This window comes from Melospiza georgiana, chromosome 2 (assembly GCF_028018845.1).
Source record: "Melospiza georgiana isolate bMelGeo1 chromosome 2, bMelGeo1.pri, whole genome shotgun sequence".
Taxonomy (NCBI): domain Eukaryota; kingdom Metazoa; phylum Chordata; class Aves; order Passeriformes; family Passerellidae; genus Melospiza; species Melospiza georgiana.
The window spans coordinates 115,028,470-115,172,648 of NC_080431.1; positions in this window are offsets into that span (position 1 = coordinate 115,028,470).

Here is a 144,179-nt window from a genome sequence, read left to right on the forward strand (position 1 = left end):
AGAATATAGCACTCTTGGGCTAGATGGGGTCTGAAAATATATTTGTTAAAAAAAAAAAAAGAAAAGAGCCTGTTGGCACAGCTCAGGGAAACTGTGCTAGAAATAACTGTGCTTATGCAGAGCTGTCAAAAACAGGCTGTCGTCGGTGCCGCTCGGACGGGAGCGCAGCCAGGCCCGCGCTGCCCGGCGGGAGCAGGGAACAGGCCGTGGCCGAGCCCTGCCTTTGTCTCCACACCGAGGAGGATACCTTCCATTAAAAGCCTGGGAGGTGTTTTTGCTGTGTGCAGAGGAATTTCCCCACTTGGCAGGCCCGGAGGATCAAAACCCTCCCAGCTCCAGCCTGGGCCGCGTGAAGGCCGGAGGAGGGAGATGGCGGCCGAGCCCCCGCTGCTGAGCACAGAGGTAACCCCAGAGAAGCCCTGCGGGGCACACTTGGCAGGAAACTCCTCAGTGGATTTTTCCACTTACACAAAAAAACTGGGCTTAATTAGGCTGGACAATTTTAGGAATTCTCAGAGGTTGGCCGGCAGTTTTCTTTGGCCAGCAGCAGCAGCACCTATTTTGTGAAATACCCGGTCAGAAAAGGCCGATACAGGGTATACAGGGTCTTAGGTGCTAAGCTGAAAGAGGGAAAAAACTGAACACCCTTGTAGAAATTTGAGTCGAGGCATGGTTAATTACACAGACCCAATGAAATAGTTAATTAACACTACAGTTGTGAAATAGATAAAATGAATAAGCATGTTTGACATTGATGTAATTGCAGGAAAGCAAAGGCTGATAAACCATAGCAGTTCACATGTACGGTTTCAGGCTAAAAAGTGAGACCCTTTTCATCTTCCGGGTCTTATAAAAAAAAACTCTGAGAAAGAGCAAAGATGACTGTGACTGTATCCCAGGGTACAGGCTGTTCCTTATTTCCCAGTGCTGACATAAAGTCGTGACAAGGAATTATATATTGCATTCATCACGCCTGCTCTCCAGGCATGATCCCCAAATAATTAATCCTTTTAGCTTGCAGTAGCTGCCATCTGGCCAGTTTCCAATCAGCCTGGCTGGTTTTACTACAGAGTTGCCAGTTGCCTGTGCTCATGTAGGCATGGATTGCAGTTTGCTTGCCTCAGGTGCCTGGGATTTGTATTTTTTAAATTGTAAGTTTTAGATATGCCACGTGCTGCCCCAACACAGAGAACAAACCAGCCTTTGCCTCAAAGCACTTAATGTCCAGAGGGAGAAGGAGGGGGAGTTGTTGTACATAATACATGGAGCAAGAATCAAGCAGACCTTTCTTGTTTGTTTTGTGTTGAAAAACTGACTCTGAATAAAAGGCTCAAATAAAATCCAGCTGGTTTTTTTCTCAGTCCTTTTGGTCTACAGTGCAAACAAGGCAAAGAAATTAGAAAATGAGAGAAAATTATTTTGACACTACAAGTCTGGAGAAGGGTGATGAAACTGAATTCAGTTTAAAAGAAGCAAAGCTGTCTTTGTTTCAATGTGTCTGACCTGCCTTAGGTGAGGTGGGCAACCCTGTGGGTGGAACTGATATTTTACTTTCATACTCTCCCTCTTTGCTCTGCCACTGGTCCTGGGTCAGGCAGAAGGTGGAGGTGACCTTGGCTCTCAAGCTGCTCCCTGCTGTGGTCAGTGTGGAGCCACACTTGGTTGCTGTTTTAGAACTCCACAGCAGACCTAGCAGGTCTAGAATTCTCTGTGGATCTTTCCAGACATGAGCAATGAAACTGCTTGGATCCAAGGGAATTTGGGTAGCTGTCCAGATGAATATCTGCCCAGTGGTGGCACCCATGTGCTTAAGCCAGTGTCCTGGTTAAAGGGTACTGAAGGAATGTAAAAGAGAAGGAGTTACGGAGAAATGTTTCTGAAAATCTCAGGATTGGAGGAGAAAAACATAAAAATGAAGCTAAATGTTTTGTGAATATACCCTTAAGTGAGTATCCTCCAGCCTCCATGACTGGAAAACATGCTGTAGTTCTCCAGGTATAGTTCTTTTCAAAAAAAGGGGATTTTGATACAAAAATTAAGATTCTTTACAGACCATTTGGGTGACAAGTGAAAACAGGTGTATTTTCATAGCTGTTTTTCTGTCTCAGACTAAAATTAGAGCTTTACTTCCTTAGGCCACCTGGCCAGTGGCAAGAACCAAAGTACTGCTGGATAAATCAGGCTCCTGGTGACACCTGAAGAAGCCACTGTCACCAGCACAGACTCTGCTAGGGCAGGACTGCTGTGGAGAATTTCAGTAGGTAGTTCTGCCAGGATACAAGTCAAAAAAGATATTTTAACCTGCTGTCTCTGGGGTACTTTTATCCCTCTACATGGGAAACAGAAAAGAAACACCCAAAGCTTTGCTCTTCATTGCATTTTTAGGATCAGTCTCCTAACAGTGTTAATTCCCATGGGAGGAGATCAGCAAGCATCTCTGCAGGTCTGAGTGACTGGGACAGAGCAGCTGTATCAGAATTCAGATTAACAGCTGCTCTGCTGAGGTAAACCCCTCTCTGAAGTTTGCGTACAATTGGAATAGTTGGGGTAGGTGGATAAAACCTCCAGATACCGCAATCTTCTTCTTTTTTTTTTTTTTTTTTTCCTGAAACTTTTTGTATTTCTATTGAAAACCCTGAAACTTTCAACTTTTTAAACTTCTCAGTGGCCTCCAGTCCATTACCTGAATCAGTACCAAAGCTGTTCAACCAAAATTGTCCCAGAAACCAACTTGTGATGCTCATGGGTTTCCTTTGAATAGCAACAATTAAAGATTACTTCCCTTACACACACACACACACACACACACACTTGCACATTAGCATGGGAAATTCCTGGTTGCTAAATCCCAAACTACATAGCAGCACTTTATAGGTATCAGATGGACTGTTATATAGCTGGATAACAACATTTCTCAGCTCAGGAACTCTGCTGGAGTTGGGTGGATGTTGGATATCCTTGGTATGAGCTGGCTGCAACAGCCTTCCGTGAAAGAGATCCTTTATTTTTAAGGTTATAAAGGAACAGGGATTAAAAACTAACTATGAGCGTGCTAGCACCAGAAGAGCAACACATTCTTCCAAACAAAGGCATGAACTGATCAGATCAGCACTGCCATTAACTCTTTTTTAATTCTAACTTTCAGGTTCATGCTTGATGAATCCTGTGCTGTCAAGAGATGTTTGGAAAACAGCTTTAGGGTCCAGGGCTGCAGAAAACAGCTCAGAGACAGGATGGATCTTCCACCCAGACCCTGGGGATGGCCAGGCTTGTCTATCCTTCAAACCATCTGATTTGTCTGCTTTTCTCCCATGGAAAACTTTATTTAGTAAAGTTCAACTTAGAATAAGCCTCAAGGGTTAATTCTTTCTTGTTTTCATGATTCATCTCCCAAATGTGGGTGTATTACCTTGTTTTCCCTGGATGGGATACTCCCTTCTTTATTCCCCAAGCAGAGCTTTGCTGTCATTTCAGTCCCCACTGCCACAGTTCCCACTGCCTCTTTGTTCACCTAAAAGTAAATGCTCTTTAGGGAGCAGAAATCCCTTTTCAAGAAAACAAAAGAATAAAGAAACTGAGTTTTACATAAGTGAAGGTAAATTATATTTACAAAAAGGGTGTCACAAAAATCTATTCACCAGCCCAGTGGTCTTGCAGCCCAACTTTCTTGTTGCTGTTATTATATTGTCTGGAAACAACTTCAGGCTCTTAAAGCTTTAACAAGCACCTTTAAACATCTCAGTGGTTTGTCAGCCTACTTTGGTGTCACAGATTTCTTCAAAACTACTGATTTTTCTGGTAGAAAGAAGCACTGCAAGGTGCAAACCCAGCACAGCCAGAGGAGCAGGTGAGAATAGAGCTTTCTCAAGTTAATGCTTATGAACACCCAGGCTGTGAGAGAAGAAAAAAATAAAGAAAGAAAAAAATTGGGATGTTTTACAGTATCTAATGAGATCTCCATCTCTGTCTGAAGGTAAATGGGTCGCTGCTGGATGAGGAATTTGGCTGCATTTTCACCCTGTCTGACAATTGGGAAAGTTCTGTATGCCACCCCCTCACCTTCCCAGACCTGCTCTTCTGTAAAAAATATAAATGTAGGGGTGAGAAGGGGAGGCTTTCCAACCTTCTCCTTCTCCTTTTTTGGGCAATCTCTGTCAGTAATCTCAAGCATGAGCTCCCTTGCTTCCTGAGAAATCCCATGGAAAGCCAAACCCGTGCTTTGGAAGGAGGGGGAGCTGGAACCTCTTAGCAGCAGATGATCTGCTTTATGTTTTGCATTAGGTAATGAAGGGGGATAAACAAATCACCATCGTTGTCTGGGGCTTTGGTGTGCCTCTCAGTCGGGGCTGGATTCTCCCCATAAGGACAAGCACAGGCGGAATAGCCGGGCGGCAGCAGGAGCAGACAGACGTCGCCGAATCTCTGAGAGAGGGTGTGGAGCACTGAGGCAATGGGAGCAGCAGGAAAAAGCACTAAGGAAACGCTGGGGCTGGCCTGGACATTCGGATTAACCAGCCAGCAGCTGAGTGTGCGTCCAGGGCTACAACCCTGGTGCGGGGTAGCTGCAAAAATTAACTGAAGTACGGAGTGATTAATGGGCAATGTCAGATAACAGCCTGGGAATATTTATGTAACTGACAATCCCTTGTAAATAACTCCCATTATCCTCCAATGCTGAGCTACCTTCCTTCAAGCCTAATTGAACGGACATTTCAGATGTTTAATTTAGTGTTTTCCCCATATGACCACGGGATATTTTCACCCTCTCATCCTCTGGGGGGAGGAAACTGAGTCAGCATCTTCCCTTTCTCCAAAGCGGTTCCTCCCGTTTATAAAGTGTCTGGAGGCCACAAAGAGTTTTTCCCGGCAAAAATGAAAGCTGTTGCTACAACAAACAGCTTGTTCCCTTTTTGCCTGCTTAGGCCCTCAGATACACTTTGAATATGAAAGCACGTGGTGGTGATGATGATGATGCAAGAGGTCACTAATAATGCTCATACCCATTAATTACAAAAGTATAAATAACATGTAAGTAATACGTCCTTGATCTGGTAGCCGGACTGCAATAAAGACAAAATAACACAAAACTCTGGTGTGAAACGTTTTAGGGTTCGGGTTTATTTTCCTCCAGTGTGACCCCCTTCACAAACACTGCTTTGTTCTGAGTCAGCAAAAGGCAGGCACAGACCAAAGACTCTGTTTCATCTTCAGGGCAAAGTTTTTCCCTACATCTTTCCTACTTAACATGTACACAGTGTGAAACAACAGCTCTATTCTAAAATCAACACACTGCCTTACTTTTAAAACATCAATACCTTTCAAAATGTTTTTCTCCCTCAATCATTTTTCAAATATAATTTGTCAACCAGAGTCAAGTTGGTAAGTATTTAAATATGTAAATGATACTTATCTCTGCCATCTCTGCTTTTATTATTTGTCATGTTCAAAAAATATTTTGTTCAGCTCTGACTGTTCATTGCTCAAGTTCTTGTATGTAAATGTGGTGGTCTAATCCCAGTACAGAGTGTCCTTTGGTAGGAAACAAAACAGGAGGTGTGGCCTTGCCTTCCTTACATCAAATAATTTCATCCCAAGACCTAAGCTTATTCAACAATGTGTGGAACTCATCTGATGCAGATGAAAGAGAAGAGAAAAAATAAAGTTAGGGGTTTTTTTATTTTTCTCCATGAAAAACTCTTGAAAATAATATATTGGATGCTTTGAGGGTTTTCAATCAAACAAAGAAAATCATACCCTGAATGCTGACCTTTCAGGGAAGCATTGGTAATAACAAAGCACTTTTGGCACAACTGACATTTTGGGCCAAAGGAAGGGTTTTGTTTGGTTTTGTTTTGCTAGGTTTCTTTTTGCTTTTTTAAAAATACAGCTGAAGAAAGTGTGGAGGTTTGATGACCACTTATAAATATTACTTTTTAAAAAAAATTCTATCAAGGCAATAGCAACCAAATCAGTGCTTTACAGGCCACAAATCCCATTACTGGTCCCAACCTCAGGCCTTGGACACCAGCTGTAAAGTGAAAGTCCCAGAGGAAGGTGCTGACTGATCAGAGAGAGGGTCCCAGGCTGAGAGAGCATTTGAGTGTTGGCTTCTCCTTTGCCACCAAACACTGGGGAAAAGTGAATTGATTGCAGTGACCAGAATTGTGGATTTTGTAGAGAGATTGGGAAGGTGCAGCAGCCCAGTGCTGACACTTTGGAAGTCTGTGCACTTTGGGCTGCTTCTGTCTTGCAGAATTTCCCACTCCACCAGAGCAAGAGTGCAAAGGGGAGCTAGAAAAAGACAAATGGGAGGTGCAGACGAGAGGGGGTGGAAGCCAGGATCTGTGTCAGACTGGCAGGAGCGAGGCCAGACGTGGTAAGAAGTGGGTGCTCCGTAAATTCCCCGTACATGTGTTTTGGGTGGGTTAATAGCTTGACTCAGCACAGAGGACAGACAGATTTCCTTCTCCAGCATGGCTTATGAGCACAGACCAAGCTTTTGATTCACACTTTGAGTGGGTTAGTTTCACAAGTCTTCTAGTGAGCCTTTGAAATTGGATAAGAGCAAAACCATAGTAAAAAGGGCTTCTTGCATTTCTGAGCACATAACTGCTGCTGTTTCATTATGATCTAATGTTTCATTGACCAAACCTTGGCTTGGGAAATAGCAGAGACATGGTAAAATATGATCCCTGAATGACTGATATGTCGGGAAGAGGGAAAAAAGTGAGAACTGTGAAGCAGAAAAACCTGGTATTTTTATAATTAAAGTGTGACCTTTTCCCTTTAAATTTATTACTGCTCTGAACCTGAAACTACCAAAAACTAAACAGTAGCGAGCACAGTGCCTGGGTGCCCCAGGAATGGAAATGTGATACCAAATCCCTCATCCCAGGCTGACTTAGTCCAGGCTATAAATCTGGGCTCTTCATAGGTGGGATATTCCTGGCCACCTCCCAGGCAGCCCTTGAGGATGCTGAGAGTGGGGCAGATGAGCTGCATGGGCCACTCGGAGGTGGCCCATCTGCACAAGGGACTGGCCAAACTTTAGCAAAGCTCAAACTTTTTCTGTTTCTGAGTTGTTCGTGGTGGCCTGTTTCGCAATGGGGATTGCCACCAGATACCCCAGTATGAACAGTTTAAATACAATCCAGAAAACCTACCCGCTGCACCTCTGGCTTTTTAAACAACAGAAAGCTGAAACTCGTTTCAAACGGCAAATGAGGACAGGAGAGCTGGAAAGTAGCTGTTTCTTGATACCATGTTACTGCTAAATGCCCCTGTCTCTGGAAAACTAGTAGCTGGCTCCATGAGTGAGGCACACATTCCTTTAGATAAGCTGAGAAAATAATCTTCCTGAAACCTGGCCAAACACATTACAACTACTGCCTTGGTTGGTGTTTTAAAAGCTACCTGTATTTAAAACTTTCATGCAATTCCTTCACAGAGCAAGAGCCACCTGCAGCTGTGCCACCCAAGAGGGGGGAGCTTCAGGATTAAAACAAAAGCAACACGAGTTTCTAGCTCTCGTGACCATGACTGGGAAGTTTGGAAATTTGATAGCACGCACTTCAAGAGCTCAGAAGGTGGAAAGCAAGGAGATGATCTGGTGTTTGTCATCTTCTAATATTTCCTAGCTTTTAAATCAACTCGGAGCCTTGCTTATTATTTTGCAGAGCTGTTTTAAACTCTGTGACAAGCTTCAGAAAGCGGCTGAACCCGCCAACAAACTTCACGCATATCTGAAGAAATAACGAAATAAATCAAAAGCCTGGCCCTAATGCCCATGTTGAGGCAAAATAACATTGAAAAAAAAAAAAAAAAGAAAGTCTGCAAGACTGAAGTAATGGGTACAGGAATCCTGTTGTTGTTTTTTTGTTCCTACGCACATGCCTTTGGTGTGAGGTAGTGTTTGTACTTCGCTCACGGTGGCTGGGAACGTCACTGTCTGGCACCGCGCAGGTAATGAATTCAGGGCAGCTTACAGGTGGTGGCACGAGGCTGCACTTGTTTTTCTTCCCTTTTTGATTAAGGGTGTTCATTCTGCCACCAAGGTCATGGCGTGTGAGAGAGGGAGAAAAATGAAAGGGGGAAAGAATGGGCAGTGAGAGGTGGGAATGAAGGAGTTCTGGAAAGTGAGTGCAGCATGGTGCCTGCTGGAGGAGCTGATTTGGTGCCTAGGGAACTCAGGAGCCCTCCCTGCTAAAAGCCAAGTGCTCTCAGACCTTGGAGGATGGAGGCTTTCAGGGTGGTGTGGGGAAGAGCCAGGAATGTAGGTGCATGGTGTGGCCATGGGCTGGGCTCCACTTGTGTTTCCTGGCTGCTCTTTGCATTCAAAATTGGGGTATCAGATCACAGAATCACAGAATATTTTGAGTTGGAAGGGACTCACGAGGATCAACAAGTCCAAATCATAAGTGAGTGGTCCAGATGGGGATCAAAGCCATGTGGAGCTCATCAGAACTAACCCAGGTGTGGGTGCAGAGCTGGGGTCAGTGATTGTGCCATTGTCCCCACCCTATTTACAGCCCTCACCTGTGACTCCCTGTGAAAAAGGACTTCATACTTTAAGTATCTGAAACTTGTAAGCTGTATATGCAGTTTTCCACATTTTCCCTCCCAAATAGATTTCTATTTTCTTAATAGATACTCTGTTGGAATCTGGAAGGTGATTTTTAGTGAGATTTGTGTCTATGGTTGAGCTTGGGGGAAAGGGAGGAAATTTTGCTCAAAGAGGGTGAAAAAGGCACTCTACTTTTTCACTCGTTCCTGACCAAATCCAGACAGTTTCCTTTAATCCTAAAGGTGCTCGTGATTTCACTGTAATTTCCTTGTTAGCAAGTGGCTGGCTTCCTGCATGGGTTTGTTGTGCTGAATTTATTTGTTTAAAGAGTACACACCATGAAAGGAACATAGGAAGCTGAGGACACTTTACCATTACAGAAATGCCACCTAACTGAAAGGGAAGCAGTTTTCAGTCAGGCTAAAGTCTACTACACTTTAATTAACGTAGTCAAATGTAACTCAAGCAGCAGAAACAGCTGGGGCAAAAGGACAAACTAACCTGGCCCACAAGGGAAGGATTCAGCTCCTTTGTTGCTGCTGTTGAAGCCCTTGGGAACTGTCTAAAGCCACATTCCTTGAAGTTTTTTTTGCAAGCTGACTACTAACAAAATATAAAGAGGAACCTGAAGCATTTCTGATAATTTCAAGGTAAAACAAACAAGTGGTTTAATAAGTAAACAGAAAAAATTAACCTTTCAGGGCTACGTCATAAATCATAAAAACATGATTCCTTTACTCAAGTCTCAACACTATCTTAATTTTTCTTTGACTATTTGTTTTTCTTTTCATGGCTAGGACTCAAAGAGTCACCTGGAAAGATTAGACATGACTTGTACACAAATGAAAAAGAAATCATTGGCCATGGGGACCACTAAACAGTCTCTTGACAGCCCTTCCCTCCTCACATCTCTCCTCCACAAATCCAAGCTCTGGCAGATGAAAACACCTCAGCTTAGGAACAGAAAATGCTCTGAGCTTCCAGAAAGGCAGGAGAAAGAGAGCAAGTCTTCATCCCAGTGGGGATCCTAGGAAGTGGATGGTGCTCTATGCTACAGGAAAAGGAAGGGGCCCTATTCTCTCCACTCTCACCTTCAGGGCAGCAGGAGGGCTTTCTTCCTTTATTCTACACCCAGTAACCAGCTTGACCTTAAGTAGAGAACAAGATTAAAAAACATGGAAATATGCAGGTCTTCCCTGCATCCTCTCTTGATCTGTATTCCCCCATGTGAGGAAGTGGGGCAGGGAAGGGTCTTGGGAAGAAAGGTGTTTTTCAGGCTGTTGTAGCTGCTCATCAGAAACATGTGATCATTTAAACTGCAAACATCAGGCGCTCACAAATGCAATCAGGGAATGGTAATTAGCTTTCTTTGGTTGAAACCTGGCGAGAGGCTAAAAAATGTGTGTCCAGGAGAGATTTTATAAAGCACAGGTCATTTGTGTACAACATACTGGAGATTTAGGGGCTTAACTTTTTATGAGACTGCAATACTTGGTGAGTTTGGTCACTGAAATGAGAGGAGCCTGCTCTGCTATTGTCAGTATTTCTGCTTCCTCTTTGTTCAAAACTGGAAAGGTGTGTGGAGGAGAAAAAAAAGAGATTAAAAGTGAAACAACACAGGGCAGGATGAGAGAGGATCATTAAAGTTTTGGGTGTAGTTTCAGGTTGTTTTTTATTTTATCTGAACCAGTTGTCCCACCCCTAATTACAACGGTATTAACACATTCCTGGGTGCGGTCACTTGAAATTCTTAAGTGGGCAAAAATTTTCAGCTCTGTAATATGCCTAAACTGTGTATCAGCAGACCACTTGAAATGGTCTGGTGTGGTCCAGCCAGCTTCCTCACCAGCTTCTGACCCTGTGTTTGTTGTAGCTTTGGCACAGAAATGGTCATGTCATTGTTTTTTACCGAGCCTGAGCCTTAGTCAGCACCTCAGTGCGCCCTGCTCTCCCAGCCACAGCTCAGATGCTCAGATAAAGCTCTCCAGCTCCTACACAGTCCTACAGAAGGAGCAAAGGGATCAGAGCAGCTCCCACTGCATTTTCACTGCAGGGTTTGTTTATCTCAGGTTGCGCTGCTGGTGGTGTTTTCCATCGTCTCCTCGTTGGTGGGTTTTTCTCAAGGCGGATGAAAATGTCAGCTCACAGAGCAGGTGGTGCAGTGAGACTCTCTGGCTCACCAGGGGCTTTTATCTTGTGTCTTGGGACCTGCTGTAAATCACAGTGCATGTGAGACAGCAGTTACAGTACAGGAGTGCACAAAGCCTACTCTGGGCAATGTGGGAGCTTGTTAGCCACCAGCAGACTAATCTGACTGAAAACACAGAGATTCTGTCTCTTCTGACTCTACAAAGAGCAGGAAAATCTGGAAAACTTTCCCAACAAGCCCAGATAACCTGCTGCTTTTCAAAATTCCTGTTGTTGCCAACTATATGGATATTTAAAACTTACTGTAAACATACAGGCATTCAGTGGAACTGGACTGAAAGTCAAGAGCAACTGATGCATCATCCAACAGCACAAGCTACACTGCTGGTTCTTACTGGAAACTTAAAAAAATCAGGTTCGGCATTTGTTCTGCTAGCATCCCAAACTTAGATTGGATATTGTGAAAAATTGCACCACAAGAAGGGTTCTCAAGCATTGGAAAGGGTTGCCCAAGGCAGTGGTGGTCACCATCTCTGAAGGTATTTAAAAGATGTGTAGGTGTGGAACCTTGTTTAGTGGTGGCCTTGGCAGTGCTGGGATAAAGGTCAGATTCAGTGATCCTAATGGTGTTTTCCAACTTAAACAATTCTATCATTTTATGATTCTGTACTGCAGTGCTGTGTGGGAAGCCTCTGGGGGAACTCCAGGTTCATCACAGGTGTAGCTGTGTCAACACAATGTGAATATTAGGTCAAACCCTCAGTGCTAAACCAGCCATTTACACCCTCAAAGTGAAGCCCAACTGCATGGCTCAGGTCTGAGTTGAGCTCATGCAGTTTGAGTAAAAACCCCAACAGCTTTGCAGCTAAAAGCCTGGAGGGTGAGCAGAGTTTGAGAGCAGGCTGTTTGAACAGTCTCAATTCCATATTCAGAGGGGCAGGGATGAAATCCCACCCTAGTGACAGAGGTACACTTGTGACAGAGGGTATGGGAGCCCTCATCTTCGATTAAGTGGAGGTTTTAAGTTGTCATGCAAAGTGAAACGTCAGCAGGAGAAACTGAGCTGTGCCCTACTTGCTCCCTTTGCTCCTGGCTGTCATCTCATACGTTCAGGACAGCCATCTAAAGGACACAAGGTGCAGGGTCAAACTCTTTTGCATGGAGAAAAGGAAAATATCAGATCTCCTGCACTTCAGATAAATGATGTGACTGCTGGGCCATTAGATAAGGGAGCACATCTGCTCATCAAGCATCCCAGGAAACGAATTCTTCACTTCCTTCATGCTGTAAAAGAAAAATGTTTTACTTGGGACAGATGCAATATTGATGTCCAGCATCCAGCAATTATTCTGGTTTACCGTGTTGCAGGAGAACTGAAAACAAAATGGGGTACAAACACTTTCCTCCACTTTTGTTTCTTGGTCATCAGAGTAGTGGAAAACTGTTCATTCACACTATTAAAAGGTAAATAGAAATTCTTATGCTCTAGGTGCTAAATAAAAAAAAATCCTGTAGAAATTCTAAAAAGAATAAGTAAAAGAATACAAAAGAATATCAAAGAACAAGTGAAACTTTTTGCTTTCTGTATTCATCTTCTCCCTACATTTTTTTTTATTCCAAGCCGTTTGTATTAGTTAAATTCTGCAAGCTTGCAACTTATTTTTCAAGGTCATGCTTTGAATACTTGGTGCCAAACACCTGATAATTTAGGCCTGTGATTGAGACTGGCGTCATTAAGCAGAGGTACTGGGCTCAAGGTTGCACTGTGCTTTACACAGACCTATAAAAAAAATAAATCTGACAGGTGGGAGGGTTTCAGGCTGCCTAGAGGTGATACAATTTGCTGATTTCAAAGTGCTTGATAGTGATTCTTTTATTCAAGAAAAGAATTTGCATGAGTTGCTTCTATGAAAGACAAGGCACAGCAACATAATAAAGGAGACAGAAACATGGACAGCTCATTGTGGTAAACTCCTTGCTATTAAAATAAATAAAAAGGTTTGAGGTTTGTGGGACTCACACCTCACAAGTTTATTCTGGCAAAAAGCTCACCAAGAACAGCACATTAGAAAACCAAGAGCTCTCTCTTGTTATGGCAACAAGAACAACAGCAACACATGAATTCAGGCTCCAGATAAACCAGAAAGGTTATCTTTCTTTTAAAAGACATCCTTGGCATAGGTCACAGAATCATTAAAGTTGGAAAAGACCTCTGAGATCATCGAGTCCAACCTGTGCTTGATCACCACTTTGTCACCCAGCCCGGAGCACTGAGTGCCACATCCAGTTGTTCCTTGGACACCTCCAGGAGTGGGGACTCCAAACCTCCCTGGGCAGCCCCTGCCAAGGCTGGAATTTGCCAAGGTTGAATGATACAATGCTTGCCTGGCCAGTGAGAACTCTGGTCACCAGAGGTTTTCAACCAAGGCGTACAAATAACATTATCAAATGGATGAAGGTCAGGATAGAGTAGATTATAATGGGGGAGGTCCTGGCTAAAACAGGTTCTGGGAAGGGTTGAATTCAGACACTTGAAAGCCTCCCTGTGGAACCAACCAATGCCTGGCCTGATGAGTTCAACAAGATCCTCCTGCTTTGTGTCCTCCCTCCCAAGTGCACCCAAGGGCTGCTTCCCAAGGCCCTCAGTAAATCCAGCCCCACATCCACACAGCTGCTCTCCTAAGGAGCCAGCACCATTAAGGGAGGGATATAGCAGGACAGTTGCTGTCTAAAGCACACCAACCACCACACTTCCCTTTGAGCAGCACAGAGGTTTCAGCTGCTGTGCTCTTCTTCCTGCCCTCTTGCTGCCCTCCTGCATTTCAATCCAGGGAAGGAAGTCCCTAGGGATGAGGGCAAGGGGAGGGAGAGCCCAGTTGTGTTCAAAAGCTCCCCTCCTCTCTCTTATCAGCTGCTTTCTACATCTTTTCCATGGGTTTTGTCCTGCTTTCACCCAGTTCTGGGAGAGGAGGCAGTGCAAGGAGCTCCCAAAGCTCCGGGGCTCTGCCGTGCCCGTGAATCCCGCTACTCTCCCAGTGACGTACCGGGGCACGTCAGCCAGCTCAGCAGCCACTGCTTTCCTCCTCAAAGGTTATTCAGCAGCACAGAGGGATTTCCTCAAATGACTGCTGCAAGTCTCAATTAGCAACTTCTGAAGCATGAAGGGCTTTTTTCCGTTCCTTTCTGGAGGGGGGCACTTGTGTTACTGTCAGCAAGGTCAGAGGCTCCATCCTTTCCCAGCAGAACTTGTGTCTCTGCCCAGCCTCCTCCCAAACCAAGGAGACACAGATCTGTCAACTGCAAATTTTTCCAAGGAAAGCCTAGATACAGCAAAAGGTGACCCTGAAGACAATTCTCTCATTGTGTATGATTTCTTTTTAATCAAACCAATGTGATTCAGCCTCTTACAGGGACTGCAGGTGGGGTTTGCAGCAGTCGCTCCGGGCTCCCGTTATCGTCAGGGAGGAGAAGCAGGATTTTCCATGGTGTGAGTCATCTGATCTCTGTCAGACCTCTACATGACGATGAGACAAACTGTGTCCCAGAAATGCCCACTTCTCTCCTCTTTCTACAAGCAGCCAACTCAGCTGTAAATGTCCACTTTTGGTGTTTGCTTCCTATTTGTTCCCAAACAGAGCTGCTTTCAAAGAAAATACGAATTTTCCTCTCTCTCTCTTTCCTTTCCCTTACTTAAAAATCACATCTCATCTACTGTTGTTTGGGAGATCTCTGGATCACCTGTTGGATTCCAGCCTATCAAATTTATGGATTAGCTCTCTGCCTTTTTTCCCTTCCTGTTATGGTGTGGGAATCCCAAATCCAGGTGACTGGTAGCCATTTGGTTGCATTGCATTGTTTGGAGAAATAAGTAATTGAGCCTTGCTACAATAACTATGTTTCAGTTGGGAAAAAGAAAATCTTGTTTGCCTCGAAGGATTTTGCCTCTTTGACACATTGAATACATAATTGCATTCTGTTACAAATTGGGGCACTGTACAAAAATAAATTGTGCCTGTTTGGTAGTCAGTCTATTCCTTCTCATCCCCATCTCTGTGGCAGACAGCTGGATCCTCGCTGGGAGCCTGGGGAGCTTTAGGACAGGGTTTCCACCTTGTATTTACACATTATCATGGCCATGATTTAGTGCTGACCTAATCCAAAGGGGCTTCTCATGAGCTGAACCTTAATCAGAGGCTACTCGTGAGCTGGGCATGTTTTGGGAGCTGTTGGATGAGGACCACCATGCAACTCCTCTTTTCCTCACTGCTTGTTGCTGTCAGTGTTTCTGCTCCCCAGGGGTGCTGGGAAAGGCATGTCCTTGCTCTCAGTCAGGAATGATATCACCTGCCCTTAGCAATGTTATTTCCTTTCCTGCTGAGCTTGGGCAATGCTCTAACATGCCTAAACAGTGCATCCACAACAAGGAATGGCATCATCTTGCTTTCAAAACAAACCTGTGGTGGGTGGAATTAGCTATGCCAAATGATGCTGGGCTGATTGATAAAGATCAGCCACGAAATTTCTTCAGCTCTTCTGTCATTCACCTCTGGCCACCCTGGATTTAGAGAGGGTAGGAGCTGGTTGTGCTCTGGCTTCACACTGCCAAGGAGAACTGCTGGTGTTTCTATTGTTTTTTAGTCCAATGTTAATTTAAAGGGATAATGAGCCAGGGGTAAAAAAGGGGGCATTTCTACATCACCTGATGTGATTGTACCTAATCTGTCTACTCAGTCTACCTTTGTGTCTGCCCTTAATGCAAATCTATCTGCTCCTGTGAACAACAAAAACCACAGAACACCTACCTGTAGCCTGTCCTGTGCACATTCAGGCATAGTATTTCCTTCCTAAGCTGAAAAAATGTCTGAGTAAAGGGAAGAGCATTTGCTTTGTGTACAATTTGTGTGAGTTTTGCTGCCTGATCTTGCATCTATATCCAATTTTTCAGAAATATGTGACTAATTTCAAAGACACTGTCAGCTCATCCCATCACTGCCTGGGTGGTATGTAACACCATGAATGAGTACACACCTGGGTTATGGGGTGTGGTTTTCCCCCCCTTTTGTGGAAAACCCACTCAAATTGTGAAGCTTGCAAAGAGAAGGCCAGAAGGCTGAAGAGAGGAATCTGGGCAAGAAGATGGTGAGTGAGATCTGTAAAGAGAGCAGAGTGAGGCCTGGGAGGCTGCAGGGGAGATCAGGAACATGAGCAGGGCAGGAAAGAATACAGGGATTAGAGGACAGCTCATGGAAGAGAGGCAGAATGGCTGCTCTGACTCTAAGCAAGGATGGAGGAGGGCTGTCTAGGAAGGGAGTGGAGATGGGATCACTGGGACAGAGATGAGGTTTTCCCCTGAGATTTTGAGAGAAAAACCTGAGGATGGGTGAGGAGCAAGCCTGCAGAGTGAAGAGGTTGCCCAAGGAAACAGTGATTTACTGCTGTTCAATGGCACAAGAGTGGCAGGGCACAGTGATTGCAGAAAGCCTGGCTTGTTTTATTCAAAATCCAGGAGCTGGATTAAGACAGGATTTAGGCACAGGACAAATTCAGGCTGGTGCCTGTGAATTGAGTGGCTATTACTCAGCTTGTGAGACCTTAGATGGCAGAGAGAGTCACTGCAGGCTGCTCCAAGGCTGATGGATCTGGCTCAGGAAAGGATGTCTGGAATTCTGGAATGGTGAGGACTTTGGCTCATCACAGGAGAGAACAGCCAGGGAGCTGAGAGGGAGAGAAAGATGGGGCTGAAACAAAGATGTTTGCTGACCTCTCATTCTTCTTCCCAGCTCCAGCATGTCAAACCAGCAGAGAGCATAAAAAAGAAGCATGTAATGCCCTGAGAAAATAGCATTCCTGGGCACAGCCAACAGAGCCTCCTGGAAATGCTGTCTAATTTCTTTTTTTTTTTTTTTTTTTTTTTTTTTTTTTTTTTTTGGTTGTGTATAGCTCTGTACCCAAGAGTATTAAATACATGTATCTTACAGTGGATCTAACATGTACCTTAAAGTACATATAAGTGCATTAATTCCCTTGAAGGAAGCAGTCAGAATGTCAAACATCTTTTGTCCAGGACCATGTTTTAGTAACAGAACTCTGTTGTAACCTATTCTGCAAAGCTCTTGTTAAGATGCTAAAAAAGTGGCTGAAGTCCAGAAGTAATCAGCTGTTCCTTTGGTTTGGCTATGAATGGAAGCACTGGGATTTGCCTAGCAGACATACTGAGATTTTTTCTTTTTAAGTCAGCTGAATTTGGTGGTTTCTGTCCTTAAAGATACTGAGCACTGAGAAGGCTCAGCCTCTGAGAGCTTTACACTCCCAGTCTGAGTGCCAAAACTGAAATATTCATTCATTTTCTCTCTTGCTGGTTTCCCCCTTTTAAATGGACTTTTGTCAAGCTGGACAAGCCCCCACTGCACATGCCCTGCTACATTAATGATGGGGAGTTTGGGAAAAGCTGTGAAATAATAATTTTCTGACACACAAAGCCCATTGTCAGTGGGTACAGAACAGGTCAGAGACCAAGCAGCAGTGCACTGCCCACCTTGAGAGCTGAGTGAGTAAGGCACTGTGCAGCAGGCAATTAAGAGAGTGTTTCCCAACACAGACACACCAGGCTGATGAAGAAAGGCTGCACAGGTGGCCTTAATCACAGCATTTCCTAACTTTGGACACTGCACCTCCACCAACATTGTTTTTAGGGGTGTACTTGGTGCTGTGAGGAGCTGATTCTGAAGAACACAGGTCAGCTGTATGAGCAAGATTTCTCTGGTGTGAGAGCAGCCTTTGCACAAAAGACCACTCTGCAGGCAAGGCTGCAGGCACTGGTTAAGGAGCTGATAATTTCCATAGAAACACCTCACATCAAGGAGGTGAGCTGAGGAAAGAACTTGCTTTTAAAGAAGATGGACCCCTCTTCCTGTGGCCCCACACAGCTGCCTCATTTACTCCCCACAGTGGGCTGGAGGAAAAGAATTGGAAGGGTAAAAATGAAAAAACTGGGTTGAGATAAAGGCATTTTAAATGGTAAGGCAAAAGCTGTGCATTTCAGAAAAGCAAAACATGGAATTCATTCCCCACTTGCCATGGCAGGTGTTCAGCCATCCCCAGGACAGCAGGGTTTCATCACAGGTAACAGTGACTTGGGAAGGCAAATTAACCACTCCAAGCATCTCCTTCTCCCCAGTTCTCCATGCTGAGCATGGCCCCACATGGTGTGGGACATCCCTGGGGACGTGGCTGTGTCCCCTCCCCTCTCCTTGCTGGGCTGAGGGGCAGAAAAGGCCTTGGCTCTGTGTGAGAGCTGCTCAGCAAGAGCTGAAACAGCCCTGTGCTGTCACTGCTGCCCCCAGCCCAAACCCAAAACAGAGCCCCACTGCAGAGAAAATCAACCCTACCCAGCCCAACCCCAAAACACAGCCCCACTGCAGAGAAAATCAACTCTACCCCAGCCCAAACCCAGAACACAGCCCCACTGCAGAGAAAATCAACTCTACCCTGCCCAACCCCAAAACACAGCCCCACTGCAGAGAAAATCAACTCTACCCCAGCCCAAACCCAGAACACAGCCCCACTGCAGAGAAAATCAACTCTACCCAGCCCAACCCCAAAACACAGCCCCACTGCAGAGAAAATCAACTCTACCCAACCCAAACCCAGAACACAGCCCCACTGCAGAGAAAATCAACTCTACCCAGCCCAAACCCAGAACAAAGCCCCACTGCAGAGAAAATCAATCCTACCCCAACCCAACCCCAAAACACAGCCCCACTGCAGAGAAAATCAACTCTACCCCAGCCCAAACCAGCACAGGGCTCTTCACAATCCTTGACAGCCCTGACCAGTCTCCCCAGGAGCTTCCCCCCACACCTTGGCCATGGGCTCTGGAGTTTCATTTCAGCCCCACCTGGGGCTTTTAGTCTCCTCCTGGCCTGAGGTTTAGGGGTGGCTCTGTCCAGCCCTGCCTCTTGGACAGCCATGGGGTCTGTGCTGTAGGTATCCTGTCCCCAGTCCTGCCCTCAGCCTTGTCTCCTTCAGCTCCTGAGTGGATCCTGACCCTGCCCCATCCCCTCAATGTGCTGGGGGCTGTCCATGGACCTCCAGAACCCCCAGGTCTGTCTGCCATGTGTGGATCCTGCAGGATGGTTCCTGTCACTGAGGCCATGGACAGTGCTGGGGTCACCCATGCATCCAGCTGCCTGCTCCTTTCTCTGTGCTGATGTCCCCCACTGAAACGGGAAGTGGCACAAAAATCCTCCAAGTTTTTTTATGGGCTCTTCACCCTCAAGTTTGTCCTGGTACCTTCTGAGGAAATATTTTCATGAAGGCTGGGAAAGCTGGGATACCAGGAAAAGACCAAGGAACCCTTCTCTGGAGGTGTCCAAGGCCAGGCTGGATGGGGCTCTGACCAGTCTGTATTAGTGGGAGGTGTCCCTGCCCATGGCAGGGGGTTGGAATAAGATGATCTTTAAGGTCCCTTCCAACCCAAAATATCCTTTGATTCTCTGCTAGCTGGATGATGATCCAACCCCTTGCTTTGCCATCTCCCCTGGAGACTTTGCTGGTAGGGGGCAAGAATCTTCTCAAGGCTGCCCATCAGAGCCTGGGCTCCCTGGGGAGGTGGATCAGGCAGGCCATGCACAGGGTCTGCTGTGGGCCAGTGTTCCTGCTCACTGCATGTGACACCAAGGGTCAATGTATAACCTGGGCTGAGGGCTCCAGGTGACACTGAGAGCAAACATCCCCCACAAAACCCCTGTATAACCTGGGCTGAGGGCTCCAGGTGACACTGAGAGCAAACATCCCCCACAAAATCCCCTGTATAACCTGGGCTGAGGGCTCCAGGTGACACTGAGAGCAAACATCCCCCACAAAATCCCCTGTATAACCTGGGCTGAGGGCTCCAGGTGACACTGAGAGCAAACATCCCCCACAAAACCCCTGTGGAACCTGGGCTGAGGGCTCCAGGTGACACCCAGAGCAAACATCCCCCACAAAATCCCCTATATAACCTGGGCTGAGGGCTCCAGGTGACACCCAGAGCAAACATCCCCCACAAAACCCCTGTATAACCTGGGCTGAGGGCTCCAGGTGACACCCAGAGCAAACATCCCCCACAAAACCCCTGTGGAACCTGGGCTGAGGGCCCCAGGTGACACTGAGAGCAAACATCCCCCACAAAATCCCCTGTATAACCTGGGCTGAGGGCTCCAGGTGACACTGGGAGCAAACATCCCCCACAAAACCCCTGTGGAACCTGGGCTGAGGGCTCCAGGTGACACTGAGAGCAAACATCCCCCACAAAACCCCTGTATAACCTGGGCTGAGGGCTCCAGGTGACACCCAGAGCAAACATCCCCCACAAAACCCCTGTATAATCTGGGCTGAGGGCTCCAGGTGACACTGAGAGCAAACATCCCCCACAAAACCCCTGTATAAGCTGGGCTGAGGGCTCCAGGTGACACTGAGAGCAAACATCCCCCACAAAACCCCTGTATAAGCTGGGCTGAGGGCTCCAGGTGACACTGAGAGCAAACATCCTCCACAAAACCCACTGTGTAGGAGCACAGTGGTTTTGGAGAGGAAGAGGAAGGTTTGGGCTGAGAATCCAACCTGCCCAAATACAGATATTTTGATCCTGCTGAGTCAGAAGAGATTCAGGCTCTTGGATGTTTAGAAATATAGATTAACTAGTTTCCTCCCTATTAGAGGAATCTCTTCCCCTTTTCCATGTTAATCTGCAGGAGCAGAGTATCAGAAATTCCCCCTGGGATAGTCTCAAATTGCTGTGATCTGAAAAAGAGTATTGGGACTCTTACAAGAGACCACCACACTCCCTTGTGATGGACAGCAGAAAGAGGGTTTGGACTGTTCTTAGAAAAGGATAGAACTCAGTGGAAATGGGCTCAAAAATTTGCAATAAAATTAAGCCTTGGATATTTCATTCCAAAATAATTCCAAATGTGCTGCCACCTGAGTGTGTCTTGTGGTGTCTCCCTGCCCTGGCATGATCCATCCATCAGTGCTGCTCCTCTAATCAAAACCTCCATCAGGCCATGGACCAGATGGCACCAATCCTTCTGGCACAGCCCCAGCACAGCCCCAGCACATGCCAGGTTGAATTAGCTGCCTATGTCTATTTAACTTTCACATTTTTTGTGATAGTGCATCATGCAGATAATTCTTTTGTCTTTTTCTCTGTCCAGTCCAGGGCAATAATTTCAGTCCAGCCTTTACATATCTTTTTGGCTCATTGCTTTGGTCCTGTCAAGCCCTTTACTAGACCCCATCACACACTGGACTGTGAGCCTTTGAAGGAAAAAATGAGTCTTTATAAACCTCCTGGCAAGGTGACTCCCCTTGTCCTGACTGAGGACACCATAAAACAAACAAGGGGAAAATCAGCTCGACTTTCAAAAGTCCTTGGAGCCTGTTTTTACAGCAATTCATTAGTTCATGCCAGTGTAAGGTGACACTGCCCGTCAGCTTTGCTTTGTGCTAGTGGCAAATGACGTGATGGTTCCTCGCTCTTATGATGAATTCTGAATCTTGTGATGTTTGTTGCTCTCTAAATGCCTGGATGTTTGCAGTCACATGACAATCTGAGACGTCAATTTTTATGCTGTTTCTACGTGTCACAGTCCTAGGGAGATGGTTGAACCCCTCCACAGTGAACCTGAAAACAAAGATATCAGAAGACAAATAGACCTGACAGGAGGCTGAGGTTTCTTTGTTTGCCTGTTTTCTCATTCCTTTTCAAAGCAAAATACTTAAGTCATTTTTCAACCCAGTGTCACAATTTGGGGAACTTTCAAGCATGGAGATTGGTAATGTTTTATTTAGATTGCAGCTCTGTTTGCCTGTATGTCGTCTTCAGGCAAAGATGTCTTCTTGCTTTCTATCCTGACATTTAGACCACAAGCATTTTTTTTCCTCAGGCACAGTGTGTACAGAAGTTGGATGGGAAACGGGTAAGCAATCAGAGCACTCTTCATCTTTTCTTATCCAAAGTTTTCTAGGGAAAGAAATGCTCCATGCCAAGGTTTTGGACAGCTTTGGAAAGTTCTGTCCTGAGGTTCTGATAAGGTAGGCCTCCTCCCAAGCAACCTTGGATTTCCCCTCACTCCACTCCCTGCTCCAACATCTAGCTCTCCCAAACATGGAAACTAGCAAATAATGGAAAAAAAAAAGGAGGCAGGGCTGCCCTTTCAGGAGGCATTTTATAATGTCACTGTGTTTCCCTGCTCACAGCCCGTAGGTGCTGGTGGTGTTTACAGGAAATGCCATGAGTAATTCACAAAGCGAAAGCGCTCTGTGCTATCGGATAGGTCGGGGCTTGTCTGACTGGAAAGTGTCCTGCTGCGTGGAACAGGGGCTGGGCCAGCTGCCTCCCCATCAGCCTGCCATGCCACAGGCTTGGAGAGGCCAGGGCAGGGAGCAGGGCCTGGGGACAGGGTTGTGCAATGCTCCTTCCAGAAATTGGTGTAGAAAAGCAAGGACAGCTTGAGGACGGAGTGTCTCTTACATAAATTTGCCACCTTCCTGGAGGAAGTCATTTCTAGAGCCTTCTTCACCTTATCCTCTTGTATAGTCCCCAAAGAGCCCCAAAGCCTTTTCCATCTCCCCATCTCAGCCCAACAGCCTGCAGCACTTCTCTCCTGCAGGACTCAAAGTTTCTCCATCTGTCCCACCAAATTCTCTCCCTCAGTGTAAGTCCTTCAGTTTCTGCTGTCCATGCCAGGCTCTGTGCTGTTGGAACTGCTTCTAGCTTAAAGCAAGCAAGCAACAGCCCCTCCCACTACTCTGCACCAGGGTCTGTAGCCTAAAGGAACCTGAACATTCCTGCAAAAATATGAGGAAGATCCACCTTTGGTTCTCATTGAACTCCACTGCAAAACTCTGGGGGACTTTCATACACCAAGGCTCCTCCCTAGTGGCTGGTATTTGCCCATGTGTGGTTTGGACAGGTCTGTGTGTGCCACACTTGGCTGCAGACCTACCTGGCTTCCCACAGCAGGGATGCCTTCACCCCACAAGCTCCTTTTGTACCCCCTGCCTGCTCCTCCCTGCTCCTGGGACTTTCACCACCTCCCCTCAACAAAGCCACTTTTGCTCCCTGCTCCTCCCATCCCGCTTGGTTTCTGTTCATCTGACAGCTTCATATGCGCATCTCCTTCCTCTCTCTCTTCCTCCATTCTCTTCCCTCCCAATATCAAGATGCTTTATCTACACATCCATTCTTACACAGGGGATGTTGAGACTTTTGTCCTGTCTTCTCTATCTTCTGCTCCTTTTAGTTCTGATTGGGGATTAAATAGGAGAACTCAAATGTCTCAGTAGAAAAGGGAGATGTGGAGGTGAGAAAATTCCCCAACATGATTAAAAGGATGTCTACACTGCAACCTGCATGGCCTGGTGCAGAGAGGGCTTTAATGGTGCAGGAAATGCCCTCTACCACAGGAGTCACTTGTACAGGCTGTGAAACACCAAAGGAGCCTTGAGAGCCCCTCCCTGAGCCCAGATCCCTCACACCACTCTGGACAGTCTGGTTTTCACTTCAATACCACTCCCTTCTCCCAGTCCAGAATCAGAGATGGGTTTGGCATTTCTGTGATTAACACCTGGGCTGAGACAACCCCTCAGGCACTGTCTGAAAAGAGCCCCAGTGTTGAAAAGACTCAGGTACAGGAGTCCCTTACAGAGGTCTAGAGTGCAGGCAGCTCTTAGTGTGTGGCTGCTGTGCTCTCCAGGTAGTCCTGATCATGCTCCCAGAAACTGTGCATCGCTCATTTCTCAGTTCCTCCATAACAGGAGCTCCCCTTGCTCTGTTCCTCCCATTTTCCAATTCTTGAGGACCTTAGGAGCTCCCCTTGCTCTGTTCTTCCCCCCTGGACTTTGTTGACATGCTCCCCTTGTTATTCAGAGTGCAAATCTGGGTTATACAAGCAGTTTCTTCCCTATAAATGCTGGTACAAAAATGGAGGGGAATTGGTGGGAAGGAGGAGAGAGCTATGGTGTAGTATCTGTACAACTCCCTGTTTTATAGCATAGTATCAGCCCAGTTCAGAACTCCAACACCCTCTGTGAGCAGGCTGGGTGACACTGAACCCAGCTTTGCCTCCAACACCGCCTGAGGAGTCAGAGCTCTGTTTCCATGTGTCCCAGCAGGGTATCAGCTGAGCACAGTCCCCAGCCTGTATCATATTTCCATTGACAAACAGCATCTTTGGTTTGGAAAAAATAAATAAATCCCACCCCTAAGAGGCCTCAAGGGAATCACTCTGGATTTTAGGAATGGTGTGGTGTTGTAGCTGCCTTCAGCCTCTCCTCACTCTTCACATTGTCCCGTGCCTGCTGTGGTCCCCATGCCTCCTGTGCCTTTTTCCACAGCACCACAGGTTTGGCAAATTTGGGAAATTGGCCAAGGTGAGAGCTGAAGCAGCAGCTGGGAGAAGGCAACAGAAACCCCAATGTGTGTCTCATAGCAGGGTTTATTTAGCTGGGGAGCTCCTTCTCAGTGCAGGACAATCCTGTTAAGCACACAGTGCTTTTCCTTCCCTTTCCCTTGCCTGATCCCTGCTGTCCCTGCTGCACTGCCATTGACAGGGAGCAGCAGGACCTGCCTCTGTGGGCAACCATTTCCTGAGTGCTCCCTTTGCAGCCTGGAGGCTCAGCTTCCCCCTGTGACCACCCCTGCACCCCTTTTCCACAGAACTTTGTCTCCCTTTTTGGTTCACTCTCATTCTTGTCGCTGCGTGAAGGAAACATTCAGGGAGAGGGTGATAAGCACTAGGATGAGAACCCTCTCCACATGGCATACAAAGTGCATGGAACTCTCATGTCTGATTTCTCTCTTGAGCTCCAGACCTATCCAGCCCATCCTCCCTCATCTGCTTGGTTACCTCTGGCCAAATGAGTTATTTTGCATCTGATTTTGCAGAGCTGAGCTGTGTCCCTCTGAGCTGGCACGGTGCATGCTGGCCTGTACCTCTTCCCACCAGCTTCACCTCCCAGCTCCTCATCTCCCACTCTGCGTACTGGGAGACCAAAACCAGGAGCAGATCCCAGTGCCAGGATCTGTAAGGGATGGTCCTGCTGGGCAGCTGGCACTGCTGAGCTCCACAAACACATCGGGAAGGGGGTGACCCCAACCCGGGGACAAGGGTGACACTGGCTGTTCCTCATTTCTCCCTGATCTTCGCAGAAAGGAAAAGATAAAAGCAGCACATTTTGCACCTGTGCCAGCAGAACAGTTGATTTAATGGTTCCACCTTTTCCCAGGGTGGAGCAGCCCAGGGAGGAGGAGGAACATGGAGGCATTTGTAGGGATGTGGAGGGACATGGAGGCAGGTGGGGAGCAGCATCCTGCAGGCAGGAGGTCCCTGGTGAAGAACACCAGGTGTATCTGGGAAGAAAAAAAGAACCACAAAATGGTTTGGGTTGGAAGGGACCTTAAAGATCAGCCAGTTCCAGCCCCCTGCCATGGGCAGGGACTCCTTTCACTGGAATGAGAACAGTAAAGGTGGCAGTGAGACAGCTGCAGCCCAGGTGCCTGCAGGGGTGTGCTGGGCTGGAAATGGCTCTGCCTGGGAAATGAAACTGCCAGGAATAGGGCTGAGAGCCCCTGCTTAGCTGGGGCTGTCTCTGTACAGTTACAGCAATATCCTGGAATAAACCCACCTTTCTCAAAAGAATGTGGGCAAATCTATGTTTCATTTTCTTCTGTTGTTTTAATGATACTCTTCCTTTGACTTGGTGTAATATCTGTGGCATGTGTGACAAGTCAAATGCCTCAGGCCTCTTCCTGCTTTGCTGTAGCACAAGCATGCAACAACTGGTATGAGTTTTGTCTCCTTAAATGTCTCCCTTTGGCTTCATAAAAAGAATTATAACTCAAATTAGGTTGTGCTGGTACTTCCATGAAAGATTTAGGTGTGGGAGGTTTTTTCCCCAGCCAAGAAATATATTTGTACCAACCTGGAAGTGTGGTTAAATTCTCAAATATTTCCTTTCAGTCTCTCTCACCCATAAATGTAACTATCTTGGACATCAGGGTGCTTCCAGTTTCACTCTGTTGAGAGTTTCCTTACAGCTGGAAATGTGTCCTGCAATTTTCCAGTTGTTTTGGGCACACTCTGTCCACCGAGCACCTGCTCTTAATGAGCCCAGATACATGAAATGCCTTTCACCTCATCCTAGTGACTTTTTTTTTTTTTTTTTTTTTTTTTGCCTGGTTCCATTATAAACTCTGTTTTCTTCCAGATTCTCTTATTATCTGTTATTCTTGTACTCCTTCCCTAGTCGTGGAAGTGTGAGTCATTTATAGAGTCACTGAATGGTTTGGGTTGGAAAGGGCCTTCAAAAATCACTTCATCCAGCTCCCTTCCACAGGCAGGTACAGCTGCTCAGCCTGGAGAGGAGAGGCTGAGGAGAGACCTCACTGCAGTTACAGCTTCTTGTGAGGGGAACAGGAGGGGCAGGCACTGATCTCTGCTCTGTGCTGACACTGACAGGACCGGAGGGAATGGCCTGAAGTTGTGTCAGGGCAGGTTTAGGTTGGATATTAGGAAAAGGTTCCTCCCTCAGAGTGTGGCTGGGCACTGAACAGGCTCCCCAGGGCGGTGGTCACAGCAGCAGCCTGGCAGAGCTCGAGGAGCTTTTGGACAATGCCATCTTTCTGGGTTGAAAGCCCAGCTCATCTGGAGGTCTTCTGAGGCATTGCAGGATCAAGAGACGTGCAGGTCATTACAGCAGTAAGAAGGACTTGCAAACACCCTGGAATGGTGATACCATCAAAGGAATTGCAATTGGAGGAGAAAAAAAAGAAAATTGGGAAATTTGGGAAATTTAGTGACTACAAGGAAATGGACTGGGATTATATCAGGTGCAGTGCAAAGGATCAAAACATGACAAAACTGACAAAACTAAGGCTCACAGATGTTGCAAAAGCAGGGGAAAAAGTCAAGGAGGAAGACACAACTTGGAGGGGAAGATATGAGGGACATGGCATGGATATTTAAAAAAAAACAAAAAAAACAAAAAAAACAAAAAAAAAAAGAAAAAAAAAAAGAAAAAAATCTTCCCCAAAGTCACAGCCATGCAAAGGCATGGCATGCCATCAAGGGCAGGGACATGCACCAAAGATTCCTCTATTGGTCCCCATTGAAATGGCAAGATTCCGTTTCCCTTCCCAAAAGACTTGGAAGACTCAACCACATTACAGCAGTGTCCTGCTCCAGAGGCTGCTGCAGGCTCCCTGCACACCTGGAGCTGCACAGAGCTGACAGACAGGCTCCTCTCCCTCTGGCCAAGCCTGCTCTCACTGGAGGGATTTTGCTGGCTCTGAAGGAAGGAGCTTGATCCTTCCCCGTGACCTGCTTCCAGCAAAGCCACAGCAGCCAAATGGACCGAGCTGTGTGAAATGCAGAGTCACACTGGTGTGAGTCAAACCTTCCCCTCTGCTGCTGGAGGGCTTGGTAAAGAGCACAGCAAAGGCAAATACACCAGCAGCTCAAAGTGGATGGGGTTTGATTTGCTTTCTTCATGGCAGAGGCCCAGAAGATCTGACTGAGATCAAAAAGTAACTTATCACTTTGAGGTCTGTGGAGGAGCAGAGAGATGTTGAAACCTCCCAGCACTTCCATCATCAAAAGCTTCAGGAGTTTTCTTTCCATGTGTGTTTTCATAGCCAGCCTCGAGGAGAGCAGCTGCTCAAAAGGGACATCAGGTGTACCTTCTGTTGGCTGAACAAGTCAAAACTGTCCTTCAGTGTCACCAGGACCACACACACATACCAAAAAAAAGGAAAATTCAAGGAGGAAAAGAGAAACAAGCACAGGGTCTCACTGAGGGAGCTGCCTAGGGACTATACTGACGTGCTTCAAGGTCATGAGCTTGACTTTGGATAATGTTAGAAACAGATAAAAATTTCTACTGGTGGCTGCTCAGTGGCCTATATGAAGTTAATAGATAGTTTCTTGTAGCTATTTAATTTAAAGTGATAACTGCTATATGCTTAGTAAAAAATATCCACAAGTAAAACTTTAGGAGTTGTTGATGAACTGATGCATGTGGAAATGAATAACAAAGCTCTCTGAAGTCTTTTGTAATACTTTATTAAATTATGATGCATTCAGACCTCTTCAGTTGTGTGAACTGTCCTTGTTGGAGTTGAATTGAGGAGCTTTAGGACAGAGTTGCTGGCAAAGGATCTTATGTCTGTTTGCAACATATAAAAAGAAAAAGTTTGGTTTTGCCAGTAAGGCATGGCTGCATTACAGATAATTTTTAATGGGCTATGAGGTAGCAGCAGTGCCCAAGTTCTGGCCATCTTCCACACAACAGGAAGGAAGGTGTTCTTCCTAAGAACACCTTGTCTGGAAAGATGCTGTAGCTTTATGTTGTGTACCTTGAGAAGGGGAGAAGCCAGTGCTCCTGGGGCTGGATTCTCACAACTTGGATGAGCCCTGTGCTGCTGAGCTCTGCTTTTGCTGAGTTCACCACATTAAAGGTGAAAGTAACAGTAACATTCAATTTTGGCTTTCCCTCACATTTTTAATTATTTTTAAATACCTCCCACACTTCTGTGCTGCAGTAAATCTTTCATTTCTTTGGTTTCAGTCAGCTTTGGATAGCAGAAGCTGCATATGCTGTTAGAATCAGACCTGTCAAGCCTTCCATTTGTGTAAAGCAGGGTGAAAGAAGAGGCTAAAACTGTTGTCCTTAATTTTGCATGTGATCCTATATGTTCACCAGCAAGGCCCTCAAAATCCATTTGTCCATGCCAAATCCACAACCTGTCCTCACCACGGGGCCCCAGTGCCACTTCTCTGCTCCCCAAGGTATCCTTGTCCCCCTCAGACCAGGATGTGAGAGGGTGATGCCTCCAGCAGCACACCAAGAAGGGCTGGAGCTCTCATCCCACTGCAGCTGAAGAAGCAAATTGCTCTCACCACGACAAAGCAAGCAGCTAAAATATGAAAGTCAAGGAACTCAGTCAAATTAGTTTGACACAAAGACAGGGTGGTGCCAATCAGACACAATTCTTTGGGGGTTTTTGCCTTGCTGGTTTTAATATTTTTTTCTTGCCTTTCGCATCTTTTTGCTTGAAAACAGAAATTATTTTGAAGGTCAAAGCTCTGAGAGGGAGAAGTGGTAGAGAAATCTCAAATAATTTCACAGTCATGCTCTGTTCCCCCTCCTGCTGCTAAGAACTCCTGATGTAAATCATCCCCAAAGAAGTCACAAATCAAGCATCCAGTGGAGGTCCAGGGTGTCCCTCAGTGGTTTCATTTTCCAGCATTCCTGTCTGCATGTACTCAAATTGCATATTGCATCCAGAAAATCCGACTTCCTCCTGTCTCCTCCTCCTCAGAGGAATGCTGTGGTTCTATGTGGGGATGAGTGACACTTGTGACAGATGAGCTGCCAAAACACGGCAAAATCCTGGGAGTCTGCAACACCAACAGTCACTTTGGTGCTTGCATGTCCCTGCTGGGGATGGCAGATATTTTGCATTTTGCCATCACTTTTCCTACATACACAACCCAAACGTGTTCAGGAGGGGTAAACTTCCAGCGATGTGATTTTCCAGTGTTGGGTTGTTGTGACAGGGAGAAGCTGGATTCAGTTCTCAGGCATCATAATACAACATTTATCTTGTCACAGGACCATTTTCACTCTGCTGCCTGCCTGGATTGACCCTTTTCCTGAATGATTGCCTTTTCCCTGCACTGTCAGGATAAATCCCTGCAATCCACACCATACCTGTCCCTCTGTTCATCTACTACTTATACAGAAAGTACCACACAGTCATGCATAATTCATTCACCTTAATTAAAATGTAAATTTATTGTCAGCATTTTGAGGCAATTAAAACAGCATTGCAGGAATAGGTTTAAATTCTGTGTTTGGAGTTCATTTTGCTAAAATAAACACAGGGTGCTTTGTGCTGTTTGAAGTCAGATTGATCACCTAGTGGGACAGAACTGAACTTCCAGGGGAGGGAGGTCAGTCTGTGTGTGTCTAATATTCAGCAGAGTGTGAATCCACTTTGCTATAAAGTGAACTGCCTTTCTCTCAAGGTGTTACCTGCATTTCAAGCTTGGCATAGGCAGAAAGGCATATTTGTAACTGTATTTCTCCTCACAAAAAAATCCTGACTGTTTTACTGGCCTCAAACTGGTCCTCAGGAGCCTTCAGAAGGATTTTTAGTGGATTGCTGTACTTACTGTAAACAACTGACTTACCAGAGTGTCTTGCAGGTTGGGCTTCATTCCTCATATACCTCGAAGCCTCATGTGCCATTTGCTGTCCATTAAATAAATGATTAAGTGCATGGAAAAAATAAAAACAACATATTCCACAAGGATGAGGTAATGACAGAGCGCCCAGTGGGGGGCTTAGCTGTAATTCTTAGTGTTATCCCCCTCCTCCCTCGAAGCAATAAAATCCTTAAATTAAAAAAGAATGTAGAGAAGGTGGTCTTGGGGTTGTGGATGAAGCACATGGAGCTCTTCTCGTGGGGAAAGATGGAGAGAGAATTCCCAGCTCCACCATGCAAAGAGTCATAGGGATTAGGAGTATTTCACCAGCAGGCTTCTGAATTTTTTCCCTGTAACAAAAACATGACCTCTCCCCTGCCTACGCCCTGTCTCTGTCTGTGTCTGTCTGTCTGTCTCTCTCCCGTGGACAGGCAGACAGAAGGGCATTTCTGCTCCTGGGGAGAGCTTGGGACTCAACAAAAATCTCCTGAATACGGAAGGAAAACGCTTTGCTTTGCCATTCCCCGAAGTCACATTATTCTCATGCTACACGTGACTCCCTTGGAAAAATCTGGGATTCATTACCCACCTTCTGCCCCGACCTTCTGGCTCTGGAAACACTCAGGGATTTCGAGATCAGCGCCACGGGAGCGCGGTGGCCGCGGGGCAGCCAGGCTGTGTGTGTGGCTCCCGGTGTCCCCAAACCTGGCCCTGCTGCTCCATTCCCACCAGCCAGGCAGGGAAAGGAGAGCCAGGGCAGGAATGGGCCACCAGCTGCCCCTCGTGCCTTGCTGCTGGGCAGCACAGGAGCAACTTTGGAGGAGACAGAAATTTTGGAGGAGCCAGCAATTTTGGAGCAGCCATCCCCAGACCGCAGTGGACTGGAGGAAGCAGAGTCTGACATTTATTTTCTGTGAAAAACGCCAATCACTTGTTTTTAAAATTTTTAAAAGTTTAATAGTAATAAAATGGTTAGGACAATGTGAGACAATAAAAGTAAAGAGTTACGGACATCCGGGTGCCTTTTTCTGGGCAGCTCGAGCCCGAAAAAGGACCCCTGCTAACAAAGGATTAACCCTTAAGAACAATAGCCCGTTGCATATTCATACACTTCATACATGATGCATAAATTCTATTTAAACACAGGATTCTGTCTGGTCATTGTCAACTTCTTCTTCTGAATCCTAGCAGCACCTCCAAGGTGGGAAGAAGTTAGTTTCTTCTGATACGAAGGCAATAAATTCTTTTTCTCTGACAGATTCAGGTGTCCTGTGGCTGCTGTCTCGCTGCGAGCCCTTTCTGTTAAACAAAGCATCTTACATAGCATAGTTTCTATTTTAACAATTTTTATAACCTAAAACTATATTTAACACAGTACTTAAGAGAATTAATACAGCATTACTTTCTAACACAACACATATAATATTCATTTTAATATTTGCAAAAAGCCAATCATAAAATACACGCATTTTTCACATTTTCTAGGCCACGTTTTGACAGATTCCCAATTAAAATTAGATTCCCTATCACTGCCCTTTCACTACCAGGGGTAGTGCCCAGAGCTGCTCCTCCTGGGTCTGTCCTGCGTCTCAGGGCAGCCAGGAGGGGCTCCAAGCAGGTTTTTGGCACCAGGGACACAAGGGACGGCGTGAGAGGAACGGCATCAGCAGCAGGGCCCTTGCTCAGTGTCAGGGGCTGGATTGAGAGCCACTCACCAGAGCTGCCTGACGTCAGTTCTGTCGCTGTAGGAAGCATCAAGTTAAACTGATAATTATCTGCAGCACGTGCACGAGTTACGAACCTTTTGATGTTCAGGCTCATGTGTTTTCAGTTAGCCAGCACATCCTAATCAGATTTTCTTTCCCTTTCAAACGAAGATTTGAAGCTTTCTTATCTCCCATCCCCTTCTCCTCCTTTGAACTTTTACTTCTCTGAGGTTTTCACGGACGCAGCCTTTCCTCAGCCAGGTCTCACCAGCTCCCCTGCACAAAGCCAGCTCAGCAAGGTGACATGGCAAGTGTTGTTGGGTTTGCAGTAAGAGCTTTGGTACAGCCTGAAAACAAGGAGCTTTTTGTCACAGCTGTTCTTTCTGCAATATTAAAATCTATCTTATCAACGACACGGTGTAGTGGAAAGGAGAGGAAGAAAGAGGAGAAAAGCAGACCCTCAAAAGAGATTCTAGTGAGTTCAATAAAAGTCTGCCTTTCTTGAGCATGAACAATTTCCTCGCTGGTGCAGGATGCCTGCAGAAAGCAAACCCTAACACTCATTGACTGCTTGCAAAATTCAGTGTCTTTGTCCTAACCACAAACCCTTCACCAGCACCCCACCCGCCACAAAGCACAATAGCTCATTCTCTCTCTGGCCCTCCAAATTTTTCACAGATATTAGTCAACGTTTTTGTTATATTATTACAGCTTTTCTTTATTTCTCTCCATTTTTTAATAAGGATAAATCACTCATGCTGCTTTAGCCCAGCGCCTTTAAAAAAAATTATTTATAACACAATCTGATTTCATAGCTGTGTTTATGGCTGAGTTGGGGAAGAAGAAGGGTGTAATCTGCTCATTTCAAAATCACGTCTGAAGTGTTTCTTTGTCACTTTTAATGGCCTGTATTCCCCCTGGAGGGTTCGGGTGTTGGCCAGTGTTAGCTGACCTTGCTGTAGCTGGGTCTGAGACACAGAACTTTCCCATGCACCACTCTGCAACTCCCCTGGGCTCGTCCCTCTGCCCCTCCTGTTGTGCCTGTAGACATCTGTTCCTCCTGCAGGAGACTGGATGGGATCTCCAAGCCACTGAGCTCAGGTCTCTGCTGCAGTCAGGACCATCTCCTACCACCCCTTCCATAAGCTCTGTGAGCTCCAAAGTTAGGGGTTTGCCTTCTGCCTCTGCCAGGAGGGGCCTACCTGCTGTGGAGAGTGGTGCCTGCAATGGCCAACAGGGTGGTGGCACCTTCTCCCTGTCCCAAGCCCCATGCAGACCCCACTCTTTGGGATGAGGAGAGCAGGGTGATCCTGCCTGGTGCCTGCCCTGAGGTCCCTGTGGCCACCACGAGCCCTGCACGTGGCCTGGGAGAGCCCCACATCAGGAATGGTGGTTTGAGCACATGCAGCGGCTTGGCAGGGTTATCTCACAGCCAGAGCAGAGTGATTTCCTGGGTGGATTGCTCCCAAAGCTGCAGTGAGAGGATGCCATTTCTGGAGTCTCAGACAAAGCACTCATGGAGCTGTTTGTGCCCCTGTTTGCCCAGCAACAGCACAAGGGCTGCCGCAAAACCACACACTGCTCAGGTGGCCCTTGGTGCCCACCTGCCCATTGCCAGGGGGAAGGTTTTGGTTTTTGCAGCTGAGAAAAGCTTTCAGAGGACAGCTGCATTTCATAAGGCTCCTGAACAGCGTTGTCAAGGGAGCAGGCAGGGAGCTGACAACTTTTGGGTCAGTCCCAGAACAGCTTGCCAGAGAAGCCTATCAAGCCCCAGTAATCGGGTTTGATTTAAATCTTTCTCCTCCTCATCACCCTTTCTGGATTAAGTCATCTCCACCGAATGAGAGGCTGCACTGGGAGAGGCACAGACAGGCTCTTGGATGGTGTTGGGCAGAGGAAGGGAAAGATAAGCAAAACACCATCCCTTTTGGGGTTTATCATCTCGGTCCCAATTTTGCTGCTCCACTGGAGTCACAAGATAACAATGATCTAGAAGCCAGCAGCTTTTGAGCTCACTTCTTCTCCTCTGGTCAGCTGCTTGGTGAATGCTTAGAGTTATTTCCTTGGGCACTCAGGACTTGTGCTGGCTGCAGTGGGGTTTGTGACACTGTGGGGAGAAGGAGGGTCTGTGAGCCCTGATATTTTGGGATTTCATGTACTGAGGGAGGCAATCTCACAGGGCATTTTCTCTTGCTTTTCCCCCTCTGTTTCTCACACTGAAAAAATGCAGCTTTTACCTGAGGCTAGAAGCTTGCACAGGCTTCCCTTGTGAGTAAGCAGCACCCTGGTCTGGAGCACAAAGCTCTCTGTGTGCTGCAAGGGCACGAGGGCAGGGGGGGCTGGCAGGGCTACCTGGTCCTGCTCTGTCCTTTCAGTGTGTCCCCGTGCTATGACAGAGGAGAAAACACAGTGCAGCCTTGCCCATGGCCTCAGAGGAGCAGGAGGGTGGGTGGGAAAGGTTATTGAGGCAAAGGGCTGGCAAAAGTCAGCTGGAAAAGTCAACAAACACCACCTTTGCTGTCGGTGCCACTCAGAGAAGAGGGGTTTTGTGGCACCAAGGTGAAATAAAGGGGACCTAAACTCCTGAAGGGGATAAAAACAACCAAAGAGGAGGCTTTCTTTGCAATGTGTAGAAGGGGAGGGTTTTTTCTCCCCAGCCCAGTGAGTGTGAGGGGGAGGTGACTGTGCATGTGATCGTGCAGAATAAGAAGGATCACCAAAGGGGTGACGCAGGAAAAGGAGGATTACTCTGCATGTGATGGCAGAAGGAGGATGGAGGAGCATTCTTGCAAAGGGTGTATGGATGGGGATTACTAAGGGATTTTCCTGGGGATCTAGGTATAACCAAGGAGCTCCACCCTCCACCACCTTGCACTAAGTGAAGGGTCATCAGAAGGTGTCACAACTCCTGATGGCTTTCTGTCACCCTTTGAAGCATTTGTTGCCCACCCAGTGTGTGACCGTGTTCACAGGTTGAGGGAAGAGATGAGGATCTGACTCCATGTTTCAGAAGGCCGATTTATTATTTTATGATATATGTTACATTAAAACCATACTAAAAGTATAGAAGAAATTATTTCATCAGAAGGCTAGCTAAGAATAAAAAAAGAAGGAATGATAACAAAGGCTCTGTCTTGGACTCTCTCTCTGAGCCAGCTGGGCTGTGATTGGCCATTAATTAGAAACATCTAACACGGGCTAATCAAAGATCTGCTTGTTGCATTCTACAGCAGCAGATAATCATTGTTTACATTTTGTTCCTGAGGCCTCTCAGCTTCTCAGGATGAAAAAATTTTAAAGAAAAGATTTTTCATAAAAGATGTCTGCGGCACCCAGTGAACCCAGCTGCAGGTAGGCTTCACTGGCTTTTGAAGAGCCAATACCATTTCCAAATCTCTAGACCAAAGGAAGAAAATGAGGCCATCTTTGTGCAAGCCAAGTGTCTGCCTCCACTGAAACTACTCAAACAATTTGGGCACTTCATCCTGTGTAGTCAAAATACAGCTTCTCATCCACACAGGATTTCATAAACAAAAGGGTGAGCAGTACAAAGAGGCTGGCACACCTCAGTGCAAGAAGCTCTAAAACCTGCTGAGTTAATGGGGAGATGCTTCCCTTCATTTCAGTGGGAGCCCTTCAAACTCCCTGAACAGACCCAGAAGTGATGCTCTGTTGTGCCCATGCACCTTCAGGACACTGTTGCCACTTTGTAACTGGCTGAAAAAAATCACAAAATCACATATCCACAGAAAAAAAGGAATATATTTTTTGGGACCATAGCCAGCAGGATCACAGCTCTCATGGCAGGAGAGGATGGTGTGACAAGCTGCCTATAAATGTGACTTCTTTAATAGCAGTAAGAACCCTACATCTGTGAGAGGAAGGCTGAAGTCTGGCTGCAAGTGAGCCTTTAGAAGCAGCAGCCTCTGTGAACAGTCCAGCAAACACAGTTGAGTTTTGGCTCAGTTGTGGAGTTTTGACAGTGAATAATTGCTGTTATTTACATAACGCCCACGCACAAACCATAAATGTTTGGCTCCCTGACCTCAGCCGTGACCACAGAGATCTACAGTGGATGCTCTTCACGTCCTCCTTGTCACAGCACTCCCTTCCCTGGCCTGGGCAAGGGGGACAAGGGCTGCAAGTGATGGCAGGGATGGGATGGACTCAGCTCAAGGTGGGGAAGAGAAGCTGGAGAGGAACCAGACTGCGGAAAACACACAGGAAAAGCAAGGTTGGAGGAATGGAAGAGAACACAGAGAAGAACCAAAGGATAACTGCAGGCAGGGAGTTCTGAGGTGTTTGCCAGAGCAGAGGTGAGAGCAGCCTTCGTGTTGGAGGTGCAGACTGTTTGCTATCTCCGCATCCTTCCACAGAGGACACAGCACAATGCCTGTGATGACAGTTCTACTGGCAGAGCAAGAGACAGAAAATTAGCAAACACTGAAGGGGAATTACCAAGAGGGTCAAGGACCAGGAGGGGAAGAATGGACAGAGAAAGCTAGGAGAAAAATTGAATAGCGATTGAAATAAAAAGGACTTAACAGAAAAAAAAAATAGAAGTTACATTCTTTGTAAGGATAAGGCTTGTTTTTGCCAGTGCCTTCCCTTGTCCCCATTGCACACCTTTCACTTTCTGCACAGTCCTTGTCCTTCTCTGCACTCAACCCTTCCCCCCTCCTGGCCCCAGCCCTTGCTTGAAGTCCCTCACTGTGCCCTGCCTGCCATGTCCACTCTGTCTCCTCACCAGTGTCCCTCTGTCCTTGTCTATCCTGTGCCCCAGCCTCCTGCGGGCAGCACTTCACCCAGCCCAGGCCATGCCCCTGCCAGGAGCTACCCCTGCCTGTCCTGAGCCAGTCCATGACCCTGCTGCTCTGTTCCTTCCTATCCAGCCCCACTTCACCTCCTGCAGACTCCAAATCCTCTGTGCCTCTGGGTTTCCAAGCTGAGGCACCTGTGAATTCACAGAATTTACAGAATTTACAGAATCACTGGGTTGGAAGAGACCTTCAAGATCATTGAGTCCAACCCAGCCCCAGCAGCTCGGCTGAACCCTGGCACCCAGTACCACATCCAGGCTTTGTTAAACACACCCAGGCATGGGGACTGCACCACCTCCCCAGGCAGCCATTCCAGAACTTTATCATTCTTGCTGGAAAAATCTTTTTCCTGATATCCAACCTGTATTTCCCTTGGTGCAGCTTGAGAATAAGGGGATGTTTTCCCTGTTGCACAGAGAGGCAGAGCCCCAGGTTTGCTGGTGCTCCATGTTCTACCTGGGGGCTCAGCATCCTCCCTGCAATGACTGACACCTGCCAGTGTGCCTGGCTTGGAGGAAGATGCTATTAGGAAAATTAACACCAGAGGTTTATGTCCAAAAAGGAGACAGAGGAGTCCTTTTACTTTATTGGAATAAAGGGAGAGGCCATGGCACATTCCCCTGGGATCTCTCAGATTTTTGGAGGATGCAGCCAATTTTCTGTGTGCATTTCCCTTCTCTCTTCCCCCATTGGCTGAGGTACTTGAGAGGTACAGACTGCCCAGAATGCCTGATACCAGAGATTGCCCTCTAATGTATAACCCTCCCTTTTAATTTTTAATTCTTACGGAATTTAGGGGTTTTTCTTCCCCATTGTTTCTTTCACCTTTCAATGTCTAATTTCATTTATCAGCAAGCCTAAAGTTTATTTGTAAAAGCAAAGATCTTTTTCCATTCATCAATCAGTGGAATCCCTCCCATTGCTTCTTTTATCTCTCAGTGCTGGTTTTATCTACCAGCTGGTTTGTAAAGACAAATCCAGTATTCTTCTCAATGCCATTATCCTGCCACAGCTCCACCACCTGCTGCAGCAGCAAGTGGATTTCCCTTGACGGCACTCATGCCAAGCTCAAACCTGTGCTAGGTCTCTTCCCAAGCTGCCCATGCTGTGCCTGTCCTTGGCCCTGTGGGCAGCAGCAGGTTGCTCCCCTTTCCCTGTGTGAGGAGCCATGGAGCAGGGATGGAGGGCTCAACCCTGCATGGAGGCCACTCCAACCCAGCCATCCCTGCATCAGAGCTGGAAACAGCCACCTCCCAGTTAACATGGAGCCCAGGGACCCATGTGTCTTGGCTGGGAAAGACAGGAGTCTGCTAAGGAAGGCAGGAGCCTCCCCTGAAATGGAGAATGTGAACCCTCCCCACCCCTCTGAATTGCTATAAATTTTAAATTAAGGGGCTCTCAGGCAAAAATATGGCAGCAGGAAATAACAGTTCTTTAATAGGGAAAAGGGAAAAAAAATAAAGGACAAAATAAACAATGCAGTACACTGGAACAACACTGACAGAGTCAGAACCCAACCTGACACTCTGTAGGTCAGGGTGTTGGTGGCAGTCCCATTGGAATTGTGGCTGCATTCTCCTGCAGTGTCAGGGGTGGCTCTGTTGGAGCAAGGGGATCCTATAGAGAAGGATGGATTCTTCCTCTGAAGATCCAGTGGGAGAAGAGGCAGCTGCTGTTCCTCTGGGCAATCCCATGGAGAAGCCGTGCTGGTGTCTCAAAACCTCTGGATTATATCTGGGTAGCAATGCTTGGCTCCTCCCTCTGGGCTCACATCTCACAATGGGATGTTATAGTTCTTATCAGCCATGCAGTGACATTCAATAGCTGTTATCAGCAATGTCCCCTCCCCAGGGAGGTGTGAATGTGGTCACTCAAAGAGAGACATAAAGCAAAATGCCCACTTGTCAAAGGTAATCTGCCATACAGAGGGTAATGGAAAACATCTTGCTTTGCAATCTTCAACACCATGTCAGCATCAGTTCTGGCAAAGCACTCACTCCACCCTTCCCTCTGGGCTCTGGTGGAAGGGCCACAGCACCCCAGGACCCTCCGCACTGTGGTGCAGCAGCACAGGGCACCCCAGGAGCAGAAGGAGCTCCACCATGTCAGGAGGAGAGGTGCTGGCAGGACAGATGACAGCAGGATTATCCCTCTGCCTGCCAGCAAGGGTGAAACTGGACAGCTGGGAAGCAATGAACCCTGACCAGTGCTGCTCTGCAGCGGCAAGAATGCTTATTTTAAACTAAGCACAAAGGAAAGGACTGTCACCACATCTCCTGCAGATCAGTTGCCACCCAGGTCCAAGCCGTGTTTTGGGACCTTGGAGATGTCATTTTAGTGTTTCCCAGTACTTATCCACCTGAGACTGAGCAGATGAGGATTTACTTTCCTTTTACTCCTCTTCACTCCCCCTCACAGAGCAGCTGCCCTGCACGGGTGCCTGTGCGAGTGTGAAGGTCAGAGCAGCTGCACACCCCCTTGCTGCACCTGGACACCCCCTTGCTGCAGCAGGACACCCCCTTCCTGCAGCTGGACACCCCCTTGCTGCAGCAGGACACTCCCTTCCTGCAGCTGCACACCCCCTTGCTGCACCTGCACACCCCCTTGCTGCAGCTGGACACCCCCTTGCTGCAGCTGGACACCCCCTTCCTGCAGCTGCACACCCCCTTGCTGCACCTGCACACCCCCTTGTGCTGCAGCTGGACACTCCCTTGCTGCAGCTGAACACCCTGACAGGCTGAGGTGGCAGGGTGGCAGCAAGGAGAGGGGCTTCAAAAGGCAGCCAGGAGGGAAATGTGCTGTTGTTTCATTGCTTATAAAGAAAACCAAGAGCAGGTGCACAGATGGGAGCAGGGAGCCCAGCAGGACTGACCACCTGAGCCCTCCCTGGCTCTGCAGAGGGCTTGGCAGTGAGCTCCCTGCTGCTGGGGCTCTGCTGTGGCTCATAGCCACACCAGCTGCTTTAGCTCCAGCCTGGGTATTACGTATTAGTGCTTCAGTTATAGCACAACCAAGCAGGCTGATCCAGCTCAGGTGAAGCAACTTTCGTTTGCAGCCCTGGATCAAGCACCTGCCTTGGCCAATTTGCAAGAGCACCTGCTTGTGTGAGGCTTTCCTTCACTTCTGCCTGTGAATCAGCAGGAAAGGGAAGTCTCTTCAGCTGCTGGCACCAGGAACAGCACAGAGATACAAGGAGAGGGATGCCTGAACTCCCACCGACCTCTTCTGTTTACCCTTCCAAAGAAACTCCTGCCCTTCAGGCTGTGAGTGGACTCTTATGTCACAAACCAAAACCCACAAGCCCTGCTCAAACAAATCTCAGGTGGCAGCTCCAGTAAAACCTCTGTGTGAGGATGTGCTCCAGCATTTGGCAAACAGTGATAGATAAACAGGTAAATCTGTTAGCAGAGGGAACGGGGGGGGGTAATTTGTTGTGGGGGTTTGGGATTGTACCTGCAGTGGCTAGAACAGACACTCTGAGGTATCCCTGCTTAATTAGAAACACAGCTGGGTTTTGTCAAGGCAGGTAGCTTCTCTGATGTCTGCTAATGGGCTAAATTGCATTTGTGTAGGCTGGATTTTGGTCTCCCTGACTGCTGGGAATAAGAAGTAGATTGGGCCCTGCCACAAGCAGCTTTCTCTCCCAGTAACTCATCCAAGGTCTAGAGTTGTTGCATCCTGCCAGCATCCCCTGGCTGCTGGGCATGCATTTCCCATTACAGCTTCCTTGTTGATCACACTTACCCAGAGTTTGATCTGATCCCTTATCTCGATCCTGCAGCCTGGGGTTGACCACACAGCTTTGGGAAAACCAAGGAACTCAATCTGTTTGAAGATCTTTCCTCCAGCTGCCCAAGCATAAGCACTGGCACCTCCAAAGGAGCACCTGTGCCTTATGAAAGGGAGAAAACCACGAGGAAAATGGCAGATGCTGGAGCACTGCTCTGTACTGTGTTCCACTGAGGTGTGTCCCATGCTGTCACAAAGCATTTCTGATGAAAAATTGAAGCAGCAACTGAAGCTGAAGTGATGAAGTGAAAACACCTGCCTGCTGAGAATTGTTAAAGAACCTGAATTTACCTGGGAGGCATTTGGAGACAGGGTCATTTATTTTTCCTGGCTTCCTGCCAGCTAATCCTCCTTCTGTGAGACCGCTGCCTTCGAGGGGCTTTGTGCCCTCTGACTCTGCAGCTCCCCCAGCTCCAGATGGCCCAAGGAAAAAAATTAAAACTGGGGAGGTTTCAGAAACTTGCCTCCTCTGCTCTGAGAGGAGCTGACAAAAGTCAGCTGCCGAGCCAGGAGCTGAACTTCAGCTCTCTTGCTTCCTTCAGCTACTGTGCTGTGTGATGTTATTGGACTTGTTGCTCCCAAAAGCATCGCTTTTAGGATCAGCTCCAGAATGGCTGTGGAATAAAGGCAGCTTACGATCCAGGCGTAATTCCTAAGGTTTCTAACCCTCTCAGAGCAGTTGAATAATGAGAGCAAGAAGCAGAAACCATCTGGAACAAATCCTTCAGCCTCTGGCACGCAGTGTTTTGATACTCCCCTGTGCCCTGAAAGCCTGTCCAGAGCTACTTCACCTACCCAAGCCTGGATGTCCTTATGGGTGGGAAAGCTCTGCCTTCCTAGTGCAACTGGGGAAAAGATTTCAGAAGAGGTGCAGACCCAGTTCTCAGCAAGTTTTTCAGTCCAAGGGCTTCATGGGATGTTCTCTTCAACTTCTGCCAGGCATTGTCCACAAAAACGCAGCAAAGTCTCCTGTTCTGCATACACTGTCCAGGAAAACTGGAAAGGCTCTGTCTAAACTGTGTCCAGGGGAAAACCATGCTAACAATCACTCAACAAGGCTGAATGTCCTTGGCAGCTATTAATTATTATCAGTCCTTTACTCCAGCAAAGTGCACGAGAGGCTTTCAGATGTTGCATTCCGCAATCCCCGCACAAGCTGTTATTGATTTGGCACACGAAAACCAGGGTGATAAGTTTGTGTTTGGAGTGAGCTGGAAGCACATGAATAAAACCCCACAGTCAGGAAAGTATGTGCTTTGTTCTGAAGGACGTGTTCCTTTTTGCTTGTTCAGTTTAACCATTCTTTGCTGTCAAGGTCTCTTTCCTCCTTTTGGGAGATGATTGATTGATGGAGGAGAAGCTTGCTTTTGACGTATTTCACAGAGGAAACTAGAATTAGTGGTTACTGAATGCTAGTAAAGCATTCATGGATTAGATTCTGTCCTTTCATAACCATTTTCTGAGAGCCCTTGACAAGGTTTGCCTCCTGTATGTTTTTCCTTTGCTTCCCAGGCTCCTCAGCGGTGGGACAGAAACACAGAAATCCACGAGGATGGTGGATCCCTAACAGGACAAAAAGCAGGGATCTTACAGCTGCTATCCTGAAGATCTTTGGCACTATGGTTGGCCTCTCAGTTTGCCAGCACAGCAGAAAGTTGAGCCACCCTCATTTGCACAACAGCCTAAACCAACCTTGTGATTTGCCTTTAATTTGCAGTTTGCTTTCCGCTCTCTCCTGCTCCTTTCCCTCCTCCTTTTGTGCTCCTCATTCGCACTGCAATCAGAGGTGGGTTAGCACAATGCAAGTGTGATTCAGGTTTCAATGGCTGCCACCATCTGTGATGAATCAGAGGAGATGCAGCAGGCAGGGATGGCTCAAAGGGAGGTGGTTTTCCCTTCGGAGATTTTAAACAGGAGGGACTCACACAGCCTGATTCAGGCACTCAGCTGAGGCGCCTGCACATTTAGGAGGACAAACTCCCTGAGTAGATGCTGGGCAGCAGCAGATACCTCCAGATGTGGTTTAAAGCTGCTCCACACTGATAGTTAAGGTGGCAAGGTATGAAAGCTGCTCATCCTCCTCCCTGGCACGGGCCTGGTCCATCACATGCGTGTCATACAGAGAAATATCTCTGCTAACAAACGGATTACTGCCATGGGATATCCCCAGGCACTGGCTGCTGCTGGTGGTGGTATATCCACACAACCAGGATGGTCCCTAGCCTGATTTTGGCTTGGATCCACTCCCCAGGAATTCTCCCAGGTGGTTTGGGAGTTGTTGGGAGCCAGGGAACGTTTCCATGGAGCATTTTGTAGAGGCCGTGCCGAGCTGCAAGGTGAGCCAGCCTGGCTGTGGCTGCTGCCCGGGGAAGGGTCTCAGGGCAGTTTGATGTCCAAGCACAGGCACAGCCCATTTCTCTGGGGTTCCTCTTCACTTTCTTCCTCTCCTGTGCCAGAAGAGCCCTGCCTGAGCCCAGCAGATGGCACTCCACCATGAATTTACACCGAAAAGCCCCTCATAAATAACCAGTCCCATCTCTGGGGGGGCAGCATGGTGGGACAGGGCTGCCCTGCTTACCCACACCCCACAGGGCTGCTGCTGTCATGGGAAAGCCATGCCAAGTCTGGGCATGAATTTGAGGACTTTGAATAAAAATCCTTCATTTATCCATATATTTGCACACCTACCTGCCTACCTAGTTATCTTTTTCTGAGCTAATTTCTCCCAAACAGCTCTCCCTTTTTGTTGCTTCTGCCAGCTTTTCATCTATCTCCAGCAGCAATAGATGCCTGCAAGCACAGAGTTTTAGCCCCCTCTGGTACCAGATGAAGCCCAAATCTTGACTGTTGTCACCTCTAGTGGGTGGCTGGGCTCCTTGCTGAGCTGGGGCATTACTCTTTTTTTGCCATAAGCAAAGTGAAATTGTGCTTGGAAAGTGGAAAGTTCCTGCTTGGCAGCAAACTGCTGCTCCCAGGGTCAGTGTCTGCACACAGGCTCCTTGCCTGAAACTGGAGTGGGCTCAGGGCAGCTAATGTGGCATTTCAGGGCTGCTGAGCCAACAACCACAGCTTCCTACCAAGCATTTTAGCTCTCCCTAAGTGGCTTTGGATTTCGTCTGTCTCCTTTTTTCCCTCTGACATTTCAAAAATGTTCAGGCTCCTCAGAATTTGCGCTGCAGTTTTGAAACAGTTGCCTCCATAATGCTGATTTCTCTCTTAAGGGCACAAGATGCCCAATCCCTGTAAGTGTTCAGGTTGGATGGCAATGCTTGCCCTGACCTTTGCTGAGTTGTCCATTTATCCCCATCTCCAATCACCGACAGCAAAACTGGTCCCTGAACAACCTGAAGTGGCAGCTGCACGTGTCCAAGCTTGGAGGGAGAAGATCAGAAAGGAAGAAGTGAGATGAAGGGAGAGAGGCAACTTAGCTCTTTCCTGGAAGAAAAGAGAAAAAAAAAAAGCTGCCACGAGCATTGGGATCTCTCCTTTGCTCTCTGAAAGTCAGTCAGTTCATAAGAACCATGAATAGGCCTGAGAGCATCTCAGAAGGTGAAATCCCTTCCTTCCCCTCTCTCCAATTTTGGTGCTTGCTGTTTGCCCTCTGCTTTGCCAGCTCATGTGGTCTTTCCTCCTCAGTCCCAGTTCTCCTCCCCTTAACAAGCAGAGTTTGGCCTCTGGCTGCTTCCTTGGCCCTTTCCATCACAGCCTTTGTTTCTGCTACTTCTGTTCTTCACCAGGAGTGAAGAGCTCAAACCAAAATCACCCTCACTCTTCATCCCTTTGAGTTTTCAGTCAAAACATTTCAGGACATTTCATTCCCATAGCTGTGCTGGGAAGGGAAAGGCTGAGAAAATGAGGGACTGGAGAAAGGGATGGGGCATGGAGGGAGAGAGGTTTGTGTGGTGTTTGTGAGGTCCCCAGGACGAGGTGAGAGATGAGAATTTGACTCCATGTTCTCAGAAGGCTGATGTTATATATTATATTATATTATATTATATTATATTATATTATATTATATTATATTATATTATATTATATTATATTATATTATATTATATTATATTATATTATATTATATTACATTACATTACATTACATTACATTACATTACATTACATTACATTATGCTATACTAAAACTATACTAAAGAAAGAGAAAGGATACACCAGAAAGCTTTACAAGAATGAATAATAAAAACTCGTGACTGACTCAGAGTCTGACACAGCTGATGGTGATTGGTCATTAATTAAAAACAATTCATGTGGAACCAATCAAACATTCACTTGTTGGTAAACAATGTCCAAACCACATTCCAAAGCAGCAAACACAGGAGCAGCAATCAGATAATTATTGTTTTCATTCCTCTCTGAGGCTTCTCAGCTTCCAGGAGAAAATCCTGGGCAAAGAGGATTTTTCAGAAAATATCATGGTGACAGGCTTGCAAGAGGCAGGGAAGAGTGTGTAGGTAAAGTCATCAGAGCTGGGGCAGGAGAAAAGCTGCTGAGCCTTTCAGGATGGCCTTTTGCCTCCCTGCTTGGCATCCACGTGTGGTGGGGCCACCCCAGCATGATGGGAGGTTGGGATGTGGCTCCTTCCCAGTAACCCTGGGTAGCTCAGGGTATAGGTAATTACCTTGGGCTTTCAGAGCACAGAATTTCAGGTATTTTCTCCTCCCTGGGCTTGTTCCAGCCTGGATTCACATGCACATGGCGCTGCTGACCTCAGGGCTTAGATCAGTGAAGGCACCAGCAAATATGCAATTCCCTTTCCATGGGGAAAAGGATAAGTATGGCTCATGTGCAGCCAAAAAAGTGGTTTCGCCAGGCTTCTCCTCCTGCTGGGTCTGTGTTGCTGGCAGGAATCTCACAGGACATCGGCCTGCAAAGGGAGAGAGAAAGTCACTCTCCTTCTGCCTGTGGTGCCCTTGGAAAATGTCTGGGCAAATAAACAAGCACAGAGAAATGACCCATTGCTGGGACAGAGCTGCACTCAGGTCAGTCTGCAGCAAGAGCAGAGACTTCTCTGGTGGGTGCAGCTTCCCTTGTGACAAAACCCTTCTGTGGATATACAAAACTTTCATCTGCAGGACTGTAATTTCAGTGCCTTTATTGGAAGTTACATTTCTGCTTAAAGTTAGAAAAAGGAGCCACAGCTCTTCATTCAGACAGTGGCAGAAGACTGACTCATGTGTCTATGGAATTTTTTTCTTTATAGAGTATGAAGAGAAAGGGTCATTCAACACCTAAAGTGTGCAAGACCTAAAAGAAAATTAGAAAAGGAAATTGTGCACATACTAATGTTTTGTTCTTGCCATTTCCACCAGCTGACTTAGAATCCTAATGCAGAGGCTGCACTTTCATCCCAGGCTGTGATGCCAGCACTGGGTTCTGCTGTCATAAGCAGTTCCCAATTTAACCAAAAGAGAAGACACAACAGCACAAAGTGACAAAATGTGCAGGTTTTGCTTAAGTGTTTAATTCCTGCAATTCCTCCCATTGGTTTCCTTTTTTTTTTTTTTTCTTTTTTTTCTTCTTTTTTCCCTCCCCCCAACTCTCCTCTTTAACTTTCACCTCGGAGGGCTGGCTCAGCCCAGCACCCAGAGCTGCTGTGAGCCCACAAAACCCACAGCCAGACAAACCAGCCTTGCTTGGAACCACATTTTTGCTAAAACCCTGCAATTTCTAGGTCTCCCCCTCCATGCCATCCTCCAGCATCACCCCTCCACGTGTGCCCACAGAAGCCCTTTGTCTCTCCAGACCCCTGGGGGCAGCTGTTTGGATTTCCAGGCTGGGGAAGGTGATAAGGCCCACGTTTATCTGCCCTGCAGGGAGATAACAGCGTGTCCTTGACCTGGGCAGGTGCTGGGCACGTTGGGCTGGGGAATGCTGTCCCAAATCCTTCAGGAGCAGCACAAGCAGGGCTGCAGCCCCCAGCTGGCTGCCACACATCTGGGTCCGAGTTTGGGGTGATGCCACCTCACGTCCTGCTGGAATCCTGGACATTCCTCTGGCTGCCCTGGAGGACTTGCGACACTGGCAGGGGGCTCAGAGACCTTGGCATGGAGTCAAAAACACCTGTGCCTTTGATTTTAACCCATGGAAACAATTACCAACTTTGTGTGAAGATTTACAAGCCACAAAAGTTTGAGTAGAATGGTAGTGAATTTATCAGCAGGTGAAAAAGTAGAATTTTGGAGTTTTTAGAATGGAGGTTCAAGAGGCAAGATGGAGGAATCTGGGCATGTCCTGTCCTTCTTCTTCTTGTCCTCCATCTTCTGCTGTGATGGTGGCACTTTTGGATTGGTTTAGAGTAGAGAAAGACTGTCTAACATAGGTGATAGGTATTGGAAAATTATTGTAAATAAAGTACACGTAGTTTTTAGTATAAAAAGCTAACACCACCCCAAGGGCTGTCACTGTGCCTCAACAAAACCTGCTGGACAGATCTCAGCAGGTCCAAAAAAGAATGTGATAGATGAGAGAAAATAAACAACCTTGAGAACTAGAGCTGAGGAACCTCGACATCTTCTTTGGTTGCGGGGCTGGGAAAAAAAGACTCTTTAATACCTCAGGAGCCATTTCAGCAACACCAAACCCGAGAACGTCCCTGACACCTGGGTGTCTCATGGGGGACACAGAGATACAGGATGGGCAGCAAGCAGCAGTGCTGGAGGGAAACTGAGGCAGGAACTGTGTGTGGCTTTCCATTTTCTTCTAATTTCCCCCCCTTGTCTGTTTCCTTGCAAAAAATAAAAGCTCTTTAATTGTGTGAGTTATCCCATTGTGAACAATAAGCTTAGGTTGTAACTGCATTTATTCTGGGTAGGTTTCTTCTTGCAACTGGTTTTAATGCCTTGGGCCTCCCTGGTATGTTCAGCTGAAGGAGCAGAGTTAATTGGAGGCGTCTGGCTCAAAATACTACAAGTTACTTGAAACCTGCAATTTTGGACAGATTAAAGAAATCTGTGAAAGCACTCAAATGAACCACAGATCCTGCAGCATACCCAGAGTACAACTTCTATTAGCTTGCAGTAGACCACAGACGTGGAAAAATGCTTTCAGTGAATATTCTTTGAGGAAAAAGTTAAACATTTGTGATTTACAAAGTACCCACGGCAATGTATTAAGCTGTCAGCCATGGCACAGTCTTGCCTTCCTTACTAAAGCAGCTGGGCTATGGTTTATAGCATCTAAGGGAAGATTTTGCAGGATAAGGAATTATCTTTAATATCTTTAGTATTTTTTGGGAAATCTTAGCCAAGAAACATCCTTTCCTCTGTCTCTAGCTCCTCACACCAGCCCTCTCACCTTTCTTCTGTCCCAAGCCCATCTGAGCACTGCCCTGGGGCCTGTGCTGAAGTTAAAATGGTTGCATTGATTTCCAGATGTTGTTGGAGGAGCACCAGCATATTTGCTTTTGGCCACTTATCCCTCCATCACCACCCCATCCTCCTGTGTCAGGGACAGGCAGGCACCTCCAGCCAGGTCCCTGAGGTGAGCCACAAGAGCCATGAGCTGTGAAAAGGAGGGGCTGGGAGGCAGCTGAGCATCCCCTGGGCTTGTGACACAATGCCTGGACTCATCCCCCAGTTCAGAGTGGGAAGGGCTTTTCCTGACCAGCAGAGACACAGGAAATGTTCCCTCCACCCTGGCACGAGGCTGTGATGGGCATCTGTGAAGGATGAGGGCAAAGGAGAATAAAGGCAACATCTGTCACTTGGGAGGGAACAGCTGGCAAGTTGGTGTGTGATTGAGATGGATTCCCATGTGGGAATGATGTCTTCCAGGGAGGAGACAAATTCCTGGGCTTTGTGGGCTGACAGGCCACAGGCTCAGAAGAGACCATCCTCCTCTGGTCCCACATCTCCCTGAGTTTTGTGTGTGCTGCCTTTTGTGGCTGGGGGCTGGAGAACAAAAGAGAGCTTGTGAAATACAGGGTTTGTTCAACGTGTTCATTTCATGTTCTTGGGATGCTGAGTTGGCCTGGCTGGGCTAAAATCGAGAAGCCAAGCTAGTTTTGGTTGTTCATCAAAATTTCATAGCAGTAAAACAAGGATGGGTGTTCTGGCAATGGAAAGCTCATCTCAGTTCCATTGCTGGGAAGGCTTTTCCTGGGACAGATTTTACTTCCAGATCCCAAATGGAAAGAACCAACATAGAACAAGAGAAATGGAATGGAAAGAACAGGAAAGCAATGGAGAGGGAAGGAAGGAAGAAAGTGGCGGAAGGAAGGAAGTGGCGGAAGGAAGTGGCGGAAGGAAGGAAGGAAGTGGCGAAAGGAAGTGGTGGAAGGAAGTGGTGGAAGGAAGTGGTGGAAGGAAGTGGCGGAAGGAAGTGGTGGAAGGAAGGAAGTGGCGGAAGGAAGGAAGGAAGTGGCGGAAGGAAGTGGCGGAAGGAAGGAAGTGGTGGAAGGAAGGAAGGAAGGAAGGAAGGAAGGAAGGAAGGAAGGAAGGAAGGAAGGAAGGAAGGAAGGAAGGAAGGAAGGAAGGAAGGAAGGAAGGAAGGAAGGAAGGAAGGAAGGAAGGAAGGAAGGAAGGAAGGAAGGAAGGAAGGAAGTGGCGGAAGGAAGGAAGGAAGGAAGGAAGGAAGGAAGGAAGGAAGGAAGGAAGGAAGGAAGGAAATTAAAATGTTGCTGTTTTCTCTCTACAAGAGCCTCTAAGCTGTGAGAGTTCTGATCAGAATTTCTCTGAAATGCTGAAGAAAGTCTTCTTTTATTCTCATACTTTTGTCTGTTGCCCTTTAGGAAATTTCAGTCAGCTGTGCCATTTTGCCTTTTATCCCATAACTCTGCTGCTTTGACATTCAGGTTATGGACCAGGAACACACACTGGCACCAGTGACAGCCATTGTTTTCCTTACAATGCTTGGGTCACGAACCAGTAGGAGAAAATTGGCGTTCAATTCATGAGAACTCTTGCAAAATCCCAAATGCTGCAAAGCAAATGCCCCATCTCTCTTCTGGCTTCTTAGTGCTGTGAGAATTTCGCTGGGAGTCAACAAACTACCTAAGTTTATTTTATTTTATTTTATTTTATTTTATTTTATTTTATTTTATTTTATTTTATTTTATTTTATTTTATTTTATTTTATTTTATTTTTTAATTTATTTTATTTTATTCTGGCTTTGTTTGGATATTCTGTGGCAACAGGGTCAAGATGAGGGTGAAAAGTACTGGAGGGGGAGGAAGAATGGGAAGTCAATAAAGAAAAGAAAAGAGGGGAGTTGTGAGCAGAGGAAAAGGCAGAAATAGGTGATTAAAAAGGGATGTCAATAATGGCAGCAGAAGCTTGGGACAGGGAAAGGCAACTCCACAATCCCAGTCCACAGAAGGAAGCAAAGTTCTTAACCCCAGCACAGAGATGAGGGGTGTGCAGCCATTTGTACCACAGGTGGCTAAATAATAAATAAGTCCAACTGCATCTCCTCTTTGTTAACAAAGGCTTGAAATCCTCTGCCCTAAGACCATGCAGCCCTTTGAGACCATGTAGCCAAAAATCCATTTATTTCTGTTGTATTAATAGAAGCAGCTCAGGAAGCCCTCAGCCCAGCACGGTTTCAACACTTTATACAGCAGGGGGTCTTAATGGGGTCTCTTCCATCCAGGGTGCCATTAGTTCCCTTCCCCATCTCTCCACTCCCCCCTTTCTCATAAAATACTAGTCTAAACACACACTGGGGTGTTAAGAGCAGGGCTTTCTGCACTGGATGGGTGTGAAGTAGCTCTGACTCGTTTTAAACTTTAGCTTTAAATATTTGTGCCTGTGTAAAAAAAGAAAAAAAGGAAAACAAAACAAAAAAAAAATCAACAAAACCCTTCTAAGTAAGTCTGAGTGACCCAGGTGCTGCTTTTCATACTTCTGCATCACCATTTCTGTTTTTCTGCCCGGTCTGTCCCTCAGTCTGCTGCCTCGTGTCAGGGACACTGGGTACCTGTTGACAGTTTCCATCACATGCTCCTGCTGGGTGGGACTGCAGCTGGGCACGGCTCTGGGCTGTGTGGGAAGCCTTTCAGATGGCCTCAGCCGTGGGATGTTGTTCCTTATGCCATGGTTGGCAGATGGGAAACAGCTGTGTCCATTATGCATTTTAAAAATTGCTCCTCAGCACCCTTGCACAGGACTGGCAGGCTGGGGACTTAAGTCAGTCATCTTTTGGGGCCTGAAAGTCCTTCAGGGAAATAGTCACTGAAAGCAGCACTAAGTGATTTGGTGTCATTTTGTGGCCAGTTGGCACAGATGGGCAGTTCCCATCAGAAAAATATTGATTTTTTTGGGAAGTTCTTAGAGACAATTTTTCAAATGGGTCTGTAGTCATGGAAAGAACAAATACTTGGTAAAAAGTTTTCTGTTTGTGGCATTCTGGGTTTTTTGGTTTTTTTTTTTTTTGGTGTTTTTTTTTTTGTTTGTTTTTTGGTTTTTTTTGGGGGGGGGTTGGGGGTTTTTTTGGGGGGGGGGTTAGTTTTTTTCTTGTATTTTTTACTTCTTTGGCCTGGACATTGACTGGCCCCTTATTCCAGCTGTCCTGGTCTGACCATTTACAAACTAACCTGGCACAGCGCCTTTTGGACTTTCTCCCCCCTCCCCTGCAAGAACAGGCAGCTTTCTGCATAAAAACAGCCAAGAACTTCACAGGTTCTGCTCAGGAGACCTTGCTTGCTTGACAAAACTTGCTGTGGATTATGTTTTCTGGTAAATTGAGTGCCACAAGGATGCCCTTGTGTTTCCCAGCATACAGCTGTGATAGAAATCACAAATTTGAAAGAAGCAAAATCTCCCTCCTTTCCCTGCTGCCCCCTGGTTTCCTCATGTTCCTATTGAAGCATTTGGAGGCAGAGACTGGGAAGACTGAAGTGTCTTGGAAGTGAAGTGGAGCCCTTGGAAACAGCTTGTTTCCACACAGTCTCCAGTCTGTGGGAACAGCAAACTGCGTCGTGTCCCACTTCATCTGCCGCATTTCATTCATTATGCTGCTGGACTGATCTGCTCAGTATCTCCCTCTCCCTCTCCTGCAGCTGTGGGCAGAAGATGATAAATTAGATGTATTAAAGCAAACACTCCCCATCCCCTCAGGTCTCTGCCATTCCAGCTGTCTGAAATCATGCTTTCAGAGCATTGCGACAAACGAGGAGAGTCCCTCAGTGACCGCGGTTGGTGTCGGCGGGGACTTTGAAAGCAGAGTCTGGTTCTGGGAAGTGAAGGCTGCTTCAGGCAGAACAAACACAAATGCTGCCATCTTACCAACCTCTTCCCTTTGTCTGTGCCTCATTCCTCCCCATTTGTGTTTTTGTGGGCAAACCAAGCAATGCATAGCTCGCTCGTTACTGTCACGCACTCGGGTCACCCCAGGGAGTCACGATGCAGATTTTCCATTAGCGTCAAACGTACATGGATTTATGAACTCCCATAACCTGGAGCTGATGGGAGCAGATTAGGGAGCAACTGTTTTTAGATAGCTTGCATACCTAAGAAATCAGCTAATATAAAGCTGCCTGCTGAAAGGTCACTTATTTCCCAAAGAGCGTGAGAGAATATTGTGGTGACCCCTTTTTTGTTATGTTGTCACTTTGTTCTATACATGTACATACACATTGAGGGTTTGGTATTAATTTTTCTCTCTCTCTCTCCTCTCACCCTGAGCTAATTCCCTGTGCTTTATGAAGTGCCTCCTGTGCAAGGACTTGTCATTGGGTATGAGACCTTTGGGATCCAAGACTAAAGACACAAGTGTCTAGTTTTAATGGAGAAAGCCGTGCCAGACCTCACCAGGATAACAGATGGACCAGGTCACCAAGATGAAGAATCTGCACCCTGCAGTTGCAACAAAGACCTGACCACACAAAATGAGAGCTGTGAGAGAGAGACTGCACTTCCCAAGTATCCCAGTAGCAGCAGGTTTCTGGTCTCATTCAAGGTGTGGCTGTGCCCTCCTACAACACCCCTGCTATACAGAAAGGACTGTCCCTTGTTTATGTGTTCCAGAGCAGACTCTGTCCCACATCACAGGGTCTGAGGCTTTAAGATGAGTCTTTCTAGACACACCAGAAATCCCCAAACAAAATGGAAATGGAATCCTGTGCTTTGATACAAGATCATCTCTGTCCATAGCACTGAAGTTCTGGTTTTGGTTTTAGAGAAAAGCTTCATTTGAAGCTGTTTGTTCTTTCCACAATTATGTTTGTGATTAAGTTCAGGTTGCAAGCACAGGGAGAGAGTTCATCTGGCACTGGAATTCAGCCTTTGTTTGGAGCATGATGGGGAACATCCCACAGTGAAATGCGATGGAAATGTTCAACTTTGGAAATATCCAAATTAGCTTAATTCTCAACTTTTATCATATCACACCATCTCTTTTAGACCTTCTTTGTAACACCTCATTTTTGGATTAAGTGGTGCATTTGTTCTTGGTGGAGGGGGAGGGTGGTCTTGAAAGCAGCATTTCTCCAGTGAATGCATGCAAAATGCATCTGGTGACTTGAGTTTTGAGTAGCCCCAAGTGCTGAGAGAGGGTGGAAAGATCAGAAATGGTCATGACAGAGTGCTGGTCATGCCTAATCCTGTAAGAACCTTAGCAGCCTTGCTCAGTGCAGGGAGAGTCATGCCAGGGGAGCAGAGCAGTGCCTCTGAGCTCCTTGACATTCACTGCATGGAGCCAATGGAAGTGGCAAGAGATCTCCTTGGACCAGGTGCTTTATCTGTCAGAGGGTTTGTAAGCAGAGTTTCTTCTTTCCCATGTGGTGGAGGGACTGATATGGGCTAGAGAGGGAAAGGAGAGAGAAGACAGGTTCACTTTCCTGGTAGAAACACACAGGCTGAGGGTGCACCCTGCTCCTGTGTTCTGTTTTGTTCAAGAGATGAGTGACTCAGGTGAAGGGAATCAGAATTATTCACCTGACCATCTCTGTCGCAAGAAAAACATGTGGGACTTCAGGGGAAGGGAAGATGCATTTTCCCTCAGCTTCTACCTACCTCTGCCTTCCCCCAGGCAGACAGGAAACTCTCACAGACCTGGGATCCCTGGTGCCTCAAGAGATTGAGGTCCCAACCACACTGACGGCAGCCCTGTGTGCATTTTATCTCCCAGGAACCAGGCACAGGGATTTCTCTGTAAGGAAAATTGCTGTAAGATTCCTACGCCACTTGTCAGCAGCGCTCACAGCCACCCCAGCACTCCCCTGTGCCACTGGAGGGTCATGGCAGGGCAAAGGCACAGGCAGCTGCTCATCACCAAGGTCAGCACTGCCTGGGCTGAGAGCAGATTCCACCAAGAGATCCACAACAGCCTTGTCCAGCTCAGATGCCCCTGAATACTTTGCATTTCTCAGTCAGGGTAACAGTCCTTGCTCAAATATTTTCCTGAGGAGAAGGCATTCAAGTCACTGATGGCAGCACCAAGAATTCAGAACATTTGAGAGCCCATGGGTGAACCAAGCTGAAATGTTGATGCAGCTCACTGTACCCTCAAGCAGAACTGAAGAAGACTGGGAGAACAGAGCCCAAAAAGTTTACATTTCACTCCATGTTCTTGCAAGGAATGGCTTGCAGAGACAGGCATGGGTGAACTCTAGGTGTCCACAGGTCAGAGAGAAATCCCAGTCTCTCCCATGCCTGAGTCAGGAAGATGACACAACTTCCTTCTTCTCAGGAAACTGAAGAAACAAGGATGCTCAGGTGAATTTCTCAATCCCAGCAACTATTTGGTGGTGCCCAAAGAATATCAGCTGTATATATAAATAAATGCATTTTCAATCCAGCTGAGAGAGAGGAAAGCAGACTGCACCACTGCCCCACTGCGGCTTGTTCCTCTCTGCTGCACTTTTGGGAACATTTCAAAAGTAACTTGGAGATGGAAATGGAGTAAGGGGGTTCCTGCCCTCTGGCTCAGCCATCACAGCAGCTCTCATCGACCCCAGACACTCCTGGTGACTGAAGCTGAAGTGAAACCATGAAGGCAGAGGGAATCCTGTCTCCCCTGGAGCAGAAGGAACAGGACAGAGGCCTGATGATTCCCCAGCAGATGGCTTGTTCACAGAAACCAACGCTCACTTAATGAGCTGTGCTCTGCACGCCTCCCAGAGGGAAGCAGCAGCCAGATAAAGATTTCAAAACTGACCACTTTAGCTCAGCATCTGAGCTGCTTAAAAACCTAACTGTGCCCAGGAGGCAGAAAGGACAGTCCAGAGTCCTGAGTGTCCTCATATTCTCTGCTTGAGACATTTTACTCCATCCTGGAGGGAAAAGACAGAAAAAATAAGGTGTGCCGTTTATTTATCGAGTTTGGAAAACACAGTTGTGATCGTGGCTTGAACAGCTAAACTGGATAAAGTCTCAGTCCTTTCCTGGTCTAGTTAAAGACTTTGCAATCCTGCTGTAGATGAATGTGCTTTTAAATGTTTTGGTTTGGGTTTTTTTGAGGTTTTTGCTGTTTAACTTGGCTTTGTGTGCATGAAATGTGGTGGAATGGATTACAGATGTGTGCAAAGATCTGTAAATAGCAGTTTCTTGCTTACAGTTGTGAGTGTATACTGTTTATCAGGCTAAATGCATTCACTATTTCCTTCAGAATCAGCAATTGCAAAATATTTTAAAACAGATTATTTTTAAAAGAGAGAGGGGAAAAAAATCAAACAAGGGTGGTGTTTTCTTTTTAAGATTTATGACTAAATAGTTGAGCATAAGCCAAGGCCTGAGGATAATCTTGGACCCTTTAAAAATAATATCCCTGAGTGAAATAATAATAACAACATAAAGAACCTACTTTTAAGACCGTGCTTTCCTAGAGTTTTATACCACCACAACCTTTCTGCCTTACCTACACACACTCTGTCATGAATACAATAAAAATATTGGAAATTATTTTTACTTAGAGAAAAAAAAAATAAGCCACCCAACAAGATGGGTTAATTCTGGGGAAAAAAAAACGGGTTCAGAGGAAAAGTAGAGTTGAGTTGATTAAACAAGTGATTCTCCTTTAAGAAAAGTTGGAATCCATGATATTTCAGGGAAATTCCTAGTAATGAATACATGTATTTGGCTTCAGTCATTGTTTTAATCTTCGACCGTTTCTGTAAGATATTAATGACAGGAGTTTGGACTCGCTTCTCCCAGTATGCCTGCTTACTCACTGTGGAAGAAATACAATTTTTGAATTACCTGAAATCAAATCAAATATTTAAATGACAATTTAGAAAATGATTCATTATATTGTACCTTTCAATGCAGTATGAATGCCTTCCAAATATTCTGCATGTGCTTGCAGACCCCCCCTGAGTCTGTATTTTTAAGAGGTCTTGGATGTTTGGGGAGCCTGGCATCCTCACAGGGATTGTATTAAACCGGACCCTCTTCCCAGAGCCCATCCACGGGCTGTCAGATTCCCAAAAATGGGCAGGTCAGGGTTCTTGTGCAGCCCCTCTTGGACCCCGTGTCCACAATGACAGATTTTGCTCAGCCCTGGTGCTGTACAGCTCCAGCTCTCTTACCTCTTTGGGATTTACCCAAGTGAGACAGGACTCTGCCCACTTTTTGGGATGGGGCCACAGTTTCCCAACAACTTCTGGCACTGGAGATGAGCATTAATTACCTTCCACTGCCTGGAATTTTGGCTCCTTCATCTCGCCCATCTAGGCACAAATACAATTGTTAACAAACTCGTAAAGATCCAAATCACACACATCAAGCTCGTACAACACTCTGTGGAAATACCAGGAGCCCACAGCACCCATTGCATCAGGTTTGAGCTGGGTTTTGCTGCCAGAGCCCTGTGAGGAGTCTGCCAGCTTTATCCCGATCCAGCCCAGCCTGGCGACCCTTTATTTGCACAGGCCTTATCTCATCTACCTCAATTGCACACAAATAGTTCCACTCATCTGGGCCACTCCAAATCTGCCACACAGAGCATGAAAAACCCCTCGGCCTCATAAAGGAGCAAATCAAGCAGAGGCTTGGCAAATGTGGGCAGCTGTGGCTGCCTCTGCTGGGCTGGAGGGTGTCCAGGGATAGGGAGTGTGCCCCAGGCCGGCACCCACAGGGGCTGGGCAGTGAGGGAGCTCTGTAGCACAGGGAAGTTTTTGGAGGTGGATGGTTCCCCCTCAGTTTTTGTAGGAGTGTCAGGGGGTAGGATGGTTGGGATGGACGGAGATGAGAGATTTCTGAAGCTAGGTTGTGGAACTTGTGGTTTATTGCAAAGGGCCTGGGTGCATGGGCCTGCTGGGAGCTGCCAGCCACAGCTCAGAGCAGGCCCCAGAGAAGAGAGGGGGAGAGAGGATGAGAGGGTAAGGTTCCTGTTACAATACAATAAATCTTTTTCTGTGTGTGACGGTGTTCACAGGGGTCTTAGGATGAGGGAAGAGACGAGGATCTGACTCCATGTTTCAGATAGTTTATTATTTTATGATATCTATTATATTAAAATTATACTAAAAGAATAGAAGAAAGGATTTCATCAGAAGGCCAGCTAAGAATAGAAAAAGAAAGAATGATAACAAAGGCTTGTGTCTTGGACAGAGAGTCTGAGCTAGCTGACTGTGACTGGCCATTAATTATAAACAACCACATGAGACCAATCACAGATGCACCTGTTGCATTCTACAGCAGCAGATAATCATTGTTTACATTTTGTTCTTGAGGCCTCTCAGCTTCTCAGGAGAAAAAATCTTAAGGAAAGGATTTTTTAGAAAATACCATAGCTACATTCTGTGTTGAATATTCTAATTCTCACTAACCAATCTAGTAAAAGATACAAATTCTATAGCATTTACATACAGCCTGTAAGAATCGTTACATTACCTTACTGTGTTACATTTTAAACCCTAAAAACTCCTCTTTGGACCCCTTCTGCCAAGCTGTAGGGTCTGCTCTGACCCTTGGACCTGTCTGCAAGCAGAGGGTATTGTTTCATCAAAAGAGGATTACCTTCAGCCAGCCACACCATTGTTTTCCAGTTGTTCAGTAACTAAGGGATCTCAAAGCTTGCTTTCATTTCAATCTCACTTATAGTTTCTATAGTCTCAAAATCTTTTGCCAGATAATAATATTTATAAGGCTTTCCTGTTTCATCTTCCCCAACAAGTTTTTACCTTGAAACGGCTAAATCTGTCTGCTTTATCTATCAGGGTCAGTAAAGCCCACAGCAGTACTTGTCCTGGCACCAGGCAGAGGATCCCTGTACCAAAGCCCCCCATGAGGGACCCCAGCATCAGGGAATAAAGACCATGTGCTCCCACAGCAGTGCCTCCAGACCTTCAGCTTTCCACCATGTCTGTACAAGGGGACTGAACCAAAATCCTACATTTAAACATCCCCAGATTTGGTTTGGATGTGAGCAGCAGGGTCACCTGTTGGGGACAGGCCCAGACACCCCGTGGCCTGTGCTCCAACCCCACCAAACTGAGTCCTGCTCCTCAGGGCCACTGGCAGATCCTTTCACCCTGGAAACCGCCCCCCCCCCCCCAAAAAAAAAAAAAACAACCAAACAAAACAAACAAACAAACAAACAAAAAAAAAAACCCAAAAAATACCCTCTTACTCCAGTTGCAGATAGATAAACATTTTCCACCTGATGGTTTAACCCTTTCTGTGCCTCAGCAAGCTATCACAGAATCATAGAATGGTTTGGGTTGGAAGGGACCTTAAGGATCATCTCATCCCAACTCCCCTGCCACCTGCTAGACCACGTTATTTAAAGCATCTGATCATCCAGTCTGGCCTTGAACTCTTCCAGGGATGGGGCATCCACAGCCTCTCTGGGCAATTTGTGCCAGTACCTCTTCACTCTCTAACATCTAATTTAAACCTCTCCCCTTAGAGTTTAAAAGATCAGTGAAAAAAAAAAAAAAGGTGCAGGTGACCCAAACTGCAGGGGTTTGGCTTGGCAAGCTGCTCTTGCTGAAGCTGTGACAGCAACAGGGTTTGCAGACTAAGAGTTCAAACCCAGGTTAAAAAAACCCCACACATGCCCTCACTGTCCTGCCCCTGTGCTGTGCAGGTGGCATGGTGTGCAGGTCAGATTCTCCCTCTTGAAGGGCAAAATTAAATCCACCTACCTCTCCCTCCCTGCCAGCAGTGCTTGCTGGTGCCCAGTGCATGCACAAGATCCCTTTCCCCTCACCATCTGGGCTTTCTCCACTTTGGTAGCCTGCTGCACTCCACAGCTGCTTCCTTTGTTTCTCCTAAACCCAGCCCCAGTTTTGCATACAGATGAATATGTGCCACATCTTGTGCTGGAAGAGCAGCTCCCACAGAAAGCCAAGGCTCCACAGAGGCTGATATCCATCATGTCTATCCCTGCCACATCCACAGGCAGCTCTGGGGCTGTCATGTGCTTTAGTTTCACTGACTCCCCTCACCATCACCAATTATCCTTTCCATGTGTGCACCTTCTGCTGCCATCATGCAAAGCTGCTCTGCTGCAGCTCCTCACCCTTATCTTTTGGTGCCTGTGAAACAGCAGGGATAATGGAGGGACAGATTATCAAAACAGGGGCTTTCAGAGCAGCCTGTACCAGTCACCTCAGAGCAGGCACCCAGCACAGCTACACACAGGAGTGCTCAGGTGCCGCCTCCATCAGGTATTTTATAAACAGAGCGCACCATCACATGTGCAGTAAATCCCCATTACAAAGCAGATAATTATGTGTACTAAACGGAGCCCTGCAGAGTGCAGCTGGCCAGGGAAGGCTTTTCTCATCACATCCAACAGAAACCCTTCTTTCTTTTTCCTTTTAGGGAGAGGAAAAGCATCTTCTGCAGCTCCACTGAGCAGCTTCTGGCATCAGGTGTAAGGCACATCTCAGCCACACCAGCTGTGCAGAAGGGATTTGTGGTGAGTTAATGGACCTTGGGAGGCAGCAGCCCCTTGAGATGTGGTCTGTTGCTGCTGAAATGTTTCAGATACAACTCCTGCAGTTGTTCATGATGAACAGAGACACCCTGTGTCGCAGACATTTTTTTCACAGAAATCCTTTCTTTCAGATTTCTGTGTCTTCCGGAAGGCAGAGGCCTCAGAAGGAAATGTAAACAATTGTTATCAGCTGCTGTGGAATGCAATAGGATTCACCTTGATTGGCTCATTTTCTATGTTTATAATTAAGGGCCAATCACAAAGTGCAAGCTAGGGACTGAGTCTCTGGACACAACTTTGTTATAGATTCTTTCTTTCTATTCTTAGCCTAGCAGCAGCCTCTGCAACCTTCTCCCTTTATTCTATTTAGTAGAGTTATAATGTATTATATATTATATATCAATAAATCCAGCCTTCTGATCTAGAAACAAGATTCACCGTCTCTCTCTCACCAGCAGCGACCCACTCAGGACGCTGTAATAACCCTGCAAAAACAGGGGCTCCCAGAGCACCTGGATTTCCACCCAAGCACAAGATCCCAGCTCAGATGGCAGGAGCCAGCTCAGTTATGTGGTGGTTCTGTTTAGTTTTCTCCTTTCAAGGGCTGTCTGCTCACAGTGGTAGAGAGCTGGACCCTCATATTGATGGTTCTGGAGGTGCCCCCACCTGTATTCCCTTTCAGCTGCCCAGTGCAGGCACTCTGTGGTTACCACAGGTCGCTGGTACCCCACAGTGTGAGGGATTTTTGCTGCTGAGAGCTGTTGTGGATCTGGATGGGTCCGAGTGCTGAGAAATGGGACAGAAAAGGTGATTTTTGTCTGGTGGAAATGGAGATGACAGGTATCAAAAATACATGAGCAAAGAAAAATTTAATCTATTTAGCAAGTGTCTGCCTTCCTGCAGTTGTGGTTTCGAGGGAACTTAATTAGCTGAAGGTTGAGCTCAATATTGTGTAAAGTCACAGCCACCCAATGACTGCCCTGTGGTTTTTTTGTCCTTTGATAAAATCGTTGTGAAAGTTCATGCTGCTAATGAAGAGTCCTGCTTCTCTTTTTCTAGAGTTTCTTCCTCCTTCTTCTGTCTTTCTCCAGACTGATGAGTAGGATCTGAAACTGGGTGTCTCTGCATCAGTTCTTTCTGTGCTACCCAGACATGTTCATACAGGCACCTTCAATGTGTGTGCAACACCTCATGTCTGCATCAGGCTGCAGCTAGAGGGGCTTGAAACAGTCTCATGGAGATTGTGAATCAAGATTTAGTATTAAGAGTCCCAAGCAGAGTGGTTATATTGCCACATTTGGTATGATATTGGACCCAAGACAAACGTGCACTCAGCACATTCTCCCTCTCAGCACAGGCATAAGTCATGGGAGATCCTTCAGTCTTGTTCAGGCTGTAAATCAGCTTTGGACATGGAGTTGTTGAGCTGCTGTTGAGCCTTTTTCTACTTGAGAACCATTATATCAATGTCTTTGATACAGACATGAGGTAACCAGCTGAAGAATGCGTATGAGGGTGTTTGACTGAATTGCCCACATCCACTTCTGATGGTTTGTTTGTGCCCTCATTGTGAAAGAAGTGACTGATTTTCAGATTACTGGAGCGTGCCTGGTATCAGCTGAGGTTGCAGTGCAAGAGCAGCACTCTGGCTGTGACCAGGCTGAGCTCCAGCTCCAGCCAGACTCTGCAGCCCCTCCACTGGAGTGGCAGAGCTGATGCTGCAGGTGACCTGTCTGCCTAAACACCAGGGGGAAAACACACGCAGTGGAGGAAGGGAGGTGAAATGAGGGCTGAAGTGCCTTTCTGGGGGTGTCCATTCCCTCCCCTGCTGCTGGCACCAGTGCAAGGTGGGGGATGCAGCCCTGACCTGGGCTGGATGCAGCTGTAGCCCCTCTCTACACTATCCATTTTATTTGTCTGGATTCCTTGTCCTCCTTTCTCTCTCTTTCCTTTCCCTGGCAAGCTACCTAACATTTTTGTGTCTGAGTGATTGTGAAATCACAGTAACAATACTGTGTACGTAAAAGAAATACTGGACATCTTAACCTTTGTAGGGACATGAACTCCTTGTCCCTATTCCCACTTAAATGTACTGAACTGGGAGCACTTTCAGCAGGGAAAGAAGAGAATGAGGCCTCAGCCATGGACACTGAACTCTCCAGCTGTGTGAAAGATTAAAGCAACAGTCATAATCACTGCTGTAGTCACTTGTTCCTTATCTTAAAACATGGTGCAAAACCTCCCAAGCATGTCTGTGAGCACACTGAGATTTATACCCACATTAATAATCACAAATTCGGTTTGTTCTTGCAACTAATAAAATAATTAGCAGCAGTCACGTAAAAGGAGAGAGAAATAGGCTAATTCATGCTGGCTTTCAAATGAAAACCATAAAAAAAAAAGCCTAACCCACAAAGATGGTGAAGGCTGTTGTGTTTAGCTCCCTCCCAACCCCATTTGGTAGTGGGCACTGGAAGAGCATCCAGATCTCCCATCCAGATCTCCTCCTGCCTTTCCCAGCCATCCAGGGGGGATTATCTGGAAGTGCAAAACCTAACAGAACAGAAGACTAAAAAACAATCCAAAAAGCATTTGCACACAGATCAGGCACCCGTGGAGATTTGGAAAAAGCCATGCTGGAGCTTTCTTCTTGGCAGCAGAGCTGGGCCTCATGATCCCCATTAGCAGGCTGCAGCTAGGGGACAGAACATTTAAATGTTCATCAGTGGGGAAGAATACAGCATTTTGTTGATTACAGAGCTGGAATAGAAAAGCCTCCAGAAATTCATTCATTTTTATTATTATTATTATTTCTAACAACTTGTCTGGGAACTTGGAGAAGGCACCAAGGCTGCTTTTCCCTCTGACCCGTGCTTGTGTCCTAGGGAGAGGGGAGCAATGTCCCATTGTTCAGGGGCTATTCTCAGCATCTGGAGACCAAAGCCAGCTTCCCACCAGCCAGCTGGCAATCCCTGCAGCACCACAGTCCTGCCTGCTGGAAGGAGGAGCAGCTCTGTCCACCTTCCCAACCACGTGCTCCTTCCCTCTCCCTGGTGCCAGCAGCAGCACTCACACAGCCCTTGGCGAGCCCAGGCAGGAAACCAGTCCAGCAACCTGCTTTGGAAAAGCAATCCTCATCTCCCCAGAACACATTGGTTTGCAATGAGATCAGGTGCCTGAAGGCAAGGCTGCATTTTTCTGCGGCATTTCAGACTTAAATCAGCACGAACTCTTTGAGATTTTTTCCTGTATGCTTTAGATATGGTGAAACTCCCCCTTTTGCACAGAGCCCTTCTTAAGGCAAGGAAGAGATGACAACACAAAGGAACCTCGTGGTCAATCACAGCCCTGAGAGACAGCAGCATGGATGGTCAAGCAATACATAATTCAGGCACATGGCCTTCAACCTGCTGGGATCTCTAGCTGCTCACAGTGACCCTGAGATACGTTAGAAATTCTCTTTTCCCAGCCTGGCACTTGAAGAAGGAGTCAGAGCTCTTCAGTTCTTTGTCTCAAGGTTGTTTGTTGTATCTTATCTGTAAAATTCTTTCTCCTGTCCAGCTGAGGTCAGCTCATCAGGAGAGTCCAGGCACTCTGCCTGCCCCCTGCATAACACTGGGGCAGTGTTATGTCTTTATACTAAAAACTACGTGTACAATGTTTACAATTACTTTCCAATACCTATCACCTATGTTAGACACTGAGCTTCTACTCTAAACCAATCCAAAAGTGCCAACATCGCAGCAGAAGATGGAAGCCCAGAAGAAGAAGGAGAAAGGCTGGACATGCCCAGATCCCTCCATCTTGCCCCCTGAACTCCCATTCTAAAAACCCCAAAATCTACTTTTTCACCCTGTGATAAATTCACTATCATTCTACTTAATTTGTTGTGGCTTGTAATTCTTCATATAAGGTTGGTAACTTGCTCCATGGGTCATAATCAAACCCACAGGCACCTTGGGCTCTGTGCCAGGGCCTTTGAGCCCCTGGCAGGGGTCTTGGCTGCTCAGGACAGCCAGAGGGATGTCCTGGGTCCACTCAAAGGGCTTTTAAGCACAAATCTGACCCCCAAAATCATGTAATCAACCCCAAAGTCACAATTAATGAACTTTTAAAAAGGTACATATTTCTGATTTTATTTGCCTTCAGATATCACAACATCAGTATGTTTTCAAGCTTTTTCTTTGCCATCACACTTTCTCTCCCAGTCATATTTTTTTTAAGTAAAGAAAGTTGTGATCCAGATTTTAAAAAACCCAAAAAGTATAATTTGGAGAAAGCCACCAGCTGTGAGGAGACCTGTGCTTGCATTGCTGGCTTGGCTGTGGGTCCATGTGGGATGGCAGGACAGGTCTTGGGAAAACCCAAATCCCAAATTTCCCCAAGTCCTCCCAAATCTACCCCACCGTCCCCTCAAAATATCTAATCCCAAAATCCCCAAAACCCCAAAATCCCCCCCAAAAACCCCCAAAATCCTCCATTTTACCCCTCAAAAATCCCAAGTCCCAAACCCCAAAGCCAAAATGCTCCTAAATCCCCCCAAAATCCCAAATCCCAAAACCCCAAATCCCAAAATCTTGAATCCCCAAAAATCCCAAATCCTGAAATTCCAAAACCCCCAAAATCTCCCCCAAAATTCCCCATTTTACCCCCCAAAACTCCCAAATCCCAAAGTCCCCAAAACCCAAAATCCCAAACAGAGAAAAAACCCCAAACAGACTTTCTTAAAATTATTTTGGAAGAATGTGGAGGATCACACATTGCTTGTATAACTGATGAGGAAGGGTGCTTAAATCTTGTGAGCTTGAGTGTGTGTGCCAGAATTGCTGGGTTTTTATGGGAGATTAGACACTGCTTGACACAGCAGGTCCTCTTGCCAGATCCCTGGTGCACAGACAATTAAATGAGCCAAATAACCACATCTATCTCAGCATGCCCATGCATGTGCAAACAATTACTCTGTGGGACTGTTATTAAAGAAAATTAAATTTTAAATCTGTACCAGTCCAGGAAATCTTAAGGGAGACTAATTTTCTAGGAACCATCTAGTGGGCACAGCCTGGGTAGCCCTGGAAAGGTTTATAAATCTGGTCCTAAAGTCCCTAATCCTGTTTATCTGCTACTGTACTTATTTTAAAAACCCAGAACTTCTGAGAAATTTAGGAATTCAAAGCCCCAGGGACTCGTGTAAGCCCTTTGGACTTGCAAGAACTCAGGCATTTGTTTTCAGTCGTGGCAGTTTTTGGTTGCATAGGGCTTCATCACTAGTTAAATTCTGAGCTGGAATAAGACTGATTTCTTGCTCTGCTTTAGCTTCAAGTTCACTTTTTACCATTTTACATGAAATTTGCTCATCTGCTTTCAAGGAGATAAATCACAGAATTCACAGAATCACTGGTTTGGAAGAGTCCTTCAAGATCATGGAGTCCAAACCAGCCTCAACCCCTCAACTAAACCCTGGTACATCCAGGCTTTGTTAAACACACCCAGGGATGGGGACTCCACCACCTCCCCGGGCAGCCATTCCAGAACTTTCTCACCCTTGCTGCAAAAACCTTTTCCCTGCTCTCCACCCTGTATTTCCCTTGGTGCAGCTCGAGGCTGTGTGCTCTGGGTGTGTCAGTGCTGCTGCAGACAGAGCCCAGCCCCAGGTGAGCACAGGCACCTTTCAGGAGCTGTGCAGAGTGATGGGGGCAGCCCTGAGTCTCCTTTTCTCCAGGCTGAGCACCCCCAGCTCCCTCAGGGCTTCCTCACAGGGTTTGTGTTCCCAGCCCCTCTCCAGCCTCATTGCCCCCTCTGAATGTCCTCAAGCATCTCAACATCCTTCCCAAACTGAGGGGCCAGAATTGGACACAGTAAAGACTGACAAAACCTTGCAAATAAAACAAAACACCCTTTTTGGCCTCTAAAGTAAATTGATGTTGGGCTTTGCCTGGCTGCTGCCTGGAATTTTGATAAAGGCAGTGGGACTGAGGGAGCCCTTGTGTGGTGTCTGTACCAGTGGGGTTGCCCTGGAGTGTCTGGGAGAGCTCCTGAGTGGAGCTGCTGCACATTTGGACATCTCAATGGGAACTGGCACACAAAGAGGAAGGGCAGGGAGGGAGAGTGGAGGATTCTGGAGATGTCTTCACAGCCCTGGCAGTCTGACAAAGTCATCAAAAGGACATTTGCTGTCAGCTGCAGAATCACCGCTCAAAAATGCTTGAAAAAAAATAAACCCAGTGTCTGCAAGAGAGAGAGAAATAAACACAAAAGTGTTCATGTGTTTAATTAGGTGTTACTGCACAGGGATTGGGCAGGAGGAGGATGTTGGAACTCAGTGCATCCCTCAGGGTGTCCAGAGTTGCTGAGGACCCTGCCAAGGGGCTCGCAGACCCTGGCATGCAGCCCAAAGCACCTGGGGATTTGATTTTGACCCCTGGGGCAAGTTGCCAACTTTGTATGAGGGCCAGAAAGGCACGCAGGTTTGAATAGTGTAATAACAAAATGATCACAGGGTGAAAATGTAGATTTTAGGATTTTTGTTATGGGGGTTATGGAAACAAGATGGAGGAACTTGGGTGTGTCCAGCCTTTCTTCTTCTTCTTCTTGTTCTCCATTTTCTGCAGTGATGTTGGCACTTTGGGATTGGTTTAGAGTAGAAGTGCACTGTCTAACATAGGTGATAGGTACTGGGAATTAAGTGTAAATATGTTATATGTAGTTTGTAGTATAAAAGGACAACACAGAGTGCCTGTGGCTGCCCTGCTGAGCAGACCTCGGCTGGGCAGAAAGAAAATTTTATAGATAAGAATTAATAAACAACCTCAAGACTGAAAAGTGAAGAGTCCAGACTCGTTCTTCAGTAGCGCGGGCCGAAGCAGAGACACCCTGCACATCTCAGGGAGCAATTATCAACAGCTACCCAAGATGAGGATGAGGAAGCTCGAGGATGACGACGAGGATGATGAAACAGGGGCAACACCAAGCTGGAATTTGAGTGCCTTAGTCCAGCTCTTCTGCTCAGACACAGGGTGACTTTCAACAAGCACAGAGTGACTTTCAACAAGCCCTTCTGGGCTGGGAGGTCTCCACTTCTCCATTGCCTGATAACAAAACTGAGCTCTCTGCCGATCTTTGGAGATCTGCTGCTGCTGCAGAGCCCTACAAGTGCAAGCTACCTTTAATCCTTGATGTGATAAATGCTCCTTTAAAGCCCCCTCAGATGATTCCCACTCCTAATGGGGACAGCTGGCTCATTGATGTAAGAGGCCATCCATCAGGATGACCCACTGAAAGCTTTCTACTGTGGCTCCAGTTGTAGCTGCCAAAAGAAGCACTCCAGAAGTGCCTTTGAAATATTGTGTTTTTTAAGTGGAGAAGGAGGGATTGGAATGTCCTCATCCAGCCTTTATTATTTGGCTGCTTTTGAATGACCCTTTTCAAAAAGAAGCTGGGCAGCTATGGGGAAAGAAAAAAAAATAAAAGAGAGAGAATAACAAGGCTTAATGCTCCTTTATGCATTTTATAGGTTTAATATAAAAATAGTTATAACAAAAACACAAATCCCATGGTCTGCCTTCCTATTTGCACAGGCTATAATGAGTTGACATTTGAATAAGCCTGGAAAATTGTATTTAATAACTCCTCAGAGGCCCTAGAGTGGGAAAACATATTATTGCTGCCTGATTTGGAAGTTATTGTTTTTTAAGGACATTTTCAGAGCTGCACACCTCTTTGAAGCTGCAATTCTGCATCTTCTGAGCAACTGAATTCCTCACTCGTGATCCCTGTGTGACTGTGTGCACTGTCCCATATTTTGAAGCTCCTGTAGACTGTCAAGGACAGGGAACTGCTCCTGAAGTTTTGCTTCACATTTGTTTTGAGGTGAAAAAAAATTGAGTTTAAATTCATTGACCTCCAATTTCTGCTCACATCTCTAAATGCTCTGTAAGGGAGAGGGGATGGACCAGGAGAAGCACACACTGGACTGAACAGCACAGGATCTTCAGGGGAGAATCAGCTCCCTGCTGGTGAAGAAGCAGAGGTTTCTGCAGTTTGCCAGGGCTTGTTACTCACCTTGCTTCAGAAGGGAGTTTGCTGGAAGAACCTCTGCCTTGGTTTACACTCTGTTCACACGTGCCTGCTTGGATATCAATTTTTAAAAGCCAGCCTGTAACCTTCCTGGGGTTACCAAGGGGACTGGGTGACATCTCCTGCCATACTGATGGGTGGCACCTGACCTTGGTGTTTCTCTGTGCCCTGGCAAGCCAGCAGCTGAGCCCAGCTTATGTCTAGTGCCAGTTTTTAACCTGTTTCCAAGGGGAAGAAAGGGTTCTACTGCCTAGTTTGACTCCATCTCCCCTATAATTCATCACCCAAATTCAGTCTAATCTGTATCTCTCAAGGGAATGATGCTCCTGCATGCCTCAGGAGGGTCTGTGGCTGTGTGGACTAAAGATGTCCCCAAAGTGGTGCCACAGGCAGTGTGAAGCAAAGGTGGCAGTGCTGTGCATGTGCCATTTGACATCCAGACCTCACTGATCTGTACATGCATTTGTTGTTCAGAAAAAAAACTCAGAAAAAGCTTTTTTCTAGGTACTGACAGAGATTCAGGTAAGGGACAGGGATAAGCATGAATTGTGCTTATTTTGGCAGGAGGTGTGAGATTACATAACAAAATTCATAGGAAGACAGCCTTTATTATCTCCATTGTCTAATAAATTACCTGAATTTTGGAAATACATCCCTCAGGTTCAACAAAGTTCCTCAGGACTGAGGTATTCTGAAGAACAGCTTGCTTATTTTAAGATACAAAATGTAGTTTCAGAGCTCCACACATGAAAAAAAAAAAAAAAAAAAAGGTATGAAGGCCCTAATTATAGGAAGAAGGAACTCACTTCTACAAAGTAGCATGAAGAAAAAAGTGGTTTAAGCTCAGCTATAAAATTCTCCTCTTGCCTGAATTATTGACATGCCAGTGGTGGGGTTGATCCCTGTGACAGAGAGAGGAACTGCACAGGGATTTTGGTAGGAATATTAGCCCTGCATGACAAGACAGCAGCCACTGACAGCACATGAGGCTGAGTGTGAGGACTGGTCTGTCAATTAACACACGAGTCACAGGGCTGGGATCTGGGGGATGGACACACTCTAATGGCCTGGAGCACGAAGTCACAGCCCTGACTAACACAGAACAAGTGTCTGTAGGAGGTGAGTGCTGCTGCTTTGGGGTGACAAAGAGCTCTGTGTGTGTGCAAACATTCATTATGTACGTACTGAGCTCCGTACTGGGGGATTAAAATTTCATTAGCCCTCACAGTGCTCCTGGATGGTAATCCCTGGATGGCAGTTCTGGGATGGCAAGCACAAAGATCTGCAGATGAGGCTATGTACAGGCCTTATTTCTTCCAAGAGGAGAACAGTTTATGTGCTTAAATAAAAATGAAGCAGAGAGCTGACACACTCCTTTTAGCATCTGTAGTTAATATCTGAATGGCAAAGTGTTCCTAAAATGTTCCCTCTCCTCTGTGCATTTGCAGAAGTCCTGAAAGAAGTCTGGTTTAGCACTGAAATATCCATCTCTACCTACTCACAGGGTGCCTTTTAGACTTTTAAACATCCCTTTCTCTGTATCTAATGGGAAATGGGATGGGAATGACAAGTCCTACCCCCTTTCCAGAGGGAAAACATCTCAAAATGCCAAGCTGTGACCTCTTCTAATTGCCTCCCACTTCCCAAAGTGGAGGCAGGAGCTGGCTGGGTGGGCAGTGGCTTTTGCTCCTCTTTCCTCCCCTCTGAGCCCCCCACTCCAGGCAGGCAGATGCTCAGCTTTGTCCATCAGTGTCCATGTGAGGATCTGGGTTCCCTGAATGGCAAACCAAGCCACTCTGAGGGATCTCTGATGGGGGCTGCCCTTCCCCTGCCCAGGAGCCCCCATGGCAAGAAAGAGCCCATGGTTTGCAAGCTCAGCTTTGGAAAATGGCGAAATGCTTTTGAGGAAATGTTGGCTTGGCACCCTCAGCCTTTTTGGCACAGTGCCTGGAATAGGGAAGAAGCTGAAACTGTCCTGAGGAGGAGAGGAAGATGCTCTGAAAACCAAAGTGGCTTCATGCTCCTTTGTGGATCTCTGGATTGGGGCTTTTCCCAGTCTTTTCAGGGCTTCTAGAGACAGTTTTGCTCCTGGACAGAAACACATTTGTAGATACCAATATCAGACAGGGATATGAAATTGAAATGGCCCATTCTTCCCCTCCTCCCTGAGATTTCAGAAACGTCTCTCTTTGCAGGGGTTGTGCATTTGTATGTAATTATTTCTTTTTCTGTATATTGATCCTTTTCTCCTTGCCCTGAATGCACAGTAATTATATTTCCCTTTGGCGAGTGTGAGGAGTGAACTGTCAGTGCTGCACAATGGCTCCCCTGTATCAAACCAGGAGAGAAAGAGCCCCTGTTTTGGGGGAGGGCTGACAATTGCAGGTTCTGATTCATACCTGTGGAACTGCTACTCTGTAATCAGGCAGGGATTAGTCACCACCAGCCAATTACCAAACTCAGCTTCCCAAAGCAATTTGTCTGTGGGGAAATTTATAAATCCTGGTTAACTCTGCAGGGAAAAACTTCACTGGGTTGGGAGCAGGCAGTGAGCAAGTGCATGCTCCTGGGTGCCATCCTGGTCACACTGAGGCTCAGGTGGGCAAGAGCAGCTTCCCCTGAAAGAGAAGTATCAGCTCTGCAGGCTCTGCCATTTTTATGCACTTTCCTCTATGGCATGAGTGTGTTTTCTGAAATCACCATGGCAAACAGTAATGCCGAGCCCTCTCTGCCTGCTGGGATCTTCCCCAAGAGGTTTTGCATGCTGGAGTTGGGCACAGATATGTGTGAGGGGTACCTCATTGTCAGTGGGACCACCCTCCCTTTCTCCAGGTGGGATTTCTGCAGGGTCCAGAGAAAATCCACACACCACAGGTGTGAGAGAAGCTGCTGCCTGCTGGGAGGTTATTCTTGCCCAAGTGGAAACGAGCTGTGTTTGCTGCAAGCACTTCTACACTGGTGAAGTAACTGTGAAGGAGCAGCAGCTGCTGTTTCAACCATTCCAGCAAGTGTGGAGTGCCAGAGAGTTTCTGGATGGGGGAACCAGCAGAGTCTTCCTTCCTGCCAAGGCCACGCTGGTTTGAAGAGCAGTGCAAAGGCAGCTGCTGAAGTTGGGATTTACAGAACAGCAGGGCCAGAAGGAGGAGAGGACCCTGGATGGGGCACGGGGTGATCCAGGCTGTCCCTGGGTTCTTGGGAGGTCTGGAGTGGGGAATTCCCAGGTGAGCCTCAGCTTTTGTGTGGCAGGGGATGGGGATAGGGATGGAGATGGGGATGGGGATGGAGATGGAGATGGATGGGGATAGGGATGGGGATGGATGGAGATGGATGGGGATGGAGATGGGAATGGGGATGGAGATGGGAATGGGGATGGGGATGGGGATGGGGATGGGATGGAGATGGAGATGGGGATGGGATGGGGATGGGGATGGGGATGGGATGGGGATGGGATGGGGATAGGGATGGGGATGGATGGGGATGGGGATGGGGATGGGGATGGGGATGGGGATGGGGATGGGGATGGGGATGGATGGGGATGGGAATGGGGATGGGGATGGATGGGGATGGGGATGGGATGGGATGGGATGGGATGGGATGGGATGAGATGAGATGGGATGGGATGGGATGGGATGGGATGGGATGGGATGGGATGGGATGGGGATGGGGATGGATGGGGATGGGGATGGGATGGGATGGGATGGGATGGGATGGGGATGGGGATGGGATGGGGATGGGGATGGGGATGGGGATGGAGATGGGGATGGGGATGGGATGGGGATGGGGATGGGATGGGGATGGGATGGGGATAGGGATGGGGATGGATGGGGATGGGGATGGGGATGGGGATGGGGATGGGGATGGGGATGGGGATGGGGATGGGGATGGGGATGGATGGGGATGGGGATGGGATGGGATGGGATGAGATGGGATGAGATGGGATGGGATGGGATGGGATGGGGATGGGAATGGGGATGGATGGAGATGGATGGAGATGGATGGGGATGGGGATGGGATGGGGATGTGATGGGATGGGATGGGATGGGATGGGATGGGATGGGATGGGATGGGATGGGATGGGATGGGATGGGGACGGGGACGGAGATGGGGATGGGGATGGAGATGGGGATGGGGATGGGGATGGGGATGGAGATGGAGATGGGGATGGGGATGGGATGGGATGGGGATGGAGATGGGGATGGGGATGGGATGGGATGGGATGGGATGGGATGGGATGGGATGGGATGGGATGGGATGGGATGGGATGGGATGGGATGGGATGGGGATGGGGATGGGGATGGGATGGGATGGGGATGGAGATGGAGATGGGGATAGATGGAGATGGATGGAGATGGATGGGGATGGGGATGGGGATGGGGATGGGGATGGGATGGGGATGGGGATGGGGATGGGGATGGGAATGGGGATGGATGGGGATGGATGGGGATGGATGGAGATGGGGATGGGGATGGGATGGGGATGGGGATGGGAATGGGGATGGATGGGGATGGATGGGGATGGATGGAGATGGGGATGGGGATGGAGATGGGGATGGGGATGGAGATGGGGATGGGGATGGGGATGGGGATGGGGATGGGGATGGAGATGGGGATGGGGATGGAGATGGGGATGGGGATGGGGATGGGGATGGGGATGGGATGGGGATGGGATGGGGATGGGATGGGATGGGATGGGATGGGATGGGATGGGATGGGATGGGATGGGATGGGATGGGATGAGATGGGATGGGGATGGGACTGCACAGAGAAGGTGCAATGGGAAATTAAGTTCCTGGTGTTGGGGACATTTGCTCCTCTCCAAATGGGATGGGTGGAAGCCCCTGGAGCTGGCTGACTGCCCTCATTCTGCTGGAGCGTGCCTTGGGTAAAACTGCACTTTTTGTCCTAAACGCTTATTTTTCTTTGCAGGTCCTTGTCTTGCTGCTGTGTCTAGAGAGCCTGGGTTCTTGGGGCAGGTTCCCTGCACCCCCTTGCTTTCCAAACTTCTACCTGGCGCCAGCTGAGTCTGACAGTCTGAATTCAAATCTGAAGCACACCAGGAAAACATGAGACATGTCAGACAACCCAATGCAAGTCCACCAGACAGAGAGCTGAGAAAAAGATGGGGCCCTCATAAAAAAAAAAGCACTAGCTGTGCCTGGCTTTCCTTTGTTAATCTCATTGACATGCAGTGACATTCACAATTTCCACCTGTTTTTTCCCCACTTTGAAACAGAAAACAAAAACTAAAGTAGTTTATTTTCTCATCCCTTACATCTTCTAACCACATCTTCTAACCCTGAGGACCCAGCCCCAAGGTACTGTTTCAGTGCAGTATTTTTTGCTCCATACTATTCCACTGAACTTGAATTTCCTGTATTTCTGTACCACATGGAGAAGGCTAAGTTTAGCTCTTGCACATTTTAGGTATCTATCAAGACAAAACTTGGACTGCAAGGAGTCTCTGGCATGCTCAGCCATACTGAACGTGCACAGCGACACAAACATTTCCTCTCCTTACTCTGTCCCTGAATAAATCACTTCAGCATTATTAATTTCACATAAAGTTTCCCTGTGCATGCTCCAGGGACCTGCTAGAGCTCAGTGAATGCTTGGAAATGAGCCTTGTGACTTCATGGCTGTCAACCATGACCTACAATGTTCCCAATGTTCTCCCTTCCTTCATTAGCCCTGGTTTTGGCCACTTCATGTAGAGTGTTAAAAACTGGTTGTGTTAAATACCCATAAAATGATTTCTTCACCCTGCTACTCAGGCCTCTGATGAGCAGAGACGAGAATTGCTTTTTGTGGAGAATAAACATGTTGGAAACTATCATTTGAAGAATCTTCTGTGAATTTATTTTTGCCTCAAAACAGGTCACCTTTTAAGGGGTTAAAAAGAGTGACATCATTCAACAAATGAAATGTCCTATTTTGGATGCAGTGAAGCATTTTGCAATAACTCCAAATGATTTTTTTTTTATTTTTTGTATGTGAGTGGAAAAGCAAATGCAGTTTGACCTCAATTTCTTCATTTTCCCTCATTTTAATTGTAGTAACTAGACTTTAAAAGTAGTTATTTGCTTCTTACCCCTCTTGTAGCCTTTCATAGGAATATTTTTCCTTTCTTTACATGGACTTTTCTTCTTTAGGTTGTTTAGGCTGAAATCTCTGTAAATGCTGTCTGTTCCTTCTCCTGCTTCCTCTTACTGTTCTCTAACTGTGACACTGCACAATATTAATGAACACAGTCCATTGAAAGAATGAGTGCACACAGCAAACAGTAAGCAAGAAAAATCTCTGTTAAACCTCACAGGAGAGTTTTCTCAGACCTTTTGTCTGTACTTATGCTGACTTAACCTGTCCATTTCCTCCTGTGAGGAGGTGGGAGACCCAACCTATACTATTAATGCCTGGGAACTGAGGGAAAAACTCCCTTCCCAGCTTTTCCAGGTCTTCCCTTGTCTTGAAAATTAATTTTTGAGACGTTCTGCATTTCAGATTAGATATTAGGGGGAAAAAATCCCTTAAAGTATTGTAAATGCAGGTTCACCTGTGAGGGGAGAGAACGATTAATCTGACTCCATGTTCTCAGAAGGCTAATTTATTACTTTATTATACTATGTTATATTAAAGAATACTATACTATACTATACTAAAGAATACAGAAAGGATACTTAATGAATACTAAAAAGATAATAATGAAAACTCTTGACTCTTTCCAGAGTCCCCACACAGCCCCTGATTGGCCAAAGAGTGAAAACAACTCACAGCAGAATCCAATGAAACAATCACCTGTGGGTAAACAATCTCCAAACACATTCCACACGAACACAACACAGGAGAAGCAAATGAAATAAGAATTGTTTTCCTTTTCTCAGTGGCCTCTTGCAGCCTTTCAGCTTCCCAGGAGAGAAACCCTGGGCAAAGGGATTTCTTCAGAGAATGTGAATGCCACATTACAGAGTGGTTGTATTGGGAGCCTTTTCAGCACACCACAACATGGTTGTAGGCATTGGAATAAGTTGCCCAGTGAGTTGGTGGAGCTGCTATCCCTGGAAGTGCTCAAGCAGCATCTGGAACTTGGGGACATGGTTTAGGGTTGATTATGGCGGTGCTGTGCTGATGGTGGGGCTGAATGATCTTGAAGGCGTCTCGCAGCCTTGAAGATTCCCTGTGGATCAGTGTCTCTGGGATTGCCCTGGCTCAAGTGCAGCACCTTGCCCTTGGCCTTGTTGAACCTTGTGAGGTTCTTGTGCTTTCACTTCCCAAGCTTGCTCAGGTCCCTCTGCATGGTCCCATACATCCATAGTGCAACCTCCCCCTCTCAGCTTAACATCCCCTGTAAACGTGCTGAGGGTGAGCTGGATCCACTCTCTGTGCCACTGGGGAAGCCATGCAAGAGCCCTGAGGCACACCCCTCATCCCAGCCTGCAGCTGGACATGGAACTGTCACTGAAAGTGCAGGAAAAGCAGGAATTCTCCAACACCACCTTTGAAACAGTAAAGAATCAGGCATTCCTTTATTCTGGCCAGGATGTGAAATGGAGTCCTTTCCTCCACACATGGCCCAGGTTGTGCAGTGGAAATCATTCCTTCACATGGGGTTCTTTACCAGACTTTTCACATATTTATGCATAAAAAAAAAAAAAACTGAAATAATTCTTCTTCACTGGTTCTGAATCACACAATTCTTAGTATCCAATCTCCTCTTGGTTATTGGTCCCTTTGCCTTTGATGCTATTTTGGTGATCATTCTTTGGTTCTCTTTTCCCAGACCAGGTGTCTCCATCTGCAATGGGGAGTCAGGTTTGCTAATGCCCACTTATGTCCTCTCTTATCTTCTGGCTTTTCCCAACCTGTAGATGTTAAACTTTCAGAGTCTAGGAATATTCTTTTTGTTGACTGAAGCCCATCAGGCATCACCCAAAAAAACTCAAACTCAAAAACTCAAGACCTCGGTGAGAAGAGTCTTAGGGAGAAAAACTTCAATTCTCCCCTACCTTGGCAAAGGTGAATAAACCAATGACAAAAGTGACTTAAAAAATTGAAAGGTTGTATCATTTCCAACAGAGCCACTGGCCACAACCCAACCCTCTGTCTGTGTCCATCAGGGAGACAGTGACCACCAAACCCCAGTGACCCCAGAAACCCAATGAGAAAAAAGGAACCTCTTCAAAAGAAGAGGCAGACTGAGCACAGAAAAAGACGAGTTAGCATAAGAAGCAAGGGAATCTTATACCAAACAGAAGAAAATATTAAGATATTCATATTAGTTAATGATAAGTTACAGTTAATGATATTAGCTATTAATAACTGAAACTATTACATTAATATTTAATAAATAGCAAAACATAATACTAATATAACATACAAACTTAAATATTCTATATTATTTAATATTTATAATGTATATATATATTAAATAGTGAGAAATAATATATTTTGAATATTGTAATATATCATATATGTAATATATGCCACAGAACATTACAAATTACAGATAATATAAATGCAACATCTAAATATTTAGATATGATGCTATAAAAATAGTAAAATAATTTTAAAAGGAAATAATATGTGAAATTAGTAAGACAACCATATAACTGGTAGACAATGAACATGAATGCCTTTGTTCACTAAAATGTATAAATAGTGAAAAGTTTTGATAGTTGCTGTGCTGCCTCTGTGGATTTGCCACCCAGCAGCTCCTCCTGTGCAGAACTGTAAATAAAGGAAATAGCTGAACTCTGTGTGGGGATTGGCTTCTTGCACACAGGTGAAAGGATCCCTTTGGCACAGCAGCTTTGCCATGGCCACATGGATAAAAGCTGCTGCTTTTCCAGGCAGGCTCAGCTGTGCCCGGCCCATCTCGGAGCCAGCCGGGCGCGGGCAGAGCAGCAGAGATCTGAAACTCGGCGGCTGCGCGGTCGCTGTGGCCCAGACAATCCCCCAGCAGCCACGAGAGCCCCTCTGGGAACGAGCACCAGATCCCAGAGGGCGCCTCTGCCAGCTGCCCCCGAGCCCCTGCACCGAGGAGTTGTGGTCCAGGTGTTTGGGGAACCTCCTGGGGCTGCTGGGCCCAGCTGTGTGGTGTTCCAGTGAGCACCTGGCAAGCTGAGTTCCCCCACAGGGACAAGGGCAGCTGGTTTGGAGATGTCCCTTGTTTCTTTAAACAATCATTTGTTGATGTTGACCTCCTGGCTGGGTGGCCAAGAGCAGCTCCCACGGTAACACTCTCTCCCTTGGTTTGTCCCTCAGTCCTTCCCCAGAGGCTTTCAGGTGGCCCTGCCAACTGCAGCTCTGGACATTCCAGTACAGCCAAAGCTCAGGGCAGTGCCCTGCACACTCCCAGTGGTGCCCTGCACACCCCACTCACATCCTGCTTGCACAAGTGCCAGGTTCCTGTCGTGCCCCACAAGCACTGCCCACTGTGACACACGACGTGCCCTGCCCTGTGCCCCACCATGGGGATGGATGTGACACTTGGAGACACAATTTCAGGGTCATGATGGTGCTACTGGACGATCCTGCAGGTCTCTTCTAACCTTGAAGATTCCAGGATTTTGTGATTCCTAGCTTCCTCTTGTATTTGAATAAGAATTATAGTGTCTAACTGAAGGAGACAGAGAGATTGTCATGATTGATTAATATTTCAAAAGGGCCTCATAAATCAATAATCTCTCCACCCCAGTATAATTCACCACCAATGCTTTCTTCCCCTGGTTGGCCTTTGAATCCCCTCACAAGTTCTCAGTTTGCAACAGAGATGTAATTGAACAGACAAAAAAGGAAACAAAAAAAAAAAAAAAAAACAAAAAAAAAAAACCCACAAAAAAACCCAAAACATTAAATGACAGGGATGTCGAATGGAAAAGTTTAGTGTCCATTTCCTACCCATCAAACAGCATTTTATTGATAAAATTCAATATTGGTATTTTTATTTTATTTGCTGTTGATTCATTGATATTTTGTTGATATCATATAAATATAGTGATAGATTTGTATTTCTTTGATAATATTTACAGCTATAACATTTATTTGTATTAATAGTATATATGAGTATAATACAGATCCTTTTTTAATATCCACAACAGTGAGGGACAACAGGCACAGGACACACAAGGGAGAACTCCAGTGAGCTTTACATGAGAGTGGCTCTGCACAGGGAGAGGCTGTCCAAAAAGGCTGGGAGATCTCCATCCTTGGAGACAGCCCCAAATAAAGAGCACAATTCCCTGAGCAACCCAATCTAACTGAGAAGTTATCCTTGCTCTGAGCTGGGCTTGGGACCAGATGCCCTTCAGAGACCAGATGCCCTTCAGAGATCCCTTCCAATTTAAGTTAGTCTTTGATACTTAGCTCAAAATAAACAATTTTTGATGTTAGTTACTCAGCCTTGGCTTTTCCCTATCACCCAGCCCCAGAGGCAACCCAAGGGCTATAGGACAGCGTGGAGGAGCTCTCATTCCTGGAGAAGAATAAGGGCAGCAGAGGGAGACTTGGCAGGGTGCTTGAGGCTTTCATGATCTAATTGAAAGGAAGGTGAATTTTCTCTGATTTGACCCTGATTTAAATCCTCCACTCTCACGCTCTGAAGTTTACAACCTCTTCTTTTACTTCCTGCAGAGTTCCAGCTCCTTTAGAGCCAGGGCTGGCGTGACTCATCCTGGAGGGCACTGCTGTGCCTGGTCCTTTGCCTGAGCTGAGGCCCTGCTGTGAGAAACCTGCCATAAGAGAAAGCTGGAAACAAACTTAACCTCATTTTGGACTGTCCACTGCCATCTAGGAGCGGTGAGAATTGGGGATTCATTTTTACTTATTCACTTTAAAGTGAATTGTGCTGCCTGCCCATGGAAACATGGGGCGCATCTGAGGAAGATGCTGCTTTTGTGCAAGAAGTGCTGCAAGGATTAAATTGCTCCTAGGTACAATGTGGAGGATGAGTCAGGAGATCCTGGCTTCAAATGGGAGCTCTTCAAAGTGGCATCTGTCTTTTCTGGTGAGCCTCTCACAGGCCTCTCATTTAAAAAATGCAAAAACTGTAATGAAAGGCTGAATGGCTCTGAAGTGTGAACTGAGGCTGCAAAGCAGGGCTCCCCAAGGGTTTCTTTCTGCCCCAGCTGGATGAAATATTGCTGCCTGTCTTAGAGAATGGAGATGGGGCACGTGGTGGCTGCCCACTCTGCAGGTTCGCTGCTCCCACCAGCCAGGAGTGCAGCCAGCTCTACCCCACAGCTGCCTCTCAAGGCAGAAATTCCCTACTTGTTAAAAAGAGATAAAGGACAAACCCCACACAGAGTTCAGCTATTTCCTTTATTGACAGTTCTGAACAGAAGGAGGTGCTGGGTGGCAAATCCACAAAGACAGCACAGCGACTATCAAAACTTTTCACTATTTATACATTTTAGTGAACAAAGGCATTCATGTTCATTGGCTACCAGTTATATCATTCTCGTACTAATTTCACATATTATCTCTTTCTAAAATTATATTTTTATTTTTATAGTATCATATCTAAATATGTAGATGTTGCATTTATATTATATGTAATTTGTAATGTTCTGTATCATAGATTATGAGTAAAACATGTTATCTCCACTTGGAAGGCCAGCCAATCCACCAGGTCACCACTTTCTCTGGGCTTCAAGAAGGTGCTGTGCCAAGTTCTCAGATCTGTGTTAGTTCAGAGGTTCATAGAAGGTTTGGGTTGGAAAAGAAACTTAGAGATCACCCAGTTGCAGACCTCTGCCATGGACAGGAGCATCTTCCACTTGTTCAAAGCCCCATCCAGCCTGGCCTTGAACACCTCCAGAGTCACAGACATCTTTTCATGTAAAATCCTTCCCTTAGGATTTTTTCCTCCTGAGAAGCTGAGGGGCCTCAGGAACAAAATGTAAAATATGGTTATCTGCTGCTGTGGAATGTAACAGGTGCATCTGTGATTGGCCCATCTTAGATGTTTATAATTATAGGCCAATCACAGCACAGCTGGCTCAGAGAGAGTCTGAGACAGCTGCCTTTGTTATGATTCTTCTTCTTTCTATTCTTAGCTTAGCTAGGCTTCTGAGAACCTTTTCTTCTATTATTTTAGTATAGTTTTAATGCAATATATATCATAAAATAATAAATCAAGCCTTCTGAAACATGGAGTCAGATCCTCATCTCTTCCCTCATCCAAAGACCCCTGTGACCACCGTCACACTCAAGGGATGGAGCATCCACAGCTTATGGATCAGCACCTGAATGGGAAGATCTACCCTTGAATTAGAGATCTGCTTCTCAGTGTCTGCTCCACGCTCCACAGGCTTGAAGCCTGACCTGGAACCCTTCAGACATTACATTTTTAATTAATTTTGGTATTAACCCAGCATCTCTACACCCTGCACTACACTATCCTCCTTTGACTCCACAGAGCAGCACTCTTAGCATTACTTCACTAAATGCTACCCTATCTGTGGCTTAAACCCAGCCTATTTAATTAACTGACAACTTTAATCCACATGTTACACTCTGCTTATCTGGAAACTGACTTTTATTTCTGATAGGCCATGATCTAATTGCACCCTGTCCTCATCCTCTGCAGCAGTGCAGAATGATGCACTGCTTCCCCCAGGCAGTTGCCCAATATGCAAAAACTCTGCTGTTCTTGTTAATCCCCAGCATTTAAACCTGGCATTGGATGCAGCAGAGATGGCAAGGGAGTCCTTGCAGCCCCTCTCCTCCCTTCCTCTCTCTCTCTCCTTCCCACCTGGACCATGCTCAGCTGGAAAGGAACTGAGGCAGCATCACAGGCTGCAAACATTTTACCCTCCTGCCTGCATAGGGCACCCATTTCTAGGCTTTGGAATGTCTTGGTTTAGAAAGACAGGAGTCTGCCAAGGAAGGCAGGAGCCTCCCCTGAAATGGAGAATGTAAACCCTCCCCACCCCTCCCAATTGCTGTCAATTTTAAATTAAGGGGCTCTCAGGCAAAAGTACGGGGGGAGGAGAAAATAACAGTTCTTTAATAGGGAAGAAAAATAAAAGGATAAAATAAACAGTGCAGTACACTAGAACAACACTGACAGAGTCAGAACCCAACCTGACACCCTGTGGGTCAGGGTGTTGGTGGCAGTCCCATTGGAATTGTGGCTGCAGCCCTCCTGCAGTGTCAGGGGTGGCTCTGCTGGAGCAGGGATCCTGTAGAGAAGGATGGATTCTTCCTCTGAGGATCCAGTGGAAGAGGCAGCTGCTGTTCCTCTGGGGAATCCCGTGGAGAAGCCGTGCTGGTGTCTCAAAACCTCTGGATTATATCTGGGTAGGAATGCTTGGCTCCTCCCTCTGGGCTCACATCTCCCAATGGGATGCTGTAGTTCTTATCAGTCATGCAGTGACATTCAATAGCTGTTATCAGCAATGTCCCCTCCCGAGGGAGGTGTGAATGTGGTCACTCAGAGAGAGAGATAAAGCAAAATGCCCACTTGACAAAGGTAATCTGCCATACAGATGGTAATGGAAAACATCTTGCATTGCAATTTTCAACATGGAAGTAGGAGACAGTTTTGCAGTAAGAGGCAAAGTTCCTGGTGTCACTGAACTCAAAAGACAAGGAACTGATGGGAGTCTGGCTGGTATATTCTGGGTTTATTTGCCATCTACTTTTTTTAAATTCCAGGAAATTTTCAGGCCCCAGAATCCAAGTCAGCATGTGCAATTAGCAAATGCTTTTCAAATTTGCTTCTCTTCAGATATAAAGGCTTTCCAAAAAGACGTCAAACACATTTCAAGCTGTTTTTCTAGAGTTTTAAAAGAGAATTGATACTCTGGTTTTGAGTGTATTTTTAGCTGTCATTAGTTCCTGCCAGTTTTAACCTGTCCAGCCAGCATCTCTGCTGTTGTCCTGGACATCTGACATATTATTTTGATTCAAAGCTGTGGATTCAGTCACAGATATCTTCCCTTTCACCCCCCTCTTGTGGAGACACAAATGAGAGGGAGGCTTTTCAAGGAGATACTGAAAAAATGCCAGCTCACGACGAGATGAGTTTGTGTCCTTTGTTACCACAGGCAAGGACAGAGATGTGAAAGGAACAGGAATTAACTCACAAGGATAAAGTGGGAGCTGGGAGGATGCTTGGTGTCACCCATTGCTATTTTGGAGGCTGGGTTTCCAGTATTTTTGCGCATTATGAGGAGGATCAGGCAGACCTACGCTGTGCTTCTCTGGTGCCTCAGCAGTTCTCTCCATCCCACGTGGCTGCCTGCCCTCAGAATGCAGGGATTTGGCTGCTTGATGTCATTAATTGCACAGGAGAAACCCTTAGCAACCCTCTGAGACATTTGCATCACTTCAATATGACAATATAGATGTCACTGCTGCAGCAGGCCAGACATGGGGATTGGGTCCTGTGGTGCTCCCTCTGTGCCAAGCAGATTTCCATGAGCTGCTCCTTGAGTGCCATTGGAAGTGTGAAAAATGCCAATCACTTGCTTTTAAAATGTTAAAATTTAATAGTAATAAAATGGTTATAAAAGTGGCAATATAATTAGAGTAATAAAAATTTTGGACAATTTGGATTAGGACAATATGAGACAATAAAAACAAAGAGTTACAGGCAGTCCGAGTACTTTTTTCTGGGCAAAATAAGCCTGAAAAAGGACTCACATTAACAGAGGATTAACCCTTAAAAGCAATAGCCTGTTGTATATTCACACATCTCATACATGATGCATAAATTCCATTCAAACACAGGACTCTGTCTGGTCAGTGTCAGCTTCTTCCTCTTAATCCTGACGATGTCTTCAGGGCTGAGTGAGGCAGGAAGAAGTTTGTTTCTTCTGATAAGAGAGCAATAAATTCTCTTTCTCTGAAAGATTCAGGTGTCCTGTGGCTGCTGTCTCGCTGCGAGTCCTTTCCTTAGGAAAAAAAGTATCTTACATAGCATAGTTTCCATTTTAACATTATGTTATAACCTAAAACTATATTTAACACTCCACTTAAGAAAATTAATACAGCATAACTTTCTAACATAACACACATAATATTCATTTTAATATTTGCAAAAAGCCAATCATAAAATACGCATTTTTCACAGAAGTGACAGGCACTGATTGTCCCCCAGCCTCCCACAGGGAGGGACAGGGCTGCACAGGGGCACGGAACAGAGTGGAGGCAAGTTCTCAGGCACTCCTCACACAAGGAACTACTTCAAAGGACCAGTGTTTTTCAGAGATCCCAGTGACAAATATCCTGCACAGCCTTGTGCTTTTTGCTGTTGAAACCTTGTGTGCTTTCCCTCCATCCTTAATTCCTCCCGATCCATCAATCCCAGTGCCCTTTCAGTCCCGTGGTTTCACAATGTCAGCAGTGATCCCAAAATGCTCCAAAGTCATTTCCACTCTGCTTCCCCTGACACAGAGACCTCGTTATCCTGCATTGCCTGAGTCCATCTGCCCTTTCCTCGGGGATTTTATTCCTGTGGGGTACAGATATTTTTACAAATGACAGAAGCAGTGCTGTGGGAACTGGGGGAAGAAGCACGTCCTTCCTGACACAGACAGTGCACACTGAACTGGTCAGAAAGCTGTGGTAACAACAGCACAGCACCCAAAGCACAAACAGAGAGAGGAAAGCTGAGGATGAGCCTACCTGTGCCTGCCTGACCCTAAAAAAAGCAGAGAAAACCTTTTTGTTTCTCACCTAAGTCACCAGCTGTGACAGGGATTGAGCTGCCTTCTTCCACTTTCTCAGGCAAAGAAAGAGACTTCTGTTGAAGAAGCTGTTTTATGGTTTTTATTTATGTCTTAGTAACCTTTAAGTCATGGTTTAATCACATTTGATCAATAAAACATGGCTGGAAAATGAAAAGTCAGATGTTTAAAATTTTGAAAGTACCCGACAATGCTCTGAGGTTTTTTAGCTCTGATTTTGTTTTTCCCCCTCTGGATTGTTTTAGCAGAGAAATTCTGCACTTCTCCAGTTCAAATTTGAAAAAGAGTTTCATTTGACCTAAAATGCCTTTTATTTTTCAGTGAGTGATCCATTCATTCTGAAAACAAAATACATGGCAACATCCAGGCAGGACACAGTGGTCACACTCTCCAGCCACCCCTCCCCTCCAGGTTTAGCAAAGTGAGGCACTACATGTGAACATGTTTTTATCCTCCTTCCCAGCCTGGAAAATGAAGTCCCAGCCCTACACCCCAATGAGATCAGCAGGGAGCCCCTCAGGCAGCAGTTGTCACACCCAGTTTGTGGCTCTTTGGGCTGTTTTGTGCTCCTTGCACCTCCCTGCCCGGTGAGGTTTTCCCCAAGGGTCTGAGACAGCCCAGGGCACAGCAGGACAGAGAAGAAAGGCACAGTTGTGTGCAGACAGCAAGCTCAGAGAGAATAAAGGAGATATTTCCCCCCCTTTTTGTGGCTGGCCTTGGCCTTTTGCTGCCTGGCACTTGCTGTTTTCCTCCAGGTCCATGTGGCATTGACTGGAACTCTCTGGAACTGGTTCACTGGCTTGCACAGGCAGCAAGGAGAGAGAAAAGCTGTTTTATCACCAGCTCAAAGCCATCATTTAGTTGCATGAAATACCCATAAATGGAAGCAACAGCAGCCCAGGGCTTGATGAGAAAACCACTTGCAAGCCCCGCTCGATACTGAGCTCTTGCAAAGTCCCTGCTGGAGCTCCAGCACCCCAGGCAGCTCCACCTCAGGACTGGTGAGGAGACAGAAAATTTGTACATTTCAAACATTTCAAGCCTTCTCCAGCCACACAGAGGCCTAATGGACCTCTTCTACCAATTATCTCTGTTCTTCTGGGTTTCTCCATCTCTCTAGCTCCTCTTCCAGAGTCTGGGTTTTTTTCATTTGTTTGGTTTTTTGTTTGGTTTTTTGTTGTTGTTGTTGTTGTTGTTATTGTTGATGGTTTTGGTTTTGTTTGTTTTCTGGTTTGTTTTTTTTTTTTTTTGTATTTTTAAAATCTTATTTTAAACCTACAAGCAGAATAAATAACAGGAAGTATTTTTAAGTGGGAAGTTAGGAGATTAATTACTGTAGAAGACCTGAGAACCACACCACCCCTCCATCAAGGTGTCTGACATGTTAGGCATGCAAATATAAGGAGATCAACAGGTAGATCAGGTTGTTTCACCTCAAATATAACTATTTTCCTGGCCCAGAAAGGAAATAATGAAAAATTGAGGGGAAGCCTTGAATAGTTTGGTAGCACAGAAAGATGCAGCTGAGGCAGCCAAGACAGACAAACGTGGAAGAAAACACAACTCCTTTTTTGAAAAGGACATCTTAAAAAAATAATTTTTGAGGCATTTCTGCCTGAGACAGACATTTGGCTCCTGGAGCTGGAATTTGGGCCAGAAGTAATCAGGGACAGCGGGCAGAGGCAGCATGCATAATGAGGGAGCCTGCATGTGAGCTCTTATCACTTAGAAGCTAATAGATGATGAAGGCAGCTTAATCCATGCAAATATAGAATAACGACAACCTTGACTTCATGCCTCACAAAAATAGTGGGAATAGGGAGGGAAAAAAGAGAGGGTGAGAAGGAAAAAGCAACAGCATTTGAATCACCATGCATCATTAATGGATGGGGCCAGAGAGAGAGAGAGAGAGAGAGAAATAATCAATCCCAAGGCAGGGTGGAGTGATGGCTGCTGCTCGTGGGTACAGTGAAACCTGCAGGAGGGGAAGGGAGAGGAGAGGACGTCAGAGGAAGAGCCTGGCCAGGCACAAAGTGATGCTGATCTGCTTGGTGCCAACGTGATTTCTCAGCCTGGCTGCTGGCAGTGCTGACTTCAGCCCAGCATCCTCCTGCCAAGCCCAGCCCCTGCCAAGCCCAGCTTTTACCCTCCTGGAGTGGGTTCTCCAGGAGGGTAAAAGCTCACCCTTCCTCTCAGAGGTGGAGCAAAGGTTTGTGACCATCTGGTGAAAACACAGCAGCTGAAGCTCTGCCATGGTAATGGTGAGATTAATTAATAACCATTGGAATAACTGGAGAGGGGTCCTTGTGGGTTTAGTCATCACTAGGAAATTTTAATTAGCCATTCGATATTTTCTCTCCCAGGGATAATGTGATGTCTCTGGAGCAGGCCAAAAGCTGAGATGGGACCATATGGCTGAGGAGGTCCCCAGTGCCACAGGGGGGTGTGACAGGATGTCAGCCCACAGGAGATGGGTGAGCACACAGCCAGATGCAAACAGCACATCCAGTTTTCCTCAAAATGAAGGTAAGGGTCTGTCTGGGTCTTTATTTGAAGTATAAAAGCTACAATTGCTGAGGGAGAGGACTTTCAGAACCATCTGTAGATATCTCATCCTTGACCTACTCTTTGCCCTCTTAGTTCCTAGCAACTGACTCCTCCACTTATTACTGGGGAGGGGGCCACATGAATGAGATCCATGGCATCTTCTTGTATATAACCTCAGCTATTTTTACAATAAATACTTTGTGCTAGACAGGTCGGATTTATTTTTGGTAACCTCTCTGTAAACTCCATGTCTCGCATTATTCCTCCCTTCAAAATTAGTGAAATGCCTGTCATACTGCTGAGGTTAAGCTAACAGATCAATTATTGTCTGGATTAATTTCCCTATTAATGCAACCTCAGCTGTTTTCCAGCCTTGTGAAAACCCTGTTTTCTTGTGCAAACAGGTCTGAAAGCCTGGCTACCAGGCAGGTAATGTCAAGTGCCTGCTTTTCTAATATTTTGGGATGGAGATATTTTTATACTGACCATCTGGATCCATGGATTTCCTCTGCCTCCTCCTCAGATGTCAGTGCCCCTCCATACTGGTGATTCCATTAAATTTCTCGTCTTTGCCATGTGCCATCCCATTGATCTGGTTCTGGTTTGTATTGTTGTCACACTCTTCACTGCCAAAATCTTGGTGTACCAAAGTCTTCTTCTTGGGATTTCAGTTGGAGGCCTCCTAAAATTCAGCTTGGCATTGTCACTTTAGCTACTCATGGCTCATGTGATGGAAGAATCCAGAGTTACTGAAGCTCTGTGTGTTCATGGAGAGAGACTTTGCACCAGGGCATGGAGTGACAGGACAAGGGGAATGCTTTCACACTGAAACAGATCAGGTTTGGACTGGATATCAGGAAGAAATTCTTTACCATGAGGGTGGTGAAGGACTGGAAAAGATTGTCCAGAGGAGCTGTGGCTGCCCCATCCCTGAGAGTGTTCAGGACCAGGTTGGACGCTGGGGCTTGGAGCAGCCTGGTGGAGTGGAAGGTGCCCCTGCCCATGGGGGAGAAGTTGGAACTAAATGATCTTTGAGGTCCCTTCCAACCTAAACCATTCTGTGATTCTATGATTTATGCTGAATGAGTATGTGCTGTTAATAACTATATTTTAATTACCCTTTCACTCCATTTTCCTGAACCTGCAGTAAGATTCCCCATGCTGTGCAGTCACACTGGCATTCTTTCTACAGATGACTACAAGATTTTTTTTTTCTTTTTTGGTTCTCTAATCAAATATCACACTTTAAGGAAAGACTGTATATTTTCAGGTTAGCAATTACATTTCTTTATCCCTTTGCAAAAACTTAACCATTTCTTTTCATAGGTACAATTTATAGATATAATACAGTATCCAGTTCCACTGGGACAATTTTAAGTTTGGGAACTTACAACTTGTTATTTAATGTATTAGTTTGGGCCAGTTCCCTTCTTTTGGCACCTCAATTCCTGATGAAGTTTCATCCATTTTCATCTAAAAGTCATATATTTGTCATGCAAATACTTCTCCAAACCTCCTCTGCAGTGTCCTTAGCCTTTTAAATAGCCCAGCCAGCTCATTTGCAGACCAGTAGTTCAACAACAACCCTCTGCCAAGCTTCGTGCTTCCTGTGTGCCTGAAATGATCTTGTTTGCTTTAATATCTTCAGCACTTGCCTGTTCTGGACCCTTCTCAGCTGTCATCATTTTTTTATATCACATTTCTCTTGACGTTGCCTGCACGTCTTTCCACTGGCGTTACTCACTGCAGGTCACTGCTCCCTGGAGGAAGAATTTTTGGGGTCAGACTTCCTTTTAACCCTCCCTGAGCTTCAGGAGGTGTTGGTTATCATGGGTGGCATGATAACCAACTGTCGCAGACATCTTTTGTGAAAAATCCTTTCCTTAGGATTTTTCCTCCTGAGAAGCTCAGAAGCCTCAGGAACAAAATGCAAACAATGATTATCTGCTGCTGTGGAATGCAACAGGTGCATCTGTGATTGGCCCATGTGGTTGTTTCTAATTACTGGCCAATCACAGTCAGCTGGCTCAGACAGAGAGCTGAGCCACAAGCCTTTGTTATCATTCTTTGCTATTCTATTCTTAGCTAGCCTTCTGATGAAATCCTTTCTTCTATTCTTTTAGTATAGTTTTAATGTAATATATATCATAAAATAATAAATCAGCCTTCTGAAACATGGAGTCGGATCCTCGTCTCTTCCCTCATCCTAAGACCTCTGTGAACACTGTCACAACCAACACCTCCTGAACACCTCCTGTACCAAAAGCTGAGTTGTGGCCAGGTCTGGCAGTGCCCAGAGTGCATCAGGTAGCCCTGCCTGTCCCTTGGCATCCAGAGAAATATCTGACCTCACTGTCTGTCCGGCAGCATAAGGAACCAGGAGCAGCAGTTTTTTTAACACCTTCCAGGCCTTTCCACTGAATCTAAGTAATCAGAAAGCTGGAGAGGAAACAGAATGTGACAGTGTTCACAGGGGTTTTCAGATTGGGGAAGAGACGAGGATCTGACTCCATGTTTCAGAAGGCTTGATTTATTATTTTATGATATATATTACATTAAAACTATACTAAGAGAATAGAAGAAAGGATTTAATCAGAAGGCTAGGTAAGAATAGAATAGAAAGAATGATAATAAAGGTTTGTGGCTTGGGCTCTCTGTCCTAGCCAGCTGACTGTGATTGGCCATTAATTACAAACAACCACATGAGACCAATCACAGATGCACCTGTTGCATTCCACAGCAGCAGATAACCATTGTTTACATGTTGTCCCTGAGGCCTCCCAGCTTCTCAGGAGGAAAAATCCTAAGGAAAGGATTTTTCATAAAAGATGTCCGCGACAGCAGAAAGCAGAGCATTACCTGGAGACTTTAGTGCTGGTCATTCCCTCTGACTGTGCTAATTAGGAGAGATTGCATCACTTGTCCCATTCTGCAGGCTTCAAAGGCATGCACAGTGATAAAATCTGCTGTGCAAACAAGCTGCACTCGCTGCTCAGGACTTGCACAGCCAAATTGTTCTCCAGCAGTAGTCCTGACAGGGCTCTGAGTCTCCAGCCCAGCTGAGAGCAGGACAGACACCCAGGGGCACACAGGGCTCACTCTGGGCTCTGTGTCACACTGCTTGTGTCCTGCCACCCTGCTTGGGAAGCTGTCCCCAAGGACACAGTGACATCAGCAGGCACCAGGGGGTGTTTTAGAGGGGAAGGTGTTTCAGGAAGACTGACAGTCTGCAAGTCCTCTCACTGATCACTCTGGGGGCTTTGGAAATGGGGAGTCACGTTTGCTGTACTGATTACCTCTGGAAAAAACATGTTCAGGGCAGTGCTGAAAATCTGATGTTATTTCCACTGAGCAGTCCTAGGCAAGCAAATAACACTGCAGGAAGAGTCTATCAAAGCTCTGCACCACTCAGTTTGAACTCTAAATGCTGTCATCTCACAAAATAAACACCTGATCTCGTTTCTCTGAAAAGGGCTTGTTTTGCCTTGATACTTTGCTGAAGTAGGGATCTACAGCTTCTCTGCACAGTCTGTGCCAGGGCCTCACCACCCTCACAGGGAAGAATTTTTTTCCCAACATTAAATCTAACCCTACTCTTTCAATTTGAAGCCATTCCCTCTTGTCCTCCAGGCTCTTCTAAACAGTCTCTCTCAATCAGGTGCTGGGAGGCTGCAATCAGGTCACCCCAAAGGCTTCTCTTTTCCAGGCTGCACAGTCCCAATTCTCTCCACACAGCAGAGCCTTTCCACACAGGAGAGGTGCTCCATCCCTCTGATCCTCTTGGTCTCCCATGGACTCACTCCAGACCAGGAGCAGTGGCTCTTTTCTGCAGCAGCACTCACTGGGCAGCTTCCAGTCCTGAGGAGGAGGGGACAGGAGAGCAGGTAATTGTGCTCAGGGGAACTGTCCTGGTTTGAAAAGCCAGGTGTCTGTTAAGGAAGGCAGGAGCTTCCCCTGAAATGAAAAATGTAAACCTCATCCCTATGAATTATAATTTTGAAATTAAGGGGCTCTCAGGCAAAGATATGGAAGTAGGAATAACAGTTCTTTACTAGGAAGATTAAAAATACAAATGTAATAGTACAAAAAAAAAAAAAAAACCAAAAAACAAACCACTGCCAGAGTGAGAACAGTCCCTGTCCCCTGTGTGTCAGGGCGGTGTCCCAGCCCCATCCCAGGGGGGCTCAGCCCTCCTGCAGTGCCAGCTGTGGCTCTGCTGCAGCAGGGATCCTGCACAAGGGGGGAGTTTTCCTCTGCAGCTCCAGGGCTGCTGCAGATGGGCCTGGGCTCCCTCTGGCCATGCAGGGCAGCAGAAAGCTGCTCCTCTGGCAATGCAGGGGGCAGAGGCTGCTGTGCTGTGCCAGCACCTCAGATTGGATCCAGGCAGGAATGCTTGGCTCCTCCCCTGGGCGGAGCATCTCCCCATGGGATGCTGGGATTGGATCAGCCCTGCAGGGACACTCAGTGGGCATGGACAGCAGAGATCTCCTGGAGGGAGGGTTGGCTGTGGGAGAGAGAAAGGAAAAACTGCCCCAGGGACAGCAGAGAGCTGCCCCACTGATAGGAATAGAATACCCACTGTGGTAGACATCTTTTATGAAAAATCCTTTCTTTAGGATTTTTTTTTCAGGAGGAAAAATCCTTTCTTTAGGAATTTTCCTCCTGAGAAGCTGAGAGGCCTCAAGAACAAAATGTAAACAATGATTATCTGCTGCTGTGGAATGCAACAGGTGCATCTGTGATTGGTCTCATGTTGGATGTTTGCAATTAATAGCCAATCACAATCAGCTGGTTCAGACAGAGAGTCCGAGACAGAACCTTTGTTATCATTCTTTCTATTCTATTATTAGCCAGCCTTCTGATTAAATCCTTTCTTCTATTCTCTTAGTATAGTTTTGATGTAATATATATAATAAATCAAGCCTTCTGAAACATGGAGTCAGATCCTCATCTCTTTCCTCAACCTGAGACCCCTGTGAACATGGTCACAACCCACACCCATTTCCAAACTCAGACAGGAACAAATCATTCCTCTGCTCCCAGCCTGGGCTTTGGCTCTCAAAAATACAATCTCTCAAAAATACAGTCTCTCAATGCCCCCACCCAAGTTTTCACTTGCATTGTGGCTCACCCTCACCCTCAGCATCTGGAAATGGTTTTCCCAGTCCAGTGGGCACACCCAGGCAGGTTGAGGTGCCCAAACAGCTCCCTGCTCCTTGCTGTGATGCTCAGGCCTCAGTGCTTTAATCTGCCAGCCTGCTGGTGGGCTGGACTGCAGCACCTGCTTGCTCACTGCTCACAGCCAAAGCCAAAACCCACCATGAAGGATTTCTGATCCAAAGCCTCCTGTGCAATTCCAGTGTTGGGGCTGAGTGTGCTGTCTGTCACCTGTCTCTGCTCCTCTGAGGAAAAGCTAAAACCTGAGGGAGACACAGAGAGGTAAATCCTATTATAGTTTCACAGGTCTAATCTGCCAAAGCAGAACAGGAACAAATTTTAATGTTATAAGCACCCACTTTCAACCTTTTTCAGGGATACTTCTCATTTCCACAATCAAATATTAGTTTAAACTGTCTTAAGCTTAACACCTTATTACACAAAGCTTCTTAGAAATAGAAATAAAATAAATAATCTCACACAAAGGGTGTCAGACCAGCCTGCAAATGCATGGCTAATTCAAAGTCAATGAGATTTCAGGTGTAAGGTGCATACATTTACAAAGCTGTTCTTCTCCTTCCTCAGAAAATGCTCTTAGTTACAATTTTAATCCAGCTGAGGAGTGTGCTGGACGGGGGTCTTTCCCTGGAAGGTGAGATAGAGAATTTTCCCCTGATTTCAGACAGCATAAGGCCAGAGATCTCCTGCTGCCATGGTGTGACAGGATTTCACCCTAATTTTACATCACTTGCTTTGAGTATTTACCCTCTATGTTTTTCCCAGGCTTCTGATAGGAATTTTCTTTTCTGAGAGGTAATTAAACTGAAACAAAGAGCTGAATCCCTCTGTAAGCTCTACAAGAGATTAGACCACTTCTGGGTATCACTCCAGAGATAATAAGAGCTCTGGGAGCTTTTCAGGGAGTAATTTATTGGACATAATGAGCTTCTTACTGGGGCACCTGCCACCAGTGCTGCTTAAGAGTGTGTGTTCCCAAAGGTCTCTTGAAATTTAACTGTTATTTTTTTATTTCCCTAGTCAAGTGATGACTTTATCCCTCAGAGGCACCACTGGAAATGGCTCTCTGAGAGTCTCACGTGGTGTGAGATTGGAGAGGGACCTTTGACTGTGGGTCTGTGAGAGTCCAGTGGTCCAAGCTTTGCATGAAGAGTGCTGTTCCTCCTTGGAATGATGGCACTGGGAACAGTGCCATATCACCTCCCTGTTGGGGGTTATAAGGGGTGCAGAGAGACCAGGCTGGAGAAGCAGTTCCAGCCCTGGAGCTGAGGAGTGCACAGGGCTTGTGCAGGAGTGCTGTGAAAATGAGAGTGATGTGCTCAGGTACCTGCAGACAGAGGTGAAGAGGACCCAAAGCACGTCCAAAGAGCAGAAAGGAGCTGCTGTAGGGAGTCTGCAGGGAAGCAGAAAGCAGGTGAGTCAGCATTCCCCCCTTCAGAAAGGTGCTGATTTCATTTGCTTTTCTGATGGCACTGCAGGGCTCACAGAGCTGCAGGCTCATTTCAGGCTCCCTAAGCAGCTCTTCCCCACCTCCAGAAGTGCTGGTGTGTACCCACAGCATGGCAAAAACCTCCAGAAGCACAGTTACAGATGGGTTACATCCACACCCACCCCAGAGACCTGTGGGTGAGCATGAGTGGGGTAAGCTCATCCTGAGGGGTGTCCAGGTGGGAAGGTGCAGCAGCAAAGCCTTTGGAGCTGCTTGGGACAGCCCAGGCCACTCTGCAGCCACAGAGTGGGACTTGGGACTAGGCAGTGCTTTGAGGGCTGTGTCCAGGCTGGGGAGGACAGGCAGCACAGCAGGGATGGTTTTGGTACAGGCTTCCCCTGATGAAATCCTCTTCTTGAGGGGATGATCTCCTTGGGAGCAGGGTCTGGGTGTTGGGTTGATGTCAGGCTGCTGTTAGCATTGCCTCCAGCTCTCCTCCTTTTTGTCCCTTTCCATTTATGTCAGGGCTGTCCATGGGGAATGATGCTGCCCATCCCTCCCTCTGCAGAGCTGGGAATTCCCACTCAGTAACCTCAAGACCTGTGCATTTATCCTGCCTCCCGCTCCCTCAAAGCTGGGTCAGCTCAGTCCAGGCTCTTGCAGTTTCTGACCTCCCTTGGTACCTGTGCAGCTGCTCAGGGTGTGGAGATGGGGAACAGCCAGAGAAAAGAGCTGAAACAGAGACCAGGCTGCTTGACCAGACCCCGAGGACATCAGGCTTCCCTTCACCCTGGGGATAACCAAGCTCCATAGCTCTCAAAACCTGATAAGCCTGACACTTCCCACAGCACCTCACTGCCCATGGCATCACTTATGTCTCAGGCCAGAAAAAAAGAACACCATTCTGGTCCTGCAAACAGGTTCGTCCACTTCTGTTTATGGCAACTTGGTCACACAAGTTGCCCAGAAGCAGCAGAGTCTCCTTGAAGGTTTAAAGACTGCAGTTCCCATTCCTGGGCTGACCTGATGCCGGCAATATCCCTGATTTCAGGGCAGAATGGGGGTGGACTAGATGATGTCCATGGTTCTGATTCTTTATTGTTACTCAGTTTATTTTATCCTCTCCCTTATGCTTCAGACAGAAAGGCTGTAGCCCAAAGGAAAGGTTTAGCAGGGAAAATGATTGCTTTTGACAGTACTCAGTGTGGCCTCTTGCTGAAAAGAAGACAGGCGGGCAGTAGCTCTTTCTTTTTAAGATGACAGATGGGAACACTAACATCAGTGCCTTTGCTTTGCTTCATTTTGCACAGAAGTCATTTGAAACTGCAAGCACTCTGAAATATGGCAGCCATAAATCCAGATACTCCTTCTGTGGTGCTCGTGGAGTTGTGCAGCTCTCTGCAGTGGCACCTCAGCAAAGGGAGGCTTTGTGTGGGGATTACAGGAGCACCGTGCACTCAGCTGGCTGCCCTGAGATAGTCAAGAGCCAGTGCACACACAGGCTCTCTGCAAGAATCATATTTCATTATGGAAACTTTTTACTTGTTGCTGCTTTTAAATAATCCCCAGCTGGGCCTGTTCTCCCTTTGCCCCCATCTGTTTCATATCTGTAGTGAAGAAATTTTAAAAGCCCCTGTTGGAGGGAGAGGAGGAAGGCTTGCACCTTCTTCCTCACTCACTGAAAACCCTTGGCTTTGCCTTCACCTTCATCACTGGATGGTTTTTTTCCCCAAACTTCACACGTAAACTCATTAACATCACTTTTCCATCTGACCCACTTAGAGATCTGCGTCACTGGCGATGTTTCAGCACTGAGCAATCTCCCTCCACTTTCCTGCTCACATCCTTGGGGGGAGGGAGGGAGGTGTGCATGTGGGTCTCTGCTGAGCAGCACAGCCTTTTACGTGGATCTATATTTATCCATTTGACATCTGAATGGGCTCAGACGTGCAGGAGTTGTCAAGAGCAAGCTGTGACACCTTGGTGCAGCACCTAATGGGGCCCTTTCACCTCTGGATGCTGATGTGGCGCGTTCTGCGCCGCTGGTGCAGCGCCGGCTCTGCGCAGTCAAACAAAGCTGCTTTTTTTAGACTGACAGCCCATAATACTGCTGGTGCTGTGGAGAAGTGATAAAGGTAACATTTCACATTGCCAGTCAGAAACTGCCTCTCTTAGGATAACTTGGCAGGGGGAAAAAAAGAGGAGGGGAAGGAGCACAAAGCAGAGCGCGCACTTGCGAGCGGCGATGACGTCCGCTGTCACATAATCTCTCCTGAGCCACGTTGTGAGCAGGATTGGGTGACACTGCTGGAGGAAAAGTAAGAACCAGACACCAAAGGGATGCTGCACCATCGCCCTCCAAACCAGAATGCTGCTCTGCAGGTCATAGGTGAAAAGAAAGATATTTCTAAAACGCTGCGTTGCTGTGAATGGTGACCACGAATATGCAGTTTTCTGTGGCCAAAGTGGTGCCAGTGAGGGGACCATGGCTGCAGAGAGCCCCCAAAGCTGTGGTGGTTTCCCTGGCTGCCAGAACTGCTCAGCTTGTCCAAAGAAGGCAGAATGCAAGGAAAAGAGGCTTGGGTCTTGCTGCCAGCTTGGCAAACCCACCCTGGGCTCCAACAGGCAAGCTGGGATTGTTCCATCCCTGCTTTATCACCTCTAATGGAAGAGCAGCTGGGCACTTCAGACCCCCAGACTGGGGAGCTGCAAGGCAAAACATTCAGTGGGGATGTCAGAAGCACACTCACCACTCCAGCCCCAAGTGCCCCAGTGCTCCCTCCTGCTCTGTCAAGGTCAAGGGACACCCCACTGGCAGGGAGCACTGCAAGCCAAATCAGAGGACTGATAACACTTTCTCTTGCCAGTTTTTTGTTCGGTTGGTAGGTTTGGTTTGGTTTTTTTGGGAAATTTTCAGGGGGTTTTGGTTTTTTTTTTTTTTTTTTTGTGAATTTTTGGGGTTTTTTTGTTGTTTTTGTTTTTGTGGTTGTTGGTAGTTGTGGGGGGTTTTTTTTGTTTTGTTTTGGTTTTTTTGGGGAGGTGTTGGTTTTTTTGTTGTTGTTGTTGTTTTTGTTTTTGTCTGGTTGACCTGACTTCCAGGCCTTCCATAACATGGCTTTATTGAATGTGGTCCTGGTACAAACTGAGGATGGAGTGTTCCAGTGTGGGGATGGGCTGCACCTTGGAGGCTGTTTGCTTGAGGATTAACAGGGATTTTTTGAAGAATGTGCAGTGAAACCACTGTGGTGATCAGACCAGTGCCAGTGCAGGGCCTGTCAGCTTCACCTCCCCTTGCCTCTGTGCCAAGCCAAGTTACAGGGGCTTGGCAAATCCTCCCCAGTGCCAGACTGCTGTGGGGTTCATTGCTAAACCAGGACTGTGTCCAGACAGGACCCTTGGATACCTGTCTGAACCTGCTGATGTGCCCCCATGGAGGGCTGGAGCCAAAATTCAAGGTTAATGTTGAACTGGGAACGTCTCTAGCAGTCGCCTCCAGACAGATCCTTCAGCCCTACATTTCCTTCTCAAGGCCTGGAGCAGCCCCACTGTGGGGCTTTTGGGAATTCCACATGGAATTACTTCGCTTTCTCTTAGAGGAACCCTCCTGGATATTTAAAAAGTTGTGGTTCACCTGACATGCTGGTTTGAAGGGCAGATTGGGTTTTTCCCCATGGCTTCCCACTTCATTCCAGCCCATCAATGGTGCCTCTCCCTGCACATCTGGGCTCACCTTCCTTGCTAGACTGTGTCAGGCTCCAAATGTCCTTTCCAAAGGTGCATCATTTTATTCGGAGGTCAAAAAAACACTTTGGTGCAGAAACTTCCTCCCAGCCAGAGAGCACAGGAGCACCATTTACACAGAGCTGCCTTAGCAGGTGGTCCTGCCCCTTCACTCAATCCCACCAGTAACCTGCTTGCAGACCAAAGGGCAACAGAAAAAAGGTCCTAAACTCAGACTCCTCTACATTATAAAATCACCTGGGAGATTTTTCCTCCCTGCTGTAACAAAAGCTGTGCTGTGTGTGCTGACAGAGAAGCTGCCTGCTGGAGAAGAGTCTGGGGAAAGTTCAGTGCTCAGGGGTGAGGGAAAAGGGTCAGTGCTGGCTTTTCTTGGTGTTTTGTGTCTGAGCTTGTGTTTTTTTAATAGAATGTTTTAGCAAATGGATTCTTTTCCCTGGATGCTGGTGGTCCTCCTGCCTCCAGGCTGTTATGCCCTCTCTTTGATCCTCCTTTGGGACCCTGCAGCTCTGCAGGTCACAGGAGAAGCACTGAGCAGCCGGTTTTGGGCTCAGGTGTAGGAGTGAAGCTGCAGAGGGAGGCTGCAGGCTATTGACCCAGCAGGGTCTGAATGAACATGATATTTGATCTGTAATTATGCAGCCAGAGAGGCTCTGCAGGGCAGGCAGAGTCAGCATCTTGGATTGGATGTGATGTGCTTTTTCCCTGTTCCTGTAAATCAGCTGTGAATGCTCCTTTACATCTCATCTTGCCCTGCTCCCTGTCAGAGATCTCTGCCTCCAGCCCTGGGCAGAGGAGCAGCACCAAGCACACAGAATGAAAACCTGGCTGCATCTTCCCCAGTGCCCTTTTCACATCCCATCCTTGGCTTGCTTCCTGGCAGGGTTTCACCAGGCTGTAAAAGTTAACTGCGTGCTGGAGTCGTACTTTATGAGGCTGCAATTTAATTTAGAAGCTAATTTATGCAAGTTATGCATCTCTCTCCCTCTCTTCCATTAGAAGGCAGCTGTTGGATCCACGCTGTGTGCAGTGGAACTGTGGTTGTGGATAATTGAAGGGCTGGGAATTCACCACTGGCCTCTGATGAGAAAAGGCAGTAACAGGAGGTTTAAGCAAATCTGTGAAGAAGGGATTCAGGAACACTGCCCAGGTGTGTGGTGGTGTTTGAGGGTCCCCAGGACGAGGGAAGAGATGAGAATCTTGACTCCATGTTTTTAGAAGGCTGATATGTTATGATGTTATGTTATGTTATATTGATATATTAGAACTATGCTAAATAAAGAGAAAGGAGACATCAGAAAGATAAAAAGGAAGGAATAATAAAATCTTGTGACAGACTCAGAGTCAGACACAGCTGGCTATGATTGGCCATTAATTAAAAACAATTCACATGCAACCAATCAAAGATGCACCTGTTGGTAAACCATCTCCAGACCACATTCCAAGCAATCAGATAATTATTGTTTACATTTCTTTTCTGAGGCTTCTCAGGAGAAAAATCCTAGCGAAAGGATTTTCATAAAATATCACAGTGACACGGGTGTGTGGGGCAGTGCCAGGAAGGGCAAATCCCATCTGGTCCAGATATTTTAAATGGCAGGAGATGTCCTGCCATTCTGCATTTTACAGTAGAACCCAAATAAATAATGCTGTAAAACCTTTGGCTTTCTGGTTTGGTGCCAATGAGAGAAGGGAAACAAACAGCAGAAATCCATGTCCTGGTTCTGGTGCATCTCAGTCCTTAGGAATTTTCTTAACCCTCCTGTAAAAATCATGTTTTCCAACCACTGCTGCTCTTCTTTCCTTGCCCCTTGGTGATGCTGGTGGATGAAGGGACCTGGCAGTGCAGTGTCAGTGGGCTGTTTTATGAGGATTGTCCATACCACTTAACTGTACATTTCCTAGGGATGTCACAGTTTCCAGGGAGCAGTGACACTGTCTGATTTGTCCAGGAAGCTTAATAGAGAGTGAGAAATAACAACTTGGCCAAAAAATTTAGGTCAGCATCTCACCTTGCTGGGATGAGTGCTCACCTGGTTGTGGACACATGGGACTGCAGCTTTTGGACATTCTAGAAAAGCTGGGATTTCAGAGGAAATACAGCCCTCTTGGCTTTCAGGCCAAATTTCTCGTTAAAAAATCCTCTAAAAATAAAAAGTTCAGACATGCAAAATAAAATAATCATCATCATAATAATGAGGTGGTTTCCCCAGATAATTACATATTTCAAGATCAGACGTTCTGTACTGGCACACAAGATATGCTCCCTGCAGGTTTTCCAGAGCTCTTTTTTCTTTCAGGAAACAGCATTTTTGTGGATTGTTCTTGCTGGTTTCCTACAAAGGTAAATGTTTGTTTGTATACAGCTGCAGCCCTTTTTTTCCTGGCCGTTAATAACTATATGCTAACAGACTACAGAAAGTCTTAATTGGTAGAGTATGAATATTATGCTGTAAATTGGAGTCAGGCAGTTGCATTTATTAGTATACATTATTTGCATAGTGTCTGCAGAGGGTTCTGTACCCTGGTGGTGAATATGTATGTGAATAAATCAGTGAGCATTAATTGCTGAGGCTTAGCCTATGGGCCCTGGATTCAGCTGGAACACTCCTGTTAAATTTATGAAGAGAAGATTGAGCCCAGCAAGACTACTAAGGTTTGGTTGCAGTGAAAAATTGTTGAAACCTGTGTTTTGTCACCGAGTTTTAGCCTAAACTGGGCTTTACAAGCAGTTTTGATATTCTTCAAGGGTCTTCCTGGTTTTAGCCTAAACTGGGCTTTACAAGCAGTTTTGATATTTTTCAAGGGTCTTCCTGGTTTAAAACTTCCCTGCATGTCTGTAGGAGCAGGATCAGGGCAAAAAGCTGGGGGCAGAAAAGCCAATCTGTTAAGGTGGTGTACAGATCTAACATTTGGCTATTGTTATTGCTGTCTTTGGCACGTTTGCAGAAAGGCAGCTGTCAGAATTTTTTTTTTTTTTCCTCTTGGCTCTGAACTTTCTCAGTAGAATTTCCTAATACCCCAAATGAATCTTGAGAAGAAATGAGGATTCTTTTTTCCCTTCCCCTTACATTCTATCCTCCATAGATGTGAGAAGTTTGTTTCCTTGGAGCACCCCCTGAATCTCCTTTCCCAAACATGCAGATTTAATAAAACATGCAGCTGTGGCAACTCCCAGTCTGCCAGTGGCACAGGACCAGTGATGGATCAGCATTCCATGGATCCCTTTCCATATTCCACTGCCCACAGCCTGATGGACACTGTGCTAATTAAGCAATGCAGATGTAAATGCTAAGCATCACCTGTGGGTGCATGGCAACTCAAAGGGATCCTGATGGTAATTCCTCTTTCTGCACTGCCCATGAAGTTTCTTTCACAGAGATTTTTTTTTTTTTTGTCTATGTTACCTCACACCCCTTGATTGAAAATGCTTTTATCACCCCTCATTGCACACAGAAGCAAAGTTGCTTTTCAGACACCAATGTGCAAAAGCCATGGTCTGCCCCTCTATGCAGGGGAGGCACTGGAGATGAGCAAAGCATCTGTAGCCCTCTGACAAACCCCGGGATCCACGCAAAAAGGCAGGGGAATCTCTGGGATCACGGTGTCACTCCTGGTGTCACAGTGTGTCACTCCTGCCTCTGGTGTGTCATTCCTGCCTCTGATGTGTCACTCCTGCCTCTGGTGGCAGATCCAGGGCAGGGCTGAAGGTCAAACTCACAGGTGAGAGCAACACGTGTCCCCTCTTCCCAGCTCTGGGGAGGTTACCCACAACCTCTTTGCTCTGTGAATTGTTCCAATCTTTTTTTTTTCTTAATTTTTAAGATCATTTCTAAGGCCAGTTGCCTTTGTGCTGTTGTCACAAGGAGCATGCAGCTTTGTGAAGATCCCAGGGTGTCTGTGGCATTAAGCAGTGACAGATGACGTGCAGCCTGCTGCTGTCCTGAGCCAGCACAGGATGCCTGGGAGGGCATTTGTGTGCTTGTGTGGGGCACAGAAAGCTCCTGTCCCTGTCCTATTGCACTGCCCTAGCACCTGGCCACTGCTGAGTGGTGACAGAAAAAGCAGTTTGTACGAGTCAGGGCTCAGCAGGGGAGGTGATGGCATTGTGTGGGGTTCACCTGTGAGTAGCAGAGCCTCAGAGAGAGGAAGAGGAGGTGACTGGGGCTGGGGGAGGCAGCACATTCTGGTTTTGCCATCAAAGTCCTACTGGGAGTGGGGGACAAAGCCACTGGGAGTCTGAGAGCACTGCAGTGCCCACTGGAAAACCCTCCACCTGCTGCCACGTTGTCCTGGTTTAGGGCAAATTTGGGAGAAAACCTTCAAAGGGCCCCTCCAGAAAGTAAACCCACACGGCCCCTCCCCTCAACCTGTTTTTTGGGAAGGATTCCTCGGAGAGAAGTGGAAAGAACTTGTTTATTTAACAGGCACAGCACCCGCCAGCACACAAAATGAACAGTACAGGATGACACCACTCTGTCACTGCTCTGAAAAAGATGACAAATTCAGAAAGTCTCTCTTGGGGGTGGTCGCTCTGTTCTCAGTCCCCCTGGTTCTGGGGCAGCTGCTGCCCAGAGTAGGCCCCGCTGGGCCACAGGGTGCAAACTCTCGGTGTTCTCAGGGCCCAGTCCAGAGCAGGCTCGAGTAGGTCCAAAAAAAGGAAAGGAGAAACAGTCCAGGAAGAAATTTGGACTGTTTAGCTAAACTACCTAATGAGCAGAAGCAAGAGCAAGCAGAAGCAAGAGCGAGAGCAAAACAAAAAGCAAAGAAAAAGCAAAAGCAGCACCAGGTACTGCCCTGTCTGTATCCCACCAGCTGTGGGTGAGCAGGCTGAGAGCAAAACCAAAACAAAACTTTCACTCTTCAGAGCCAGTCTTGAAGGCGCAGAACATAATATCCAGCATAAACAGAACACACCAATGGGGATTCAAGCATCATAATGTCACCCAAGGACACAAATGAAACCCCCAACCTCTGGAGCCTGAAAATGTGTGACACTGGCTCTGGATTCACGTGCCCCATACAAGAGCAGAAGGGCTGTTTGTTTCCAGGTGCATGCCTTTGGCATTTTGTGTCTGATGGCACAAATTAATTACTTAACAAATTTATGCTCCAGTTTTACCTGGAATTCCTGTCCTATCCCAGGACTTGGGAATCCCTGAAATTCCTTTGGGCAGGGTGAGGGGAGGAGAATGGCCATGGCCAGAGCAGGAGCAGTGCCAAGCCCTGGCAGGGGTGTGAGCCAGGACAAGGAGAATGCCAAGGTTTAGCAGCACTGAGCTGTGTCCTTGGGCTTCCCAGTGAGAGGAATGACAGATTTTGAATTTATAAACGAGCTGTGGGTCTGCTGGTAGATAAAACTAGCACTGAGAGATAAAAGAAACAATGGGAAGGATTCCACTCATTGATGAATGGAAAAAGATCTTTGCTTTTACAAATAAACTTCAGGCATGCTGATAAATGAAATTAGACATTGAGAGATGAAAGAAGCAATGGGGGAAAAGCCTAAATTCCATAAGAATTCAAAAAATTCTAAAGGAGGGTTATACATTAAAGGGATTGCCCTCTGGTATCAGGCATTCTGGGCAGTCTGTACCTCTCAAGTACCTCAGCCAATGGGGAAAGAGAGAAGAGAAATGCAGCCAGGAAATTGGGATAAAAAGGAGTCTGCATCCTCCAAAAATTTGAGAGACCCAGGGGAATGCCCCATGGCCTCTCCCTTTATTCCAATAAAGCAAAAAGGACTCCTCTGTCTCCTTTTGGACATAAACCTCTGGTGTTTGTGGATTAATTTTCCTGACACTGGCATTCCCTTTGATCCTGAGTCCACTCAACATGAGGCTGCCAAGGGTTCATTGTTCTCCTCTGGGTTTATTGCCCAGATTTCCCCCCAGCTGATCTCCCCTGGGAGCTCAGACAAGGCAGGAGGAGGATGGGTGATACAGAGGTCTCCTCCAGCCAAGTCTTATGAGCTCTTGGAGATGTATATCACACCTGAGATAGCTCAGCTACCTCAAATGGTATAAAATCAGCAGGATGCCTTCTGTGGTAGTGTTGGAAACAGAAAAAAAATATTCAAAGGCAAAATAACAAAGCTCTTCAGAGAGAAAACTCGAGCTAGGGGCAAGAGGCTCTTGCTCCTGGTAAAACACCCCACAAAAATGATCAGTTCCTTTGTTCTCTTCTTTTTCTAGTAAATTGCTTAGGTGGGACTTTTTGGATCCTGTCCAATTGGCTACCCTTAAGTTTGAGGCGAAGTCCCCAAGGTCCTATGAAGTGTCTTTTTACTTAATTGAAGAGAGGAACTTCTGGGCTTTTTTTCCTTTTTAAGGAGACAAAGGATAGTCCAGTCACTCCATCAACAGAGGGCACATCCCTATAGAAGGGGAGTGAGGGAAAGGACGGCCACACCTGGAGGTGCTGTGAGAGATAACTACTCACTTTGAAAATTTAAAAAGGTTTATTAAACCTTAACAAAAATACAACAAAGGACTGCATAAGGAAAAAGCTGCAGTGCTGGGAACTGCTCTCATGGATACCACATGGTTGGGTCTTATTCAAGATGGATGCTCAGGCTTTTATACCCCTGGGGGCTGCATCAGCCAGCCCTGGCCCCTCCCAAAGTCTGTCACTCAGCTCTTCTGTGCCATTTATCAGTGCAAACTGCTTTCTTGTCACTGGATTGGAGCTCAGGTGTTGCCGTGCTCACCCCCTGAGCACCCCCAAGCTTTTCCATTCCCAGCTGCCCCATGCAAGGGACACCTGTGCAGCTTCTTTGTACCTGTCCTGGAGAGCCCAGGCTGTGTGATGGCAACAATACAGGGGGAAAGGGAACTGTGGGGAGAACAGAGGGCATCTAAACCACAATAACATAACTGTACATCACTAAAGCTTTTTTTAATATTCACACAACAGTTATCTTGTAATTGTGAGAGCCAATCATCTCATTATCCATCTATAACAGGCTGCAGCCACTGGGATCAGGCTTTCACTGCCACAAGCAAGCTCTGGATCAGGACTCGCCAGCTGAGTGGAGATGGCTGAGAAGGGACGGATTAGCTGGATTTGTGCTCTCCACGACCTGGAGACAGCCAAGCAGGGCCCCTTCCGGCTGTGCTGTTTGTTATTCAGCCCTGTGAAAAATGTGTATTTGTGATTGGCTTTTCGCAAATATTAAAATTAATATTATATGTGTTGTGTTAGAAAGTTATGCTGTACTAATTTTCTTAAATAGTGTGTTAAGTATAGTTTGAGGTTGTAACATAATATTAAAATTGAAACGATGCTATGTAGGATACTTTTTTTTAAGAAAGGACTTGCACTGAGACAGCAGCCACAGGACACCTGAATCTTTCAGAGAAAGAGAATTTGTTGCTTCATTATCAGAAGAAACAAACTTCTTCCTGCCTTGCTCAGCTCTGAAGACACCGTCAGGATTAAGAGGAAGAAGCTGACACTGACCAGACAGAATCCTGTGTTTGAATGGAATTTATGCATCATGTATGAGGTGTGTGAATATGCAACAGGCTGTTGCTTTTAAGGGTTAATCCTCTGTTAACGTGGGTCCTTTTTCAGGCTTATTTTGCCCAGAAAAAGGTACCCAGACTGTCCATAACTCTTTGTTCTTATTGTCTCGTATTGTCCTAATCTGAGTTCAAATTTTTATTACTCTAATTATATTGCCATTTTTATAACCATTTTATTACTATTAAACTTTTAAAATTTTAAAAACAAGTGATTGGCATTTTTCACCAGCCCCCTCCAGGAGGATTAGGGCATGAGGCAAAATTTTTTTTGGCATGTGATATAAGATTTTCATCCTGAATTTTTTCATGTTGAGCTTGAGCTCACTAATCTTCCCCTCGGAGCACGGTAGACAGCTCCTCATAGCACTGGCACAACATTTTAATCCCTCACCTAGATCTGGCTGTGCAGAATCTGCTTGCAACACCCCTCTCGTCATCCCAGAGCGTCCCAGGGAGCCTGAGCATCCCAGCGAGTGCCACCAAGCAAATGCCAAGGTGGAGGTGACCCCGGGGTGTCCCTTGGTAGCCCATCCCTCCCCTGGTCCTCCCGCAGCTGCTGACATCAGCAGACGTCGGCACAAAGCGGCTCAGGAGGCGGCATGAAGGGATCAGGCAGCAAAGCTGAAAATTGAATTAGCGCCGATTAGAAGGGCGGCTGGAAACGCCGCGGAGCAGCCACGTGTGATCGATCCCCCGGGCGCCCGTGTCACACACGAGAGGCTGCAGCACACGGGGGACACCCCTGGGCCTGCACCCAGCCACGGTGGGGGAGCCAAACCCAGCCTTCCTCCTCATCCTCCTCCTCCTCATCCTGCTGCTGCTGTGCGAAGGACACACACGTCAGGGCCGAGGTGGTGGAAATGTTCCGCGTGGGAGAGGGAAGGGAGTTGGTGGCTTTGGAGAGGTGAAATGCCGTGAGTGATAAAAACCAGAGCAGGCTCCCAAACTAAAATTCTTTCAGCATTTATTACAATAAAAAGAAAGGCCTAAAGCAAGGGGACCCCAGGCCTAGCAGGAGCGTTCCCTCGAGGATGGAGCAGTGCCAGCGCTGGGGCTGCTCAGCAGCGATGGCCCCGATGTCACCGATGTCCCAGATGGAACGGCACAGATTCAGTGGGTCAGAAGCCCCTTTTTATCCTGTTTTTGTCTCTCTTGTTATGAAAATTCATCCACAAACACCAGAGGTTTATGTCCAAGAAGGAGACAGAGGAGTCCTTTCTGGCTTTATTGGAATAAAGGGAGAGGCCATGGGGCATTCCCCTGGGATCTCTCAATTCTTGAAGGATGCAGCCTCCCTTTTTATCCCAATTTCCCGGCTGCATTTCCCTTCTCTCTTTCCCCATTGGCTGAGGTACTTGAGAGACACAGACTGCCCAGAATGCCTGATACCAGAGATTGCTCTCTAATGTGTAACCCTCCCTTTTAATTTCTAATTCTTATGGAATTTAGGTGTTTTTCTTTCCCATTGTTTCTTGCATTTCTCCTAATTTCGTTCATCAGCAAACCTAAAGTTTATTTGTAAAAGCAAATATCTTTTCCATTCATCAATGAGTGGAATCCTTCCCATTGTTTATTTTATCTTCCAGAGCTAATTTTATCTACCAGCAGCTTGTTCGTAAAGACAAATCTGCTATTCCTCTCACTCTGGATTGGTTTCTTTTTGGATCCTTCATTTGTATGAAGCTTTGAGTTGAGGCACTTGATCGGCCCATTACAGTTCTGTCCAGGCTGGCTCGTGGTGCACTTTACTGAGGTGTGTTATGGTACATTGAGTACCATATTTATTATAACTACCCTTTTAACCCCTTTTACAACATAACAACCAAACTAACAGCACATGCTTAACAATTATCAACTATTTTACAACAGTTTCTAACCTGTTTTTAACACTGAGCAGGGGGACCTTGGTGTCACAGAGGTGGCAGCTGTATGGGTCCCCCCTCTGGCAGATACGTGAGCAGGTTTGTTAACCACAGAGCCTGTGTGCTAATTGCATTACTAAGCAGAATCCTCATTAGACAGGAGACCAAAAGGGACTCCCAAGTCAGTGTCAAGCCTGTATTTGGGGGAAATTTACATTGGAGCTCGTGTATAATGCTCCAGCTGGGGCTTATTGCAGGTCCCAGTATGAGCAGGATTGAGCTGCTGTGGATTGGAGCAGCAGCATGATGCTGCAGGTCCCCAAATGTCCTTTCATGTCTGCATCCATGATGTGCTGCAATGTCATGGGGCACTACAGCCAAGAAAGGGTCATCAGGGGCTGGCTGGGTTTATCTTATACTCTCGGGTTTGATTTATGTTCCCTTCTCTCAGGTTTCTGTGGTTGGAATGGCTCCTCAGGTATTAGAAAGTCTCTTTTTTTCCCAGCCCCACAACCAAAGAAAAAAAAGAGATTCATTGAGAAAAAAATTTGTTGAGATTCATTGGTTCTGCTTTTCAAGGTTGTTTATTTTCTTTTATCTATTGCATTCTTTCTCTGACCTGCTGAGGTCTGTCCAGCAAGTTGGGTTGTGGCACAGCGACAGCCCTTGGGGTGGTGTTGGCTTTTTATACTAAAAATTATGTGTACTTAATTTACAATAATTTTCCAATACCTATCACCCATGTTAGACAGCCTGTCTCTACTCTAAACCAATCCAGAAGTGCCACCATCACAGCAGAAGATGGAGGACAAGAAGAAGAAGAAGGAGAAGGAGGACAGGACACACCCAGATTCCTCCATCTTGCCTCTTGAACCTCCATTCTAAATCTCCAAAATTCTACTTTTTTACCCTGTGACAAATTCACTATCATTCTACTCAAACTCTTGTGACTTGTAAATCTTCACACAAAGTCGGTAATTGTTTCCATAGAAAAAATTGAAGGCACAGATGTTTTTGACTAAGTGCCAAGGTCTCTGAGCCCCGTGCCAGGGTTTCAAATCACCCAGGGCAGCCAGAGGAATGTCCTGGGTCCCGACACCTTCACCCCCTGATGGATTGGAATGCCCTCTGTAACAATGCCCGTGCCAAGGGAGCTCTTTGCAGTTCCACATTTAAAGAGGAGTCCTTGGCTACTGTTAATCTTCCTAATAACATGGGTCTGCCTCTGGATGTAAGTGCTGGTTATTAATTCAAGGAGTTTCTTACACCTTCAAAGGACATAAAGATCCCTTTCATTGCTTTGTACCTGCCCATCCTCCTTGCAGACAGATTGCTTGGTGAGACAAAAAAGAGCTGTTTCACCACGTCCCCTTTGTCAGAAATGCTGCCTGTCCCAAATACAGCATCCTAATATTTAATATTTCACAGGACTGCGTGGGAATGTGCTGACTCAAAAGATGTTTAGTGCTTGATGCTTTTGACACTGAGTAGTTGAGAGGGCTCAAAACGTGGGAGGAGTGTGTGGCAGAATAAAAAAACTGCTTGGGGCCAGTATGGGACCTGGTCACCCTCAGCTTTCCTGAGAATGGTGGGACAGGGATGAACCACTGTGGTCCCTTCCAGCCTGAATTCTGTAATTCCATGGTTCTGTGCCTTAACCTGTACAGCTTCTCAGGGAAGCATTTAGTTCAGCTTGACCATGCACATGGAATTCTCAAACTTTGTAACACATCTCACCCTCTCCCTACATCTTCTTCTCTCCCCATGCACTGAGTGCTGGTTCAGGTGGTAGAATCACCCTCTCTGGATGTGTTTAAAAAAAGACTGGACATGGCACTTGGTGCTATGGTCTGATTGAGGTGTCAGGGCATAGGTTGGACTCGATGATCTCAGAGGTCTCTTCCAACATCATTATTCTGTGATTCAAAATACTCCAGTTTTGAGATTTCCCAGAATATACTGGCAGAGTTCTGCCAATTTCAATTCTCCTCTCAGGGCACACACTCCCAGGCTATGTTTCTGCTGGACTTTGCTGGCTGAGCCAAAGAAGGAAAAGACAATAACATTGCAGATGAATGCAAAGGACTCCCTTCTGTGTTTGGCAAATCTGAAACCCTGACCATTTTGAGTCACTGAAAGTATTAATTCTGTTTCCAATAAATGCTTTGCAGTTCTTTGATTCTATCTTTATCTTTCTCTTCTTCATTCTTTTCAGTGACGTTGGGGAATTTTAAATGTCCCAACAGTAAGTGGTTTTCTTTAAAATGTCATAAAGAAGGTGCTTGGATTTTTCCTTGGGCTGAAATATTTGTTCAATGGAGCAGAAATCTGCTGTTGGCTCCTTTCAGCCCAGGAGTGCAGGGCTCCAGGGCCTATAAATGATTTGAAAAATGTGGATCAGTTTTATCTGTCTGACTCAGCTCCACACCCTCCACCAAGATCACCGTGGCTAACAGGAACCTCTTGAGCTCAATTATATGGATATTGACATTTATCCCTCTCTGACGCTCACGGCTGGAGATGATAAGTGATTTTTTATTTCCTTTTCCCAGCATTACCTCAGCAATGCTGCTATGCACGGGGAAACACTAGCACGTGGCACTGAGCACCTCTTGTAAACTCTGCTGTACTGGCTGACACGTTCTGCTCTGGTCACACAAACACGTTTCTGCTGCACCTGTGTCTGACAGGAGGGAGTTTCTGTAGTTACTGTCCTGAGAAAAGCCAGTCAGTCAATTATTTCTCTTTATAGTCAGATTTAGTGCCTGATACGGAGTTGAACAGTCAACAGAATGACACTGTGTGAGCCAATTCATTCTGAACTGGTCTTGCTGCAGCAAAAATCCTCCCATTGCACAATTTTTTAAAGTATCCTTTCTCCATTGCCCGCCTTTGGCTTGATAGGATGAGGAGGAAAGAGGAGAGGGCATCACATTTCCCCCCTAACACTGTGACAGGGCAGGTTCTGACCCCACCACAAGCAGGGGTCTGTAGGAGCATCCCTGCTGTCAGGGACGGGCCTTTTTTCAGTGCTGCCCAAAGACCAGGAGGGAAGGCTTGGCAGGCAGCAAGGCAGGAAGGTCAAAGGAGGAATTTTGTCACTGGGGATCCAGGCAGTGACGTTACCCCATTCCCCTGCTATTCTGTCTCCTGGACACAGGCTACCCAGAGAAGCTGTGGATTCCCCATCATCTAGAGGAAGGTGTCCCTGCTCATGGAATGAAGAAAATGCTTGGACAGCTAAGGAGATGTTGGAGCTGACTGAATAATTTTGAGAAGGCCCTGGTGAAGAAAATTGCTTACACCTTCTAGAGTCCTTCTACAAAGATAAAACTGCACAACCATGGAAAGAAAAAGAAAAGAAAAAAAAAAAAAAGCATGGGGGATGGAGATTTAAATAAAATAAGTGGAAGGCTCCTGCCTTGTAATTCAGGGATTCCTGCACCATCTGTGAGCAAGCTCCAGGGTGCCTCAGTGGGAGCACAAGAGTGACCTCAGTCACACAAAACCCAAGGCTGCAAAGCATTTGACTAATAAAATGAAACCCCAGGAAAAAAAAAATCTTTGTCCCTGCTTTTGCCTGGATGAGGCTAGAAAAGTGTGCCTGCCTTTTCAAGAGGCAGCACTGCTGCAGATTCCTCTGTGCCCATCCAGGCTGCAGCCCCACTCCTTTGTTTCTCCTTTCAGTTTCCCACAAATACCATCTCTAGCCGATGCCAGGCTTTTTTTTTTATCGATATATTGCTGGGCTTTATCAGCACAGCTTTTATTGCAGCTCTCCCTGTGGTGAATAAAGGTTGAAAAGACCATCCCTGAGTGTCTCTGGGAAGGGAGCTTGCATAATCAGGGAGCTGCTGGTGCAGGGCTCCACTGACGTAAAACCGGCTGGGGAAAATTACCGAGGCGCCTGCTGAGGGACAGGAGTAACTCCCATCAGCAGAGCCCCCGATTCTGAAGGAGCTGCTGCTCAGGCACAGGGCTAAAATAGACCTGGAGGGAAGCTGATTGTGAGCAGCAAGAGCCCTTTTATTTGTTTTTATAAAGAGCGTTCCGCGCGGATTGCGTGTGAACTCTTTGTGCGCCTCAGTAGGAATCAGAGGGATAAACAAACCTGGAAGCAACTGCTGGCGCTTGACATCCTTTTGTTGGCATTTATCAGCCCCTGGCAAGATCCCCACGAGGCTCCCAAGGGCAGCTGAGGCCTGGCCAGACCACAGGCTGTCCTGCCTCAGTCCTGTGTTAGATAAGCAGAGCTGCTCCTCAGAGCACCATCCTGCTCCAAAAAGAAGGAAAATTCTCCAGCCAGGAGCTTGCATAAGGAGCCAGAGCCATCAGGCACAGGTCTCTTTCCTGCAGCTGGCTGCATGAATTTGGGGATGCTGAGTGCTGCCTCAGGCTGTGCACCTGGCTGGAAGCCATGAGATCTCAAGCATGAGGAGAACTGGAGCAAAGCCCCAGTGAAAGCCCTGGGAGCACATCCAGGGCCAGGGGTTCAGGGCTTGACCCTTGAGGGAAGCCAGCAACAATCCCATTCACCTGCTCAGGCCTGGAGGAGGGAAAAGTTGTTTTTCCAGCCTTTGCCCTGTGTCCTTCACACTTGGTGGTGGTCCTGGAGAGGCCCCCAGTGCTTCTTATGGGGCAGGCAGGGGGACCTGAGCTGGGGGGGAGCCCTTGGCCATGAGCTCCTCCAGCACCAAGCTCCAAAGCAGGAGCCTGTGCCACCCCCAGAGCGAGAAGCAAGGCACACCTCATGCCCTGGTCCTCATGGGGCTGTGCCAAGCTCTGCACCCCTGCCAGAATATTGTATTTGCAGGGTGCCCCGAAGGAAGAAATGATGTATCTGACTCCACGTTCTCAGAAGGGTAATTTATTACTTTATTATGCTATATTATGTTAAAGAATACTATACTATCACTATACTATACTAAAGAATACAGAAAAGATGCTTACTGAATGCTAAAAAGATAATAATGAAAACTCGTGACTCTCTCCAGAGCCCTGACACAGCTTGACCCTGATTGGCCATTAAGTCAAAACAATTCACATGAAACCAATGGAACAATCACCTGTGGGTAAACAACCTCCAAACACATTCCAAAGCAGCAAAACACAGGAGAAGCAAATGAGATAAGAATTGTTTTCCTTTTCTCTGAGGCTTCTCAGCTTCCCAGGAGAAAAAATCCTGGGCAAAGGGATTTTTTCAGAGAATGCGAATGGCACACCATGAGCCCAGCCCCACTCCTGCCCCTCCCCCTGTGCCACTTCTGGGCTGCAGATGTGCCATGGTGTTTTCCAAGCCCATGCAGCTGAAAACCCCATCTGGAGTCAGATAACAAGGAAATCAGATTGTGTCTTATCCTCTGCCAAGCTGGAAGGCAATTACAGGCTCAGAGCAGAATCTCCTGCCTCAGTTTCCTCTGGAAAGGCACAAGGGGCTGGATATAGGGAGAGCAGCAGATCCGTGCTGTCGGCACTGGTCACTGTGAGGAGGGTGCTGGTCTTGCTGTCACTGGTGGGGACACAGAGGCTGCATTGGTCCACCCAGGACACCAGCACCAAGAGGCACCCAGATGTCTGAGGGGAGACACTAAAAGTGACCCTGCTGGCACAGGCAGAGCATCTCCTCTGCCACCTGTGGGTTGCACTCATGTGTGGGATGTGGTCACTGGGTACCTCTGGCAATGGGACCTCAGGCTGGACAGCCAGCCCAGGACAGCCTGGAAACATTTCACCATCTTTTTCCAGCTGCTTAGGAGGCACAAAAAAAAGCTTTTTTTTTTTTTCTGCAGCCACCTTCCACCAAACCCCGTGCACAAACCATGTACTATCACCATATGCAGGGAAGCTGTAGCTGTATTTATGGACTGCTGGCTGTTGTAAATGTATCCCTGTAGGCTTTAAATCCATGCCTGCTTGTCTGATGATTGGTTTAACTAGTGCTAATTCCCTGAAAATGAATGGAGCTACTCATCAAATGTTTCTCCCGATGAAATGTGCATTTTCCCCTCAGGCAAAATCAAGAGGTGCCCTGGGAGGGTGAGGAAAGCCCTGGAAAGCAATGATAGTTCAAACCACAGCTGTGAGTCTGAGAGGAGTCCTGATGAGCCTGGCTGTCACTAGCTGAAGGGATGAACAGGCCCTGGGAAGCCCTGGCTCCTCTGTGTCCTGAGTGGTTTTGGCTGTCAAAGCACCAAGAAAGACACGGGGCTTTCCAGGCCAACCAAATCAGAAGGAAGCTGTCCTCACCAGATCTGTGGCTGTGGGGAAACAGACTCCTTCCTGCATCTCTGCCCTGCCCTCCTGTAAATCTGTAATGTGCAGGGGGACAGGGAGAATCCCCTGAGGGCAGCACCATCCCCTGTCCATAATGTCTTGGTTTGGAAAGACAGGAGTCTGCTAAGGAAGGCAGGAGCCTCCCCTGAAATGGAGAATGTGAACCCTCCCCACCCCTCCCAATTGCTGTAAATTTTAAATTAAGGGGCTCTCAGGCAAAAATATGGGAGCAGGAAATAACAGTTCTTTAATAAGGATAAAAAAAAAGGATAAAATAAACAATGCAGTACACTAGAACAACACTGCCAGAGTCAGAACCCAACCTGACACCCTGTGGGTCAGGGTGTTGGTGGCAGTCCCATTGGAATTGTGGCTCAGCCCTCCTGCAGTGTCAGGGGTGGTTCTGCTGGAGCAAGGGGGATCTGTAGAGAAGGATGTATTCTTCCTCTGAGGATCCAGTGGGAGAAGAGGCAGCTGCTGTTCCTGTGGGGAATCCAGTGGAGAAGCCGTGCTGGTGTCTCAAAACCTCTGGATTATATCTGGGTAGGAATGCTTGGCTCCTCCCTCTGGGCTCACATCTCCCAGTGGGATGCTGTAGTTCTTATCAGTCACGCAGTGACATTCAATAGCTGTTATCAGCAGATATCCCCTCCCCAGGGAGGAGTGATTGTGGTCACTCAAAGAGAGAGACATAAAGCAAACTGCCCACTTGTCAAAGGTAATCTGCCATACAGATGGTTATGGAAAACATCTTGCTTTGCAATCTTCAACACACAAATAAGTACAACGGGATAGAGATGTGGCTGTGGGGTCATGGCCCTGCCCTCAGCCCCATCACAACCAGTCCAGAGAGATCTTCTGCCTGTTCAGAGAGCACATCACCATGTGCCAAACCCTGGGCTGGCTGGATTCCTGGCCAACATGAGGCCTCTTGCCCATCCACAGTAGTTGGCTCCTGTTGATGTACATGCAGCAAACATCTCAGAGGTAGATCAAGTCACAGAACAATGCTAATTAAAAAGCAGCTTTGCTGGTGTTGCACAGAAGCAAACAGCACCAGCCTGGGCTGTGGAAGAGGTTCTGAAGGTGTATTCACATGAAGGCAGTGAGGGAAGTTCCTGGAGAAAAGGAGACTCAGGGCTGCCCCCATCACTCTGCACAGCTCCTGAAAGGTGCCTGTGCTCACCTGGGGCTGGGCTCTGTCTGCAGCAGCACTGACACACCCAGAGCACACAGCCTCGAGCTGCACCAAGGGAAATACAGGTTGGAGAGCAGGGAAAAGGTTTTTCCAGCAAGGGTGAGAAAGTTCTGGAATGGCTGCCCAGGGAGGTGGTGGAGTCCCCATCCCTGGGTGTGTTTAACAAAGCCTGGATGTGGCACTGGGGGCCAGGGTTTAGTTGAGCTGTTGGGGTGGGCTGGACTCAATGATCTTGAAGGTCTCTTCCAACCCAGTGATTCTGTGAATTCTGTAAAATTTGTGTTGTGTTGCCCTGTGGTGGCTGAGTTAAGGTTGAATTGCTGAGGTGACTCCCTGGGGTGAAACTGAAGCAGGCACGACTGAAAGCTGGAAGTCAAAGTAATTGTCTTCCCCCTCTCTATAACTGAGTAATCTTTTCTCCTTAGTTTCAGCTCACCTGCTGCCAGGAGTGTGCAGAGCCACAAAGAGATGGAGAGCTGGTGCTCTGCAGGAGTGTCAGCCAATCCTCAGGGTACCTAAATCTGCCCAGAGTTACATGGTTAGGCAGTGGCTAATTGCACTTTGTTATCTTGACTAGAAAAAGGCTCAGAATTAGTGGTGGGAAAAGTGCTGCCCTGCCACAGCCCTTCTGCATGACCTTGTGCTGCTCCCTGTGTCTCATTTTCTGGAGCAGCACCACCCATCACCCAGATCTGCTGCAAGCTAACCTGGTAATTACTGCTAAGGTGCTTTAAGAAGCTGTGCTAGCGTTCTAGAAAGAAACCACTGCTGAAATTATTTCAGAGCTGAGCACCTCAGGCAGGCTGGAAATGGTTCAGGACAGGAAAAATGGACTTTCACAATGTGTGGGGGCCCTTTAGGGCTCGGGATTTGAGCTGGCTCAGCAGTGAAGAAAGGATTTATTCAGTGAGTGAACACAGGTGTGCTGGAAAGGCACTGCAACTGCTTCCTTCAAAACAGGTTTAAAAAGATTGCCATTTATTTACTGTCTCTGATGTCATTCTTGTGCACCTCAGGGGTGTTCCCATGCAGCCACAATTCCCATCCATGCCCTGGGGTCTGGTGCATGCAGATGGCTGATGTGTGATCTGCCCTGCAAAGGAAGTACATGGTGGAAGAGAAAATCCATAAGAGCAAAAATCTTCAAATCTTCACCACTGTGGTTTTTGGGGTTTTTTTGTGGGGAGGGTTGTTTTATGGTGGTGGGGTTTTTTTTTTTGTTTGTTTCGTTGGTTGGTTGGGTGGGTTTTTTTTGTTTTGGGTTTTTTTTTTGGGGGGGGGGGGTGTTGGGTTTGTTTGGTTTTTTTTGGGGGGGGGTGTTGGGTTTGTTTTTTTTTTTTTTTTTTAATCAGACTCTTCTTGGGGGCAATGTGATAAAAAAACCAAAAGATGGAGTTTTTTTAGAGATCACACTCCATCTTTCTCTCAGTCAAATGGTCTAGGGGCATTTTTTATGAGGGAAAATGAAGCCTGAACCTGAACCTTTATGACCCCACATCCACCCATCCCTGCCAGCATCACCTCTTTTGCTGCACCAGTTTGTGCACCACACTTGGTGTGGTTGACTTTTCCTAGCTGCAGGTGACACTTTAGTGACTTATCCAGCTCAGAGCTTGGAAAAAAATGGTCTATCAGTATAACCAGAGAGAGCAGCTGGCTCTGAGTACCTCCCAAAGATGCTCAGGAGGGCCAAAACAGACAAAATGGATGGCACAGGCTTCATTTCCCAACAATTACAATTATCTATTGCTTTTCTCTGCTTCCCTGCCTTCTTTGCACTCAGATACACAACCACACTCTGCCATAAAACAGTTTCAGAGCTCTAAAGCAGGAGGAGAAAAAAAGGAAGATTTTTAACCTTGCTTAAAGTTTTAAAATCACCTCTGTTGTGCCAGCTTGAATGAGTTTTGAGTGCCGGGAAAAAATAAATATAATATTTCAAAAACATCCTGAGCTGTAAGAATATTACACCCATAAAAATGCCAGCCTGAGCTTATAAAACTTTAACAGTGGTAATATTAAAAATGCAGAGGGGACCAACAGAGAGCAAAAGGGAGGGCAGTAAAGAAAGGAAGAACCTGGCAGGAAGAAATACACAAAAATATGTGGCTCAGCTCAGGTACTTTGTGCATCAGCCCAGCATGAAAGAAATACTTTGTCACCCCAGCAGGCACTTTTTGCCAGCAGCAGCTACTGGCAACAGCAGGAGCAAAGGGAAATGGGAGCAAGTGCCTGGGATTTGTGAGATAAAGGGAACATCAGGTCTAGGGGATAAGGATATCTCCAACCTGGTGTGCAGGAAGGACCATCATTTGTAACTGCAAGGCTGACAGCTGCTGATGGAGCCACCAAGGCAGGGAATGTGGAAAGGATGGGAGAAGAGCTGATGTGGTAACTGGGAGCAGGGAAGACAAAGGGATTGGGGAATGCAGTGGGAATAGCCAGGCACCCATGTCCTCTGCAGGAGAGCAGTGTCACAGACATCTTTTGTGAAAAATCTTTTCTTTAGGATTTTTCCTCCTGAGAAGCTGGGAGGCCTCAGGAACAAAATGCAAACAATGATTATCTGCTGCTGTGGAATGCAACAGGTGCATCTGTGATTGGTCTCATGTGGTTGTTTCTAATTAATGGCCAATCACAGTCAGCTGGCTTGGATTCTCTGTCCTAGCCACAAACCTTTGTTATAATTCCTTCTTATTCTATTCTTAGCTAGCCTTCTGATGAAACCCTTTCTTCTATTCTTTTAGTATAGTTTTAATATAATATATATCATAAAATAATAAATCAAGCCTTCTGAAACATGGAGTCGGATCCTCATCTCTTCCCTCTTCCAAAAAGCCCTGTGAACAGTCACAGAGCAGCTCTGCAGAGAGGACAGAGGAACACAGGAGAAATGGAGCAGAGGAAGGGATGGGTTTCCCAGCTGCAGGCTGTGCATGACGTGCTGCAGTCAGGACACAGGGGACACCAGCTCTGCCTGACTCCTTGCCGCCAAGCAGGAATGTGCTCATTAAGATGAGGTGCCCTGAAAGAGATTTAGTCTGGGTCAAGAACCAGCCAATTGATAGAAAACAGGCCATGCTGAAAGGGGAATTGAAATTTGGCAGTGAGCTCCTGGTGGAATTTGTCGAGGAGCTGTCTTGGATGCTATCTTAATCCTTATTTTCTGTCAATGACCCTAGCAGAGAAGGCAGGAATGACGTGGAGCTGGGAGTCACTGCTGGTGCTGATAAGGGCTGGAATATTGTGCAGGAGGGGCTGGGTGCCCTTAAGGGTGAGACTGAGACAAATGGGATGTAATTGAGCAGTGAAAATTGCACCGCCGTGTGCTTGGACACCGCGAACAAGAATTCCTGCTCCATGCTGGCAGCTTATCCACAAAGGAGCAGAGACAGATCACTCAGGCATGGGATGGCTGTGAGCCATGGGGGAAGGAGAATGCAAAAGGAATCAGCATTTCCAGAAGGGCCTGGGGAGAGCAGTGCCAGGGGATGAAGGCTCACTGAGACCTTGGGACTGTGCCTGAGCTGCTGGGGACATCTCCTGTGCCAGCTCTGGCCCTGGCCCTGCGCCCTGAGATGGACCCTGGCGGCTTGAGGGGCTCTGGGGGGATGTGACCACTCTCCCATAACCACTTTTCTTTTCCCAGCATGTCCACTGAAAAGAGAGATGAGTGATTTAAGCTGGAGGATAATGCTGGCTGCTGAGCAAATGCCTCTAAACCATTGCTGACTATGTTTAGCCAAGGAATGACAGCATTAATGACTGCTGGAGGAATGAAACTCTGCAAAGGCTTTCCTGAAGGAATCCTAGGGGCAAAGCTCTCCCTCATTTTAAGCTGCAGCTTTGCAAGGCTATGAAAGCAGTTGCATAACATGACTGTGGGTGACAGAGGAAGATGAGACACAGCAACCCAGGAGATCCTGTCCAGTCCCATGATTTTAAACTTGTTCTCTACAAGCAGAGCTGCAGAAATCAGTAGAACAGGGGCATCCAGCTAGACATGAAAATCTGCAGATGAATCATGGCCACTGCTTTGGGGCAAATAAACAAGATATGGCTTATTTCAGATTTGTCTTTGGAAAGCCCCACTCGTGGCCTGAGAATTTGCAGTCCCCAGGGTGAGACAAGAGAAGGAAGCCAAGGCAGACAAAGCCCCTGTGTGACCGTGTTCACAGGGGTCCCAGGATGAGGGAAGAGATGAGAATGTTGACTCCATGTTTCAGAAGGCTTGATTTATTATTTTATGAGATATATTATATTAAAACTATACTAAAAGAATAGAAGAAAGGATTTCATCAGAAATTTCATCAGAAGGCTAGCTAAGAATAGAAAAATAAGGAATGATAGCAAAAGCTTGTGTCTTGGACAAAGAGTCCGAGCCAGCTGACTGTGATTGGCCATTAATTAGAAACAACCACATGGGCCAATCACAGATGCACCTGTTGCATTCCACAGCAGCAGATAACCATTGTTTACATTTTGTTCTTGAGGCCTCTCAGCTTGTCAGGAGAAAAAGTCCTAAGGAAAGGATTTTTCATAAAAGATGTCTGTGACACTCCTGCATCCAAATGCCTCCTTTGAAGGGCACTGCCCGTTTCTGCTGTGCTCCTAAAGAGGCAATATCAGCACAGACACAGATCTCAAGCTGTGCCAGCTGTCCCACAGTCCTTTCTAGAAAGGACCAGAAAGCCCCAAACCAGCCTGTGCTTTTAATCCAACTCATCACTTACAGAAGCTGGCCACAAATGAAGCCATAACAAGAATCTACCTAGATACCAGCTTCTTCTGCAGGACCATACATGTTTCTATCACACCCTTTTTAATCAAAATTACCAAAATTCATAACCAGTGGGACATTGTCCAGCCATCATGGCATGTGCATGTGTTTGCAGGGCCAAGGCAGAGGCCAGCAGGATGTGACCTCTCAGGATCAGTGCTGGCTGCAGGGTCCAGGCAGATCCATGGCAAGGGGAGCATCTCAAGAGGAGCATCTCAAGAGCCTTGGTGCATCTTTGCTATGCCCAAGGATTGGGCTTTTGGGGCAAACTGAGCCCAGGGTAGATCAGAGAACAACAAGGGCAGTTTCTGAGGCTCTGTTAAACTCTGTCCCTGATTGCTGCACTTGCTCAGTAGATTAGCAGGACTGGAAAAAAGAACTTTTCAGAACTATGTTCATGGATTCTCTGGTCCCAGTTCTTGAAGGAGTCACTCTTTAAAAATATAAATTCCAGTAAAGAAAATAGAAAACCTATTAGAGAAATATTATGTGTTTTATGCCATTGGTGTATCTGGCATGACAGAAGAGGAAATGTGTCCAGAAAAGGAAAATAGACACCTGAAAAAAGGGTTGGTGTGCCAAGAGGATCATAAATAGTTTGTGTAGAGGCACAGGGTGCCCACAGCACAGGGAGTGACATCCCTGGAGGGTGTTGGTGACACCTCCAGCAGATGTCACCACCTGGAAGGGACACAGCATCCTTCAGCCTCACCTGTGACAGTGTCTCAAGGGTGGCTTAGGCCAAGGAGGACCCTGCCCTTCACACTCACTGCTCTGTTAGGGCAGCTCCCTCTGTTCCCTCCTGCCCTTCACCTTCCCAAGGGTCTTCTGACCTGTGCAGTAGATCAGGAAAACCAGCATGAGAGGACTTTGGGAACCTGCAGAGGGGAAATTCTGGTACTTGTGATTGCACTCAAAAAAGCAGTTTGACTTCTGTGCTCTGGCTCTCAGAGAGCTTTATCTGTCCTTTCACAAACAGGTGGGTTTTGGTTTTGTTCTGACAGTGACAACAGAACCATCAGAAAGAAAAGAGTAATTGGAGAGTAATTACAGGATTTAACATGCAAGAGATGATCACCTGTTGTCTGGGGCCTGTATTTCTCTCCCACCTCAGGTGCTCTGGAGTTAACAGCAGATTGGTGGCAAGGGAGGATGTGCATCTCTTTAAATTCCTCACTGATCCTTCCCTTTTCCTACCAGGTCCCATGCCTTGAGGGGTGCTTGATGAGCAGACAGCCCAGTGCTGTGAGATGTACCCACCCTGGAAATCATTCTGACTCCTGCAGAGGTCAGGTCAGCCTGTAATGTGGGAAAAATGAGCAGGAGAACTTCCTAGACCCTCTGTCCAGCACGAAACCTGAAATGCAGGTGCCAAAGGATCAGCATCAAAGTACCCACAGCACTCCATCCTGTGCCAGCTGGGAAGATGCAATGACCTCCAGTGAAAAGATGCAGACTAATTCCACTGCCTCTGACCCTTTTAGAGAAAATTGTTTCTTTCCCTCAAGAGAAGAAGGTTTGAGCATTTGAAAATCCAGCAGCCAGCTCGCTCTGGCCTCTGGATTGCTTTTAAAGCACTGGTCCTGTGAGAATCCTCCACTTCAGTTCACCTCCTCTTGTCTTCTACCTACCTCCACAGTAAAAACTCAAACCTTTAAGTTTTTCACCCTGTGATAAACTATACTATCTATTTCACACACTCACAGATTCCAATTCATCCCAAAGCCTTGGAAGCTTTCTCCTTGGACAAAGGCTAACAGCAGTGTTCTCCTGGGGATCAGGATTTCTCAGGACAGACAGAGAAATGTTCCCTGTGCCCTGGGTTCCAACATCTCCCCGTCCTGTTTGAACTAAAACCACTTTTTAATAGTTTCGTTTATTGTTTGTTGGATACACTGAAGTAGATATGGTACAAATATTTAAAGGATTGTGATACTAATTAGTATAGATATACTTTTTTTTTTTTTTTAAGTTCTCTTTATGGTGGTATAAGGTTAAATTATTTGAATATATTATCTAATTAAGATTTACTTTCTTTTTAAGTTTGGTTTTACTATTTCTTAATTGTGTATTTTTATGACTGGATTCTGAACAAGAAGAACCCCAGTGCAGGGCAGCCTCCTCTGGCTCCTTGCAGACCAAGCTGGCAGCCTGAATAACTGTTAGACTCCCTTCAGTGGTTCATCCTCAGCCAAACAGAAGCAAATCAGAGCCCTTGATCCCAGCTCAGGAAATGAGAGAGGTTCTGAGGGAGCTCCATGTTACCAAGCCCTGGCCTTGCCAAGCCTGGCTTTAGGAAGCAGCACCTGCCTTGGGAGCTGCCTCCTCTCTTCCCCCAGTGTTGCCCTGTTCTTCTAAGTTCTTCTGAGCCTTCTGATGTTTACATTCTTGTCACAGACTTCCTCACTCAGTTTTATGTAAATAATTGTTGTTTTACATGTTTTTATGGAGGAGGAGAAATCCAATTGGCTGTTGGTTTGTCCAGTGTCAGTGGAGAGGTGGCACTGCCATCCTCCAATCCACTGTCACTTTTGAAAGTCTAAAAATGTTGGAGTCAGAAAATAAACTTCCCTTCTTTTTACCTTAGAAGTTCCAGTGTCCACATTGTTTTATTTCGTGTCCTGTAGCGACACCCTGGCACAAGGACCTGCCCACGTGGGATGGGCTTGGGCTGGCCTGGGAGATGAGCCAGGATCTCCTCTGGCGGAGCTGGGCAGGTGTGAGGCCCTGGACTGTGTGTCCAGAGGGATGGATCCATCCAGAGGGATGGGTGTGGGCCTCAGGGCCAGCTCTTGCTCACACCACAGGTTGGAGAAGACCTTTAAGATGATCAAGTTCAATTGTTAACCCATCACTGCCAAGGTCACCCCTAAACCATGTCCCTAAGTGCATCTACACTGGTTTGGAACACTTCCAGGGCTGGTGATTCCACCCCTTCCCTGGGCAGCCTGTTCTAATCACAGAATCACAGAATGACCAAGTGTCACAGACATCTTTTAGGAATAATCCTTTCCTTAGGATTTTTCCTCCTGAGAAGCTGAAAGGCCTCAGGAACAAAATGTAAACATTGATTATCTGCTGCTGTGGAATGCAACAGGTGCATCTGTGATTGGTCTCATGTGGTTGTTTCTAATTAATGGCCAATCACAGTCAGCTGGCTCGGACACAGAGCCCAAGCCACAAACCTTTGTTATCAATCTTTTCCTTTCTATTCTTAGCTAGCCTTCTGATGAAACCTTTTCTTCTATTCTTTTAGTATAGTTTTAATATAATATATATCATAAAATAATAAATCAAGCCTTCTGAAACATGGAGTCAGATCCTCATCTCTTCCCTCATCCAAGAACCCCTGTGAACACCATCACAACCAAGTTGGAAAAGAACTTCAAGACCATCGAGTCCAGCCCAGCCCCAGCAGCTCAACTGAACCCTGGCCCCCAGTGCCACATCCAGGCTTTGTTAAACACACCCAGGCATGGGGACTCCACCACCTCCCTGGGCAGCCATTCCAGAACTTTCTCACCCTGGCTGGAAAAACCTTTTCCCTGCTCTCCAACCTGTATTTCCCTTGGTGCAGCTCGAGGCTGTGTGCTCTGGTTGTGTCAGTGCTGCTGGAGCAAGAGCCCAGCCCCAGGTGAGCACAGGCACCTTTCAGGAGCTGTGCACAGTGATGGGGGCAGCCCTGAATTCCCTTTTCTCCAGGCTGAGCACCCCCAGCTCCCTCAGGGGTTCCTCACAGGGTTTGTGTTCCCAGCCCCTCTGGATGTGCTCAGTGTCCCAAGGTCCTTCCCAAGCTGAGGGGCCAGAGCTGGGCACAGCACTCCAGGTGTGCCCTCTGCAGTGCCCAGTGCGGGGGCAGAATGACCTCCCTGCTCCTGCTGGCCACTCCATTCCTGATCCAGGCCAGGAACCATTGGCTTGCTTGGCCCCCAGGGCACTCTGCTGGCTCATGGTCCGTCAGCTGTCCAGTACCCCCAGGTCCCTTTCTGCCGGGACACTGTCCAGCCTTGTCCAGCTTTTGTGCTTTTAATGTCTTTTTGGTGAAGAAATTGTTCCTAATACCAGTCTCAATCTCCTCTGGTGCAACTTGAGGCTGTTTCCTTTCATCCTTCTGCTTGTTACCTGGAGAAGAGGGCAACTCCCTCCTTCCCAAAACCTCCTTTCAGGGAGCTGTAGAGGTTGAGAAGGTCCCCCTTGAGCCTCTTTTTCTCCAGACTGAGTACCCCCAGCTCCCTCAGCTGCTCCTCATCATTCTTGTGCTCCAGACTCTTCCCCAGCTCCTTTGCCCTTCTCTGGGCACACTCCAGAAAACCCTGGAGCACCTCAGACCCTTCCTGGGCCCCAAGCCCCACCTCTGGGGCAGGAGCCCCATCCCTCTGACAGGACTGGAGTCACTTGGCTTGTGAAGCTTTGGGCAAGAGTGACCTGGCACAGGGTCTCTCATCCTTTCCACATTCACTGCCTGCCCTCCCAGCTGTGATTTTATAAACACTGCTCTCTGCTCTTCCTGCTCTGCCTGGCCACAAAGTTAAACACAGGGCTTGTTCCTCTCCCATCCTTGGTGATTCTAGGTGGGCTTGGGCACCCACCTGAGAGCGTGGACTCCTGATCCCTTTTCCATTTGACTTGGACCTGCACGACCTCCTGGCATAAGAGGGGGAAAAATCCATGTAGGAGCCTCTCTGAAGAGAGCTGGCTAATCAGGCTACAGAAACATGGTTTGTTTGGCTTGTCAGAGAGGAACTCAGGAGGTGATGTGACCATGGCTGACATTCCCTGCCCCTGGGAAGAGCTGTGCCCTGTGGTTCCATTCCTATTCCCCGACACGATGCCATGGATGCACACAGGCAGGGCAGCTCACAGTGGGGATAAAGGCAGCCATGTACTCCTCTGGGATAATTAACCACTTCAACAGCCTGCCCAGGGACACGGCACAGTGGCTTGCAGCTTTAAAATCAGGACTGGCTGCCTTTGTCAGTGATTTATGAGATCTCCAAAGCGAGTCCCGGGCATGACGCACAAATCACGCCCCGTGCTGTACCAGGGGTCAGGCTGGCCGGCTGTAATGACTCCTCCTGGCCTTGAAATTTATGGCCAGTGTCAGAGGGGCAAATAACTCCTCCAGCAGAGCCTGCTGGAGGAGAGAGAGCTCCCAGGTGTGACCATCTTCAAGGAGAGAGTGGCAGAAACTCTGGCGAGGTGGCCCTGTCCCTGCTCAGCTCTGTGGCAGCACCACCAGTGCTGTGCCAGGTAACAGCATAGGGACAAAACCCCTCTCCTACCAGGCTGCCTCTCCTAGCTGACCCAAAACCCTCAATAAAGCTGGTGACTTGTCAGAAGGAAAGGGCTGATAAATGTTCTGTTTATCTTTCAGGCAGATTTTACGAAGCAAATGAGGTTTAAAAGAAAAAAATTCTTCTGCCAGCCTTGTTTTAACACTGCCACAGCAAAAGGATCTCTGGGTGTGAGTTGATGTTCTGTGCCTTGACATGGCATGGTGAGGCTGGAGGGGGAGGTCCAGGCTCCACTCTTCCCACTCTGCCTGTCCCTCCATAACCCATCCCTGATGCAGATTTCCATTTCCTAACCGAATCACTCCTCCTCCTGCACAGGCACTTCCAATTCTCTCTCCACTGAATGACTGCAGCAAAGGCTCTGAAAGGGGGAGGGGGAATCTCATCTCTGTAAAACACTGACCTGAGGGGTAAATCTTCAATGAGATCTGGTCAGTTTTGGCCATGCAATTGTCATTGACATTAATGGGAGACATGCAGCAAAATAAGCGTACTGGAAATACCCTGGTCCCCAGCTGCCCAGTCTAAATAATTATCATATAATAAAAACCAAACCAGAGGGGAAGGAACAGAAAGGCTCTGTTGTCCCACCACAGGAGGCCAAGAGAAGATCCGTGGCAGAGGCAGAGATGTCACTCACTCCTCACCCATCACAGCACAGGGAATAAGCATCCGTGATGCTGGGGGAAGGCCAGCAGCTCTGTGGGCATATGTTACTGTAAATTTGAAATTAGAGCCACTGAGGGGATGCAAAATGACAAACCCAGCTGCCGACGGGGGTGCTGGCTGCCAGCAGAGTGAAGTGTCAATTATTTACCATTTGCTAAAGGACACTGCTCTCTGCAGTCACGCTGGAGTGTGTGTGAAGTGCATCTTAATCTCCCTCCCTAGCGTGTGGGCTGGAGGAGGCAGCCCCAGCCCTTCCCTCTGCTGGATGGCTGAGCCATCCCAGTGTGGCTCCTGGCCATGCAGGAATGGCTGGAACCTGTGCTGGATCCCCTGGGACCAACCCAGGAATGGCCGGAGCTGTGCTGGATTCCCTGGGAGAGGAATGGTGGATTTGTCTTTACAAACAAACTGTGGGTCTGCTGATAGATAAAACCAGCACTGGAAGATAAAAGAAACAATGGGAAGGATTCCACTCATTGATGAATGGAAAAAGATCTTTGCTTTTACAAATAAACTTTAGGCATGCTGATAAATGAAATTAGACATTGAAAGGTGAAAGAAACAATGGGGAAGAAAAACCCCTAAATTCCATAAGAATTGAAAATTAAAAAGGAGGGTTATACGTTAGAGGGCAATCTCTGGTATCAGGCATTCTGGGCAGTCTGTACCTCTCAAGTACCTCAGCCAATGGGGAAAGAGAGAAGGGAAATGTGCCCAAGGAAATTGGGATAAAAAGGAGGCTGTGTCCTCCAAAAATTTGAGAGACCCCAGGAGAATGCCCCATGGCCTCTCCCTTTATTCCAATAAAGTAAAAGGACTCCTCTGTCTCCTTTTTGGACATAAACCTCTGATGTTTGTGGATTAATTTTCCTGACACCTGAGACCAGCCCAGGAATGGCTGGAGCTGTGCTGGATCCATTGGGACCAGCCCTGATGTCCAGGGCTCAAGCTGGGCTGTGGAAGCTGAGGTTGGGCAGGGATGGACACACAGGTGGTGTCACCTCCCAGCCCTGTTTGTAGAACTGAGGTTTCTCCCGTGAGAGGGGAGAGCAGGAGGCACTGTGTGCCCACCACAGCACTCCTGGGATGGGATCCAGGGGTTTGGGACTGCTCCCCTTGCAGTGGGGTGGGTGGCTTGAAAAAGCAGCAGGGGAGAATTGGATTTTTATAAACTGAGTGTGTTTGTGTGTTTGTGCAAGTGAAGCAGATGGTGAGGGCGTTTGCATTAGCATTCATGCCCAAAGTCCCTAGATGATATCTTCTTTCTTAGCCAAGTTTGGGCTGGGAGCATCACTTAAAAAAAAAAATCACTGTTCTTCCTGCTGCTGGCAAATGTGGGCTCCCCTGGAAATCTTTATTCATCAAAACATTGCTCCAGTCTGACCAAAAACCTTCTATATTTGGGGCCCTGGCAAGTCAAGGCACTTCACAAGTGCTGGTGGCTGCTTAATCACAGGACTCTCATGAGGTTCAGTCATCCTAAATAAGTCACCAAGGCCATGAGTCATGTCACAGGTGGGCTCCACAGTGATTCAAGGATGACATGCTCCCTCCTGATTTATTTCATGATATCATTACCCCAAAGAGAACTCATTTGAAAGAAGTATTTCCAAGCTCTTCCACTTGAGCTTGAAGTCACTGCTCAGTGTCCCCTGGGACAGCTGGCCAGAGGAGGCAGAGATGCTGCTCCACCCCCTGGGTTTGAAGGGAAGGTTTAGGAAAAGCTTTTAGTTTTTCCTCTCAAGGCTTTTCCCTGCCTGGCTGTGGGATTCATTTATCCTCTGGGGACTCCCAGCAGTCAGGCACAAAACCAGTGCTGTGACTTTTTTGATGAAAAGCCAAAAGGGAGGGATGAAACCCTTGTCACACTGTCTGTTGACACACCTTGGCTGCAGCATTAACACCCCCTGTCCTGTGTCACCTCAAGGACAGCCACATGGGACTGATGCTGCTGGCATTGGTGCATTATGGCTGCAGGCAGCTGTACCAGAGCTCTTTGCATGCTCTGTGCACAGAGCCTGAGGGTCAGGAGGTGTTTTATGGCCAAACTTTACCTATTTGTGTGTATCTGTGTGTCTCATGGCCACCATGGCCACTGGCACCCTGCTCACCATGTGCACCACGTTATTTTATGAGCCACATCTGAGGTGAAGGAAGTGAAGACATGAGCTTTCTGCATGCCCCAGCGAAGCAAAAATTCATTTTTGCTGTTCATTTTCTGCTCATGAGGACACAGTTTCTCCCTCATTTATCAGGCTGAGAGCAGAGAGAAAATTTCTGCCTGCAGTGTGTTATCAGAACTATTAGTGATAACTCCTGCATCAGCATTTCAGTCGGAAGGTGGGGAATTCCATGCCCCAGAAAAACTATCTGGGAACCCCAAAATCAAAGATTATTGATCTGGAGTCAGCCTTTTTTGTTAGAAAATAATGAACATTGAAAGAACCCCATTTATAAGCTGTGTGTGTCTGTATCTGGATGTGTGCAATATGCATATGCAAAAGGACAAGGCTCATAAGACAAACAGCAGGAAGAAATGAAACTCCTGGGTGTAATTGAGGTCTGCACCATGATCTGTGGGAATTTTGTCACTGCCTCCAGCATGGCTTCACCCTGTGTTGCAGCAGCAGCTGTGAGCTGTGCACTGCTCAGAGGGGAAATGTCAGGACAAGGATCAAGCACTCACTCCTGGCCTTGGGAGGACCAAAGATGTCAGAGGCTGCCGTGGAGGATAACTCAATTCATTTTACAGCACTTGCATGGCAGCTGCTGTGTCCCAGTGAGCCCTGCACATCTGGAGCCCAGGATGACTAAGTCAACTGGCTTTGCAGGAGGTAGGGTTGGAAAAATTGCTCCATTAAAAAAAAATTAAAGCAGTAAAACTTCCCCACAGTTGGTTTTCACTGCTCTGCAGGTGGCCTCCAGAGAAACACGGGGAGATGCTCTTCTCAAAAGCAAGAGCAAGGAGCATTCATCCTCCTCAGGAGCAGGGCAGGGAGGGGCTGCACAATGCTCAGTGGAAATCAGAACCATGCAGGGGAGTGTGTTCAGTGGGAGCGTCGCACCAAGGGTATCCCAGGTGGAAGATGCTGGAGGGAGCTGCTGGTGGAATCTGCTGTTCCCCTCTCTGCCAGTCCAGCTTCCCAGACAGAGCAGGGAAGCTCCTGGAGGGTTAATCCACACGAGGCCAAGCTCCTTCTGGGTTTTCATGAGCATTTTCTTTGCTCAGGGAATCCCTTTGGGAGCTGGGGAGAAGCCATGAGGTGGGCCTTGGCAATGTCTTGGCCAGAAGGGAGGTGATCACCCCAGCCTGGCTCCAGACACTGCCCTTGGAGCTCATGGCACTGCTGGCACAAGGCTGGAATGGGCTACACCAAACTTTAAAGAAGTTCCAGCCAATTTGCTGCTCCCCACTTTAACCAGCCAAGGGCAACAAGATGTCTGTGCTCAGGCCAGTCAGCCACAGGTTTCTTGGCAAATTTTTGGGGGGTTTGATTCAGTTTGTTTCAGAAGCAATCTCTTCCTTGCATAACCTCCTTATTTAGTGGATGGCAATGTTCCTTTTACATAATAAGCAGAGTGCAGAGTGCAACCTCTCTCCTGCACACTCATTTCCCCCCCTGCCCAAACCCACATCTTGGCACCCCTTGGCGCTGCTCAGAGTGGACACCAGCACCCAAACAGCACCAGGGGAGATATCAAAGGTGAAGAGTTTGGCTCTTTGGCTGAGAAACACACAGGCAACCCCAAAACGTTTGACTTTCCCCTGCTTTGCATTGACTTTCTCGTTGTGATATCAGGGAACAAATCACTGTTGTCACTGAGGCAGCTCCTCTGTCAACAGGCTCCAGTCCTGGTCCCCTTTTCCCTTTCTCTTCACAGATTAATTCTCACCAAAATGGGGAATTATCTTCAGATGATGCTGACAGGAAGACAAATCAGGCAGTGGGCACGAACCATAAATTTGTTATTTCAGCTCCTGTTCCCTGGCTTCTGGGAAATTATATTTAGCATTATAAAATGCTGGTTGGTGTGTGTTTGTTAATGATGGCATGTCAAGAGCACAGTGTCACATTTGCCACTCTGTATCAGAGTGACACATTGGCACCCTGGTGAGGTGAGACCCCCCCCCCAAAAAACAGCTTCAGATGGTTGGAGAATTTGTAGATCAAAGACAGGGACAGGAAAGGGGAAATCACAGGTGAATTAAACTGATCTAAGTCGGACATGGGCTCTAGGTAATTGCTTCAGGAAAAAATAATTACAAGTATGGTAGTAAGGGAGGGAAATACATGGGTTGGCTGAAAGTCATCAAGCTGAGCTCTGTGTTTCACAGAATTAACTTACTCCAGATGTTTTAGGGCCAATCCAAAATGGTAATTTCCATCTGAGGAAGGTGAAGCAGTTGATGTGGCTGTGCCAGTCACTGCCCAGGTTTCAGCAGGAACTCACAGGGCTCACTGCTGATCTCCCACTGAGCTGAGCTGACTCTGATGCCCCACCTCTGCCCCGCTCTGGTGAGACCCCACCTGCAGTGCTGTGCCCAGGTCTGGTGTCCCTAACAAAAGGAGGATGTGGAGTTGTTGGAACAAGTCCAGAGGAGGGCACAACATTGATAAGAGGACTGGTCTCAGAGTCTCTATGGTTGGGATGACCCCGAGATGTGTTAGAGAGTCTCTTTTCCCAGCCCCACAACCGAAGAAGAAGTTGAGATTCCTCAGCTCTGGTTCTCAAGGCTGTTTATTTTCTTCTTATCTAATAAATTCTTTCTCTGACCTGCTGAGGTCTGTCCAGCAGGTTCATGGCACACTACCCACCCTCAGGGTGCTGTTGTCTTTTTATACTAAAACCTACGTATTTTATTTACAATAACTTCCTAATATCTATTGCCTGTGTTAGACAGTGTGTTTCTACTCTAAACCAATCCAGAAGTGTCACCATCACAGCAGAAGATGGAGGCCAAGAAGAATAAAGAAGGACAAGGCACACCCAAATCCCTCCATCTTTGTTTCTGAACCCCCATTCTAAAAACTCAAAATTCTACTTTTCTATCTTGTAACAAATGACCTATTATACTACTTAAACTTTTGTGGCTTGTGAATCCTCATATAAGGTTGGTATTTGTTTTTTCCAAGGGCTAAAATCAAAGGCACAGGTGTTTATGACCCTGTGCCAAGGTCTCTGAGCCCCTTGTCAGGGTCTCGAGTCCTCCAGGGCAGCCAGAGGAATGTCCTGGGTTCTGAAAGACTGGAGCATCTCACCTTTGAATACAGACTGGGAAAGCTGTGACTGTGCAGCCTGGGGAAGAGAAGGTTTTGTGGAGACCTCAGAGCACCTTCCAGAGTCTGAAGGGGCTGCAGGGAAGCTGGAGAAGAACTCTTTGTCAGGAACTGTGGTGACAGGACAGGGGGAAATGGGTACAAATTGAAAGAGAGAGATTTTGTCTTAGATATTAGGAAGAAGTTCTTTACTGAGATCATGGTAAAGGCCCTCACCATGAGATTTCCTCATCCCTGGAGGTGTTCAAAGCCAGGTTGACCTTGGCCAACCTGGGACAGTGGGAAGTGTCCCTGCCCATGGCAGGAGTTTGGGATGAGATGATCTCCAAGGTTCATTCCCACCCCTTAACCTTTAAGTCTGTGGTTCTCTGGTCCTTACTGGACAACACTGAAAGACCTGAGTGTCTGATAACTTTTTCTACACCTTCACACTGAACACAAGGGAAAAAAAGTGAGTTACTTCAGATAATCAGAAAACCACATAGCCCAGAAGTTAATTTTGAAGACTGAGGAGGTTTTGGAACATTTTCCAAAATGCAAGCAGCAAGACCCCCCCGCTTCTCTTCTCGCCCACCAGCATCTCTGGGCTGCAATGTGGTGAATTTATGTTTGAGCTCATGGGACTTGGCTGTCTGCCCCAGCAGGGGCAAGAATTCAGTGACCCAGGAGTTCCCTTCCCCTCTGTGCTTTCTCTGTGCCTCTGACTCACAAAATGGTGATGGCCCTCAGAGCTTGTAAAAATGCTTCTGTTAATCCATTAATAAATTCTGCTTAGTGTCCACAATGCAGGGCCCTAAAAGCTTTGCAGTGCTGGGGTTTTCAGAGGGATGTTGTGTCCTGGGCTCAGACCACAGGAGGCAGCTAAACCTGCAAGAGCCAAACGTTGTTGGTTTTTGCAGAGGCTCAGCATTCCTGTATTTACTGCCAGGGAAATCTCCTTGATTCACAGAGATTTTTACAGACCAAAATGGCACTGATGAGTGGTTATATTTTGCCTAAGAACTGGGTTTGCTCTCTCTGTAAGAAATTACCAGATACTAGGGAGTGCCAGAATGGTGTAGAGGGGAAAGAGAAAGCAGGAAAATTTATTTTTAAAGAGAGCGCAAATGGGGAAAATGAAAATCAGACTTTGCCATTGCTTAAAATGCCTTTGAAACAAAAAAACGCCAAGAAAACTGGAGATCAGCATTACCAATCCAAGAAGGGCCTCTTAGGAAAAACATTCAGATCCACTGGTGTCATAACCTAAGCAAGGTAATAGTACTTTACATATTAATATAGTTAATATTTATCACATTAATTACACACATAAAATGTATTTAAATATAAAACACACCTGTGTGTTTTATAATAAAAATATTTTGCTAAGGAGGCTATGTCATTTATATTTATATTTATATTTATATTTATATTTATATTTATATTTATATTTATATTTATATTTATATTTATATTTATATTTATATTTATATTTATATTTATATTTATATTTTTATTTTTATTTTTATTTTTATTTTTATTTTTTATTTTATTTTGTCTTCATATATTTATACATATTTATATGTATTGAATATAATAATATAATATAATATAATATAATATAATATAATATAATATAATATAATATAATATAATATAATATAATATAATATAATATAATATGTATGAAATAAGAAATATTTATATATAAACCAACTATTATATATTATATATTATATATTATATATTATATATTATATATTATATATTATATATTATATATTATATATTATATATTATATATTATGTATTATATATTTTATATTATATATTATATATTATATATTATATATTATATATTATATATTATATATTATATATTATATATTATATATTATATATTATATATTATATATTATATATTATATATTATATATTATATTTAAATTTTTATATATATATACTTTATTTTCTCAGGAAAGCCATGTAGGAATTAAAATCCAGAAAAACCAACAATGCTTTTAAGTGCACGCTTTCATACGAAAGACAATAAACCCCAAACACAACTTTTTTTCATCTTTACTTAAGGGTAGAGCCTTTTTATTTTTGTTTTTGTCTCTGTATGGCCTTTGCATGTGTGCCCTTCCCTGCCAGACTAATCTGTCTGCTGCCTTGCTGCCGTTCTGCAAAGATAATACATATTCTTGATCCCTCTTTTTGAAAAGCCCTTAGGAAAACATGACTCAAAGGAGGAATAAAATGCTGCAGCAAAGGACTCAATTTCTAGGTAATTTCTTCTAAATCCTGCTTTCAGTTTATTACCCTGACAAAGAGTCTCTCAGCTGCAGAGCAGAGCCCGACCTCCCGCAGGGGATATACCGAGGATTATCTACCCTGAAATGAAAGTCTGTTGACCTAGGGAAAGCATTTCACTAAATAACAGCAGTTGTGAATTGAAGGGACCTGTGGGGCATTAGACACGCTGTAAAAGCAATTTGAACAGAGTAAAGAAAATAAGTGGGAACGGTTTTGGGTAGGAAGGATAGGTGAGGCATGTAAATGAACGCGTTTGTGGCGTGGGGAAATGAAAACACTTTTGCACTGCTGCCCTCTGAAATGGCAACTGCAGAGGGATTCCAGCCAGGACTGAGTCCCACAGCTTCCAAAGGCTTCACCCAGCCAGAGGTGACCTGGCTCTGTCAGGACCCAGGACATTCCTCTGGCCGCCCTGGAGAACTCGAAACCCTGGCAGGGGCTCAGAGACCTTGGCATGGACTCAAAAACACCTGTGACTTTGATTTTAACCCATGGAAACAATTACCAACTTTGTGTGAAGATTCACAAGCCACAAGAGTTTGAATAGAATGATAGTGAATTTGTCACAGGGTAAAAAAGTAGAATTTTGGGGTTTTAGAATGGGGGTTCAAGAGGCAAGATGGAGGAATCTGGGTGTGTCCTGTCCTCCTTCTCCTTCTTCTTCTTCTTGTCCTCCATCTTCTGCTGTGATGGTGGCACTTCTAGATTAGTTTAAAATAAAGACAGAATTTCTAACATAGGTGATAGGTATTGGAAAATTATTGTAAATAAAGTACATGTAATTTTTAGAATAAAAAGCCAACACCACCCCAAGGACAGTCAGTGTGCCTCCACCCAACCTGCTGGACAGATCTCAGCAGGTCAGAAAAAGGATGTGATAGATAAGGAAAAATAAACAACCTTGAAAAGCAAAACTGAAAAATCTGCACTTCTGCGATCATGAGGCTGGGAGAAAAAGATATAATTTCTATATCTCATATTATATAAAAGATATAATAACTTTATAAAGATATAATATTTTTATAAAAATATATAATCTCTGTTTCTCTATAAATTTCTAATACCTCAAGAACCATTTCAATCACAAAACCCCAAAATGGCCCCACACACTTGCTGCTGTCCAGCAGGACTCAGGGATCCTGGGATGCTCCCTGCACCTCCATGGCTGTGCCTCTGGATAGCCCTGCCTTGCCCAGCACCCTGTTCTCAAGGAAATTAGGTAGCCACAAATGCTTGAGCTATAGCAAATTAAAATTAAAATAAGGAAAAAAAACCCATTAAATCTCTAATCTTGAGCGTATCTTCCCAGCCCACAGCCCAGTAGAAGCTCAGACCCAATGACAATTTTGAGTAAAGTGACTTTAATGTTAACAAACCAAAGAGCTGGGATGGTGCCTGATCCTCTCTCTTTGCTTCATTAACATTAACAGCAGCAGCAAATAATTGCTGGCATCCCACCTGGCCCTGGACCACAGGAATGAAAGCATTTTTGCTGCTCTGGGCAGAGTTATGTAGATCCTGCTGCCTTTTTGTGCTGTGTTCCAGTGATATCCTGGCAGTTTTTATTAAACCACCCCCTCCTCCCCTGCCCAGAGTAAATTGGTTGCTTTCTGCAGGGTGAAGGAGAGTTTCTGAAGGGTGGCATCACAGAGGGGAGAATGGCAGGGGATCTGCTGGGCTCAGTCTCACACTCATAAACTTGCTATTTAAATCCTGCATAAGACAAAAAGTGATGTGAAATATGTTGTTGAGCTGGGGAATATCTCTGGCAGGGAAATTTTTCAGTTGTAGAATAACAATCTGAGGCAGTGATGGAATTGCTGCAGCCTAAGACATACAAAATGAGGGTGGAAAAAAAGACCTTGACTCTGTTATGGAGTTTCTACAAATCCAGGGCTCAGCTCTGCCAGGCAATGTGAGTTACAGCAGTGAGTTACAAAAGCTCTTGGAAGTGACCAGTGATGTTCACACTCCTCAGATTTTGGGGAGCTTCCAAGAACACTTTTTTAAAAATTATTTTCCAAACCATATTTTATTTTCTCAGATACACCGGGCCCGTGAGAAATAAACCCCTCCATGTGCTAGGGGGATACCAGAGATCCAACAACTGAATTCACCTAATTCAACTGATTCAACTAATTCAAGTAATTCAACTGATGCAACTAATTGCTGACCCTTGATGAGAGGTTTTGTAAAAAAAAAAAAAAAAAAAACAAAAAAACTAATTTAAAAAAAAAGCTATTTGAGAAAAGGGTGAGGTTGTGGTGCTGTTACACCTCCCTGGCAAGGCTGCTGTAAGAAATGCTTTTATTCCCCACTTGTCCAGATTAAGGACATTTTATTGATCCTGTGCAACAGTTTGTACATCCACTGAATGCCCTCAGTTAGAAGGAGCAGATAGAAATCTCATATTTTGTGGTCAGGTGATGCAGTGGGACAGGAAGGGTTTGGGAATGGCAGGACTCTGGCAGGGCAGGGCAGCTGCCCAGGGATGCTGCAGATCCCTGGGTGCTCCTCCAGCCCTGCTCTCCCTGAGCTCCTTGCTGTCCTTGCTGCACATCCTCTCATTCAGGATGATTTGCATGACTCAGCCAGGGATGAGTTGGAAAAGGAATGTCATCATTTTGATCCAGTTAAAAATAATTTATCTGCTGCTTTCTCTCTATCCTGTCTCGTCATCCCTCCCTCCTCCCTCCCTTTTTTCTTTTTCTTTTTTTTTTCTTTCTTTTTTTTTTTTTTCTTGAAGAGAACTATTAGCATAAATTTTGGAAGGTAAATCGTCCCCTGAGCTAAATTAGCACCTGATCAAATGCGAGCAAAGTGCTAATTGAGCTTTGCAAGCAAGCCCGACTGAAAACAAGCTTTTGAGACTGCAGCAAGCAGGCATGAAAATTGAGGCCATCCCGGAGGAAGGGGAGCACTCTGAGACAGCTGCCTGCAGTGTAACTCAGTGACAGAACTCAGAGCATTTCATCCCAAACACAGGGAGCACCCGGGCCAGCATTTCTGAAGTGAGCAGCTCTTTTGGCCCTGCTGGACACTTCCAGAGGACAAACCTTTTCCTGCAGGGAGCAGCAGGTCCAGAAGTCTGGTTCCAGTGTCAGACACGCGTGTTCCTCATGGTCTGGGTACTCAGGGAGTGTTTCCTCAAGGGATGATGCTGGTTGGTCCTTGCACACTCTGGTTTTAGCTTTTATTTTATTTTTTTAGCTTTTATTTTATTTTTTTAGTTTTTCAGATTCTGTGCTGCTTTAGTATGTGGGTTTGGGCTTCATATTATAGGATGGTGAGCTCTGTGCACAGAGCAGGGAGACAAAACAATTCCTGCTCCAGCTGGGCACCAAGGACAAATGACCCAAATCTCAGCCCCAGAGCACAAACACCATGGGCTGGAGAGAGAAAAACAAGCAGGGTGGGACTGCCTGGGCTCAAGCTGGAATGGGACAATGAACTGCAAGGTGCAAATGGAGCAGAGCTGATCCCAGGGACAGACCCCGTGCCCGGCCGTGCATTTTGGGGCCATTTTGGTTCATCTTGGGTGCAGCCCTGGCTGGGCTCTGGTGCTGCCCAAGGTGCATCCATGGAGGCCTTCTCATAAATCCCTACTTTATTTAGCTCTGTCTGGGCTATGTTCTTCTGTTCACTAGGCATGAACTCACCCTCCCATTCCTGGTGGACTGGGCAGGAGGAAGATTCCCAGCACTGCAGCAGGAGCTGTGGGGAGGACACAGAACAAGGCAGCACGGCCCCTTCCCAGGCAGGAGCCCTCTGGGATGCCCCAAAAATAACAGAGGGCACTGCCAGGACCCTCCAGCTCTGGGTTTCTAGCAGAACTACATGTCTGCATTTATTTTATAAAGATATCAGATGGTTTGAGGTCACTGCTGTGGTATCCTGGGAAGAAAGGTATCAAACTTTCAGTGCTTGGATGGTGCAGACAGGAGCAGAAAATGGACCCAGAGGTTCAGGGACCATTGAGGACAGCAGAGATGCTGCAGGAAACAGAGGAGCTGAATGGTTTTGCTCCCAGAGGGGTGGGACAGCCAGTGGGGCTGCCTGAGCCATTTGTTTGGGAAAGAGGAGCAGGAGATCCCCACTGCTGCAGAGAATGGGTATTGCTGATATGGCAAATGCTCAAAAGTTGCTCTTTCCTTTCTTCCCCTTGGGCTTCTTCTAAAAACTGTAACTTTATCTTAAAGATGAAAAAAAATCAAGTAATCTTGGGAACTTTCAATCAAATAATAATTTTCAAAAATGGTGATTACATGGCAAAGCCTCCTCATGGACACCTGTGGCCATAGAGAGGAGCTGCTCTTTGTGCCACCCTTACAGCAGCCAGTCAATATGACAGCATTGTGCTTTTTTTTCTAAGTAATCCCTTCTCCTAATTTGCTATAATTGCTTTGATAATTAACCAAACCACACCGTTACTACTTCTCCCCCCTCCAAGCCCCTCCACCTCCGTGCAGAAAGCATGCTAATCTGCCAGAGAGCTACACAGCATTTGCATGTTTTTTTCCATCTAATTTGGTAGCCTGGGTGCTTAAAGCAGGTGGGATGCTAATAAGGCAACTTGAGCAATCAGCCCAGGTAGAGATTTGTGGATTGCACAAGGATTTGTCTGGAGTGTCTTTCCATGTCTGCTGCTCAGACTAAATATAGCTGGAAGGGGGGGAAGGAGGGAACCTCAGCATGTAGTATGGGCTTGGAGGAAGGCTGTGGCATTTGGATTTTCTGAAAGCCTTTGAAAAGAGGATACCTGTCCCTCAACTCATCCTGAACATCTCTGTGGTCAAGGAATGACTGGATGTACATTCAGTGTCACGGTCTGGTTGATAAATCAAAGGTTGGATTTTATCTCAGAGGTCTTTTTCAGCCTCACTGATTCTGTGATTCTGATTTTCCTCTATGGCCATGCTCAAGAGTGATGTTTCCAGAGAAATGGAGGGTCCCTGTCCCCTCCTGCCTTTGGGGCTGAGCAAAGCACACAGGGCCAGAAGAAACCTGGGAGTTCTGGCACCTGCAGTCCCTGTTTCTCATGGGCCCCACAGACATTGCTATTTACCTCCCTAAAACCCTGATCTGCACCACAGAGGTCCCACAGGAGTCTCCAGCACGTGGAGCCCATTCCTGCTCTGCTCTGGCACTCAGTGTGGGGAGGTTCCACCAGGCAGGTCACCATGGCACGAGGTTGTTCCTCATCTCCCTCCAGCCTGGGAGCACCTGGTGCCTCCTTGTGCCCCCTTTCCTCATTGCTCCTCTCCTCTGAGCTGTGTAGCCCCACAGGTGAGGGATCCATGCTCTGGGGTGGATGTGGGGTCTCTCCCAGGGCAGAGATGTGAAACTTCCCTGGCCTGGGTTCAGGACCTGCCACCCATCCCATTAGCAGGAGTGTCCTTTGGGCAGGCAGGGATGCCAGGGCTGTCTGGGCAAATTAAAATCACTTCAGTCTTTGCTGTGACATCAGCTCCTGCTTTGCCTTCTCGCTTTTCCTGCTTGGCTCCTGCTGCCACTGGAATGCTTGAAGTGAGAGAGGCATTGCAGGCGTTTTCCAGAAGCAAGACTTTAGATTGCTGTAGGTGGAAAGTGCATTTCTCAGGACAAAGAATTTGATTTTCCCCCTCATCTCTATTACATTTGTTGTTTATACAGTTTTTTATACTGCTACTTGTGGTGGTGTTTGCAGGGGTCCCAGGACAAAGGAAGAGATGAGAATCTTGACTCCATGTTTCAGAAGGATGATTTATTATTTTATTATATATATTATATTTAAAAAATTATATATTACAACTATAGTAAAAGAATAGAAGAAAGGATTTCATCAGAAGGCTAGCAAGGAATAGAAAAGAATGGAATGATAATAAAAGCTTGTGACTGAACAGAGAGCCTGAGACAGCTGGACTGTGATTGACCATTAATTAAAAACAATCACATGGACCAATCAAAGATGCACCTGTTGCATTCCACAGCAGTAGATAATCATTGTTTACATTTCATTTCTGAGGCTTCTCAGGAGAAAAAGATCCTGTCAAAAGGATTTTTCATAAAATATATCCATGACATTTACTATTGCTACTGCCATTGCTTTTTACTGTTACCAATACTATTATTATTATTATTATTTTATTCCAACTAAGCTGGGCTATGAGTTGAGAAAGCACTCAAGGAGATCTCCTGTCTGCCTGTTGTCACCCCAGGAGTTACAGATGTAGGACTCTGGGTTTGGGGAGGAAAGGGTCTGTCTCAGGACACAGAAATGACTCCTGTTGTGTGATTTAGTTACTCCTGACAATTGATGATGGTGGGGACATCTGAGTCAGCTGCCCAAATGGCCTCTGTGATTCCAGGTGGATCAAACCCTGGATGTGGATCTTACCTTGCACTGCAGTGTTTGCCATCAGGATCTGCACATGGATTGTACCATATATCAGCATTAGCAGAGAAAATCTGAGGAATTGGCTGCTTTCTGATACCCTATGGGAAAAATAATTTCTTTTCTAAATCAGAAAATGCTCCCACCCTGTATAAAGGTATGGAGCAGGGGATCACTCTCACTCTTGTCTCCCTGTTCTCTTTTGGGACAGAACAACAACCCCAAATCAGCTAGGAAGGGACTTTTCCCCATGGGGTTTCTGGCTCTGGAGAGCAGGAAAAACTGGGTATTCCATGGACAACTCCTTCCCTTCCTGCTGCCTCCTGAGGTGAGCTGGACCAGGGTGTCACAGCCCTGCAGACACTCCCACTGCTCCAGGGCTGTTCCAAGGTTAAATCCTCCTTGACTTAAATTTCCTTCCACTGAAAACATTTCCTTGAATTAACAGTTTCTCAACAATAGATAATCAGAACACTTGCCTTTATTTTATTGTTAAATAAAGCAGGTGAGGGTCAAAAGCAGATAGAAAACAGACTGATTAATGAAAGAGGGTGCTGGGGAAGTTTTTTTTCACTTTCAACAGATGGAAAAACAATTAATTTTTTGTTTGATTCCGTTGTTCTGATTTATTCTTCATGGGAATCCTTAGAAAGGCTTCCAACAAGCTGTGGCCCCAGTCAAAAGTGCAGCTGGGAAGGAGGCACAGCCCAGCACTGTGCAGGAGGGCCAGCAGGGCTCTCTGGGGAGGAGGAGAGAGGATGGGATGTGTCAGACAGCTGAAGCAAAGCAGGAACCTTCATTTGTTTCAAATACCTTCTCTAAACAAGAGGATCACGGGCAGGGACACAATTAAAATAAATCTCTCTCTCTTTGCACAGCCTAAAGACTTTACCTTTATCTGCCCAAATGTCACCTGGACAGTTTTGTCTCAGCCAAGGGCAGGCAGGAACTGTCAGAGTGCTGGGCCCTGGAATTCTGGCCCCACTCCCCAGCACATCAGCCTGACTGAGGCTCCACAGCCACATGACCACAGCACAGCGTGGCCCACCCTTGGCTTGTGTCTTGGTTTGGAAAGACAGGTGTCTGCTAAGGAAGGCAGGAGCCTTCCCTGAAATGGAAAATGTAAACCCCCTTGTCACCATCATTTTTTCTGAAAAATCCCTTTACCAGGATTTCTTCTCCTGGGAAGCTGAGAAGCCTCAGGAAAAAAATGAAAACAATAATTAACTGATTTGCTTCTCCTGTGTTTTGCTGCTTTGGAATGGGATCTGGAGATGGTTTATCCAGCAGGTCATTGTTTGATTGGTTTCATGTGAATTGTTTTGACTTAATGACCAATCACGATCCAGCTGTGTTGGGACTCTGGAGAGGGGTCACAGGTTTTTCATTGGTATCTTGTTATGCTTTCTGTCTGTATCCTTTCTCTATTCTTTAGTATAGTTTTACTATAGCATAATATAATATAATTAATTTAATATTATTAATACAATAGCCTTCTAAGAACATGGAGTCAGATTCATCTTTCCTCCCCACAACAGGAGACCCTGAAAATTCCACACCTCCCCCTTCCTGCTCTGAATTGCTATAAATTTTAAGTTAAGGGGCTCTCAGGCAAAAAATATGGGAGCAGGAATAATAGTTTACTAGGCAAGATTAAAAAAGATAAAATAAACAATGCAGTACACCAGAACAACACTGACAGAGTCAGAACCCAACCTGACACCCTGTGGGTGTTGGTGGCAGTCCCATTGGAATTGTGGCTGCAGCCCTCCTGCAGTGTCAGGGGTGGCTCTGCTGGAGCAAGGGGATCCTGTAGAGAAGGATGTATTCTTCCTCTGAGGATCCAGTGGGAGAAGAGGCAGCTGCTGTTCCTCTGGGGAATCCCATGGAGAAGCCGTGCTGGTGTTCCAGAATCTCCAGATTATATCCAGGTAGGAATGCTTGGCTCCTCCCTCTGGGCTCACATCTCCCAATGGGATGCTGTAGTTCTTATCAGCCATGCAGGGACATTCAATAGCTGTTATCAGCAGATGTCACCCCAGAGGGAAGAGTGGGTGGTGAAGAGATAAGGAAAACTGCCCACTGAACAGAAGACAGCTGCCATACAGATGGCAAAGAGAATACAATTTGCTTGGCAATCCAGGACAGCTTGGTACTGGGAGCTGCCAGCCTCCCCTTGAAGTCATTCACATGCTCAGGGTGGGTTGAGGTGCCCAGCATTTCACTCAGAAACCCCAAATGCACTTTTTTTTTTCTTCCCTGATTTCAGTGGGGAATATTTCTGAATATTCTGAGCTGTCTGAATATTTCTGAGCACAGGTACTTTTAAACTGGAAATATTTATTTCCAGGTTGCCCCAGGCAAGCACTGTCACCCAGCAGAGTGGGAACAAGAGAAAGCAGAGCAGGGGCTGGCTGGCTTCTCCAAAAATTGCCTGGCTCTAACTTCTGCTCTTCTTCAGAGTAAAGGCAAGCCCTGATTTTAGTCTGCCTAAACTCACTGACCTTCACTGAGCTGACCTTGCCCATGACCCTGAGCCAGAGGGATCTCCAGGCTCTCCCACGTGATATTTGTGCCCAGGAACACCTGGATTCAGTGACCTGTGTCAAACACAAAGCAACAGCCACGTGCTTTGCTCAGCACTGACCCGTGGCTGGGTGCTGAACCCTTCCAAAGAAGGAGGCAGCATTCAGCAGGCAAAACCACCTGTGGATGCCCTAGCAGGGCTTTGCAGTGCCAGACCTGGGTGGCAGGGATGGAAACACCCTGGTCCCCCTGGGAATGCGCAGTTCAAGAGCAGCATCTGCTGCCAGCTCTCAATGGCTTGTGACAGGAGCTGAGTTAGTGACAGGAGCTGGGCCAGTGACAGGAGCTGGGTTAGTGACAGGAGCTGGGCTCATGCCCCAAGCCAGGGTCAGGGCTGATTTTCTTTCCCCAAGAGCACAGGCTGGCCGGTGAGTCGTCACAGATTTGCAGTACCAGGAATTAGGGGCATTTTTTCCTGTGAACACAATGTTATCTCATTATGTGTGCTCTCAGGGCACTGCAGCAGGTGAGGAGAGATGGAGACATCTCTGCCCTCAGGGCAAGGGCATTTTCTAACTGGGACAAGAAAAGAGGTGTGCTGGGCCCAAGCCAGGCACAAGGGATTGCTGGCTAAGGGAGAAGCTTTAGTCCTCTAAAGTGCCTCCAAAATCCCATTGGCAAAGCTGGGTTACACTGTGGAGAAGGAAACATCCTGATTTTCAGAGGAGGTGCAGCACCCAGAGCTGCATAAAGCACAGGCAAGGGGTACTGGGGCTTGGCACAGAGCTCTGTGGCTGAGGCAGGGTCAAGTTTATAGATAGTTGGGTGGTTGGGGTGAATGTGTAGGGTAGTAATCCTAGAAGATTGATGAGTAGGAGGAAGATTATGAGGGATGTTAAAATTAGGGCTCATTTGTGTCCTTTTTATCTTGAGGCATTATTAGTTGTTTTGTAACTAGGTTGATAAACCATAGTTGGAGAGTTGAGAGTCGGTTTGTAATTCATCGATTATCTAGGGATGGTAGTAGGAGAACTGGGAATGTTATTGAGATGAGGATTAGTGGGATTCCTAGGAAGAATGGGCTTGAAAACTGGTCAAAGAAGCTAAAGTTCATGGTCAGGTTCAGGAGGTAGTGCTTGGAGCGATGGGTGGTTTGTTGGCAAGGGGATTCAGAGCTCTGAACCTTCAGCCTAGCTTGACCCAAGGGACCTTCCTGAAAACCTTCTTAAACTCAGCCTAGACTCATGTGATTCTCACCGCAGGGTGGCTGAACCTTTACAATCCTTTGTAAGGCACCTCAGGGTTAGTAACTAGACCTGAAACCTGGGAATCCTGCAGAGCACAGCTCAAAGCTGAAACAAAACCTTCAGCCTGTCCACTGGGAGACTCCCACCAAGACCTAAGGCTGCCCCGTGGAAACTCAATAATTAAAATCCTGCCCACTCTACAGCCACAATGCAGATAAATTACTTGTGTTGCCTTAAAAAATTAAAATATTTTATCCTTTTAAATTAAAATGCAGGGATATATCTTCCCCTATCAGTGAAAAGCGTCCTACTGTCTATTTTAGCTGGCAGACTTGCTGCCAGAAAGGAAATGAGAATATTATCCCTAATGAGTCTTCTCATAATGGTAATTTTCCAAAAGAGGTACCAATTCTAGGTTTGTGTCAACAGTCCCACATCTGCAAGACTTGGAATAAACCTCCCAAGCCTGTTACAGAATGCAGGCTCACTCCTCCACAGCTGATGGGGTAATGTCTTGTCAGAGCAGCAATTCCTGTTTTAATTCTGATACAGATCCTTCCCCTGTGCGTGCAAACACAGCAAAGTCCAGGCTGTGCCTCTGGTCTCCTCTGAAGCTGCCAGTCTGACCCAAATTTCTGTTCCCCACTGATCTCTTGGTTCTTTGCCACATTCAGGCTGCCCCCAGGGAAGGCATCCTGCCTCACTTCTGGGTGGCCCTGAAATAAAGATATTTGGAGTTCACTTGAGTTACCAATATGAATATAGCCCCTCCCTTTAAGCCATTTGACCACAGTCTGCCAAAGCCATTTGAGGGAATTAAAGCAGCATCTCCAGAGGTCTGGCTGCCCTCTGTGGGAAGTACAAACCCACAGTGCTCCCCCACACCTGCAAGAGAGCCAAAGCATCCACCTGCCTCCCTCTGGAGCTTGGCAGAACACAGCCCTGATCAAATATCCCTCTGGCTTTCAGGCTTTGAAGAACCAAGGTTAATGTCCTTTCAAGCCTGTCTGGGATGTGTCAGAAGACTTTGATCCTTGCACCATGTGGCAGGTGAGGGGATGTGCTGGTTTTGGCTGGGGTTGAGTTAATTTTCATCACAGTGGCTGGTGTGGGGTTGTGTGGGGCTCCTTTGGGCTTATTTGCCAGCTGGAGCTAAACCACAAAAAGTGAAAAATCGAGAACAGAAGTCTGCAAACTACTTCCACTCTTTTCAGTTTGTTTGGTAAGACTTTTGCAAAACCATCCCTGTGCCTGGCCTTTGCACAAAAAGACTGTGTTTAGCTGAATGCCTCATTGGTTCAGCTGGTCTGGGTTTGACCCTTTTCTCCATTTCTAAAATGTATGTGTGTTAAAAATTAAGAAATTCTTGGGGGATACTGAGAAGTTTGTAGCTCCTGTATAACCCCACATGGAGAAGGATGTCTGGAATATGGCAACACTGATAAAAGTGTGCAGCTGAACAGGCCAGGATTTTAACAGACACTGAAGTAGAAAATCCAGCCTTGGAATACACACTGAGAATATATTCCATTGGCTTTGTTTATCCCAGTGTGCAAAGACTCTGACAACCCAACCCACACTGCTCCCTCACTCTGCATTGGTTCCCCAGGAGTTTTTCTCCAGGTCATCACTCAGAAAATGCTGAGCCAGCCTCAGACCAGAAGTGTGACAGTATCAGTTGTTGGTTTTTCTGGGTCAGGATTGAGGGCACTTGAGACAGTAATTCATGTTCACACTCAGGTGTTTATTATTTCTTATCAGTAAAACAGTCTCACTACTGTGAGTTCTGCAGCTTTTCATTAGAAGGCACAAAATGGCAACAATCTCTTGGTACAAGGTCTTTTAAGACTAAACTATCCAATTAAGAACTGACACCTGGATTATTTTCCCTTTTAAGCCAATAACTGATTCCACAGAGCTGCATTGTGGACTTTTCTGCCCAATTACAAAATGCCACCCAAACCCATGGAGAAGGAAGAAGCATGAAGAAACCCTGTGCCCTCCATCTTGCTTCCATCCACAACACACTAAAAACCCCAAAACCTCAATTTCTCACCAAGTGATACACCTACACTACTTTCTATAACCTATTTCACACTTTTGTGGATTCTGGTCTATCTTGAAGTCTGGGAAACTTTCTTCATGGATGAGGGTCAGAGTCAGTGCTGCCCTGGGGGTCAGGGCACCCCAGAGCAGACAGAGAAATATTCCCAGTGCCCTGGGTTTCCACAAGAGGGAAGGCACCTTTCCCATGGGAATATCTGCTTTAAACTTCCAAGGAAAAATAGATTCAAGAAAAAAGTGGAAGCCCAGAGTCAGGCTCTCCATAGGGATGGGAATCACAGACCAAGGGGCTGCACAGTGGCCAAAGGCTCCAGATCCAGCCTTGCCAGCACTGCACTGGCTTCTCTGGCTGTGCACAGGTTTGGGAAATGCTCTCAGGCACTGGGGGGATTCCTGGGGCTGTCCCATGCAGAGCCAGGAATTGGCTGTGATGATTCTTGTGGTTCCCTTCCAGCTCAGAGTAGTTTGCAATCAGGGCAGCAGCGAATTTCTTGTACTTCATCAGGAGCCTGTAAAAATGAGCCAAAGCTGAAGGGATTCAGGGATTCACAGACCTGTCAACCAAGCCAAGACCAAGTCTCAAGCAAACCCAAGCCAATGCCTTTCACTTGGAAATGCAGGGTAACCTTAGGCTCTGATGGAGATTAACACCACAGAGGCCCTGTAAGTACAAATCCACCAGGATGCCTTAAGACCCTTCCAGGACCAGAGACTGAGTCCGAGCCCATTTCCATGTCAAGACTTGTTTCAATGCTGCAGTATGAATAAAAATGCAATAAACTCAATGCCTGACCTGATAAGAGGAGAAGAGAGGTTTTTTTAAACAAAATAAAAGTCACTCCCTCCTACTGTCACAGTCACATAACCCTAAGCACTGAGGAGTTCATATCCACAATTCCTCATGCTGGCCCAGAAAACCAGGAGCTGCCAGGGCTGTCCAGTTCTCACCAGGTCTCCTGAGTGACACTGTCCAGGTTCAGAGGTGTTTTTCACTCTTCAGGCTCTGATGAGTCTCTCCATCCTGCCA